Source organism: Dreissena polymorpha, chromosome 6 (assembly GCF_020536995.1).
Source record: "Dreissena polymorpha isolate Duluth1 chromosome 6, UMN_Dpol_1.0, whole genome shotgun sequence".
NCBI lineage: Eukaryota > Metazoa > Mollusca > Bivalvia > Myida > Dreissenidae > Dreissena > Dreissena polymorpha.
In genome coordinates, this window is record NC_068360.1 from 23747124 (window position 1) to 23891302 (window position 144179).

Sequence of the window (144179 nt, forward strand, 5' to 3'; positions counted from 1 at the left end):
GTAATAATTATTATATATTTGCCCCTATTTTCTTACAGCAAGAATAAAATCAGTGCGAACTGAAAGACCAATCTTGCTAGTTAATTGCAGACATTGTATAGTACATGTATATATTTTAACAAGTTTCAGGGTTTTGAGTCCTACTGCGTCTTAGACTTATGTTAGGACTAGGTAAGTTTATGTATGAAAAACAGATAGCTTGAAACAGGGACCAATAAAAACAGAGCGTTGCTTTGAACCATATAACGGTGCGTTCTGAGGGACAGGTCTGGTGTTTGTGAATTCCTCAACAGCTTCAATGTAAGAAATGTACAATACGGGAAAATGCCAGGCTGGATTCATGATATCTTATAGTTAGTGGTACTCAGGACAAGTGATGTTGTTTATTTTCTTTGATCACATATTTTTATCTAACCATAGCGTAATTTATAGCATCCAATAAATGCAATCAGTGGCACTTGAGTGGTAATCCCATTATATTAGTTCTGGTAAAACTTAGGCAAAGTGTAAGTAGGTTACCGGTAAATGACAGATTTATATGGTTTAAAGTTACTTTTGAAAATAGCAAAAAATCAAACCAAACAGTCAAGCAATAACATGTAGATCTACATATGTTTCAGATAAATCAGTCTTTCAGCTCTTATACACTTGTTATCGTTATTCATCAGGTTTTATAGTCCGTTGTACAAGCTGCATGAGCTTATGTTTGTCGTTTCATTCACTCTTGCCGACTTAAAAATAAATCATATCTTATAGATATTAATAATAAGAAGATAATATAAAATATGATGATAATAATAATAAAATAATAAATACTATTACTACCTCTACTACTTATAATACTTAAAACGGATTTCAGTCCATGTTCATTTCTCTGCAAAAGTTAATAAATTATTCGAAATTGGTAGAAAAATGATATAGAACCTATGCTCCACATATCATAATAAAAGTCACGTTTCATGGTAAGTGTTTCGCTAGATTTATTTGAGAAGTCTAACTTTCGCCGATGGGGATGAAAATGTTTTATACATGTCAGAACGATTTGCTAAAAATAGCTTTGGGATTTCCTCATTTGTAAATCCATGACGTCATGAATGAAAATTATTGGTCACGTGACAAACCGAGGCGAAATGTCAATTTTGTGTGTGCTACGCTTTAACGGTGATTTAATTGCCTTTGCGTGATAAACGTGATTGTTATCTTCTGTGTGTATTCGTGCTGAGTAAGTAACATACCCATGTGCTTAGTGGCATTGCATCTGGACGCCGTATCTTTATACAATTAACCGAAAATCCGTGCAGTGTCGACCGAATTCGCTAATCACGTTATCGTGATTTGCTTCAATTCAGTTTCACGTCGTCGTGTTAAGTACAGTGGCAATTGCTGTTAAAAACCATTAATTTGTTTGTTCCAGCCTTGGGTTTCGTGTACCACCTAGCGCTTACGGATGATACAGGATTGCGCGTGCATGCATATGGAACGCAATAGATAAAGGTTACAAAGGATTTCCTGTTTCATTTTGTGTGTACTGGATCAGTGGATGAGAAACATTGCTCTCAAGTACTGAATTAAGCGATGGCTACATCCAAGTGTTCATAAATGTGCAATTTAATAGGCTTCTCATAGTCATACTAGGCCACACCACACTCCTTCCGTCTCTGGATAATGTTTATGATTCATTGCCTATAAACAAACTGTAAACTGCACAGCTGTGGTAAATGTAGTTTCCTTCTTTGAGACCAGAGTTCAGTGTTTCAAAATTTTATATGTGACTTGCTTAACTTAAATTGCTTCAGAACTGCATTTCATGTTTTGTCATTAGACTCACATTATACTAATATAATAAAGCATTACGGAAACACAGTTGGCTGAACTAAACTTTGAGTGGTATTTTTCAAAAGTTGGAATCATACAGTAGATTACATCAGCTTGGAGTTTTCCTTGTGTTGAATATCAGAGTAAACAAATGGATGATTTAGACTCGCAACGTAAACAAGGCACAAGGTAAAGTATATATGCTACTTGCCTCAATATCAAATAAGATAAAGTGTATATCCCATGTGATATAGTATATGCATGTGAAATAGTTTGATCCCTTTTATTCACCAATATCATAATTTAAAAGTGACTAACTACATGTATATTTAAATTTGTCATGTAATTAAGTAATTTTATGACCTGAAATTCATGTATCATTTTGTTTCCAATGCCAGCTGAGCAGAAGTTCGTAAATGTATACATGTACTAGTGTACATGTCTGTCATGACTAGTTTACTTCCTCTGGGATTTTTTATATACATGCATGAACATCTGTTTCCTTGCCAACATCATAAATGAGAGGTTCAATGTATTAAAGAATGAATGAATGATATTGAGATAGGAGACTGAGATACAATTTGTTCAATACATTATTTAAACAAGGATTTACAATAATACATGTATCTTGAAGGTTGTTGACAAAAATGCTTGATGCTGTAAAACGGAAAAAAAACAACAACTTTTTATTCTCTGTGCTTAAAGAGTTACGATTTCTAAGTTTAAAGTGACTCACTTATGGATGCTTCTTTATAATGAAAAGATTAAGTAACATTATCTGTAGTGTAGATATTCAGATAATATAGGTATTATTGATTGATGTTATGAAAGAATGCTATTTGGTTTCCATAACAATGGGCAGGTTTCTTTACAATCTGATAACAATGCCATGAGTGGACAATGCATGGACATGAACTCATAGTTACTATTGGCATTTATGTTTAATGGCTGGATTTATTTCTATTGGCATTTTTTTATAATTTGAGTCTGCTTTGCATCTAATCCTTGCATTTTAGGCTCCATATTGCACAGATGTTACCCACAATTCCCTCTTGGATGTCCCCTTATTTAAAATTATCTTTCTGTCCGTTTATTTTAATGACCCTTCAGTACAAATGTATTGCTCTTTAAAAAAAGTCTTAACTGAAAACCAAAAATGTGTATAAGACAAACAACGCAAAAGACTTAAGATACAGATCTGTTTCCTGTGTTTGACAGACACTGAGATAAACATGAGAGTTGGAATAGATCAAAATCAAATTTCGTAAGCCAGGTGAAATATGTAAACCAGACAAAATATGTTGGCACAGGTGCTTTACTTCAAATGTTGAAGTTTTAAGCTGACACCATTGAATGCAGCGATTGTTTTCCTTCTTTATAAAGTACCAGAAAACCGCACTTTCCAAATAAGGAAAAACCTACAAAGTTCCCAATTGGTTTTAAAAAAAAATCTAATAAAAGGTTTCAAAAAAAAAGGAAAATAAAGGAAAAATACAACATTAAGTTAGTGTCCCTATGCAGCTCTATGGCTTGAACCTAAGTAAATATAATATTGACAATTTGACAACACTTAGTTATCAATTTAAAAGTATTGGGAGAAAAAATCAAATACACCAATTTCCCAATATGAAAACTTCATGATGCAATTTTTTCCAATTTCATGTTGTTTTACGCACATTTTTCCTAATTGGGGAAAACAAATCACTGGAATGTAGCGATATCTTGCATGCAAAGCTTTTAAGTTGACAAAACCTATGAAAAGTTATATTTAAATTTAAAACAATAAACAACTAAAACATTTGTATCCACCTGCTCCTCATACTGGTAATTGTATTTTGGTTTTGTGTTGTTGAGCAAGCAACTTAGTAGAATGTTACTTTTATTGCAATATTATTATTGTATGTTAAAATTTTAATTTTATATTAGCAGGACTGATATTATTGTCAGTATAATATAATTACATGCTTGTACATGTATCTTGTATGTTTCAAGGAGAAATAGGGTAAAACATCCTTGGTTAGCCTGAGCGTTCATTTATTACATTTACAAAATAATGTACAATCACATAGATTGTAATGGCAAGCACATGATGATGTGGGTATTCCACCACGTGTGCTTCTTAAATAGGCAAACACTGAAATGTCCTTATTTATTGTGACTCACGTGTTGATGCAACTCATGTTGAGGAAAACTGAAATGCAAAGAAACTCATATCGTGACTTGATGACACTAATACACTAACATGTGTCTTCCATCATGTTGACTCCATGCACAAGGAAGCCAATTTTCCTTAGCAACAGACACATTTAAGTTTCTATTCTTGAGAAAGAATTAAGCTAATCATGCCTCGTTATGTGCTTTAGTTTAAGAAGGAAGAGAAAATTAAGAGACACGACTTAGTAATTATTGCCTTATATTAAACAATGTATGTCTGTTGCCACGGATACTTGAGAGGCCAAAGGCTAGAGAAATAGAAAACAAAGACTTATAGATTAAAAAAAAAAGAAATGAAATTTTGTTAGAGAATACAATTTTACTCATTACAGATTTGAGAAGGACCAAGGGCCTTGGTTGGTCAGGTCAAGGTCGTAAAGTACTTTTTGCTGCCAAAGTGTTCATGTAATTGCTTCTTTAATTCTATCAGAATTATTGGTTATTTTTGCAGCATTCAAACATAAATTAATTGCTTCTTTAAATAAAAAATTATTGTATTCTTAACAATATACAGTAGAATAAATAAGAATCATCTAACACCAATTTTTTTAAATTGTTTTTCTAAGTGTATTGTCAAGGATAATTGATGCTGGTAAATATTTCTTTCCTCAAGGGATGGGATGGTATGTAACTGTATGTTACTTATAACACTTACAATTAATGATAATATGATTTGATATTCACTTCCTCAATTCTAAATTTCTTTGTAGGTAATTTTGGCTGTTTTTTTAGTTTATTTTAACTTAAGGCTCCCTGAAGAGATGGATTAAACCTTTCCCACTCAGAAGCAAAGAAAAAATGGCTATGTACAAACAGCATAAAACCAGAACAGCCTGCAAATATCTCCCAGTCTGTTCAGGTTTTATGCTGTGTGCTGCACATCAGTATCTAAGGGTTGGAAATGAAGCTTTTAAACATGAATTTAGTAAGAAAGGTATTTAATTAAATTTAACTATCTATAAGGGTTAATTGAGAAGTGACCATCACTTTTGGGCATGAAGACTTCTAGAAAAGAGCCATGTGTGCATGTTTCTGGAAAAATAAAAATTCAGTGATTCATGATGTGGATAATGAAACCATTTTATGGCCACATGAACAGTGTGTTAACATGCCAGTTATCTAAGCTATGGCCACATGAACAGTGTATTAACGTGCCAGTTATCTAAGCAATTTCTTGTTAATCTTACACCCCAAGTTGAAAGCAATGTTCTAATTTGATAATGGCACTTGTGATGTAACCTGTTGATAATTAAAAAAAAACCTGCTGATGCAGAAAATAGTTTCAGACTCCAAACTCTTATTATCATACTCTTGTCATTACGTTCAAATTCGGGGCAGGTACTTTGCCCCATTTCCAATGGAAACAAGTACATTTGTGTATATATACAAGGATTCCGGTATAGAGAGGATCCGGTTTAGAGGGTTTCCACTGTAGTTATCACAAAGGACAGGTATAGGTGTTTTGAACTATTTATCACAAAGGACAGGTATAGGTGTTTTGAACTAGTTATCACAAAGGATGATTGGTCTAGGTGTTTTGAACTATTTATCACAAAGGACAGGTATAGGTGTTTTGAACTAGTTATCACAAAAGATGATTGGTCTAGGTGTTTTGAACTATTTATCACAAAGGACAGGTATAGGTGTTTTGAACTAGTTATCACAAAGGATGATTGGTCTTAAAATCTGGCCACTCACCAGATTGAAATACTTTTACAACAATTCAACTTTGCAGAATTTGTTTCATGAAGACCAAAATACAATAACTAACAACAAGAACTATACAAATGCATTTAAATTTTTTAAGTAACAATTCATTCATTGAAAATATATACAATATATAGTTTTGGAGCTTTAATTCAAATAACCAGTTATTTTAAAAGTGTATTATGTTACAATCAGATTTTTGACATTATTAGCCATGTACATTTTAGTAGCATAACATACACATAGAATTCATATGAAATGCCATGAAATGGGTCTATAACTGTGGTATTTGTTTCTATCAGAGGCAATAGTCCCATTCTCAAGGATGAATTTTTCTTTTCTCCCTTGACTAAGAAATGTCATTAATATCACAATTTTGTTTATTTATACAGCTGGGCACATGCCTTGCTTATCAGATCATATAATCATATTACATTGGCAAGCTGTATGCTACTGATAACAGCCAATATCTGCTCTTCATCTTTTCACAAGCTTGTTTAAATGGGGAAAACTTTCCATATCATATTTCCCTGGATTTTTAACCAGGTTTTCCGAAGGAAAAAACTGGTTATTAGATTGGCGAATGCGGGCGGGCTGGCTGGCGGGCTGGCGGAATAAGCTTGTCCGGGCCATAACTATGTCGTTCATTGTCAGATTTTAAAATCATTTGGCACATTTGTTCACCATCATTGGACGGTGTGTCGCGCGAAATAATTACGTCCATATCTCCAAGGTCAAGGTCACACTTTGAGTTCAAAGGTCAAAAATGGCCATAAATGAGCTTGTCCGAGCCATAACTATGTCGTTCATCGTCAGATTTTAAAATCATTTGGCACATTTGTTCACCATCATTGGACGGTGTGTCGCGCGAAATAATTACGTCGATATCTCCAAGGTCAAGGTCACACTTTGAGTTCAAAGGTAAAAAATGGCCATAAATGAGCTTGTCCTGGCCATAACTATGTCATTCATTGTGAGATTTTAAAATCATTTGGCACATTTGTTCACCATCATAAGACGGTGTGTCCCACGAAAGAATCACGTCAATATCTCCAATGTCAAGGTCGCCACGACTAAAAATAGATTAAAAAAAAAAAAAAAAACTTACAAAGGGGGTTAATTTTTTTTGGTCATTTCAAAAGTTCAGTTTGAGTTTTCTCCCTTTATCAGATTTTTTTTTCACAATGAAAACCTGGTTTTGTGACAATTTTGTCCCTTGTCTTACAAATATTTCATAACACAAAATATATCTTTAACCCTTAAAGCGCTGGAGCTGAATTTTAAAGGCCTTTGCAAACAGTTTGGATCCAGATGAGACGCCACAGGACGCGGCGTCTCATCTGGATCCAAACTGTTTGCTATTCTGATAGTATTCTTTGAAAAAAATTCGAAGAAAATGCTAATTTTAGAAATTCAACAGACGACACTTTAGCAGACGACAAATTTCCGAGCATGCAAAGGGTTAAAAAAATATCCGAGGTATATTCCGCTTAAAAAAAGTTGAACATTTGCATTTCTATACAATTCCTTTGAAAACAAAGTTTAAAATGTTATTATTGTTTTTATGCCTCCTCTGGGAGACAACTTATTATTGGTTTTCTCAAAAGACAATGAGTAATCATCAAGTGTGACCTTTATTTATCTCTTGCTGTCTTGGTATGTGATTTGTTTCTAATGTGTGTTTGTGTGTGCTTTTTTGAATTTGGTGCTATTTTCTTAGTGCAGGAAATTGTCTTCGTAAAAGCACACATGCTTGTCTTTAAAATTTATCTCTGTCTAGAAATAATGATCATGACTTTCTGCCTGAAAATAATATTTATAAACATGATATTGTTTATAATCTGCGTGCCTGTTGCTTAGGAAAAAAATGTAACAGAAGGACTTTACAAAGTTAGGCAGCTTAAAGTCTGTCCCTGTGATACCATATAAAGGTGTTTAAAAACCTCTACCATTCCGCATATACACAATGTATAGATATTCTTCTTGCCAAGTGCTAAAAAATTTCAATAGTTGCTATAATATATTTCAATTTGCATAAAAGTGTTGAAAACACATTTTATTGCTAAACAAAATTAAAATGTGTATGCAATGAAAACTATGATTTAAGAAGGATACAACATTGCACTTATTGTTTTTAATGGCAAAAAAATAATGGTGAAAATGGTTTGCGGAAGAAAATTTTAACCAGACAAGAGTCCTGCTTCCTTTTGTAATCATAAATCAAAACAGTTTTCATTTTCCATTCAGGCTAGGCTGTCAAAAGCTGGCAGGATTATAATTCATAATAATAATTCAGGACTATAAACACTTTTTCAAGCACTTTTTAGCTCTACTGGCCGAAGGCCTGAAGAGCTTATGTCATGGCGTGGTTTCCGGTGTCCGTGCGTGCGTTATACTTTTTCTTGTTTGCGCGATAAAGTCCACAGTTTTCATCTGATTCTTTTCAAACATGTTCAGTGTCTTTTTATATTAATGAGGACTCGAACCCTATTGAAAATGGGTTACATCAGAGTAAAAAGTCCAGAGTTATCTCCACTTGAATTTTGAGAAAATTGTGAAGTTTTCATCCAATCATTTCCCAACTTGCACACTGTCTTTATCTTAATGATGAGTCAAATCCTATTGAAATTGAGCAATATCAGAGTTGTAAGTCCAGAACTATCTCCCCTTGAATTTGAGAAAAAAATGAAAATCTTTAACATTTTGCCATAACTTTTGCAATATTGAAGATAGCAACTTCATATTTGGCATGCATGTGTATCTCATGGAGCTGCACATTTTGAGTGGTGAAAGGTCAAGGTCATCCTTCAAGGTCAAAGGTAATTTTTTTAATTCAAAGCGGCGCAGAAGGGAACATAGTGTTTTCGACAAACACATTTCTTGTTTGTTTACATATAAAGTTATATCCTTTTGAAACTTCAACGGATGTTTTATATCATCAAGGGCCAGAACCCCATTGAGAGTGAAGAAGTCCAGAATTATCTCTCCTTGAATTTGAGAAATTTGTGAAATAAGGCTTGTTTACGCAATAAAGGCCACAGTTTTCATCCAATCATTTCCCAACTTGCACACTGTCTTTATCTGAATGATGAGTCAAACCCTATTGAAAATGAGCAATATCGGAGTGATAAGTTTAGAATTATCTCCCCTTGAATTTGAGAAAAAAAGAAAATCTTTAACATTTTGCCATAACTTTTGCAATATTGAAGACAGCAACTTGATATTTGGCATGCATGTGTATCTAGTGTAGCTGCATATTTTGAGTTGTGAAAGGTCAAGGTCATCCTTCAAGGTCAAAGGTAAAAAAAAAAATCAAAGCGGCGCAGAAGGGGACATAGTGTTTCCGACAAACACATTTCTTGTTTGTTTACATATAAAGTTCTATCCTTTTGAAACTTCAACGGATGTTTTATATCATCAAGAGCCAGAACCCCGTTGTGAGTGAAGAAAATTTGTCCAACTTATTGTTGAAAAGGAGCCATTTGAAGTTTAGATTTTTACGTTTCTTCTTGTTTATGCAATAAATTTCCCATATTGGGTCTGTTTATTTAAAACTTACTCAGATTGTTCATACTACTGTGAAACCATTATTAATCGTCAGGCATTAATTTTAATAAATTTCGTCAGTCGACGGATCGGCGAATTTAAGATCCTAACGAACAATCATGCTCTATGTTTGAACAAAAACAAACACTAAGTTGAACAATATTTTAAAACTTTACCGTAGACATGAGGCATTAAGTTCCAACATAATCCATGCACACATTCACTGCTGTTTTTGTAATCAAGATTAATCCGGTTTTGACACAAAGGGATGTAAATTACACAAGGTACTTAACTGACACGTTACACTTCTTTAAAACGCGTGTGCAGTACAACTGTATCGAATGCGTTGACTTCGTTTATGTAGAATGGTAATAAATTAGCGCTAATTGTTTATAACTTTATTACCCATTAGGTGCATTGTGTTTTCAGGGGTGTTGCATATTAGCCATCACACAGGGAATGCCGATGAAAGACAATAAACCAAATGAAAAGATGACGATGTGTGATCAACATGTGTATTTATAACAAATTAATAAAGAATATTTTAGTATGGCAATTAATAGAATAAGACTAATTGGCAATTGGCTTCGTTGTTACAAACACTTGTTAATGGTTATTCGATCCCACTTGTCCGTTAATCATAACAATGAATGTGTAAATGGCATACATTAAGAGGGTCCATTACTGTCCCTTAATAACAAAAGACTAGTTAATTGGCATGTGACAAACAGGCCCCACCACCTGCAGTTTCTCAAGTGTGTTCCCGCATTCGTACCACGATTTTTCGCAACTGCGATTGATCGCGAATATGTATTACACACAAATCGGATATTGACTGACGCATTTTTTTAAAATTCAAAATCAGAAATCGGCTAATTTAAGTGCTGACGAAATCGTCATTTTTATAAAAATGACGAAATTTTGTGCTGTCGAAAATAAATGGTTTCACAGTATCAAGGGCTTGAGCCCTATTGATTCCAGCCAGTAGAGCAATTCAGGCCCTCATGGGCCTCTTGTTTTAACATAACATAATGCTATTGAATATCCGCACACAAAGTGGTAAGCCAACATCCACCTTCATCGTTCTGTAATTATCAGTTCGCTTCTAATTGGTATCAAATAACTTGTGATAGGTTACCAGTGAAGGCCTACAAGGACAATAAAAGTCAATTTACACAATGGAAAAAAGCATTAATTGTCTTTTGAACAGGCAGCTGATCTTGTCAGTTTGTCATTAATTGGTATCAAATCATTAAAGTCAACATGACAATATAAGCAATGGGTACGAAGCACTAATAAGTCATGGTGTCTGACAAAAAATCGGGGCGCTGCGCTAATTAGCCCATCTGATGAAACACTTATCTCTCAGAGAACCTGAGCCTGCAGTTTGTTTAAGCCCCCACTGAAGGAGAGGCATCCTTGCACTTGTCTGTCGGCATGTCACATAATGTGTGTCACAAAGCTTGTGTTTTGAACTCTTTAAAAATTGATTGGATCCTGCTAAAACTTTCACTGTTGAATATGACCTGAATGTGTTGATGATCTTTAAAAGAAAGAAACAAAGTGTGCCCCTTTTTTTGCAGAATTATTTACCTTTGTCTTTTTTTATTCAACTGTATAATTATATGTTTCATAATTATGTCTGTCAAGAAGGGAATTTTGGCTGCGATAAATATGGGCTGAATTATGGCCCTTTGTTTTTTTTAAACTGTTGAATATATGCATTTTTTGTGTGTCCAAGCGTGTCTCATGGGAACATCAATGTCTGCAATCTTGTGCTATTCTGCTTGATCTGTCAAAGAATGGATGTAATCTTGAATATGAATATCACTGCAGGCCAGAGCTGTCACATTTAATGGAAAATCTGATTTCATTAGCTTCACAATGGCTTTGTAGTGGCCGGCCAATAGCTCCAAGTCCAAACAGTTTTCACTTCTCGGAAACTATATTGGTTTCTGCATGGCGAAATGTTGATTGCAAAACTCCTGTATCTGCCAAACATGGCTAGAAGCAGATTAAGTTCTTTTTAACCCTGAAATAGTCTTCCATTGTGCCTCAGGAAGTTGCGGTTCCTCTACATTATGTAATTAAATGGCAATTAAATTTAAATGTACATTAATGTATTCTCTTTTATTGCTATTTAATTTGAATTGTGATTCTATGAGGTTACAATACACTCAAATGTTTAATGAATATGTCTGGGCCAAATGTAATGTTTGAAGCTCCTGGTTTAAAAACCTCCAGTGCTTTTGCATGAACTGTTCCCCGACAGTACCCCAGTTTTTATTCATTTTTGTGTGTTCCTTATGTACTTGTGTGTCTTGACAAGTGCATTTGTTTTGTGACTCACTATTTGGTAATTGGTTCCTTTCCATAAATAAAGGACCTCATCGTTTGATGAGATTTTTCTTGTCCTGTCCACGTAGCTGAAGTTTCACATTATGTGTATTTATATTGATAATGCATTGGGGTGATCACAAAACAATCAATTGGCAATTGGAAATCACACCATTTTCTTTCACCCATGCTTGTAGTTCCAGCTTATTATTGTTATCTGTGCAATAATCAATTTGGTTGTCATGGCAATTTGTAAGATATTAGGCTTCCATTTCTGAACAGATGAACTGGTGTGTTTATGTTGCCAATCGCACTTAATTTACCTTGAGTGCAGCTTTTGCTTCTGTTAAAATATATCCGGAGTACATGTAGTGATAAATTTGGTGTTGGTGCTTCAAATATCTTCTATGTCCAATGTTTCTAGGTTGAAAGAGTTCTAGGCTGAATCATTTGTAATACATGTAACAGTGCTCTTGAAAACGCTTAATTCAGCGTATTTGTACCTATAGATTTGACAAAGGACGCATATCGAAAACTAATCTAGAGGCAGGAAGTGGCAGGCAGGCCAAAACAGTGCCAACAGGCCTCCACTGAACAAACTACAGTGTACATGTAGTACCCAGATGTACAGTGGCAGACAGGCCAAGGCAGTACCAACAGGCCTCCACTGAACAAACTACAGTGTACATGCAGTACCCAGATGTACAGTGGCAGGCAGACCAAGGCAGTGCCAACAGGCCTCCACTGAACAAACTACAGTGTACATGTAGTACCCAGACATACAGTAGCAGACAGGCCAAGGCAGGACCAACAGGCCTCCACTGAACAAACTACAGTGTACATGCAGTACCCAGACATACAGTAGCAGGCAGGCCAAGGCAGTACCAACAGGCCTCCACTGAACAAACTACAGTGTACATGCAGTACCCAGACATACAGTGGCAGGCAGGCCAAGGCAGTGCCAACAGGCCTCCACTGAACAAACTACAATGTACATGTAGTACCCAGACATACAGTGGCAGGCAGGCCAAGGCAGTACCAACACGCCTCCACTGAACAAACTACAGTGTACATGCAGTACCCAGACATACAGTGGCAGGCAGGCCAAGGCAGTGCCAACAGGCCTCCACTGAACAAACTACAATGTACATGTAGTACCCAGACATACAGTGGCAGGCAGGCCAAGGCAGTACCAACACGCCTCCACTGAACAAACTACAGTGTACATGCAGTACCCAGACATACAGTGGCAGGCAGGCCAAGGCAGGACCAACAGGCCTCCACTGAACAAACTACAGTGTACATGTAGTACCCAGATGTACAGTGGCAGGCAGGCCAAGGCAGTACCAACAGGCCTCCACTGAACAAACTACAGTGTACATGTAGTACCCAGATGTACAGTGGCAGGCAGGCCAAGGCAGGACCAACAAGCCTCCACTGAACAAACTACAGTGTACATGCAGTACCCAGACATACAGTGGCAGGCAGGCCAAGGCATTGCCAACAGGCCTCCACTGAACAAACTACAGTGTATATGCAGTACCCAGATATACAGTGGCAGGCAGGCCAAGGCAGTGCCAACAGGCCTCCACTGAACAAACTACAGTGTACATGCAGTACCCAGACATACAGTGACAGGCAGGCCAAGGCAGTACCAACAGGCCTCCACTGAACAAACTACAATGTACATGCAGTACCCAGACATACAGTGGCAGGCAGGCCAAGGCAGTACCAACATGCCTCCAATGAACAAACTACAGTGTACATGCATTACCCAGATGTACAGTGGCAGGCAGGCCAAAGCAGGACCAACACGCCTGCACTGAACAAACTACAAAGCTTGGTCTATGCTGCAAACATCAGCAGCAGCTGCGCAGACAAGACTCCCAGATAGTCTTCCTAGAAGAAGCTGTGTCTGTCCTGTATAGGCAACATTTTATTCACAGAGTTTTAGATGACTGGACAAAATTACATTTCCCATTATAGGTTTAGAACAAAGTGCATTTATTTTTAAGTGAGTTTGGCGACTGTGCATACATAATGATTATTCTTAATTGGAAATTAATGGAGTTGACCATCTAGGCCCAGTGTCAAATTTCTTCATTGACGTGATACTTTAATGATTTCCAGAATGGATTTTTGATGTTATGACGTACTTGTTCATTATTTATTCATTAGCCAGTTTTCATAATGGAACTGTGCAATTAGTGGATTAAAGGATGAACAATTCATTGTTCCTTTGGGAGGATTATATAACTATTTCCTTAGGCAGTTTTGGTTTAACCCTTTGCATGCTGGGTAATTTGTCGTCTGCTAAAATGTCGTCTGCTGAATTTCTACAATTAGCATTTCTTCGATTTTTTTTCAAAAATTACTATCAGAATAGCAAACAGTTTGGATCCAGATGAGACGCCACGTTCTGTGGCGTCTCATCTGGATCCAAACTGTTTGCAAAGACCTTCAAAACTCGGTTCCCGCATTGTAAGGGTTAAAAGATAAAAATTATTACTGGTATGTAAGTTATCCATTATAGGATACAATATTAACCCATTTATGCCTAGTAGCGTCTAGAAAAAAGGCCTTGGCAAACAGCGTAGACCCAGATGAGACACCGCAAGATGTGGCGTCTCATCTGGGTCTGCGCTGTTTACTTAAAGGAATTTCTGTAAGGAATATTCTAAATATAGAAATAAATATACTTGTCATCCCTCATTTTGGAAATAAATTGATCCAATTTAGAAGGATGGGACAGTCCACTAGGCATAAATGGGTTAACGTTATCTGTCTAAAGAACATTATCTTCCTCATTGAAATCAACTGATGGCCTTAAACAGTGGAGTAGGCCTGACATTACTAGTTCCATGATAGTTCATTTCATAGTAAAAAATATTGCTTATTCGGTTTAACATTAAATGTTTGAAAAATTGCGTTAGTACTGAATTAAAGAACTAAGCAAATTGGTTAGAATTGATATAAGTTTGAACTAGAAATGGCGCGGCAGAGGTCGACGCGTATCCCCACGCCGCATGTTTGACCCAAGGGCGCCCCAGGGTTGATCATGGGGCCATGCATAGTTGAGATTGACTGTATTGTCATAAGAGAAGTTCAGTATCAATTAGAAGTGAATGGGTGTAAAAATAAAGAAGTTATAGTAAAAGGCAATTTTGGGAGGGTGTGGCCTATGTGGGCGGGGTGCCCCAGGGTTGGTAATGGGGCCATGCATAGTTGAGATTGACCGTATTGTCATAAGAGAGGTTCAGTATCAATTTGAAGTGAATCAGTGTATTAATGAAGAAATTATAGTAAAAGGCAATTTTGGGCGGGTGTGATCTATGTGGGCGTGGCGCCCCAGGGTTGGCAACGGGGCCATGCATAGTTGAGTTTGACCGTTTTGTCATAAGAGAGGTTCAGTATCAATTTGAAGTGAATCAGTGTAGAAATGAAGAAGTTAATGTAAAATAACCTAAAATTTTTTTATAGTAAATGGAATTTTTTGGTGGGTGTGGCCTATGTGGGCGGGCGCCCCAGGGTTGGGATTGGGGCCATGCATAGTTGAGATTGACCCTAATGTCATAACAAAAGTTCAGTATCAATTTGAAGTGAATCAGTGTATTAATGAAGAAATTATAGTAAAAGGCAATTTTGGGCGGGTGTGGTCTATGTGGGCGTGGCGCCCCAGGGTTGGCAACGGGGCCATGCATAGTTGAGTTTGACCGTTTTGTCATAAGAGAGGTTCAGTATCAATTTGAAGTGAATCAGTGTAGAAATGAAGAAGTTAATGTAAAATAACCTAAAATTTTTTTATAGTAAATGGAATTTTTTGGTGGGTGTGGCCTATGTGGGCGGGCGCCCCAGGGTTGGGATTGGGGCCATGCATAGTTGAGATTGACCCTAATGTCATAACAAAAGTTCAGTATCAATTTGAAGTGAATCCGTGTAGAAATGAAAAAATTATAGTAAATGGAAATTTTTGGTGGGTGTGGCCTATGTGGGCGGGGCGCCCCAGGGTTGGGAATGGGGCCATGCATGGTTGAGATTGACCGTATTGTCATAAGAGAGGTCCAGTATCAATTTGAAGTAAATCGGTGTAGAAATAAATAAGTAAATGTAAAATAACCTAAAAAAATGAGTGATAATTTCTGACGCGGCCCCACCCCAACCGCTATAACTTTTGACCCAGGGGTCAGATCAAAATTCCAAATAGTGCAGGGTCGCACATATGCTCATAGCTACCATGTGTGTAAGTTTCAAGGTTCTAGTGCTTTTAGTGTAGGAGGAGATAGTGGCCAGGACGGACGGACAGACAGACGGACGGACGGACGGACGGACGGTGGAGATAACCACAATATCCCCACCTTTTTTTCAAAAAGCGTGGGGATAAAAAGACTGAAAGCCCACAATAATGCTGATTGACAATAAAACAATTGTTTTTTGTCTGCTCAGGCAAATCTGGGACTACGCTTTACTCACATGCATTTAACTCTTTGCATGCTGGGAAATTTGTCGTCTGCTAAAATGTTGTCTGCTGAATTTCTAAAATTAGCATTTTCTTCGATTTTTTTCAAAGAATACTATCAGAATAGCAAACAGTTTGGATCCTGATGAGACACCACGTTCTGTGGCGTCTCATCTGGATCCAAACTGTTTGCAAAGGCCTTTAAAATCCGGTTCCAGCGCTTAAAGGGTTAACCCCCTTTTCACAGAGCACGTCCCATTTAAATATGCACCTCTTATAATATTTGAATGTGTGACACCAAGCCGGCAAATCCCCTTCATGTGAATCATTCGTTGATGCCAATTTATTGCGACCTATGCATTAATAAACAAAACAGAAGAACATAAATTGGACTGGACCTGTGGGCTAGTGGTAACACACCTGTTCCAGAGTTCAGGGGTTGCACGTTGGATCCCTCGCTCAACCCTGACCTACTTACTCATCTTTTCCATTGGACACTGGGCACTCATATATGAAGGCTTTGGGTCATTTTTTGAAAGGGCAAAAATTGTTTCGCATATCAATTTCAAGTTCATACATTTACATTTTTGTATGTACAAAAAATCTTTTGTTTGACCAATTCTGTAAAATGTATTTAAATAAAACATATATGAGGTCTGTAGACATTGAAACATAATACTACTTCCGTCAACATCTTTGTTGTACAGAACTGGTGGTCTATGTATACAAGCACCATTCATGACAGTGACTGTTGCAAATGTTATTACTTTGAAAGAATACTATTTGAGTCGTGTTCTGAGAAAACTAGGCATAATGCATGTGCGTAAAGTGTCATCCCAGATTAGCCTGTGCAGTCCGCACAGGCTAATTAGGGACGACACTTTCCGCCTTAACTTGATTTTCGGTAAGGAGGGACTTCCTTGAAACTAAAAATACCATAAAAGCGGAAAGTGTCGTCCCTGATTAGCCTGTGCGGACTGCACAGACTAATCTGGGATGACACTTCACGCACATGCATTAAGACCAGTTTTCTCAGAACAAGACACATTTTGTTATACGGTGCTTTCTGTCGTCAGTTGTGTATTCTGAGTGGGATGATACAGGAAGCTCTCAACAGTTTGTACAGGGTCAAGTGGTGCTTAAATGAGACACTTTAATACATCAACTGATATTAATTTTGCTGTATTAAGATTATAAAAGCGTATAAAACATGTGAAAAGGAAGCACATTATTATTTATATACTAAGGCACTTGAATTACTGATGTGGCTGATTTTTATAAGCCCTGAACGTTGTTGTCATGTTAATTGTTGTAAAATCCTATGCACAAGTGTTTGATGGGAAATCTAATATATGAGCTTTCTTAGTATTCTTTAAGAAATGCATTAATGAAAGATTTGTTCAATGTATATATCTTTGTTTATAAGTGGAATCTTACAATTTACACTGACAAGTCTAATATCCATAAAGAGGATAAAAAAAAATCAAGCCAGATCTTAATTTTACTGGCCTAAATTTTGCCTGTGATAGCTCATTGTGTTTTACCCTTTCCCACTCAGAAGCAAAGTGAAAATGGCTATATGCAAACAGCATTAACCCTTACAGTGCGGGAACCGAGTTGTGAAGGCCTTTGCAAACAGTTTGGATCCAGATGAGACGCCACAGAATGTGGCGTCTCATCTGGATCCAAACTGTTTGCTATTCTGATAGTATTCTTTGAAAAAAAAAGAAGAAAATGCTAGTTTTAGAAATTCAGCAGACGACATTTTAGCAGACGACAAATTTCCCAGCATGCAAAGGGTTAAACCAGAGAATAGCCTACAGTATCTCACAGTCTGTTTAGGTTTTATGCTGTTTGCTGCTCATCAGTACCTATGGGTTGGAAATGAAGCCTTAAACACTTTAATCTAGTGATAAAGGTCTTTAATTAAATTAACTTTCTAAGGGACTTCAAATGCGTGAAAAACGTATCTAAGTGGTAAAGGGTTAAACCAAGTATAATTTACTCAGTTGTCTGAAAGAACATCAACTGTTGTATACTCTCATTCACAAGAACCTGAAAAAACAAGGCCATATTGTTGACATCTAGCTAGACTAGGTCATGCATGTATATTGTTCGTATTAAAATTAGCCACCACAATTAGAGCGTTAATTGTGTAGTGTCTGACACTAGTGAGTATTTTCATGACATGTATATAATTGAGCCATGTTCTGAGAAAACTGGGCTTAATGCATGTGCGTAAAGTGTTGTCCCAGAATAGCCTGTGCAGTCCGCACAGGCTTAACAGGGATGACACTTCCGCTTTTATGGTATTTTTAGTTTTAAGGAAGTCCCTCCTTACTGAAAATCAAGTTTAGGCGGAAAGTGTTGCCCCTGAGTTCACATATCAAAGCCCTGCTGAAAATCTTAACCCTTTGCATGCTGGGAAATTTTTCGTCTGCTAAAACGTCCTCTGCTTAATTTCTAAAATTTGCATTTTCTTCAATTTTTTTCAAAGAATACTATAAGAATAGCAAAGAGTTTGGATCCTTATAAGACGCCACATTCTGTGGCGTCTCATCTGGATCCAAACTGTTTGCAAAGGCCTTCAAAATTTGGTTCCAGCACTGAAAGAGTTAAAAATAAAAAAAGTATAATATATATTTAAACTTCAACACCAAATATCTTGCAGTAATACTATCAATATAAGGAATTTTGTGACTGAAGTAAGGAAAAAAGACACTAATATCAGCATAGGGAAAATAACCCAATTATGACAAGATGAAAATTAAACCTGTATGAAATTTCCTCATTGAATTTTCTCTGTAAGCAAACATATGAATGATGGCCCTAATGGCATATTCATAATTTCTTGCAATTGTCTGCTTGACATGGTTGGGTGTCAGACATGTCTGAGTCTAAAGATGCCATTAATATCTTTAATGCACATTTAAATTGGCCATATCCTGTGGGTCATGTCAAATGGAGGCATTTCATTGGGGAATAGGTGATATTTATTTATGCATTTGAAAAAGATAGAAATGGATGCCTTTTGTAGGTTGAGAAATTCATTCAAGTGTTTGACTGCTACAGTTAGATTGGTAGATATTTAACCCTAAATTGCATGCTGGGAAATTTGTCGTCTGCTAAAATGTTGTCTGCTTAATTTCTAAAATTAGCATTTTCTTCAATTTGTTTCAAAGAATACTATAAGAAAGGCAAACAGTTTGGATCCTGATGTGACACCACGTTCTGTTGCGTCTCATCTGGATCCAAACTGCTTGTACGGCCCCTTCATAATTCGGTTCCAGCACTGAAAGAGTTAAAAAAAATTCTGGTAACAGATTCGTGACAGCCTACAGCGTTCTTGCTAATGAACAGGATACAAATGACATTTCATGATTGATTATTGTATGTCATCACCAGCAAACATTAAAAGTATTTTGTTTTTTTTAAGGAATAATTTAGATAATAATGCACAACATTTAGTTCACATGAATTCACAATTTTTTCACATGAATAGTTCTTGAATCTAAAATGATCCATGGGCGTTTTGATCCGATTGAAGAACTTGTCATGAACTATCTGCTCATGAACACAAAGTGTAATGATTTTAGTCATGTACTACTATTTTATTCATGAACTGTTCTATAACAATTCCTGAACAAATCATGATTTTTTGCAGCGGAAAAATAAGTTGAAAAGCTGAGATTGTATGATAAATTGCATTTATTTTCTTACAAGGACCGTTGCATATTCATTTTCAATTTGCATCTTGGCAGGGGAGGTCATTCTATAATCTTCAGGCTTTTTCCGCTCCATTTTGGGAAAACGCCACACTGGAATTTTGGGAATTTCGCGTCGTGAAAACCCCCATTTTGGGAAAAAAATTAATCGCAAAATTGGCTCAATTGGGAAAAATTATCGCATGTAAATTATTTAAAACAGTGTTTCTTATATTTCAAAGAAGCTGTTAACTGGTAAATAACGACTATTTTGATAACTTATTATTAAAATTTTACAAAATATTATGAACATGTGTGATTAGTGCAGGTTTTTTAATCTGAATTTGGGGAAAAGGCTTGGCCTTTTTGAGGTGAAAAAAATCGCGGGAAGCGCCGGATTTTGAGGAAAAAAAGGAAAGTCTTAAATAATCATTAACATATTTTACAGTTCTTAAAACAAATTCAAGGCATACATGCCATAATTTTTCAGACCAATTCCGGGACATTGAGTTGAATTGTCCGGGACTTTTGCCGATTTTCCGGGACATGTATGATATGTAGCGATATTTATAGACATATGCATTTTTGGTACGTTTTTTTTTTGTTTCGCATCGTTCATTGCAAAAGTTCGAAAGTCTATCCGGAATACACTTGATCTATTAACGTCAAATTCAACATTACTACTTCCGTTACTAGATACAAGCCACGTGTTTTCAGTGTAAGCGTTCTAAACATAGATGGTGACGTCACTGCGTTATTGTTATTAAGACCGGTGTGTAACGCGTAGTTGTTGATACGCCTTTATTCATGTATAACATTTATATAATAAAAAATACAACAATACAGTACCGTTAGATCGTCAACTCAAATCAATTCACAATACATACAACCAATCACAATAACATTTTTATATGCTTACTTTTTTACTCAACTTCTTTGTCGGTTAAACGTGCGAACATAAACTGCTTTTAATTTTTTACTCTGCGATGTTGGACTTCAGATGTGTGAACAACTATCATTTGCCCTTAAGCAGTGGGAAATAATGACGTAGTAGATTAAAGTCAATTAACAATCACATTAAACAATGCCGCCTTTTCGGTTTGACCGCGAACGTGAGACAATCGATTTGATAACAGGACCCCTGTTAATTGATCGATTTTGACACGTAGCGTAGTCTGCCTATTCGGGTAGGCATTGTCATGGAGACGCTGCAGATATACACAGATTTGAGGTGCAGTTAAGCCTAAGATAAGGTACATGTATATATGTATTTTGTAAATTCCGGGACATTTGACAGATTTCCGGGACAGCGGGACAAGTTCTTCATTTCCGGGACTGTCCCGGACATTCCGGGACATATGGCATGTATGTTCAAGGCAACAGATAATTTAATTATGCAATACTTTCTATTTTCTACACCAGATCAGGTCAACTTATATATTTAAAGGGTAAAAAAAAAAAAAAAAAAATAAATAAATAATTGGGATTTTTTTTTTCAATTGGGAAAAAAACAACCAGATTTGCATTGGGAATGGGGCCGAATTTCGGACCCGTGGCATAGGGCGGAAAAAGCCTGATCTTATTCAGTGCTTGATCAAGGTCAACATAGAAAAATCAAGAAGTTACATAAAAGCTGGCTGAACATTGTGTGGGTTCAGTGTGAAACCCTTGTATTAGAGATAAGCCGTGCTGTGTGAAAAAGGGGGTTAAAAGCATGTGCGTAAAGTGTTGTCCCAGGTTAGCCTGTGCAGTGCCGCACAGGCTAATCAGGAACAATACTTTCCACTGCTATGGTATTTTTAGTTTAAAGAAAGTCTCTTCTTAGCAAAAATCCTAATAAGGCGAAAAAGGTCGTCCCTGATTTGCCTATGTGGACTGCACAGGCTAATCTGGGACTATACTTTACACACATGCAATAAATCCCCTTTTGACAGAGCACAGCTCAGATAGAAGATGTATCGAAAGTACACAATTTAACGAGAACAATAACACAATGAAATTTTTGGTTCATTGTTTATCATCTTGGAGACCATTATTATTGAATAGGCTCTCAATTTAAAATGATATTGGACTCATTAGTAGGGATGGTCTCAAATTAGCATGCAGCATTAAAAAATGTATGCAGCTGGTTCATACAAATATTATGTTCCTACCATGAAGTTACAGTATAAATATTATTAATCTGTGATATGCAGTAACAAACTGTAGAGTGCTGTCATGAGTAGCATGCTGCTGTTTCTTATGAATCGCGTTCTTAGAAAACTGGGCATGCATGTGCGTAAAGTGTCGTCCCAGATTGGCCTGTGCAGTCCGCACAGGCTAATCAGGGACGACACTTTCCGCCTAAATTGGATTTTTGCTAAGAAGAGACTTCATTTAAACGAAAAATGTCATAAAAGCGGAAAGTGTCGTCCCTGATTAGCCTGTGCAGACTGCACAGGCTAATCTGGGACGACACTTTCCGCACATGCATTATATGCCCAGTTTTCTCAGAATGCTGTATCTTAAGAAGACCTGTCATAATTCACTTTCATGTCAGTTACTACACCAAAGCGACATTTACATTTAATAATGTTCCATTAAATATAATTAACTTCAAATAAATTGATTTCTTTGTGCACAGTGTAAAGCAAAATGCCCAGAATTATGGATTGCCTAATGTGCTGTCTATCAAAATGTTTTTTTAAAAGTAAACATAATTACCAGTGTTTTTTTTCATTCAAAATCGGGTCCGGTAGACAGACCCATTACCAATGGAAAAAAGTATATATTTTTCCCAAATGGGAGCTAAAAATTCCCATTGGAAAATAATAAAAAAATATATAAAAAATTTTGATCTCAATATTTTGTTCATCTTCCATCCATATAAGATCAACCTTAGTAAATATAATACTGGGCACACTTGTATCCTCAATTTGGAGGCATTTGTTAGCAAAACAACAACAACACTAATTTCCCAATTTTAGTCAAAAGGCCGTGAATTTCCCCAATCCAAAGAGACCCGGCCCCATTCCCAAAATGGTGGGAAAAACACTGATTACATTGTGGTACATGAGAATAGATAATTTTTTAATCCCAGTTCTTATGTCACTATGTTCTAGTTAAGTTATTGATATTGCATCTATAAGAGGATTTATTGACACGGTTTTGTGGTCTGGTAAGTTTATTAATCATTCCCTGCCTGCCTATTGTTACGTGCATCACATAGATTCCAGGGCTGATTTGTTCCTTGGGATCATTGATTTCGTTCCCATACATCTTGCCTTGTTAGCTGTCACATCAATTCTATTCGGTATCCGGAGAAGCGCCCCCCGGAGAACTGCCCCCCCCCGGAGAACTGCCCCCTTATTTTAAAGGTGGCGGAGAGGTGCCCCCCATCAAATCGGTAGGGGCGGAGAACTGCCCCCCTGTCAGAATTTAGTAGGCGGATATCTGCCCCCCATCAAATCTTTAGGGGCGGAGAACTGCCCCCCGGTGTCATATTAGTTATTAGTTACGTAGTGAAAACAATACTTACGGGTAATTTTACGTTATCGCCGTACACATTTTATCCGGTAACAATTGAATTTCAGTACAAGTATATTACCATTTATCGAACTGAATAACACAAATTGTCTAGAGGCATGTGATAATACTGTTTAAGGCACTTGGTGCGCATCTGCACCACTCACTATACATGAATGCAATGTAAAAGTCGTGTTTTAATAAGAGCGCGAAACTTAGTCGAGATCCACACAGGAAACGCGTGCGTGTGAATACTGTAGTGCGTTCAGTTACAGCGAACGTTCGCCAATGATCGTTCGTTTCCGATTCGGTCTTATTGAACGATAAGTTCGGCGCGAACGTTTTAAGATGGCGGCTCCCAGAAAATTGATTGCGATTTTGATGGAGGAAATCGCGAATAACAACATTGTATCAGAGGAAAGGTCGTCGGAAGACTAAATAACTGACAATTTCATAATACAAAACTATAAATACCCGTATTCTTTTTTAGATTAAGACTTAAATAAAAGATATTTCAAAAATAATAAAACCTATAATAGTTTTATTATAAATATAAGTGGTGTGGATGCGAGTGTTATTTTTCATTAGCGATCGAAATTTAGTGTAAGAGGTGCATTGAATCAGTTATAAAATAAAGCCCTAAAATAGCGCAATACATTACAATCTTCAAATGTAGTTGTAATTTTCTTTTACATTGAATGAATTTTCGTTTCGTTTACATTTAATGAAAACATTAATAAATTTTAGCATTCAAATGGAAAAAAAACACATGCATATTTTGCGAATTGAACTGTCTTTGAATGTACATGTATATTGAAAACGTTCGCTGTAACTGAACGCACTACTGGCCAAGTGTCGCAACTAAATATAGACGTGCAACTCAGTACTTATGGAGGAAAAGTTAAATCGGAATTAATTTACATTATAAAGATAGTATTGACCGATGGAAAAAAAAAACGTAAATTTACATATAAAAAAGGAAATTATTAGGCAAAGCAAAGGCATTAATTTAGCTGACTAGAAGAAAAAAGTAGAGTGAAGTCGAATTTATAATGAATTTATTTATGTTGTTTAGTTAATTCATGTGTCATACAAAATAACATAAATTAGGGGGCACTTCTCCGGGTCATCAATTCTGACAGGGGGGCAGTTCTCCGCCCCTTATTAATCAGCAGGGGGGCAGTTCTCCGCCCTATAAAAAACCAGTGAGGGGGCAGTTCTCCGACCAGTGAAAAATCTTTGGGGGGGGGCAGTTCTCCGGGGGGGCACTTCTCCTAGAGCCATTCTATTCACCTTTCCTGGGAGAATTGTTTAACTTGACATGGAGGAGTTAAACAATGTGTTCTAACTATGAGTCTCTCTCTGGGAAAACGGGGCCTAATGTCTGGGGTTAAAGGTCAGCCTAGATTGTATTTGGGAAAACGGGGCCTAATGTCTGGGGTTAAAGGTCAGCCTAGATTGAATTTGGGAAAACGGGGCCTAATGCCTGGGGTCAAAGGTCAGCCTAGATTGTATTTGGGAAAACGGGGCCTAATGCCTGGGGTCAAAGGTCAGCCTAGATTGTATTTGGGAAAACGGGGCCTAATGCCTGGGGTTAAAGGTCAGCCTAGATTACATTTTTGAGTAGAGAAAGTCTCTTCTGTTTCAAAGTGACTCCAGGTTGTTCAGGTTTTATGTTGTTTGCTGCTCATCATTATCTTAGGATTGAAACTGAAGCCAATTTTAACTTGAATCTTGTAAGAAAGATCTTTAATTGAATTCCACTTTCTAAGAGACTACAAATGTATAAAAATACATATCTAAGTGGAAAAGGGTTAAGAGTTTTTTTTGTAATAAAAAAATTAATGATGCATAACACCTTTTGCAAAAATTGTTTATGAATTTACGAATTATTAAATTGAAAAATGTATGCAGCTGTTTCATACAAATTGTTACTACCTTATTCTAACACGGCATGCGACTTGTTTTCTATCGACAAAGAAGGAAATCAAGTGTGGGTTATTCTGCAATAACTTATGGGCGGAGCTTAATGTTTCGAAAATAGTTCCGAATAAATAAATAAAATATTGCAGTAAAATGCACGTGCTAAAACCCGCTCTAAAAGAAATGTAATAAATGTAGCATGTATATAAATGTAATGAAACAACAAATGGTATATTTGGTGATAAGTGGCATAACCACGCCTACAAAGAATGTTTATTGTTAGGAAACGTAATTCAGAAAACATTTATAGCATGTCAGCTGTTCAGTAGCATCAATAAACGTGACGTCATTAAGTTTCTACGATTCAATGAAAGTGACGTCATTTGCAAAATATTTATGAATGAAAACGACGTCATATGTTTGTACAATTCAATGATGTCACTAAATAGTGAACTTTGTACTAAGAAGGGTGGAGTATTGAAAAACATAGTTCACGTCCTAAAGCTTGAACCAAATCATTTTCAGAATCGTGTTAGAATCGAAATAATATTTTTCTATGATGGTTTGTTGTCGAATAACCCACAGTAAGTTGTATAGATGCGTGTTATCAAATCACTCGTGCTTAGCACTCGTGATTTAATTCCTACGCATCTATACTCCTTTCTGTGGGTTATTTGACAACAAACCATGATAGAAAAATATTATTTCTTAATTAAAGTTACAGTATAAAGAAAATCTATGACACGCAGTAATAAATCATACAGTGCTGTCAGAAAGAAGCATGCTTTTAATGAAAATGTGTCAAATTTCAGTTTTATATGTCTAGTAACGACAACAAAAGTACAAGGATGCAATTTACGGTCATGTAATAATACTATTTCGAATAAAATTACTACCAAGTGAATTCATTTTCTTGTAAACTTTGTATTATGCCCATAACAACAGAGGTTTCTATAAAAAAACAACTAATGTTAAATAACGGTAGGCAGAGTACATCAGAGCATTTAAATTTAAAATCTCAGTTCCTAATCTGTTTTGTCACAATGTTCGTGTTTAGTTATTGATATTGCATCTATAAAACAAGGTTTCCTGGTCTGGTCAGTTTATTAATCATTCCGTGCCTGCCTATTGTTATGTGCATCACATAGATTCCAGGGCTGATTTGTTCCTGTGGGATCATTGATTTCGTTCCCATACATCTTGCCTTGTTAGCTGTCACATCAATTCTATTCACCTTTCCTGGGAGAATTGTTTAACTTGACATGGAGGAGTTAAACAATGTGTTCTAACTATGAGTCTCTCTCTGGGAAAACGGGGCCTAATGTCTGGGGTTAAAGGTCAGCCTAGATTGTATTTGGGAAAATGGGGCCTAATGCCTGGGGTCAAAGGTCAGCCTAGATTGTATTTTTGTGTAAACAATGTCTCTGCTGAGGGAAATCCATTTTAAGTGTAATATGTTGTCCATGTTAGCCTGTGCAGACTGCAAAGGCTAATCATGAACAACATTATGCACATGCATTAAGCCCCATTATCCCAGAGCAAGGCACATATCAATGTGTCAGTGTGTTACTTTATATGTCCCCCACCACTATAGTGGGGGACATACTGTTTTTGCCCTGTCTGTTGGTTGGTTGTTGGTTGGTTGGTATGTGTGTTTGTTTGTGCAAACTTTAATATTTGCAATAACTTTTGCAATATTAAAGATAGCAACTTCTGATATTTGGCATGCATGTGTATCTCATAGAGCTGCACATTTTGAGTGGTGAAAGGTCAAGGTCATCCTTCAAGGTCAAAGGTCAAATATATGGATCAAAATAGCTAATTTAATGTACACTTTTGCAATATTAAAGAAAGCAGCTTGATATTTGGCATGCATGTGTATATCATGGAGCTGCACATTGTGAGTGGTGAAAGGTCAAGGTCAAGGTTATCATTCAAGGTCAAAGGTCAACTATATGGGGACATAGTGTTTCACAAACACATCGCTTGTTTCTTTTGAAAAAGTTAATTGAAATCTTTGTATCAGTTTCGTGTGAATGTATTGATTACTACCCCAATTCATTAAATCTTTGTATTTATGCTTAAAAAGCAGATGACAATGTCCTTTCAAATTGATTTGTCTTGTTACTTTTAGATATCAGCTAGGATTAATGGTTGGAGGCAAAATGTGCACTGTTTATCAAATATTACACTAGAAAACACATGAAAAAGTCTGTATTTAGAAAATATGGCACACTTTTTAAATTCTGATCGAGGACACAGCATTACTCACATCTAATTGAGCTGTCATTTATCTAAATTATCTGAAATTATCTGAAACCCTGTGCACTTTTTTTGTATACACTGAACATGTACCGTCTTTATCCTAATAAACGCTCCCGCCCTAATAAACGCGCCCCTATCGTAAAATAAAATGAAGGAGTGATCAAAATAATAGCGCCCCTTTTCTCGGCTGCTAAGGGGTAAAGTAATTGCATTTTATTGACAGAACATTCTTTTTTTATCAACAAGGTACAGTACAGCTCACGCAAAACCAATAAAACCAACAAATTCCGCGATTCCCAGAGTTTGACGACATCAAGTGTTCGCGGAGTTGACTTGGCATCGGCCATCTAGTTGCCGCGTCTGTTCGCCGAGACACGCAAAATTGTTGGTGATGTGACACTCCGCGAACACTCTTATTAACTATAATTTACCTAGGATATACAAGTTCCGAATAATAAAGTTTATTAAATGTAGATTAACTACGTTAGGACATAAACTATCAAAGCCAATCCCCTTCCCAAAAAATAAAATTAATTTGTCTGTAGAACAATATGGGTTTGTTGGCGTTGTTGTTTTCAAATTTCAACATGTATTTCACACCGTGACAGTTTTTTCTGTCTTTTTAAATGCCGCGTATAAAACAAAACCGTGTTCCTACCTAGCTGTAGGATACTGCACCTTGATGAGTCAGATAATTGCGTGTTTGATAAGGCAAGTAACAGTTTGAAGCCATAGAGAACTCATAACTGATTGTAATAATCGTATTTTCCCGAGTCTCTCGATTCCCCGATACATACGTTTCAGCTGTCTTAATCGCATACATGTAACTTCTCCCGTCTTATCCATTACTCAATAATCTCGCATATGCCCGATTTCCATTTTTAAAAGCAAATTCTGGTTAATATTGATGATAAAAGTGCTCAATTTCTGCATAAAATTGCTTCTATTTAAAGATTTGACGAGATAAGCGCCCAATCAGGACAGTTGTATTACAACATGCGTAAATCACCTGACATGGTTTGCACTCGTCGTGTACAGCTATTTTCGGCTTCAAATTCTAGCCACATATACATAGTGCATGTGAATTAAATGAATCTTTGTTCTGAAAAAAGCACGCGAAAATTGGCGCGGGTGTATTCATTTGTGAATAAACATTTCATAGCGGGTAAAACATTGAGATCATTAATTTTAATTTCCAATAAAAGTTTCGTTGTGAATTTCAACTTAATTACCGGGGTGTGTCGCGTCAATTACTTGGCATTGACATTTCCTCTTAATAAAATATAATTCAAACACGCTGTATCGTTACCGTTACGCTGTTTCAGTTCCTTCATTATTGAAACAATTATTTTATTGTATACTGACTGCACACAAGTGTCGTGTACAGTTCATATTCGTCTGCAAAGGCACATAAACAACTTAAATCGGGACGGCAGTATTCCCACTGAACACGCAGTTCATCACCAGAAGCAATGTGTAAATTTAAATTTAGCTGCACATGTACACAAGTCATTTTCTGAAAATCGGGAAGAAGTGAAAGTAATCATTTAAAAAATAAACCAACATTTGATTTTATTCAAATGGTCAACATTATTTAAATTTTTGTCGTCTGTGTATTTTAGCAACTCCATCTTATGCAAAAAAATATCTTTTTTTTTTCGATGTTTAAAGCAAGTCTGGTTTCCAAGAATAAACTGTGTAAATTTCTTCGATATGGTTACTGACCTACTGACATGCAGTATTCTGGTAAAATTAATTGTGATCTGTTTACAATTGCTCAATAAACTTGGAACTTTTCGCAAATACCGGAAAACATATTTTACGTGTCAGTTCATATTATAGTCCTTAAGGGGGGTGAAATAAACGCGCCCCCTTTGTGATTTGCATCACGCCCAGGCGCGTTTATTAGGATAAAGACGGTATGTTGGTTATTTTCCAGTACCAAAATGTAAGGCCCTACTTTATCTACAGTAATTTTATATGGGAGTAGTTTCAGGCTATGTCTGTAAACTAACTTTATAATTTGAAGGAAATCAATAAAGTTTAGGTATGTAATATGAGCAATATTATTAACACAAAGTAAAAATCAACCCAAATGAGATTAACCCAAAGTGGCAGATGTCCTTCCATTATTGGGAAACTGCAAATAAATATGTGGTATAGTGTCAACCCTGCAGCATGTACTTTTGCTGTAGATAATTAATGTAGGTTGATGTATAAGGACCGTGAACTGCCTTGCTATATATGAGCTATCTTTGGTAGCAACAGAGCATTTGCCTTGAAACTGGAAGGTCCACATTGAGGCTTGAGCTTTCTCTAGCTTTCTCTAGCTGGGTTATACTTGTTTAATTCATATGATGCATGAACCCATCTTATTTAACATTGTACACACATCATAATCAAAAGCATTTCTTGACTAGTAAGGTAAATACATAAATGCTAAGAAATAAATGCTTAAATCAATTAGCCTAAACAAATCGTAAATGGTTGTAGGCATACATAAAAGCGCAAATGACTTTACCAGTAAGAGATGTAGTGTGTTGGTCCAAATAAGGAGAATATTGATGTTTTCATGTCTACACAGATCAATATAAAAAGAGCCAAGTAGACTGATTTGCCTTATATTTATTACTGGCAAATCCGAGGGTGACAGTATTGTGGCTTGTCTCATCTCCTGCATAGATTGGTTTTTGAAGCCTGAATATTGACAGTAAACTAATGGGCAATGAGTCCGAATTGTTGAAGGTTGCTTTAAGGATTCTTTAGAAACAAGCCAATATTAACAGACCAGCAAGTGAGTCGGCATTGTTCACTTGCCGACAACATTCAGACTTCTTTGACCGAAGCAAATACTAACAGTCCAGAGATTGAGTCCGAATTCTTGCTGACTGCTTTTAGGTTTCTAGAAAACAAGTCAATAATATCAGTCCAGAGATTGAGTCGAGATTGTCAGGGACTGCTGTCACCTTTATAGGACACTACCCAATATTATTTACAGTCCAGTGATTGAGTCTGGATTGATGCTGACTGCCTGATGGATACTCTGGATGCAAGCCAATATTAAAAGACCATTAGTTTATGTTTTCCTTTTGTTTATAGCGAAATTTTAGTGAATCAAACGGATGATTCACTGATTTAAACAGTGAAAATTTAATGTGAAAATTACCAATAGTTCTGTGAAATGACGTTGTTTTCATTACTTTCCAACGTCATTATTTCAGCAAAAATAGAAAAATAATCATTTGAAAGCATAAAATAAAAAGAAAATTGTTTCAATTAGGTAGAATATCGATGGTAATTCATTTTTGATCATTGAAAAAATATTTACTATTATCACTTGTGAATTAAAATCGATATTCAACCGAATCCAGCAAAATTTCCTTTATGTGATTAAGTCCGAATTGTTGCAGACTCAAGAGTCTCAAGAGTATTGTACTGACTAATTTCTCACTGTAAATTGATTTACATTATTTAAAAATTTGAGCCTTTGGGCAATTTTTTTTGGGGTGGAGTGGGGGTAACAGTTTTTGCTTCCTTCTCGATCCACCTTTGAACAGTATGACATGCAAATTGGCAAGTATTTGATGACATACTCTAAAAAAAAGACACACATGATTTAGATGGTTGTCGATTTAACATCACCGGCATAAAGGTGTCCAAGTATCATCACAGATTTCAACTGATGTCTACTCTCATTTACAAGAAGCTACTGTTGGACAAACTAAGCCATATTGTTGACATCTAGCTATACTAGGACATGGTATATTGTTCATAATTAGCCATCGCAATTAGAGCGTTAATTTTTTAGTGGTATTTTCTTGACATGTAGAATATGCAAAACAGGTTTTATCCCCAGTCATTCACACATTTCTGAGTTATTTGCCTCCAGTCATTCACACATTTCTGAGTTATTTGCCCCCAGTCATTCACACATTTCTGAGTTATTTGCCCCTGAGCTAGCTCACATAACTCGACAAAGCCCTTCTGAAAGTCTTAAACATAAAAATATAAGTATAATAGATATTATAACTTCAATACTTAATTTCTACATTTTATAGCTCATTTTACAATTTATCTGAAAGTCAAACCATCAATTATGAATTGTGTGACTGAATTAACGAAAATATTGACCAAGTGAATATCACCCAATTATGACAAGTTGAAAATTATGCTGGTAAGAAATTTACTCCTGGCTTTACTTCATAAGCAGACATATGATATTCATAATTTCATGCAATTGTCTGCTTAACATGGTATGGTTTCAGAAATGTCTGGTGTCACAAGATTGCATTAATATCTTTTATGCACATTACATTTGCTATATCTACAGGGTCATGACTAATGTACGCATTTCAATGACGAAGAGATCATATTTATTTATGCCTTTTAGAGGGAGACAAATGGATGTCTTTTGCACAGGTGGTTAGCGTGTGGCTATGATATTAATTAGTGAAAACATCATTTTGAATGATAAATAATCATATTATAACGAAAAATTAACTTTTCTGAAGAAAAAAAATTTCACTATCAAATATATATATATAACAAGGTATGCAACTCAAAATCACCCCAAAACGGGGTGCATCGCTTTGAACAGCCATATCTTCATCAATTGTGCAGCGATTTTCACGATCTCGGTCTTATTCAACGCAGAAATGAATTTCCTTTCTGGAAATGTATATGTCTTGCAATATTTTTACAAATGCTGGGTCAACTTTTAAGAAATAACACGATACACAACACGCATGACCCAGTTGACAGTGAAAAATATTTCATGAATTTACAAATAGTTAGATTGAAGAAAAAAATGCAGTTGCTTCGTACAAATTGTTTTTGCCTTAATTTAGTTAGGATATAAAGAAATTCTTTGATGTGCAGTTATAAATCAGAGTGACACTGCTGTCATAAAGAAGCATGATTCTTATGACATTGTGTCGAATTTCAGTTTCATATGTCTAGTAACTACACCAAAAGTACCAGGATGCAATTTACTGTCATATAAAATTGCCATATTGAATAAGATTTAAAGTACCAAGTAAATTCATGTCCTTGTTACAAGCTGTGTAATTAAAGCACATGCCCAGAATAAGAAATGTTGGCATATGCAATCTATAAAAATGTTTTAACAAAATTTAAATACTGGTAGACACTAGTATATTAATTAAACCCTTTCCCCATCAGATACAAAGTGAAAATGGCGTTTGAAAGCAGCATAAAACCTGAACAGTCTGCTACATGTAGCTTGCTCATCAGTACCATAGGGTTGGAAATGAAGCCTTTAAAACTTGATTCAAGTTAAGAAGATTTTAAAACTTAATTTGATTTTCTAATGCACTACAAACACATCAAAATGTAAAGGGTTAAAATACCATTTCCTTTTTTTGCTTCACTATGTTCTACTTTAGTCTTTAGTTATTGATATTGCATCTATGAGAGGATGTACTGACATGGTTTCCTTGTCTGGTCAGTTTATAAATCCATCTTTATATGTCTGACTATTGTTACATGTATCACATAGATTCCTGGGTGATAATTTGCTCCTGGGGGATCAATGATTTCTTTCCCATAAATCTTGCCTTGTTAACTGTCACATCAATTCTTGTCACTTATGCTCAGAGAATTGCTAAACTTGAAGTCTAAGAGTTATACAGTATTTAACCCTTTCAGTGCTGGAACTGAATTTAAAAGGCCTTTGCAAACAGTTTGGATCCAGATGGAGACGCCACAGAACGTGGTGTCTCATCAGGATCCAAACTGTTTGCTATTTTGATAGTATTCCTTGAAAATATATCGAAGAAAATGCTAATTTTAGAAATTCAGCAGACAACATTTTAGCAGACGACAAATTTCCCAGCATGCAAAGGGTTAATAAATATCAGCCTCTCTCTGGGAAAACCGGGCCATATGCCTGCGTGTAAAGTGGCATCCCAGATTAGCCTGTGCAGGCTACACAGGCTTATCAGGGACGATACTTGCGGCTTATGTTGTATTTTAGTGTAAACAAAGTCTCTTCTTAGCGAACATTTAGTTGAGGCGGAAAGTGTCGTCCCTGACTTGCCTGCGCAGACTGAGGCTAAGTGGGGATGTCTCATGACCCATATGCATTATTTAACCCTTTGCATGCTGGGAAATTTGTCGTCTGCTAAAATGTCATCTGCTGAATTTCTAAAATTAGCATTTTCTTCGATTTTTTTCAAAGAATACTATCAGGATAGCAAACAGTTTGGATCCTGATGAGATGCCACGTTCTGTGGTATCTCATCTGGATCCAAACTGTTTGCAAAGGCCCTTTAACTTCGGTTCCAGCACTGAAAGGGTTAAGCTCCAATTTCCCAGAGCAGGGCTCATATAAATGTTTAAGAGTGAATGTATTTCTTTTGAAATCTTTCACTCAGACACCATATCAGTGTTGTGTCATTATGTTGACTGACACCATATCAGTGTTGTGTCATTATGTTGACTGACACCATATCAGTTTTGTGTCATTATGTTGACTGACACCATATCAGTGTTGTGTCATACTATTCTTACTATTATGTTGACTGACACCATATCAGTTTTGTGTCATTATGTTGACTGACACCATATCAGTGTTGTGTCATTATGTTGACTGACACCATATCAGTTTTGTGTCATTATGTTGACTGACACCATATCAGTTTTGTGTCATTATAATGTTGACTGACACCATATCAGTTTGGTGTCATTATGTTGACTGACATCATATCAGTGTTGTGTCTATAATGGCTATATTTGACCATGGAAAATGTTTAGTAATACTGTTTCTTCACAAATATCATAACTAAACCGAAAATTTGCGAATCTGAAACAACTTTTATCAATTTTGTCAATTTACCAAACCGTGAAAAGATCCCTTTAAAGAGTTGTGACCAGTCTTTTCCAAAAAATTACGGTTTGTTGAAAGATTTATAATTATTAAATAGAATTACCAAAATTTGGAATTAAAAAGTTTTGTGCTCAGCAATAACACTTCCTAAAAAACATATTGTTAGTAAAATTTGTGTATTTTATAATTTAGACTGTGTCCCGAAGTATTACCTCTTGCTTATGGTTAAATTTGGATCATGCAACCAAAAGCAAAATACTCAGGTTTGATTTCAATATTAAGTAAATATTTGTTTCAATAATTGTTTCCTGCTGTTTAGAATACACGAAAATAATTGCAGTATACATGTTGAGACTTTCTGGTTTATCATACTCAAGAGCATTCCTTGACTAGTAAGATAAAAACAAATTAAATGTGAAGAAAAACACGCCCATTCACCCAACCAAACTGTGAATAATCGTGGGCAAATGACTTCTCCAGTAGTTGATGCAGTGTGTTGGTGCAAATAAGGAGAATATTGATGTTTTGATGTAGATCAATATAAACAGAGCCAAGTAGACTCATTTGCTTACATTTGTTAGCAGCAAATCAGAGGGTGACAGAATTGCGTGCTTGTTTGACATCCCCTGCATGGATTTGTTTTTGAAGCTGATATTGATGCAATGAGTCCGAATTGTTGCGGACTGTTTTATGGATTCTTCATTAACAAGCCAATATCAACTGTCCAATGATTGAGTCTGGATTGTTGCGGACTGCCTTATGGATTCTTGAAAAACATGCCAATATTAACGGTCCAGTGATTGAGTCTGAATTGTTGTAGACTGCCTTCAGGTTTACGAAATGAAGCCAATAATAATAGTTGCCAGATTTTGTCTCATTATTGCCATGGTATTTCCTGAAACAAAGCAAATGTCAAAAGTCCAGTGATTGAGTCCCGATTGTTGCGGACTGTCCTTGTGCACCCTGGACACAAGCAAATATTTGAGCTGGTTTAGATTTGAACCGTTAGGTACCCAGGACGCAAATGTTTTAAGATGCTCATAACTTCTATGTCCCTTGAGATATAACATTCATATTTGGATTGCATGTGTATATGGACAAGGCCTTTCCATAAGTACAATTTTTTTAACCCCTGTGACCTTGATTTTGAACATAGGGTCCGCGTTTAGGTTTCGAAATCTGCGTTTAGGTTTCGAAAAATGCTCATAACTTCTATGTCCCTAATGAGATATAAACTTCATATTTGGTATGCATGTGTATATGGACAAGGCCTTTCCATATGCACACAAAATTTTACCAATTGTGACCTTGATCTTGAACTTAGGGTCCGCGTTTAGGTTTCGAAATCTGCCTTTAGGTTTCGAAAAATGCTCATAACTTTTATCAAAGCGTTTATAGGGGGCATACATGTATGTCATCCTATGGTGACAGCTCTTGTTTTTTGTCTGTTTGTTAAATAGTTGACTGTGTAACAGCAAACATTGAATGATGTCTTATTGATATAATTTACTGTTGTTATTGTAACTAAAGATATTTATTGTCCCCTACTGGTGAAACCGGAGGGGATTTATGGTTTGCACTCCATCTGTCAGTCAGTCAGTCAGTCAGTCAGTCTGTCACACTTTTCTGGATCCTGCGATAACTTTAAAAGTTCTTCATATTTTTTTCATGAAACTTGAAGCATGGATAGATGACAATATGGAGATTATGAACGTCATTTCATTTTTTTCCTATGTCAAGAATTCTGGTTGCTATGGCAACACAAAAATCTGACAATGGTGGAGTTTCACCAGTAGGGGACAATATTGCTTGGCAATCTCTTGTTTAAGACTGTCACAAATATAAAGTTTATCAAAACTTACTTCAGAATAACGATGTTTGAATGTATTTACACTCAGAATAACAGTTGAAACAATTTAATAGTCAGAGCACAAACATATGTTTAATATGGATTAATTCAATACATGTTACTAAGCACATAATGTCAGTTCATTCACAAATTAAACAATGACACTTTGTTTGCATCATGTTGCTTGCATTGGCAATCAGAATAGTCCATAGGTGGCTAAATATGCAGTAATTGAAATAATAAGTGTTGCAATTAAAACAACCAGCTAATATAATAATGATCTGTTTGGGGTTTGTGTGTAAGGTAGACAAGTATGTCATGAATATTGTAAGTCTGACAGAGTTGTTTCCCTTGGTAAAATGTGTATTGGGAAGACAAATGACTATAATTCACTTGTAAATATATGACACTATTGTTTCCCTTGCTATGCATTTTCTTATGCTGTATGTTATAATAACAATAATAATAACTTTTAGAAGTATGAATGTTTTGAAAATAATTTAGTTCTTAGAAAAGGTTAACAACAACTAACTGAAAACATACACAACATTATAGAATACCAGCAAAAAAAATTTTAAAACATTAAAAGTGTGGAAATCCTTTTTTCATTTTGTATTACAAAAATTCTTTGAAAAATAAAACACACAAACCATATCACTAACACATTCACAAAATTATATGGGAAGCACAGTGCTCTAAATGATTTTCAATTCAAAAACATTAACACAAAAAAGAACCTGCAAAATTATCAACCAAAAATTAGCCGTCATCATTCCACAAGGATCCTTTTTGCTTCCTTTTCACACATGGGCTAGACTCTTGTCATCAAACGGTGGAAGATTTTTCTGCGTGCGTGAGTCGCTGCAAGTCTTCCTGGAGAATATCAGGGTCAATCTCGGTCTCCATACCGAAGGAGATCTCCATGTCGTTCTGTTCCATCACAATCCCTCCCGCCGCCACCCCCAGACCCACACTGAGCAGGTTTCCTGTTGGCGCCGACTTTTGTTGTTCCCCGGCCTCTCTGCCAGGCTGCTGGACAGATGTGGAGCCAGAGCAGCCCATTGTTGTCCACAGTTGACTGACAAATTCCGTAGCAAAATATGATGTTTTGAATGTAGAATGGAAGCTTAATTTTGATGCTAGTTTCAGTAAGAACAAATAATTGAAGCAATTTTGTGTTTAAGACTGTAAAATGATTGTGTAGTTTTGGTGTTAGTTTTGGAGTGGACAAGCAATGCAAATGATATATGCGCACAGGTTCAGATCGTACTTAAAAGAACAGGTGCTTAGTTTTGGTGCTAGTTTTTGAGTTGACAACAATGGCAGAAATGTATATGCACAAGTTCGTAATTCACTAGAAGAGCTGCTTAGTTTTGGTGCTATTCATGAGCTGGACTCATCATGTGACAACCAGTAAGGAAAATTTAAGTTACAGTTTCAAGTGGGTTTAGAAAATATGCTTATAGCTTTGGAACCATAAATTAGATCTCATCAGATCATAGTTTAGTATCACATTCATAAAATTTCTTTATTTATTGTTGGTCCTTTGGCTGGTCCTTTGGAGCTAACGATCACAACTTGCAGAATAGCCTTATAATCTTTGAGTGTTGATCAAATATTCAATGTCCCAGATGCATACTTGTCACATGAAGTCATCATTTTATGCTGAAGTTTTCACAATATCACTTCAAGGTCAAATACCACAAATATAAAACACAGTGTAATTTCAAGGTCAAATACTACAGATGGTCATTTGAAGGTCAAATACTACAAATGGTCATTTGAAGGTCAAATACTACACACTGTATTTTCAAGGTCAAATACTATACATTGTCAATTGGTCATTTCAAGGTCAAATACTACAATTTGTCATAGTCATTTCAAGACCAAATACTACACATGGTCATTTCAAGGTCTGATATACCTCACAAAACAATTTTCAGTGCTTATAGTTTTATGGAGCAGATCTATAACATGGATAATACAAATATTCAATTTCTGAATCCAGACTCTTTAATAATTTTCCTTGGAATTCTCATGGAACAAAGTATGTGTCCTGTGTCTGGAGAAATCAATGGGACACATCCCTTCCCCTGGGTTAGTCTTGTTTAACAGCTCTTCTGGGTTTATTTGCTTCTTTATGCTCTGAAACAGAGGAAGAGACATAAAGTCACAAAACGTGTTTATTGTGTTACAGTTCAATTTTATTTGAACTGTTTCATGCAATTCTTGTTGTGAAGATTTCAACAATAACTTCATTCTTTCTTTATTTTGTATAAATGTATGGCATTGTGTAAAATGTATGATAACATGCACTCTTCAGTGATAATTTCTTAAGTAATGACCCTCTTCTGTAAACATTTGAGTTATTTTGCAACTACTTCATAAAAAGTGCACATGGAAGAAAAACTGCATAATGCACATGGCTTTAGCAGTTTTGATGTTAAATTAATCATTTATCTGTTTTCAGGGGATTTAATTTTGAAAGACATTTGTATATTGAAATAATGACTGGCTAAGTGACACAGACATTTAAAGAACTGTTGTGTCACCGCATTTAAAAGCAAAACAAAAATTAATATAAAAGGTATTGCAAACATCTCTTCATTTTAACAATGTTCCACTGTGCAAGGAAACAGAGTAAAAGCATTAGTTACTATTGACAAAACTGATTTGTTCTGTAAGCTTAATGCCCTATTAGTGCCCATAAGGTTACCATAACTCCAACACAGTACTGTAGACCCAATAACCAGGTCAGAAGGCTAGGGCTATTAACTTGTCGGAAAATGTAGCCAACAGTTGTCATTTTCTGTCAAACCAGACAGGATGGCACAAATCACGGTGTCCAGCATAATAAATTGCTTGTAACCATATGTATTCTATCAATGTACTTGTACTACTGTCTCATGTTTGAAGTTAGACGACTGGTAGATGTGTAGGTGTTGTACAGATTTACAGAGTTAGCATGTATGATTATACATAAATGTGTTATTACATTTATCAATTTCATCATCATTAAGATCATCATGATAATTATTATAATCATCATCATTATCATGGTTATCCGCATTATCATTGTCAACAACATCATTATTCATCATATCTTCAGCTGTTACCACCATCACCACAATCATCATAATTATCATCATCATCATCATCATCATCATCATAATCACAACTGTTGCCATTATCATCATCATCATCATCATCATCACAACTGCTTCCTCCATCATCATTATCATATTTGCCAATTATCTTATATTTTATTTTTGTGCTTGATAACCTCGAAATCAGTTAATTTCTTGGTGTTCACAATGTATTGAGCTTTTGTTTCAATCTCATCACCCTGATTTAACAACTTAGTTACAGGGTAGATAAGTTAAGTGCCTATGGTGGTTGAAACCCATATGAGCAAAGTATCAATGAAAACTACTCATAAAACTGTCAAAACGCAATATTTTTAGTATACATCACGTTTTCTCATGGTAATGGCAATGCCCTAGACAGGTGAACTGTCATGTGTAACACTGGACAAACACCTTGTTGTTGTTGTTGGACAATAGTGGACAATACATTGTGACAAGTAAAAGCATGAGTGTATGGGACTATCAACAGATATGTTTTCTTTAATAACACACTTATAAAAATTGGGAATTTTATTGATGTTATTCATGCTGTATTTTAGGTGTTTCACTAATACGCCTCGAAAATTTTCATTTAATATTTTATTTGTTGAAACTACGTGTCAAATATCTGCATTCTGCTATGAATGAATTTATTATAATTATTCAGCTTTCAATTAAAAGTGTGTTTATATCCTGAATGCTTGATATAGTCCAGTCACGAAATGTACATTAACATGAAACATGATAATAATCTCATGATGTGAAGTTCGATTTATTACAGTCAATTTACATTAATAGGCTTTTAAAAGAGGTTTGGGAAACAAATCGTGAACTAGATGACAATACTAAAGAAAGCAATTCTATTTATTGTTAATAATTGAAGATGAGGATGATTACCGGTTACGACGGCTTTTCTGAGATCTCATATCATGCCTGAGTTGTATACTTTCGATACATAATGCGGTAATTACATGGAAAGGTTGCCAAGAATATTAACTTCCGCGCATCTGGGAGTATTCTGTTAATACTAATTCTGGAAGTAATTGTTCTGTTTTGTAATAAATATATTGTTTTTGCTACTCTAACCTTTCCATTTTAAAATTTATGGCACAAAACTTTGTGTTCAACCGCATTTTAATCACTTTTATTATATGTCAAGGTGTTAAAATTATCGTGAAATATTAAAATTGTGACGGCTCTGAAGTCAATGAAGGTGTACATGGATTATTTGTAAGAACAGAGGATGGTTTAAAATCATCTGCTTTGAAACAAAAAATACTTGGATTTATACCCTGATATGTATAATGCTACTGCAAATGCCACAAAAATGGTCTTTAGCTCAAGGGAATCCAAATGGTACATGGATATCTATCAACACAGTCCGGTAAGTACAATGTTTGCTGCCACAGTCAAGTTTCATTAATTTACTGTATTTCAGATATTCAGATATTTTATTCTTTTTAATGTAACAAAATTAACAATATGCTTCATATTATTAAAAATGTATTAACTTGAAGTAGAGTACGCAAGTGATTGAAGCCAAAATTACACAATGTTTAACTTAAATGATTCAATTACACAAATTGTATAAATTGTAGATTAAATTTAATAGAACTGTCTGAGTTTTATTTGTTAATTATGTCACTTTACATCGATTCATATAGAGCCAATTATTTCAGAATGTTTATTTAATATAATGAAATTAATATCAAAGATTTTTTTTGTTGTTATTGTGATGTATTTATTACTACTGGGAAAATAATATGATCATCAGAGAACATTTTAAACTTGAAGACTTGTGGTTTATTTTCATAGTGTAATTCTTATGTATATGAAAATGGTAGAGAAAAACGTTAAAATTCCTTATCCGTTACAATTCCTTATCTAATTTGCTTTTTATCTTTTATCTGGTTTTTTCCCAGGTTGCTATGAAACTTTCCCAAATAGAAGAAGATATTACATTAAGAGGGCAAGCTTTCATTTGATATTCAGAATTGAGACTCAATTTCTCGTAACCTTACTGACATGATTGTGTCATGTTGAGTGTGACAAGCTATTTAAATTTGCATATCATGTTAATTGCTGTCAATAAATGTCTGTCTTCAGCTGGAGCAGACCTGTCCTGTATTTCATCCAATAGTTATTATTCAGAACTCACTAAATACGGGGTTTTCCGCTTATTTACATCAGGTTCAAATAAATTGTTCTAAATCCACAGATTTATAGGTACAGTAGATTTCCATAAATGAATAGCCCATTTGTCACGTCCAAATATTCAATTATCCGGAGTATTCAATTACACGGAATCAGTTATATTTTCAAATGTAATCACTAACCGGGTGTAATCCTCCTGGAAATTGTGCTTTTCATGAATAATCAAAACATCGTTTCGACACGTAAAGCGTTTAAAAAAAAAATATTGGAATTTAATATTGAATCCATTATAAATATAATATAAATGTTTTGTTGAATTCCCAAATGAGAATACAAATTTTGTAATCCAAAACACACGTTCTAGCTTTAAATAAAACGTCCACATGTATCTATTTGCCCCCAACAAAAAGCTAGCAAAAACTATGCAGCAATGTACAATGTCACGCCATACGGTGCGTGTAATGATTTTTCCTATTTTCATTTTATTGCTTACCCAACGCTTACGCTAGCAACCTATATTGCTCATGTATTGTCCTGGTAAAAAGCGCGCTAAAATTAGCCTGGGTGTATATACACTGTCGAAGGAAAACTTTGTAGCGAGGAGAATGCTGTATCTTTGACGTTACGCTCTTTCAGGTAGTTTAGTATTGAAACAGATAATGTACTGTGTACTGATTTACCGGAAAATCTGGTCAATACTGGATTTAATTTTGGTTATTGTGAAAACATGATAAGCAGTGTTAAGACTGCGATGTTTTGACAAATGTGTGCGTTTTCGATTGTTTGACATTATGTTTAGATATGATTTACTGTGACGCATTTGTGTAGGTTTATATACACGAACTGTGAATATAGTGTCACATTCCATCATCTTTTGCAAACTGTCGAGCAAGACACGTCAACAGTTTGTTTTCGGCAACACACTCTTTTATTGTTTCTAAGCGACAACAAACTGTTGAAATGTGTTACTCGACAGTTTGCATTCGATGTTCACGCCTGACTGCACACCGGAGACTCCAGTGTTTGCATTGTACATACTCGCATACGACACCTGTTAGTCACGTGATGCTTGACAGACGCTACATACATGCATGGTGTGAAATGAAAACAAAGGCTGTCAATTGAGCGCGTCTGTCAAAATCGTCGATACGATTCGTATCCTTGGAGATTTATGACATTCTGTGCTGGATTATAGTGTACACTAGAAAATATTTGAACACTCTAGAAGTCACATTTTTGGTCCACATCTTCATGAAATTTGGTCAGAACATTTGTTTCTTGGATACGACGGTTGAGTTTGAAAATTATTCAGATCGGTAAAAAAATCGGCTGCCAGGGCTATGCAATTAACCGAATTATGCCATATATTCTATCAGAATATGTGGAATATTTACAACGCGAAGAGATGCAAATGGTTTGGTGTTTTCAATTTCTATTCAATTAACCGAATTATTTGATTATCGGATATTCAATTAAGTGGAATCTACTGTATTGGCATTATACCCCCATTACCATTGGTAATGGGAGCTATATAGGAGTCACTTTGACGGTCGGTCTGCCCCGAAAATTTCATCCAATCTTCACCAAACTTGGTCAGAAGTTGTATCTAGATGATGTCTAGGTCAAGTTTGATTATGGGTCATGCCGGGTAAAAAACTAGGTCATGGGGTCACTTAGTGCGTTTTAAACTGAAAGTTTGTCCAGACCATAACCATGTCATTTATCGTTATATTTTTTAATGACTTGGTACATTTGTTCACCATCATGGGACAGTTTGTCATTAGAAAGAAGTGCGTCGATATCTCCAAGGTCAAGTTCACACGTGGAGTCCAAAGGTCAAAATGCCCATAAATGTCAGCTTGTCGGGGCCATAACTATGTCGTTCATTATGACATTTTTAAATCATTTGGCGCATTAATTCACCATCATCGGACAGTGTGTCATGCGAATATATTACGTAGATATCTTCAAGGTCAAGGTCACACTTTGAGTTCAAAAGTAAAAAAATTGCCATGAATTAGATTGTCAGGGCCATAACTATGTCGTTCATCGTGAGATTTTAAAATCATTTGGCACATTTGTTCACAATCATTGGATGGTGTGTCATGCGAAAGAATTACATCAATATCTCCAAGGTCAAGGTCACACTTCGAGTTCAAAGGTCAAAAATGGCCATAAATGATCTTGTCCGGGCCATAACTATGTCATTCATTGGGAGATTTAAAAGTTACTCTGTACATTTGTTCACAATCATTGGACAGTGTGTAATGCTTAAGAATTACGTCGATATCTCCAAGATCAAGGTCACACTTGGAGTTCAAAGGCCAAAAATGATCTTGGCATAAGAATTTTTTAAAATCGCCATAAATTAGCTTCTCTTGTTTTGTGAAGACAGCTGCAAAATATTCTGTGTCAATGCAGCATGTGGGTGTATACGTCTCGTCTGTGACAAAGCTCAAGTTTTAACTAATATTTTCCATGTGTCATTGATGTCATGTCTGATCTAGTATTAAAGGCGCATTGCTGCTATAAAACGAAAGTACAGCATAACAGTATCGTTCTCATTCCAAAAAATAGACACCAAAAGCTTAAAAAATTGTACTTGTGCACAAACATCACACAAACAGCATTTTCATTCAAACAACCACAAAAGTATCTTGGGGTTTCCGGACTTGCAAATAACATGTGGTGTTACCTTCCCCCCTGGGACTGGAATAGAAGTTTTACATAAAAAAATCAACTTGCATGAATGTCCAAAGATTGTTGCAAAAGTTGCAGTTGGGAGTCTGTTTTACCATAATAGAAGATCACTTATCCTTGTATTGCCTGCTAATAACAACACTGGCTCGCTAATTGGTGTTGTTGACAAATAATGAGTGATAAGATCTATTAATAACACTCGCTTGCTAATTGTTGTTGTTGACAAATAATGAGTGATAAGATCTATTGATTTTATCATGGGCACATGTTATGACTGATGACTGTGGCTGCATCCGAGATGTCAGACAGTAGGTTGATTTGAGTGTTGAATTTCCGAACTTCAAAACGACTGACTTGTGTAAAATAAAAGGATTTTTGTCAGGGGGGGGGGGGGATCCTGACTCTGGTGACCGTTGTGTGGCACTTACTTTGATTGGCTGTACTTCAATTAAAGCAATATTGAAACCTGCTTCTTTAATGCACATTGTTACACTAGTTGTGGAACTAAAATACCACATTAAAATCTATTTGAGTAAGAGAAATGGGCTTATAAAACGTAATTGTTTTCATAAATTGAAGAGTTCCTTCCCTTTTAAGATGCTTCTGAAGTTGTCTCTCTTCTGTGATATGGAGATGTTGAAGCCTTATAGTAGTGAATAATTAGTTGATCGGATTCAGAAAACTACATTCTTATGATACATGTATGAAAATTATGAACAGATTAAGAAAAAATGTCAATATAAAGACAATGGAAATTTTAAAGAAAAAAAGTGAATATGTTGTTTTTTTATTAAACTGTTTAAAATGTTGTCTTTTTCAGTGCATAGAATCAAAACATATTATACCACACCATAATAATAAGATTTCGAGAGACCAATGTGCTTACCATGTGCATGGTGATATTAATAGGCACAAACTGGTTGGAAGGGAAGGAGAATAAAAGAAACTGTGAAATAGAATCTTCAATCTGTAGAATATTGGTGATAGGAGGGTTATAAATCATAGTGGGCTACAGTGGCTGTTATGCCATTGTTTCAGCATTGTATCAGTGATTTCTTGTGCTGTAGCGATTCTATTTGCTGGAATAGTTTTCAAATATTTTTAGCTTGACTTTTTGTGTTTGTCTTATTAACATTTTATTTACAATTGTTAAATCTTTGTTGTTATTTTTGCAAACCATATGACAGTAAAATGATATAGGAATTAATTTTATATTTTTGTAAAATAATGTTATTTACAAGTAAATGAAGTGGTTAAAAAACTCCAGAAACATATAATGTCAGAAATTCTTAATAATGTTTGATAAAAAATTGTATTGTAATTCGAATATGCAATTGATTAAATGTACAGTAATTTTTTTGTCTTGCCAGCATTAAGAATGATAAGAGAAGGTATTAAGAATTATTCTTTATAAACTTACTGATTGTGAATGTACAGTTACATTAACAACATTATTAACAGTAACAGAAATACTGTAAACACTTCTCAAAGGAACTTTTATAAGCAATATAGGAAACAGGGAATATTTTATATTATAGAAGAAACAGTGTAATTATTGTTCAAACCATGGGGAAGAATAATAAAGCTGCAAAGAAGAATTTAGCACCAAATTCACCTGCAAGGGTACCAAAACAGTAGGTAGATACAATTATTACTGATTCAAATCTGGTTTTGCTTCTGTTAAAGGCCCGTAAAAGGTGACGATCCGTAATTATTACTGATTTTAAAATATTTTTTTTGCATATATTATTTATTAAGGTTATCAAAAAATAATATATAATTATATGCTATTAAACATTACCATAAAAAAATGATCAATACAGCTTGTTTTGAGCTCCAAAAAATTAATACAGTGTCCTCCAAATCAATTGTGTTTACAAACAATCAGTTTATTAACATCGCTGTTTACTCAATCATGCCAAGCAAATTTTGATTGGTCGGCACAAGACATTGTGTATCACGTGAGCAGGTCAAGGGTGAAGAGGCCAGATATTCAAAACAAAAATGGTGTAAAGTTCAAAGAGAAAATGTACACTCGCTAGAAGAAAAAACAAAATGTAGAAAGGAGGCAAACGCATCATATAATCTTGGTCGCATTACTATTGGAAATAAAGTTCTAAGGCAATTCCATGTAAAACAAAATATTGTACAACACAAAAATATCTTACCAAACTCATGTTCTCTTTCTTTGTTTATGAGGATATTGTGTTGTTTGTACTACGTCATCAATACATGCATACTTTACAAAAGAAGCCAAGGAACATCAGAGATAGCGAAAATGTACGGATATTGCACAGTTGTAAATATTTCTTCAAATTATTAAACGGGTATATCTACCATAATTCTCGACAACGTTGCACCTAAGCTGACTGTTATTATCATTTTTTATGCAAGAGTAACTGAAATCTGGTAAAAATTAGACCAGTTTATATTTGCATAATAATTGGATTTGTCACCTTTTATGAGCCGTTAAGTTTTTTAAAAACCATGGAATGCCCACAGACTGTAACACTTGAACTTTGATTTAAATAAAAAATATTTTTAAAGCAAAAATGATTTGAAAGCGGTTAAATGATAAGAATTTGCTAAAACATGTTTTATATTGTCAAATGAAGATATAATGAGAACAGTTGAGTATAGTGTTCTGAGAAAACTGGGCATACTGCATGTGCGTAAAGTGTCGTCCCAGTTTCGTTTGTGCAGTCCGCACATGCTAATCAGGGACTACACTTTCCGCTTTTATGGTATTTTTAGTTTCAAGAAAGTCCCTCCTTACCGAAAATCAAGGTAAGGCAGAAAGTGTTGTCCCTGATTAGCCTGTGCGGACTGCACAGGCTAATCTGGGATGACACTTTTCGCACATGCATTAAGCCCAGTTTTCTCAGAACACGACTCATTTTACATTTTAAACACTTATGAATCATTAGACTTGCAAGACTGGATATTTGGGAGTGACATTTACTCCCAGTTTTGGTCATAGGTCATCCCAAATTGAAGCGGTGGATGTTAACTTATACAGCAGTCATGAAAGTTCCAGGATTTCCAAATAAAGGCCATGACTTGTTTCCTGAACACTTTTTTAGAGCAAGAAATGCATTCATTAAAGTATATTTTTGAAAGCACTTTTCTTACAACCAACTGACGCCAGTTTAACAAATTAACAGAATGTTTCAGCTGTTAAATTAAATTGAGTTGCAAATTTATAGCTTCAATCAGTTCAATTATTCTTGGAACCACATGGCTTATTTTATGGCGGCCTTTTTTAAAATGCAGAATATCAGGAAAATAATCCACTTATTTGCAACATATAACAATGTAAAAAATTTAATAAATAAAAGATCAAAATGAAATTGCAATAATTTAAAGAAAAAGCAATTAATTACACATACCTGAAATTTGGTCAAAATGTATTTATTGTCCATATAGCACAGAATTTACCGTAGACACTTTCTCAACTCCTTCTCATAAACTGTCCCCTGAAAAAGTATAGTGCATTTAAGAAAAAAATAACTTACTTGATTTAAAAATATGAGCTATATGAATAACCGATGATTGTAATTGAATGAAATAGAATTGAAACAGTTCTATTCACTTTTACACATTAATTTTCAGAAAAATTGCAACCCAACTAATTCACACTACTTGAATAAACACATAATTCTGACTCCTGAACAGACCATTTCATGTTCTGGACATGAATTCAATTTATTTGATTAAGTAAATCTGGATTGACTGTGAGGTAGGGGGCGATGGGGATGTCATGTGAACACGTCCATCCTCACATCATAGCACTCACAAATCAAAGCTCTGAAGGCACTGCAGTTGTTTTCTTGTTCATAAGTTTTGACACAACTCTTTTTTTCAATCTAATTATTGCTTTTTGGTTGTCCCTGACAATAAGACTTATGTTAAAGTTGAGCCCTGAATACCAAGACCAACAATGGATGGGGATGTTTATAAAAGTAAGGTCATAAGGTGTAACCCGATGCCATACAAGATAGTTCTGTAATTGTACTTGTATAGAATGGTATTGTAGGAGAACATCTATATATATATATATTATATCATTTTCGAATATTATGGCTGAAAATATTTGTCAACTCCGCTATATTTAACGTTCCCTTCGTTATTCCTCTCCCACTCAGAAGCAAAGTGAAAATGGCTATTTGCAAATAGTATGAAACCAGAACAGCCTGCGAGTAACTCGCAGTCTGTTCAGGTTTTAAGCTGTTTCTGCTCATCAGTATCTAAGGGTTATAAATGATGCCTTTGAAACTTGAATCTAGTAAGAAAAGTCTAGAATTAAATTTAACTTTCTAAGGGACTACAAAAGCGTCAAAATATGTCTCTAAGTGGTCAAGGGTTATGTTGTGATATGACACTCAAATCTCTAAATGAAAAAAGGATTTGTCTTGGATATATTTAATGTACAATTATTTCTGGCTGTTTAATGTGTTCAAATCTTCAATGTAGAGTCTCACCATGATATTATATTCATAATTATAATGATGAAAGATAAACACCATAGGGCATAGCCATCCAAGTTTGATATTATTTGCCGCTAAGACAAACTGCAGAATTTAATTAGAAATCTATTCTTGACAATGTCCCTCATCTGATAGTGATAATTGCCATCATCTGATGAAAGCTTGCATGGGCTTTCTTTGTAATTAAATGAGCTTGCCTGCTGATTGGATCTGATCTGTCTCCACAGCAGTATTTGTTCCATATTATTGGGTATTATATTTCAAGGTATGGTTACTTGTTTAGTTTTTCAGACATTACTTTTGAGCAGTTAATTGTTCTCAATTTACAGATGAAAAAAAAACAGAGAATGCACAAATCAAACAGAACAGAAAATGACAAACAAATTCAATGTGGCTTTGAAGTGTTAGAACATTTAACAAGAATTGTGTTTAATACTGAAAATGTAATATGCCTAACGTTCTATATTTGATACATTAATTTATACATTATGACTATGGCCAGCTAGCTCATTAAGTTTGTAAGAGTGCTGGACTAAATATCTGTGGGTTTGATCCCTGCTGCCCAGCTACATAATTTGTAGCTACATAACTTGTAGCTACATTACTCTACAAAACTGTACATACATTGTAGCTACATAACAAATGTGTGATGATTGGCCATGAAATCCTTTCTTTGCCAATATATCACCTGCATAGGATTGAAGTAGGGCAAATATCAGTTACTGCTTAACCCATTTATGCCTAGCGTCTAGAAAAAAGGCCTTTGCAAACAGTGTAGCAGATGAGACCCCGCTGTTTGCTTAAAAGAATTTCTGTAAGAAATATTCTAAATGTAGAAATAAATATACTAGACATCCCTAATTTTGGAAATAAATTGATCCAATTTAGAAGGATGGGCGAGTCCACTAGGCATAAATGGGTTAATACAGCTAAAACAGCTTACCCAGGACAAGCGTGAATTGGTTCAATGAGCGCCACGATATGACTGAAATATGTTACCATGCAAAAAACACAACTTTACAAACAAAGCAAGCTACATTCTCCAAGATGCTATCTATCATTGAAAAATCAAATGTTCAGTTAACCACTTACATTAGTGCTTCCATCCATTGTAATTTATTATACCCCCATTACCATTGGTAATGGGGGCTATATAGGAGTCACTTTGTCGGTCGGTCGGTCTGTCCGTCTGTCGGTCTGTCCTGAAATTTCATCCGATCTTCACCAAACATGGTCACAAGTTGTATCTTGATGATGTATAAGTCAAGTTTGAATATGGGTCTTGCCGGGTCAAAAACTAGGTCACGGGGTCACTTAGTGTGTTTTAAACAGAAAGTTTTAAACCGAAAGTTTGTCCGGACCATAACTATGTCATTTATCATTAGATTTTTAAATAACATTTGTTCACCATCATGGGACCGTGTGGCAAGAAAAAAGTACGTCGATATCTCCAAGGTCAAGGTCACACTTGGAGTTCAAGGGTCAAATGCTTGTCCGGGCCATGACTTTATCATTTATTGTGAGATTTTAAAATCATTTGGCAAATTTGTTCACCATCATGGGACGGTGTGTCGTGCGAAAGAATTACGTCAATATCTCAAAGGTAAAGATCCAACTTTGAGTTCAAAGATTAAAAATGGCCATAAATGAGCTTGTCTGGGCAATAACTATGCCGTTCATCGTGAGATTTTAAAATCATTTTGCATATTTGTTCACCATCATTGGACAGTGTGTCGCGCGAAAGAATTACGTCGATAACGCCATGGTCAAGGTCACACGTTGAGTTCAAAGGTAAAAAATGGCCATAAATGAGCTTGTCCGGGCCATAACTATGTTGTTCATTGTGAGATTTTAAGATCATTTGGCACATTTGTTCACCATTATTGGACGGTGTGTCGCGCGAAAGAATTACGTCGATATCTGTAACGTCAAGGTCACAATGTGATTTCAAAGGTCAAAAATGGCCATAAATGATCTTGTCCGGGCCAATAACTATGTCATTTATAATGAGATTTTAAAAATACCTGGAACATTTGTTCACAATCATTGGACTATGTGTCATGCGAAAGAATTATGTCGATAACTCCAAGGTCTAGGTCACACTTGGAGTTCAAAAGTAAAAAAATGGCCATAAATTTGGACGGTATGTCATGCGAAAGAATTCAAGAGTTCAAAGGTCGAAATGGCCATAAATGATAATGGCATTATAATTCAGGTTTTTTTTGGCCCAATTTTATAGCCGAAATTGGGCTATGTTCACTATCTCAAAAAGTATACTTTTTTCCCAAAATGTGGCCAAAAATTCCCAATTTCCATTTAAAAAAAAATATTATTTTTTTTTTTTTTTTAATAAAGTATTATATGATTTTGTTCTTTTAATTTGAATAATTATAAAGAGTTATATCAAATTTGGTATTTCCCTAATCAGTGGACTTTTCGTGTGGAAAAAAAGGCTAATGAATTTATTTTCCCAATTTCATGAAAATGCCGATAAAATTCCCAATTCCAAAGCCGTGGGCTATCTTCCCAAAAAGTGGACCAAAAAACCTGTAATTCTTAAAAATCACCTTAAATTTGATTCTCTTGTTTTGTGAAGACCGCATGCAAAATAGTCTGTGTCAATGCGGCACGTGGGGGTATACGTCACGTCTGTGACAAAGCTCTAGTTTGTTCATGAAACTTTGGCCTTTGATTGGTCTGGATTTTGTTTGAATTTCCTGCTGTGTTTTTTTTAATCAACTAATTGCTACACTAATTAATGGGGTGTTGCTTAATTATCCTTTATGGTATGGTACACGGTATGGGCTAGTTGACAATGAGTATAAAAATTGTTTATCTGTGTCTTTGCCTGGTGTTTTCATCCCTTCTGTGATGAAGGCAGCTTCTACTAAGGAGTCATGTGATCTTCATGTTGCATTCAAAATTCATTTGTAGTAAACACAAATGTTTGGCTGTGTTAGTAGATGTTTGTTTCACAAAAGGATTGGTTTCATGAAACTTTCATTGGTTTGCTATCTTATATTGAATGAATTATTTGTATTTCTTTGTGTTTGACTATAAATAAGGTAAACGTACCATTCCACAATTGAATGAAAGGCAATTAAATAGCACAAGATGAATGTGAAAATATGTTTGACAGTGTACTGTTGTATTAAACAGTATCTATAGGTCTACTTGAATGTGTGAGTAAATGTTAGTCAGCAAAATGAAGTGCAACGATATTATTTACAATATTATTGGTAACATTTAACTGACCTATAGAAATAATCTCTGAGAGATTTCCACGTTTTGTTGGATATTTAAGGCAATATTAATAATGGTGACTTCAAGTAAGAAACCAGAGTAAGTAGCGTATGAATGTTGTTATTTGAGCCGTGCTCTGTGGAAAGGGGGTATAATGAATGTGCGTAAAGTGTCGTTTCATATTAGCCTGTGTGCAGTCTGGGATGACACTTTCAGCTTTTATGAAATTGTTCTTTTGAACAAAGTCTCATCTTAGCAAAAATCAAGTTTTTGTGGGAAGTGTCGTCCCTTATTAGCCTGTGCAGACTGCACAGGCTAAACTGGGACGACACTTTATGCACATGCATTAAACCCATTTTTCAAGGAGCACGGCCCATTTACATTTCATAAACTGTATGACTTCAATAATAAAAGTTCCCACCATTAGCAAATAAATCTGCAAGATACATGTACATGTAAATAAGTACGAAATGGATATCAAGTTTCTTTTAAAAAAAAACAACATTTACTTGACAAACTTAATAATATGAATAAAATGGGGGAACTGGGCATGTAGCATATTTTAAATCGCAAAAATATTATTCCCCCTTTTTTTTATGAATTTGCATTAAATTTTGAAAGGATAATTTACTCAACTTCTATAACAAGCATTTTCTTTTCACATAATTCTACCTATTTATTAACCCTTGTCAAATTGCATAAAAATATAGCAATGGCAGGCATCCATGTCTTCATGTGTCTGTCACATTCGTATAAGCGCAACTTCTACATTTTTTCTTGAAATTTAACGTTTTATTTTCTCCAAGGGCTTCAGTACATATTGTCAAGGTTTGATGAATAATTTTTTAATGAGTTATTGCCCTTTGTTTTAAAACAACATAAACAGGCATCTGTGGACAATATTTGACCTACATTTTGCAAGCTCTTTTAGTAAAAACTTTTGGAATTATCTTGAAGTGCTGCAGTGCATATTATTATACCTCATGCAACTTTCCCATGTTAAATCTCCATTTACCTTTTGCATGTAATTTTTGCAAAATGATGACATCTGCAAGTTTTTTGCGCTTATTGTGAGGATTTCATCATTGCATTATGTTGCCAATCAGGATGTTTTCATTCCAAAATAAGGCATATTAAAGCAGGAGAAGTATTTGGACATTTTTATCAATTGAGGTATAATAATGACATACATCATAATTATTTGATGGGGGTATTCTTCACTGTGGCAGGCTTTAATTAATTAAACACGTGATGAACTACCTGTGAAACTCGTGAAAAACATCGCATGGAAGACTGCTGTATAGTTTATTGAATGTCAGTCACTAAGGATTTGTTATTAATTCTTGCCTGTTTTTATGGGAAAATTAAACATATTTATGCAGTTGTTGTATGGCCAATTTTTTACTAAACAATATAAGTTATATTTATAGACAGGAAAAATATTAACATATGACCAATATTATGAAGTAAATCTGATCTGGTAAAGATAAAACTGTTTTAAAACATAATTATAATAGTTTTGTTAACAAAACGGTCAAAAGATATTCATAGCTTGTGTTATAATGTTTGTATATCATACCAACAATAAATAAATATTGATTTGATTTTATTTGATTTTGAACAAATGAGATCAGCAAACAAATACAGAGTAATAAATGGAATATATCATACTGGGTATGTTGACAAAATTAGTTATGATTGATTTTGTAAATAAACAATTTTAATACACAAGTATATCTTTTATAAGTGAAAATCCAGTAAAGAGCAAAAATTGTGGATCTATTTACTAACAAATGTTTGTTCCACTTAATATAAAAGACAATATATTTTGTGTGGGCTATTGTTCTAGATTTTGATGCTAAATTTGATATACAGTTAGTAAATGCTATATAACATGGTTAAAATGGCTTGTGCATTTCATAGTAAACTTCAACAATTTGTTCCTTATATTTGGCATTGGATACGCTTGCTGTAATGTATAATAGTCAAGGTTGTGTTAATCAATGTTCATCATATAGTTCTTATAATTTCTATAATGGTTTGATATGAAAGCTAAACTAAATCCTACAGTGTATTTTGTCTAAATCCTACAGTGTATTTTGTCTTTTCAGAGTGTTTAAGAAGAGCAGCCCCAATGGCAAAGTCACAGTCTACCTCGGAAAACGAGACTTTATTGATCATCTGACCCATATTGACCCCATAGGTAAGCTGTTTTTATGATTTCACTGATCATCTGACCCATATTGACCCTGTAGGTAAGCTGTCTTTAAGATTTCACTGATCATCTGACCCATATTGACCCCATAGGTAAGCTGTCTTTAAGATTTCACTGATCATCTGACCCATATTGACCCTGTAGGTAAGCTGTCTTTAAGATTTCACTGATCATCTGACCCATATTGACCCCATAGGTAAGCTGTCTTTAAGATTTCACTGATCATCTGACCCATATTTACTCTTTAGGTAAGCTGTCTTTAAGATTTCACTGATCATATGACCCATATTGACCCCATAGGTAAGCTGTCTTTATGATTTCACTGATCATCTGACCCATATTGACCCTGTAGGTAAGCTGTCTTTAAGATTTCACTGATCATCTGACCCATATTGACCCCATAGGTAAGCGGTCTTTAAGATTTCACTGATCATCTGACCCATATTTACTCTATAGGTAAGCTGTCTTTAAGATTTCACTGATCATCTGACCCATATTGACCCCATAGGTAAGCTGTCTTTAAGATTTCACTGATCATCTGACCCATATTTACTCTATAGGTAAGCTGTCTTTATGATTTCACTGATCATCTGACCCCTATTGACCCCATAGGTAAGCTGTCTTTAAGATTTCACTGATCATCTGACCCATATTTACTCTATTGGAAAGCTGTCTTTATGATTTCACTGATCATCTGACCCATATTGACCCCATAGGTAAGCTGTCTTTAAGATTTCACTGATCATCTGACCAATATTGACTCTATAGGTAAGCTGTTTTTATGATTTCACTGATCATCTGACCCATATTGACCCCATAGGTAAGCTGTCTTTAAGATTTCACTGATCATCTGACCCATATTTACTCTATAGGTAAGCTGTTTTTATGATTTCACTGATCATCTGACCCATATTTACTCTATAGGTAAGCTGTTTTTATGATTTCACTGATCATCTTACCCATATTTACTCTATAGATAAGCTGTTTTTATGATTTCACTGATCATCTGACCCATATTTACTCTATTGGAAAGCTGTTTTTAAGATTTCACTGATCATCTGACCCATATTGACCCCATAGGTAAGCTGTTTTTAAGATTTCACTGATCATCTGACCCATATTGACCCTGTAGGTAAGCTGTCTAAGATTTCACTGATCATCTGACCCATATTGACCCCATAGGTAAGCTGTTTTTATGATTTCACTGATCATCTGACCCATATTTACTCTATAGGTAAGCTGTTTTTATGATTTGACTGATCATCTGACCCATATTTACTCTATTGGAAAGCTGTTTTTAAGATTTCACTGATCATCTGACCCATATTGATCCTATAGGTTAGCTGTCTTTATGATTTAACTGATCATCTGACCCATATTGACCCCATAGGTAAGCTGTCTTTAAGATTTCACTGATCATCTGACCCATATTGACCCTGTAGGTAAGCTGTCTTTAAGATTTAACTGATCATCTGACCCATATTTACTCTATTGGAAAGCTGTTTTTAAGATTTCACTGATCATCAGACCCATATTGACCCTGTAGGTAAGCTGTCTTTAAGATTTCACTGATCATCTGACCCATATTGACCCCATAGGTAAGCTGTCTTTAAGATTTCATTGATCATCTGACCCATATTGACCCTGTAGGTAAGCTGTCTTTAAGATTTCACTGATCATCTGACACATATTGACCCTGTAGGTAAGCTGTCTTTAAGATTTCACTGATCATCTGACCCATATTGACCCCATAGGTAAGCTCTCTTTATGATTTCACTGATCATCTGACCCATATTGACCCTGTAGGTAAGCTCTCTTTATGATTTCACTGATCATCTGACCCATATTGACCCCATAGGTAAGCTGTTTTTATGATTTCACTGATAATCTGACCCATATTGATCCTATAGGTTAGCTGTCTATACGATTTCACTGATCATCTGACCCATATTGACCCCATAGGTAAGCTGTCTATAAGATTTCACTGATCATCTGACTCACATATACCCCATAGGTAAGCTGTCTTTAAGATTTCACTGATCATCTGACCCACATAGACCCCATAGGTAAGCTGTCTTTAAGATTTCACTGATCATCTGACCCATATTGACCCCATAGGTAAGCTCTCTTTAAGATTTCACTGATCATCTGACCCATATTGACCCCATAGGTAAGCTGTCTTTAAGATTTCACTGATAATCTGATCCACATAGACCCTATGGGTAAGTTCTCTTTATGATTTCACTGATTATCTGACCCATATTGACCCAATAGGTAAGCTGTCTTTAAGATTTCACTGATCATCTGTCCCATATTGATCCTATAGGTTAGCTGTCTTTATGATTTCACTGATCATATGACCCATATTGACCCTATAGGTAAGCTGTCTTTATGATTTCACTGATCATCCAACCCATATTGACTCTATAGGTAAGCTGTCCTTATGATTTGACTGATCATCTGATACATATTGACTCTATAGGTAAGCGGTCTTTATGATTTCACTGATCATCTGACCCACATTGACCTTACATGTAAGCTGTTTTTATGATTTCACTGAACATCTGACCAACATTGACCCTATAGGTAAGCTGTCTTTAAGATTTCACTGATCATATGACCCATATCAGTGTTTTTTTTTTGCTTTAATTTGTTACAGCCTGTGCCATTTGAATTGGGAAAATTAGCACGATAAACTGTGAAATAGGGAAAAATAGAGCGATAAACCATGAAATTGGGAAAAATTAAGCATTATAAATAGGATTATAAGTAACAGAAGTGTTATTGTTTTTAAGAGCATGTTCAGGGAGTTATCTAGAAAAAGGAGTCTGGTCAAATTGGGATTTTTTTTAATCAATAAAAGTGGCAAGTTTGGGAATGATTTATGGACAAAAATGACTAGATTCAAGTTAAATATTTTGTAAGATGTTTAAAAAATAAAGTTGAGACCTAGATTTAAGAAATCATAATTAAGTTATATGAGACTTCTTTCTAAAAAAAAAGTTGGGCTTTTTTTGGGGGAATTTTGGTCAGATTTTTGGGAAAAAACGTGTATTTTTGCGATTGGGAAGCAGCCGAAAATTGGCTGTAAATTTGAGCAAAAAAATCACTGCATATTGACCCTTTAGGTAAGCTGTCTTTAAGATTTCACTAATCATCTAATCCACATAGACCCAATAGGTAAGCTGTCTTTAAGATTTCACTGATCATCTGTCCCATATTGATCCTATAGGTTAGCTGTCTTTATGATTTCACTGATCATATGACCCATATTGACCCTTTAGGTAAGCTGTCTTTAAGATTTCACTGATCATCTGTCCCATATTGATTTTATAGGTTAGCTGTCTTTATGATTTCACTGATCATATGACCCATATTGACCCTATAGGAAAGCTTTCTTTAAGATTTCACTGATCATCTGTCCCATATTGATCCTATAGGTTAGCTGTCTTTAAGATTTCACTGATCATCTGATCCACACTGACCCTATAGGTAAGCTGTCTTTAAGATTAAACTTATCGTCTGACCAATATTGACTCTATAGGCAAGCTGTCTTTATGATTTCACTGATCATCTGATTCTTATTGGCTCTATAGGTAAGCTGTTTTTATGATTTCACTTATCATCTGTCCCACATTGACCCAATAGGTAAGCTGTTTTTATGATTTCACTGATCATCTGACTCACATAGACCCTATGGGTAAGCTCTCTTTATGATTTCACTGATCATCTGACCCACATTGACCCTATAGGTAAGCTGTCTTTATGATTTCACTGATCATCTGACCCATATTGGCCCTTTAGGTAAGCTGTATTAATGATTTCGCTTATCGTTTGACACATATTGACTCCATAGGTAAGCTGTCCTTATGATTTCACTGATCATCTGACCCATATTGACCCTATAGGTAAGCTGTATTTATGATTTCACTGATCATCTGACTCACATAGACCCTATGGGTAAGCTCTCTTTATGATTTCACTGATCATCTGACCCACATTGACCCTATAGGTAAGCTGTCTTTATGATTTCACTGATCATCTGATCCACATAGACCCTATGGGTAAGTTCTCTTTATGCTTTCACTGATTATCTGACCCATATTGACCCTATAGGTAAGCTGTCTTTATGATTTCACTGATCATCTGACCCACATTGAACTTACATGTAAGCTGTTTTTATCCCCACGCTTTTTGAAAAAAAGGTGGGGATATTGTGGTTATCTCCGCCGTCCGTCCGTCCGTCTGTCTGTCCGTCGGTCCTGGCCACTATCTCCTCCTACACTAAAAGCACTAGAACCTTGAAACTTACACACATGGTAGCTATTAGCATATGTGCGACCCTGCACTATTTGGAATTTTGATCTGACCCCTGGGTCAAAAGTTATAGCGGTTGGGGTGGGGCCGCGTCAGAAATTATCACTCATTTTTTTAGGTTATTTTACATTTACTTCTTTATTTCTACACCGATTCACTTCAAATTGATACTGGACCTCTCTTATGACAATACGGTCAATCTCAACCATGCACGGCCCCATTCCCAACCCTGGGGCGCCCCGCCCACATAGGCCACACCCACCAAAAATTTCCATTTACTATAATTTTTTCATTTCTACACGGATTCACTTCAAATTGATACTGAACTTTTGTTATGACATTAGGGTCAATCTAAACTATGCATGGCCCCAATCCCAACCCTGGGGGCGCCCGCCCACATAGGCCACACCCACCAAAAAATTCCATTTACTATAACTTTTTCATTTCTACACGGATTCACTTCAAATTGATACTGAACTTCTCTTATGACATTAGGGTCAATCTCAACTATGCATGGCCCCATAACCAACCCTGGGGCCCCGCCCACATAGACCACACCCACCCAAAATTGCCTTTACTATAATTTCTTCATTTCTACACCGATTCACTTCAAATTGATATTGAACTTCTCTTATGACAATACAGTCAATCTCAACTATGCATGGCCCCATTACCAACCCTGGGGCGCCCCGCCCACATAGACCACACCCACCCAAAATTGCCTTTTACTATAATTTCTTCATTTCTACACCGATTCACTTCAAATTGATACTGAACCTCTCTTATGACAATACGGTCAATCTCAACTATGCATGGCCCCATTACCAACCCTGGGGCCCCGCCCACATACCGTACATTCGCGGCCATAAGTCTACCTCGGCCATAAGTCGAGGGGTATTATGTGGCTAGAAAAACTTGGTTTTTTGCCTTGACTCTGCCATAAGTCGGGGGGTAAGTTTCTTCAATATCTCGGACATGTTTAAGTGACGTTTTAGTCATGGTTCTGAGGGCTTTTGTACCGGCAGTTGACATTTTTTGGGATATTAATAATAAAAATATATTTAAAATGAAACATTCAACGTTTCAATTATTTATTATCACGAAAAATATATTTTATTGTTCAAAATCATAATAACATATCATTCATTATTTCGAACTAAATATATACTTCACAAATCAAAATTATTATCCCATTTAACGTAATAACTGTCAGCGTTTATATTATGAGCATATATTTTTGTATTCAAATGTTAGTGCTATTGATGTGAAAATTCGGTAAAATCTTGAACGCAGAAATTCATTATATGGTCAAAATAATTGTAACTTGCTCACAAATAATCAACAACGCTTTCGCCATTATGCGTGAAACACGAGAATTTACCAACACTCGCATCGCTCGCTATTCGACTGTTACATATTCGTAAATCACGAGATACCCGAGGAATATTTTCTGCATACTGGAAAAACGTCTTTTCTAATAATACTTAGCAGATAATCGAAAGTAATTGTGTATTTTATATGTCCAATTACACTTTTTAATAATCCAGGGTGAGTGCGTAATATTATTATAATCAAACAATGAATGAAATCTTCACTCAGATAAGATCTATATATTTACGAAACGATTATGCATTAATTGTGGGACAGTTGTGAATAAATCAACGAAACCACACCTTCATCCAATCAAAAAATATACAATGTGAAGTTGAACAATAGCGATTGGTTAAAGGCGTATCCAACAATCGAGTAATTATTTTTGATTGGTCAGAAGTAGTGTGCAGCAGAACCGTTGTGCATATCATTAACGGATAACTATTTTAGGCGTGACGCAATTATAGACAAATGATCGAAAGGATGCCAACACTACACTTTACACTTTGATCTTAGTCAAAAGGCCGAGAAGCGATAATTGGTGGCATAAAGACATCTGCACCTGTTGACAGTTTGTATTTACACGGATTAACTTTAAATGGTTACAAGTGTCAGCAGTCGATTTTCTATTGTTCTTAGAAGACAACGGACGATGTATCGATAGACAAATTGCTATTTTTATTTTTCGCCACTTTACCGTATTTCACAAATGTTTAATATTTTCGAAGTTATTTTTACATGTTTTTATTTGGAATTATTACGAAGATTATTGCATTAAAAACCAATGTAAACATGAGTATTTTATTATCGGCGGACATTTAAGTAAAAGACGAGTCGGCCTTACCGTAAACAGTCATTATTCTTCCGCTTTGGAGATTTATTACTTTAAAAAAAAAGGCACAGAAATATGTTTATTTTTTATTTTATTTAGTACCTCATCCATAAGTCGAGTTGACTTTTAAAGTCAATTTTGGGAGCGTTTTTAGGTCGACTTATGGCCGCAAATTTACGGTAGACCACACCCGCCCAAAATTGCCCTTTACTATAATTTCTTCATTTCTACACCGATTCACTTCAAATTGATACTGAACTTCTCTTATGACAATACGGTCAATCTCAACTATGCATGGCACAATTACCAACCTTGGGGCGCCCTGCCCACATATGTCACACCCACCCAAAATTGCCTTTTACTATAACTTCTTCGTTTCTACACCAGTTCACTTCTAATTGATGATGAACTTCTCTTATGACAATATGGTCAATCTCAGCTATGCATGGCCCCATTACCAACCCTGGGGCACACCTAGGTCAAACATTCGGCGTGGGGATACGCGTCGGCCTCTGCCGCGCCATTTCTAGTTATGATTTCACTGATCATCTGTCCAACATTGACCCTATAGGTAAGCTGTCTTTAAGATTTGACTGATCATCTGACCCATATTGACCCTATTATAAGGTAAGCTGTTTATATAGGAGTCACTTTGTCTGTTGGTCAGCACCGTCTGTCCGTCGGTCAGTGTGTGTGTCCCCAAAATTTCATAAGATCTTCACAAACTTGGTCAGAAGTTGTATCTAGATGATGTATAGGTCAAGTTTGAATATGGGTGATGCCTGGTAAAAAACTAGGTCAAAGGGTCACTTAGTGCGTTTAAAACCAAAAGTTTGTCCGGACCATAACTATGTCATTTAATGTTAGATTTTAAAATGACTTGGTACATTAGTTCACCATCATGGGATGGTGTGTCATGCGAAAGAAGTACGTTGATATCTCCAAGGTCAAGGTCAAGGTCACACTTTGAGTTCAAAGTTGCCCATAAATGAGCTTGTCCGGGCCAAAAATTTGTCATTCATTGTGAGACTTTAAAATAATTTGGCACATTTGTTCACCATCATTGGGCAGTGTGTCATGTGAAAGAATTACGTCGATATCTCCAAGGTCAAGGTCACACTTTGAGTGCAAAGGTAAATAATGGTCATAAATGAGCTTGTCCTGGCCACATATATATATGTTGTTCATTGTGAGATTTTAAAATCATTTGGCACATTATCATCATCATTTGACAGTGTGTAATGCCAAAGAATTACGTCGATATCTCCAAGGTCAAGGTCACACTTTAAGTTCAAAGGTAAAAAATGGCCATAAATAAGCTTGTCCGGGCCATAACTATGTTGTTCATTGTGAGATTTTAAAATCATTGGACACATTTGTTTGCCATCATTGGACGGAATGTCATGCGAAAGAATTACGTCAATATCTGCAACGTCAAGGTTACACTTTGAGGTGAAAGGTAAAAAATTACCATAAGTGATCTTGTCCGGGCCATAACTATGTCATTTATTGTGAGATTTTAAAATTTTTGGGTACATTTGTTTACAATCATAAGATGGTGTGTCATGCGAAAGACTTACGTCAATATCTCCAAGGTCAAGGTCACATTTTTATTTCAAAAGTCAAAAATGGCCATAAATGATCTTGTCTGGGCCATTACTATGTCATTCATTGTCATATTTTAAAATTACTTGGTAGATTTGTTCACAATCATTGGACGATGTGTCATGCAAAAGAATTACGTCGATCTCCAAGGTCAGGTTCACACTCGGAGTTCAAAAGTCAAAAATGGCCATAATGACCTCATCCGGGCCATAACTATGTCATTCATTGTGAGATTTTAAAATGACTCTGTGCATTAATTTTGTTCACAGTCATTGGACAGCGTGGGATGCAAAAAAATTTAGGAGTTCAAAGGTCAAAAATTTTAATGGCATAAAAATTCTTAAAAATCGCCATAAATTAGCTTCTTTTGTTTTGTAAAAACAGCATGCAAAATATTCTGTGTCAATGCAGCATGTGGGGGTATAGTTCACATCTGTGACAAAGGTCTAGTTAAATATGAAGCCAATAGGTGTGAGTTAGATTCCCTTTTATTCGATATACTAGTTTTCAAGTGAATCATCAGTATTAATTGGATATACTAGTTTTCAAGTGAATCATCAGTATTAATTGGATAAACTAGATTTTGAGTGAATCATCAGTGTTAATTGGATATACTAGTTTTCAAGTGAATCATCAGTATTAATTGGATATACTAGTTTTTGAGTGAATCATCAGTGTTAATTGGATATACTAGTTTTCAAGTGAATCATTAGTATTAATTGGATATACTAGTTTTCAAGTGAATAATCAGTATTTATTGGATATACTAGTTTTCAAGTGAATAATCAGTATTTATTGGATATACTAGTTTTTGAGTGAATCATCAGTTTTAATTTTATATACTAGTTTATGAGTTAATCATCAGCATTAATTGGATATACTTGTTTATACATTTGGCAGTGGTCATCCATATAGGGCTCAGTAATATATTACATTTTATTTGATTTATTTATTGAATATATCGAAAACAAAAAAACACATAGTAGATTTTTCAAGTTCTGCAATAATTTTTAAAAGGCGTCTATAATCCATACAATCAACTTTACTTATGGTGTTGGATAACAGCATACACATACATTTACTTTAACATTAGTACAACATAAACAATGCATTTATGACTTTCCTGTCCAAACTATTTTTTATGGTCCCAACTTATTCAAAATAGCGTGGTTCAAGTATATATGTATTTGGTCTTTTCTGTTTTGATCGACTCGCGCTCTTAAACCTTTCTCATTTATAAAGCATGCTCTCATTTGTTTAATATTTTGTGTCATTCTCAGTACAGATTGGTGACACTTTCCCAGCCCAGACAGTCTTGGGAATGGAGAAATGTCAATCTCATCTGTAATTCTTCAACATTTGTATTACACTGTGTCAAATTATTTTTACAGGTCTGACAAAATGTATTGAACTGATGTAATTAAATTGATATTAGTTGAATTTAATGACTTACTTATTTTTCAAAAACATATTCTAAGATGAAAACAAAATCCAGTAAAATCCTGCTACTTTACTCCATTGAATATTTGTATGCTCATTTGTTTTATCCCATACTTCATGACATATTTGACGTTGATGAGGCTGCTCAAAACTGCTGCAAAAGTATACATAGTGTAACTATAGTGTTGTCTACAAAATGGGCAAGACAATACTAAAAATTATGTGCATGTTCACAGCATAAACTTAAACTGAAATATATAATTTACTTACTTACTTACTTATAATGGAGAAGTGAATTTGATATAACCAAATAAAATGATGCAAACAATTATATAAAAAAAACAGCAATGCCTTGTGGAATTCTAACTATTTAGCCAAGTTTGAATAAAAATTTTAACCACCGACAATAAAATATGTGTTTTTTGCTGTATATATTATAATTGATACATTAAAGACATCATGAGAAAATTCCACCCCACCCCCAGAAATGACACCAATAAGCATTATTATGCCCCCCTAGAGGAGGGGGTATATTGCTATGCACATGTCGGTCTGTCGGTCGGTCTGTCGGTCCGTCCACCAGGTGGTTTCCGTATGATAACTCAAGAACACTTGGGGCTAGGATCATGAAACTTCATAGATACATTGATCATGACTCGAAGATGACCCCTATTGATTTTGAGGTCACTAGGTCAAAGGTCAAGGTCACGGTGACCTGAAATAGTAAAATGGTTTCTGGATGATGACTCAAGAACGCTTATGCCTAGGATCATGAAACTTCATAGGTAGATTGATAATGACTGGCAGATGACCCCTATTGATTTTCAGGTCACTAGGTCAAAGGTCAAGGTCACGGTGACCCGAAATAGTAAAATGGTTTCCGGATGATAACTCAAGAACGCTTATGCCTAGGATCATGAAACTTCATTGGTACATTGATCATGACTCGCAGATGACCCTTATTGATTTTCAGGTCACTAGGTCAAAGGTCAAGGTCAGGATGACCCGAAATAGTAAAATGGTTTCCGGATGATAACTCAAGAACGCTTATGCCTAGGATCTAAAACTTCATAGGTACATTGATCATGACTCGCAGATGACCCCTATTGATTTTCAGGTCACTAGGTCAAAGGTCAAGGTCAGGATGACCCGAAATAGTAAAATGGTTTCCGGATGATAACTCAAGAACGCTTATGCCTAGGATCATGAAACTTCATAGGTACATTGATCATGACTCGCAGATGACCCCTATCGATTTTGAGGTCACTAGGTCAAAGGTCATGTTCACGGTGACCCGAAATAGTAAAATGGTTTCCGGATGATAACTGAAGAACGCTTATTCCAAGGATCATGAAACTTGATAGGTAGATTGATCATGACTTGCAGATGACCCCTATTGATTTTCAGGTCACTAGGTCAAAGGTCAAGGTTACGGTGACCTGAAATAGTAAAATGGTTTCCGGATGATAACTCAAGAACGCTTATTGCTAGGATCATGAAACTTCATAGGTACATTGATCATGACTGGCAGATGACCCCTATTGATTTTCAGGTCACTAGGTCAAAGGTCCTAGTTTTTCATCATAAGCGCATAAAAAAGATCAATTATGGAGTTTATTACATGGAATACCACTTTTCAAAATTGCTGAATTGAATAAACAGACTTTACACTGACCACATAAGTCTGAGTGTTATTTCTGTGATTGTTGTTTTATTACTGAATTATTCCTTATTGAGAGTTGATTGCAAATTTAGAAATCTGCTGAGCATTAGATTCAATGCAGTTTGCAAGTTTTAACTTCCGAATAGTGTAAGCACTTGTATGTGCTGTGAGGCTATGTTTCAGGTTTGATGGCATATAAAGGTGTTGATGGCATTTTGAGGTGTTGATGGCATTTTGAGGTGTTGATGGTATTTGGATGGTTGATGGCATTTTTAAGTGTTTAAGGCCTTTAGGCATAGATTAAGAATGGAACTTAGCTTTATCATCTCTCCTATTGGACTGTTTGTAGTTTTTGATATTTTCTCATTAAGTTGTACAATTTCACTTAATGAAAAAGTTAAAAAAAAACACATTGCCAGACAATTTATGTCAATGCAACAATAATTTAGTTTGAATAGTTAGACAACATTAACCTTTCTTTGTAGAACTTCATCAGCTTAAATTATGAGGTTGGATCGTTTTTCATTAATTTGGTTCATGCACATTTTGCACAAGTTTTATGAGGACATATAACAGTAAGGTACAAATTGATAGAATCTAATTGCATCAAATATGGAAAATTAAATTATTTCACCACAACAGTATTTTAAATATTCATGCATGAAGGTTGTTGCCATGTTAATATTGGTGAGCTTTACTTAAAACCAATTTATGGAATGTTGATTATGTTCAAAATGAGATTGTTGTTGAGGCACTGTACAGTCTTTAGTATTTTTTTACAAAGTTCATCATTTGAACAATCTTGTGGGGATTAACCCTTAAAGCGCTGGAGCTGAATTTTAAAGGCCTTTGCAAACAGTTTGGATCCAGATGAGACGCCACAGAACGTGGCGTCTCATCTGGATCCAAACTGTTTGCTATTCTGATAGTATTCTTTGAAAAAGATCAAAGAAAATGCTAATTTTATAAATTCAGCAGACGACATTTTAGCAGAAGACAAATTACCCAGCATGCAAAAGGTTAACTTCTCACACAGAAATAATTCTATGCAACTAGATATCCAGGCAATAGGTATAAAGCCACGTTCTGAATGAAATGGGTTTAACCCTTACAGTGCGGGAACCGAGTTGTGAAGGCCTTTGCAAACAGTTTGGATCCAGATGAGACGCCACAGAACGTGGCGTCTCATCTGGATCCAAACTGTTTGCTATTCTGATAGTATTCTTTAAAAAAAAATCGAAGAAAATGCTAATTTTAGAAATTCAGCAGACGACATTTTAGCAGACGACAAATTTCCCAGCATGCAAAGGGTTAACCCTTTCTCACTCAGAACAAAAGTGAAAATGGCTTTTGCAACCAGCACAAAACCAGGACAGCCTGGGGGTAACTCGCAGTCTGTTCAGGTTTTATACTGTTTGCTGCTCATCAGTATCTTAGGGTTGGAAATGAAGCCTTTACAATTTGAATCTAGTAAGAAAGGTCTTAAATTAAATTCAACTTTCTAATGGTCTACAAATGTGTGAAAATACGTATCTAAGTGGTAAAGGGTTAAGTGTTTCATTGACACTTATATATTTTCTGATCCCAGATGGCGTTGTGCTGGTGGACCCAGAGTACTTGAAGGAACGCAAGGTCTACGCACACGTGTTGGCAGCGTTCAGATATGGACGTGAGGATTTGGATGTCCTTGGTCTCACTTTTCGCAAAGATCTATTTCTTGCCTCGATGCAGGTACAAATCTGGATATATCAGGATTTGATTCATATTTTAATTATGGTAAATTATTCCTCGTATCAGAATACAGTGTTTATGTGAAAGTAAAAGAAGTGGTTATAATAGTGAGACTCTACCAAACCAGTACACATCTTACTGAAAAACGATCATTGGCACAGAGCACTACAGAGAACAGATCTAACTTATGGTCCTCTTTAATTTACTTTTTTTCCTCTCAATTTATCATAAACCGTTTATTTAGTTTTATGCTTTAAGCTTAAATATGAACCAGTTTTTAGGGACTTGTTCATAGATTAAATTAAGGTACTGACACAATTTTCATATTTGGACTAAAAAAAATAATATACAAAAAAATAATAACGATAAGGAAACAAAAATAAACCAAAAATCTGCCTGCCCAGGTAATCAAGATGGGTGCCTCTAGAAGCAAAAATGAACTCCCTTCCACAACACCATGTTGGCTTTTAATGTAGTAAGAACCCTCTGTCGGAAGTTCATGTTTGTTTGCTAAATTATTGATGAAAAGCCTAACCATCATTTTATAATTTGTTACAATTTTGATTGTAAGTCATGAGTCCTATGTTTGTTGCTTGAAAGTATGCATTAATTCATTTTTAAATCTATGACAAAATTTAGCAAATTGTCATTTTGCCAATTTGAAACTGAGCGAGTTTCTTTAAAATGAAAACTTAACCGCAGTATTTTGACTGAAATACTCATGAACTCGGCAAAAAACAAAAAAACAAATGAAGTTCATATACCGATAATTATTTGCTCTGACATAACTTCACATATGAAATACATGTATTTGAATTACTCCCTAACATATAACTACTGTGTCACAGGTGTACCCTGCAGTGAAAGACCAACATAAACCACTGACAAGACTACAAGAACGCCTCATCAAGAAACTTGGACCCAACGCTTACCCATTCTTCTTTGAGGTAATAGGCTGGTCCATGTAGCAGTATGTAACATAGCAATAAAACTTGGACCCAACGCTTACCCATTCTTCTTTGAAGTAATAGGTTGGAAGATGTAGCAGTATGTAACATAGCAGTAAAACTTGGACAAAATGCTTACCCCTTCTTTATGAGAGAATGGACTTATTAATGTAATTCTGTGTAGAAAAAGTAGTGAAACTTGGACCCAATGCCGACTTATTCATTAAGCAGTATGTAACATAGTAGTAAAACTTGAATCAAACTCTTAACCCTTTCTGTTTTTTTTGTTTGTCTTGTATATACACTCAAGTATCATATATATTTTCTCTGACTGCAAATACAAGTGTTTTAGGTATATACTAGGAAAACTCTAACCCTTATCTTTGGAGTAATAGACTGTATTATGAAGCAGTGTATAACATAATATTGAAACCTGGACACAATGCTGACCCATTCATCTTTGAGTTACTATATTGGTTCATGAAGCAGTAAGTTACATAGTATGCATACAATGAGTATGTGATAATTAATATGGAAATAAAGTTCATCTTGAAACAATTATGTAAACTAAATGTAAGCATAAACCCTGTGCAAGAAACAACCTCTTACCAGCCACCTTAACCTTGCCATGTTTCACAATGTCTTGAGATTAAAAAAAAAAAGAGTAAATATTATTTGATTTCTTTGTCATCGCTGTGAAACTACGTTGTTCTTGCATTTGTGTTCCAGTTACCTCCCAATGCCCCTGCATCCGTCACCCTGCAGCCTGCTCCAGGGGACACAGGAAAGGTACACATCTGGGCCAAACATTGTAGCTTCTGGGAAATCGGGGCTTAATGCATGTGCGTAATGTGTCATCAGAGATAAGCATATGCAGTCTGCACAGGCTAATCAGGGCAGACATTCTCAGCTTGTATGGTATCTTTTGTTTACAGGAAGTATTTTCCTAGCAAAAATCTAGTTTAGGAAGAAAGCGTTGTTGGTGATTAGCTAAAGGGGACTGTACAGGTCAATTGATCTAGAATGTGGTTCATATTCTTAGACCACACAGCATTGCAGAGGTGTGTAAATAAAATGCCGGTCTGAAGAAAGTGTTTTCCTAATGCACATTTTTCAGATCAATCTAGGAAAAATTCTACTGAAATGTGTGCAGTGATAATATTTTGTTACATTTGATGATAATCTGTTTTAAATATTACTGTATTACTTTTGAGGTTGTTCGCAAATGTGTTAAGAATTCTAGAAAGTAAATTAATTAATTGAAACACACATTTCCACACATTTTAGTAACTTGTGTTTTATCTTCATACATGTATGGTAGATGTCAAAATAAGGTAAATTAGGTAAGGGCTATATTTGCCCAATTACCTCCTTTAAGTGAAAAAATGGTAATGGCAGTATGTTAATGTTATATACTCATATTTTACATATGATTGATACATTGTTTTTATGCGAACATCTGTAATAAATAGTAATACATCCTGGTGTATAATTTCAATAACTAGCTTTAAGGTAGCGCACCCGTAATGGGCACCTATCCAAATATAATCCAAACTATTATTTTCTTAATCAGCATCATGTCACTGAACTACATGCAATTTTTTAGGTTGTCTTTCCATGCTTTAAAAAAAAATATACTGATTTTTTCAAAACCACCCCCACACTCGGCTTTCGTCCAGTTTATGTGCACCCCTGGGGTATATGAAAGTTCCATAATTCATCCAGATTTCCAAATATAGGCATACAGTTGGTGTGAACAGATGCAGTAAAGGTGTTTAAATTTTAAACAAGATGAAAAAAGTTTTCTTTTACAGACATTTATTTTTTATAACTTGTTATCTATGGAAGAGCGCCATAATATGTAAGTGGTTTCAGGCAAGTAGAAATTGGGTTGGTTAAAAACAAAGTGTCATAAAATTCAAACTAGTATCATTTAAGTAATATTTTGAACTTAGTTTAAATAGATACACAATATACAGCAAAAATACCAAGAAATAGACAGATTTACCGTTTACTTTTTTAAATAAAAATAAAAATGCAACATGCATGGTTCGCATTTTCAGCAGTAAATCACCCAATTTAGCCATAACGTTGTTTTAATGTTAAAAATTGAAGAATGTGCATAATAATTGCAACATATTTAACAATAAACATAGCTTATATGCCATATTAAATCAAATTACGTTAGAAAAGAAATAAAACGCGTCGCAAAAAAGTACACATCGTCGGCAGGATTCGAACCTGCGCGGGAATATCCCAAAAGATTTCAAGTCTATCGCCTTAACCACTAGGCTACGGCACCTTATATTAGGCTCTCAACCTTCGAAGAAATCGCAGGAAATCATTAGGGGTGCGCTACCTTAAAAACAGAAAACTTTGTATAGTATTTTTATGTCCCCCACCACTATAGTGGGGGACATATTGTTTTTGCCCTGTCTGTTGGTTGGTTGGTCTGTTGGTCTGTTGGTTGGTTTGCGCCAACTTTAACATTTGCAATAACTTTTGCAATATTGAAGATAGCAACTTGATATTTGGCATGCATATGTATCTCATGGAGCTGCACATTTTGAGTGGTGAAAGGTCAAGGTCAAGGTCATCCTTCAAGGTCAAAGGTCAATTATATAGCTTCAAAGCAGCGCAAAAAGGGTCATAGTGTTTCTGACAAACACATATCTTGTTTAAGATATATTTACTAATTTAAACATATAAATATTTCTGTATAGTTTAAAAACAAATAAAAGCATATACAAATATTTGGCAAAGCAGAGTTTTAAAAAGTAATTTTAAAGAGTTGAAAATTGATTTAAGCTACATGTTAGCGATGTAATAGTAGAATATTTACCATGCATTTGGCGATAAAATACTGGTATATTTACTGCACGATCTTACATTTTCAGCCGTGTGGTGTTGACTATGAACTGAAGACATATGTAGCAGAGAGTCTGGATGAGAAACCTCATAAAAGGTAAATTAAAAACCAAAAGTGCATGTGAGTTTGGTTTGTGGTAACCATTACAGTATGGGCTGGGTTTCCTTTGCTTACTCAAGAGTGTTGTTGGTCGGTGATCACCATTTCCAGTGTTTTATCTAAAAAGTCTGAGGGCCATTGGGCTCAACTTAAATGAAGGCCTAATTGCCAGGTGAGTAAAAAGGGTATATTTGATTTGATTAAAAAAAAAACAATACCTGAGTCAATAGTGCATGTCATAAGGTAAAACTGAAAGATTCATTTGTTTTGTTTCTTGAATATTTTCTAATGATTAAGATTAAACAAATGAAATGCTTTTTTTATGAAGAATTAAGTTTTGTTGATGTGTGCATTAAGGTATAATATTCACTACTTATTTTTGAGTATCGGTCAAACTGGTTTTAATTTAAATCATATTTAATACAAAATGCGCATATAATTAATGCTTTTCAAACATTTGTAACCTGTTATTGAAATAATTCTAGAAAAACAAAAAAGACGTGCATTAAATAATTACACATTACTGTATGTAATTATTATATGACGATGATGTTGATGAAGGACTACATAAGTTGTTATGTTTAAAATGATACAAGATAATTATATATATGTTTTAGATTAATATAATTCAAAATTACATTAAAAGTTTGTATCCAAAAAGTCCAAATTATCAGCTGCTTCAGCAAATCAAGTTTTCACTGATTTTTTTTTCTCAATTAAAAAAAATAGTTACAAACATTTCTCTAATGCATCGTCAGTTTTTGAAAATCAAGGATGTTATACCATGTCTTAGTCCTATATATTTTCAGCTATGTTCTATTGTGTTCTATTGGTATGGGGCCATTTTTTTAAGTTGACACATTCCAATTTAAAACCATTAAAGTAATGAAACTACAAAGTTCAATGTAAGGAACAAAACACTGATGAACAGCAAACAGCATAAAACCTTAACAGACTGCGAGTTACTCGCCGGCTGTTCTGGTTTTATGGTGTTTGCACATAGCCATTTTCACTTTGCCTCTGAGTGGGAAAGGGTTAAAGATAAATTCCGGAAGATTGTTTTCAATAAAATGTTTGTTGATTATTTCAAACTGAATCATTAAATTGGTAAAATTGAACTTAAAATAAATCTATAATATAAATCTAAATCAGGTGTTTGAAATAATTGTTTATGCTGTTATCCCTCGTGTGTCCATTCATGCTTGTGCTGCTTCATGCTTTTCAAGATCCCAATTAGTCCATGTAAATATTTTTGTTCTTGTTGACAGTTATTAGTTCTCTGAATTTTAAATCTTTTTATGCAGCAAAAAGTAATTAAAACATAAATCTTAACATGATTGTATTTTCTGAAGACAATCATAAATGAAATGCCGTTTTTTCAGGATATTGCCTGCTCTTTCATGTTTCAAGTCATGCAAACTTTAATATTTACGCTGACAGTAAGCTTCAAATCCTTCTTCACTGGTGAAAATCTGATTTCCTTGACCTATAAAAAAATACTCCTTGAAGGAAAGTTAAAGAGTTCTGCATGGTGATTATTTGATAATTGCATTGTTTAAGCACGAGTTGTGTTAAATTATCATGTATTATTTAAACTGTAAAATTAACTTGCATTATTTAAACTGTTAAATTAAGATGTATTATTTAAACTGTTAAAATAAGATGTATTATTTAAACTGTTGAATTAAGATGTATTACCAGTGTTTAAACTGATAATGCACACAAATTTGATTAAAAGTTTTAGGCAATCTAAAATAATAATGTTAGGCCCTGCAGCATCTACAGCTGCCTGGAAGATTAAAGCAATCGACCTGTCGGTTCATTTGTTAGACTCATTCAAAAAACTCAAATTCCTGATTTACCCACTTTTTAGCTCGGTTGTTTTCAAAGAAAACCCGAGGTATTGTCATAGCCAGCTTGTCCGCCGTCCGCGTCGTGCTAAAACCTTAACAATGGCTCTAAAATCAAAGTGCTTCCACCTACAACTTGTAAACTTAATATGTTGCTGCACCTTGATGAGTTCTACACGCCACACCCATTTTTGGGTCTCTAGGTCAAAGGTCAAGGTCACTGTTACCTCAAATATAAAACTTTAACCTAGGCTCTAAAATCAAAGTGCTTCCACCTACAACTTTGAAACTTAATATGTAGATTCACCTTGATAAGTTCTACATGCCACACACATTTTTAGGTCACTAGGTTAAAGGTCAAGGTCACTGTGACCTCTAATATAAAACTTTAACATGGGCTCTAAAATCAAATAGCTTCCACCTACATTTTTGAAACTTCATATGTAGATGCAACTTCATCAGTTCTACATGCCACACCCATTTTTGGGTCAATAGGTCAAAGGTTAAGGTCGATGTGACCTCTTATATAAAACTTTAACATAGGCTCTAAAATCAAAGTGCTTTTCTTCTGACAAGCTTTCATTTATTCAAAACTGCACCCACAACCCATCGTTGGCTCGTGCTATGCGGTGCTCTTGTTCTTTTGTACTTGTTACCTTTTATTCAATGCTAATGACAACCAGTACAAAGTTGTTGATAAATAGATGTGTATCAAGTGATCTAGCTTTTAAAGAAAAAAATCCACTCCTCTGCTTTTATAAGCAAACCTGACCCATTTAAAATCCTTTTAAAATCACATGCCATATTAAGCCATATTATTTCCATGAAACTACCATTGGTAGATGCACATGTAATTGTATGGAAGGTCAAGGAATATTGTGTGAACATTATTTTGTTTGTTTTCTCAAAATTGTGAAATTGTAATGTGTTTTAATAACAGATTTGTAAAATATAAACATATGCAAAACTGGGGAATATTTTGGTGAAACCATATTATACAGTCATTTATAAACAGTCAATTTAAATCATAGATAATATGAATTATTAATTCCAAAATTCTGCAGAATGTTACTTGTTTATATTGTTAGGTAGCTGAAGCTTAAAATCTGGTTTGTAAGCTGGGAGATTTGTCTTTAAAAAAATGTAATTAGTTTTTATGTCCCCCACTATAGTAGTGGGGGACATATTGTTTTTGCCCTGTCTGTTGGTTGGTCTGTTGGTCTGTTGGTTGGTTGGTTGGTTGGTTGGTTGGTTTGCGCCAACTTTAACATTTGCAATAACTTTTGCAATATTGAAGATAGCAACTTGATATTTGGCATGCATATGTATCTCATGGAGCTGCACATTTTGAGTGGTGAAAGGTCAAGGTCATCCTTCAAGGTCAAAGGTCAAATATATGGGTCAAAATCGCTCATTTAATGTACACTTTTGCAGTATTTCAATATTCAAGATAGCAACTTGATATTTGGCATGCATGTGTATCTCAAGGAGCTTCACATTTTGAGTGGTGAAAGGTCAAGGTCAAGGTCATCCTTCAAGGTCAGATGTCAAATATATGTGGCCAAAATCGCTCATTTTATGAGTACTTTTGCAATATTGAAGATAGCAACTTGATATTTGGCATGCATGTGTATCTCATGGAGCTGCACATTTAGAGTGGTGAAAGGTCAAGGTCAAGGTCATCCTTCAAGGTCAGAGGTCAAATATATGTGGCCCAAATTGCTTATTTTATGAATACTTCTGCAATATTGAAGATAGCAACTTGATATTTGACATGCATGTGTATCTTATGGAGCTGCACATTTTGAGTGGTGAAAGGTCAAGGTCAAGGTCATCCTTCAAGGTCAAATATATGGGTCCAAATTGCTCATGTAATGTCACTTCTGCAATATTGAAGCTAGCAATTTTATATTTGAAATGCATGTGTACCTCATGGAGCTACACATTTTGAGTGGTGAAGGGTCAAGGTCAAGGTCATCCTTCAAGGTCAAACATCATTTAGGGGTCAAGGTCATCCTTCAAGGTCAAACATCATATAGGGGGACATTGTGTTTCACAAACACATCTTGTTTTTAATTCAGGTAGTAAAGGACAAATGTTATCCAGATAGAAGGACCAATAGTCTTTCCATTCACTTTCTATTAATCTTTATAGGTTATATCAAAGTATTTTAAGTAAGATATTGTACAATAAGAAACACACAATGGAAATCACGTAAGATGAAGAATAATCAAGTCTCAACATAGAAAAACTTTTTTTATCAATTACAGAAGGAGGTTTCAATAAACTAACTGATAACATTCTGTGACTTTTTTGTTGCTATGGTAACTGCTTATATTTTCAGGAACTCTGTTCGCCTGGCCATCAGAAAGCTTACCTACGCACCAGAGGAGCCTGCGCCCCAGCCTAGCGCGGAGACGTCAAAAGATTTCATGATCAGCCCGGGAAATATCAAGCTGGAGGCGTCCTTGGACAAAGAGGTTACCATGGTTACACATAGTGATTGATTAGAGTTAAAAACAACTTAAAACAATTTGAGCAGCTGTTTATGACGGTCAGTTCTATGTAACACACCACTTTTACATGATTCAATTTTAGGGTAAAAATGTACATGGTCAAATACAATATTTTTGAATTATGACCATCTGTTTTATAATCTGTTTTTAAGCAATGATAAGTATCAATTAATGAATTATATTGTGTTTGTTCAATAATTGTATTTGTGGAGAACAAAAACTATGTTATGAAATTTAGACAAGAATACTGTCTTATGCGTGATATATTTTTTTATTGTACCATGGTCACCACATGTAGAAGTCTGAATACTATACACTGAGTCATGCAGAAGTCTGAACACTATACACTGAGTCATGCAGAAGTCTGAACACTATACACTGAGTCATGTAGAAGTCTGAACACTATACACTGAGTCATGTAGAAGTCTGAACACTATACACTGAGTCATGTAGAAGTCTGAACACTATACACTGAGTCATGTAGAAGTCTGAACACTATACACTGAGTCATGCAGAAGTCTGAACACTATACACTGAGTCATGTAGAAGTCTGAACACTATACACTGAGTCATGTGTAGAAGTCTGAACACTATACACTGAGTCATGTAGAAGTCTGAACACTATACACTGAGTCATGTAGAAGTCTGAACACTATACACTGAGTCATGTGTAGAAGTCTGAACACTATACACTGAGTCATGTAGAAGTCTGAACACTATACACTGAGTCATGTAATTTCAAAGACTGCCCCAGACTCATTATAATTAAAAATGTCAAAAGGTCAGATGCATCATGCAATTCCTTTCTAAGGTAATTCTCAATAGTCAAGTACAAATGTCCTACAGAGAAAGTGATTTGTCTTCGTCATGAAGCATTGCATGCCATGTCCTCATTTATCTGGAATAAATCTGGTATAAGAATTGAACGTGTCCGCACCTAATAATACTCAGAAAATTAGAACGTCTTTTCAGTTTTAAACCGTGTGACACGCAATTTGCCTTTCCTGCTAATTAATTAAGCAGTTAGCTGGCAATCAGTTTATGTAGCCAGAACACAGTCGGAAGCAAGGCTGATGGTTGACTGCTGATCAATAGGAGATTGGAAGTCATGTATAAGGAATGCAGGCCTGTTATGATGACCATGTTTGACATTGAGTGGCTGAAAGCAGTTTCCGCTGCCATAAAAATCTTAAAGATTATGTTTTAAAATATAAAATATAAATTGTTGCTTTGTACAATAAATGTATAATCACAGGGAATCTTCAGTTTCACCTGCAGGAGAGAAACCTTATTTAGTTTAACCTATTTATTTGAATTTGATTTCATGAAGACCCAAGGCTTATTGAGCCGCTCTCGAGTCCATTTCTTGGGTAGAACCAGTGCTTGGTGTCTGAGGGGGACATCAAAAGTAAGCTCCCACAAAACTATTACCTTCCGGTCCTTAAAGCCTAATCTTACTTCCCCATTGGTTTAATTTCAATGTCACATGGTACCTTTTTGCAACATGGGGGTGTTATATGGCATAACATCCTGTGTTAAAGTTACAATGTCTGACAGGCTGACTAATTACACAGCCTGAAATCAAAATTTAATGCAAAACAAACAACAAATATCTAACTGGAATCAAACCGTCATTGAAAAGACTTGTCAGCATATCAGCACATCTTCGTGTGATCTAGACATTTATCATTCATTGTCATTGATGGGCTTTCAATGACTGAATGAACACGATGTATAGATTTTTTATGTGTTCACTGATTCATTTCATAATGATAAATAATTGTGAAAAATGTTGGGGGACTTGCGTGTTTATGTTGTGTAAAACTTCAAAGGTGTGCAGTTTGTTATCCCCACAACAAGGGTGGGGGTGGTTACTGGAAAACTAGGAGGAACTGTCTGTCCTGCCTTTAGACATAAGCATTAAACTTCGCACACATGTTAATTCATTTGAAATAATGAAGTTTTTCATTTGCAGTTTGTACTATCCTACATTAAAATTTGTTAAAGTTGTGCCCTTTTTATAACTTACTGTATCACAATTGTTCCAACTTTTTACAGTTTAAATATGAGGTATCATGGGGGATATTAGTTACTTGTTATACAACAATATTGTATTAAATTTTTTCCTACAAAATGTGATAACATGTAGCTCATTAATTGACCATAAACATCACCTCTTTTAGAAGCCTTTTACATAATGAAAGTTGAAAGTGAATGTCTGCAGTTTATAAGATTTTGTGTGTTTCTTGGTTAATTGATTCTTATCAATATTTCTGACCCATTGATCAATACATTTGTACTGATTTGACTACTGCAGCATTCATGAAGAAAAAGAAAACGATATTAAAATCAAAATGTAAGGTAAACTTAATACTATTAAGGCGATGCTTCGTAAATCGATTGACATATTTCCCTTTAAGATCTTTGAGGTCTAGCATGCATAAGGCATATCATGGTATGTGACATTTCAGGGATTGTAAGTGGAACTGGATTATGGGTGTGTCCTTGATTGATGTTGATGAGAATGGTTGATAGCTGAAATCTGATTGACTCTTTACCCTTTAGGAACATACTTTGTTACAGTTGTAGTCCCTTAGAAAATCTAATTAAATTTAAGATCTTCTTTACTAGAATCAAGCTTTCATTTCTGTACTTAAAATACTGATGAGCAGCAAACAGCATAAAACCTGAACAGACTGTGAGTTGCTCGCAGGCTGTTCTGGTTTTATGCTGGTTGCATGTAGCCATTTTCTCTTGCATCTTATGGGGAAAGGCTTAACCCTTTGAGCGCTGGAACCGGATTTTGAAGGCCTTTGCAAACAGTTTGGATCCAGATGAGACGCCACAGAACGTGGCGTCTCATCAGGATCCAAACTGTTTGCTATTCTGATAGTGTTCTTTGAAAAAAAGTGAAGAAAATGATGATTTTAGAAATTCAGCAGACGACATTTTAGCAGATGACAAATTTCCCAGCATGCAAAGGCTTAACTGTGATATGCTATATTCTTGTTGTATAAGAAACACAAAGGTGGAGCTTCAGTACTCAAATTAAATTTGTGATGTTAAATATTCTAGATCTTAACTGGAATGTAAGGTATTCCCACCTAAAATCCGTAAATGATTGTTTGAGTTATAGCCCATGATTAGTATAAAATGAGTTGTTCATTTGATTCTGAATTCATCAGTCCTGTGCTTTTGCATTCAGTCTCAGCCAAACTTGATGGAGTTAGTCCAGCACAGTTCTTTCAATCTTCACCAAACTAAATATTAGCTGAGAATTTGAAAATGGGGTCTAATGAATGTGAATTAAGTGTCGTCCCATATAAGCATGTGCAGTCCCCACAGGCTAATCAGGGACGAAAATCCAGATCAGGCGGAAAGTGTCATTCCTGATTAGCCTGTATAGACTGGGATAACACTTAACCCTTTAAGCGCTGGAACCGAATTTTAAAGGCCTTTGCAAACAGTTTGGATCCAGATGAGACGCCACAGAACGTGGTGTCTCATCAGGATCCAAACTGTTTGCTATTGTGATAGTATTCTTTAAAAAAAAATCGAAGAAAATGTTAATTTTAGACATTCAGCAGACGACATTTTAGCAGAAGACAAATTTCCCAGCATGCAAAGGGTTAACGCACATATGCATTAAACCCTGTTTTTGCTAGAGAGACTCGTGTATTTATTCCAATGGTTTTCATTCAGTTGATTGGAATGTTTTCCTAGAGAGACTCGTGTATTTATTCCAATGGTTTTCATTCAGTTGATGGGAATGTTTTCCTAGAGAGACTCGTGTGTTTATTCCAATGGTTTTCATTCAGTTGATGGGAATGTTTTCCTAGAGAGACTCGTGTATTTATTCCAATGGTTTTCATTCAGTTGATGGGAATGTTTTCCTAGAGAGACTCGTGTGTTTATTCCAATGGTTTTCATTCAGTTGATGGGAATGTTTTCCTAGAGAGACTCGTGTATTTATTCCAATGGTTTTCATTCAGTTGATGGGAATGTTTTCCTAGAGAGACTCGTGTATTTATTCCAATGGTTTTCATTCAGTTGATGGGAATGTTTTCCTAGAGAGACTCGTGTATTTATTCCAATGGTTTTCATTCAGTTGATGGGAATGTTTTCCTAGAGAGACTCGTGTGTTTATTCCAATGGTTTTCATTCAGTTGATGGGAATGTTTTCCTAGAGAGACTCGTGTGTTTATTCCAATGGTTTTCATTCAGTTGATGGGAATGTTTTCCTAGAGAGACTCGTGTATTTATTCCAATGGTTTTCATTCAGTTGATGGGAATGTTTTCCTAGAGAGACTCGTGTGTTTATTCCAATGGTTTTCATTCAGTTGATGGGAATGTTTTCCTAGAGAGACTCGTGTGTTTATTCCAATGGTTTTCATTCAGTTGATGGGAATGTTTTCCTAGAGAGACTCGTGTGTTTATTCCAATGGTTTTCATTCAGTTGATGGGAATGTTTTCCTAGAGAGACTCGTGTATTTATTCCAATGGTTTTCATTCAGTTGATGGGAATGTTTTCCTAGAGAGACTCGTGTGTTTATTCCAATGGTTTTCATTCAGTTGATGGGAATGTTTACTATTTGATGTCAAAGCTGATTATGACTATCAACCAAAATGTATTGGAAATTATATTTGGAATAATTTGTTCAATCAAAGAATTACATTTTTGGTTGCTAGAACTTGAACATTGATTTTTGCATGCAATTTAAAGTTTAAAAACCACATTGGTTTAGGTTTTAGATCTGTTGAAATGCAGTGTGAATATGTTGGAAAATAGAAGATCTGCCTGCAGAGAAAATAGATATGTCACCAGGGAAATGTGCCTATTGTAAAACAGTTAAATTATTGTGATTTAATTCAAAATGCATGTTACCCTATGGATCACAAATTGTTCCATGTAAAAAGTATAACATGAAGTAAACAGGTAAATGTGGCAAATAGAGGATGTTAAAATTTGAAAAATAAAAAATGTGGATGAATGTTCTGTATCAAAACTATCAGCAGGCACATTTTATGGTCTCATTTGTATGAAAATTATCGTTGGCGTCTCATGTTTGAACATTGTCGCTGCTGCTATTGATGATGGTGATGATTTATCAAAGTGACAATAATAATGGTGCATGTTGCAAACATAACATAGATGTTTTCTTTTTTCAGAAATACTACCATGGCGAAAGTATAGCCGTGAATGTGCTAGTTGATAACAATACATCAAAGACAGTGAAGAAAGTAAAGCTATCAGGTAAATGTATGCCATAAACAGATCTGGACAATATTTGTATACATATTGATGCGAAACATTATTTGTAAACAATTCTCATATGTTTAAAAAAAAAAAAATTAATTGGAGACATCTGTGTCAGTGCCGTTTTGTAGTTGTTTATTTAAAAGAATACTTTTCACTAAATAAAAATCTGATTGTGTGACAAAAAGTCTCTGAAGAACCTTCAAACATTTTCCATTTGTTGTAACAGTGATTTAAAAGTTAGTAGAAATTATTGTGAATAAAGTATAAGTCTGAAAAAAAGACTAGTTTATAAAACACATACAGACTTGAAGCAAGAGTCCATGGATTAACTCAATTAATTGAATATTGACCCTCAGTCCATCAGGTGCAAAAGATAAATTTGCACGAGACGAATATTTCGGAGCTTGAAGTGTGCTCATTAGAGACAACGTAAGAAACAATTAATTCCTGTGCTCGTTGCCGAAGAGGAGTAGTTAGGTTTCAACAGTTCTCTATTGCTAAACAAATTAAGGGGGATTTTTCTAGCTTAAGAAGTTTACAATCAAGCCATCTACCATAGAAATTGTTTCAGTGTATGAACACTAACAAGACATTGCTGTCCAATTACTAACACTTGGACATTGTATTAATAAGCATCTTATGACAAATATATCTCATGATGCTTTTTGCGAGATGCATAACTTCTTCATTTGAGCATCTATGATTACTGTAGTTCTGTTCAATTCTTGGTATCTTTATCATCATCTTTGTTCATCATTTTAGGAACTTATTTTTCAGAAACATGAATTTTTAGGCTACACAAATTCATCCATATATTTGACTTTATGATAAGATTTTTGATAGGCGTGGGCTTTTTCTCAATCTCAATATTTTATACAAAAGGGGCCTGTAGACCAATTAGAATGCTTGTAACATCTGAACATTTGATTCCCATTGGTTTAATATTAAAAATTCATACTAAGATATAAAATTGATGAAAAAAAGGTATTCATGTGGTCATCTGCTGAATGAAACATTCTACATTATCTTATGTCCATTGGTTAAATAAAGATTCATGTGTCTGTATTTTTAGCTCGGCTGTTTTGGGAGAAAACCTGAGGTATTGTCATAGCCAGCTCGTTTGTCGTTCGCGTCGTGCTAAAACCTTAATATTGGCTCTAAAATCATATTGCTTCAACCTACAAACACTTCATATGTAGCTGCACCTTGGGAAGTTCTACACGCCACACCCATGTTTGGGTCACTAGGTCAAAGGTCAAATTGTCACTGTGACTTCTAAAAATAAAATAAAAATTAAAGCTGCACCCGCAGCCAAGCGTTGGCACCCGCTATGCGGTGCTCTTGTTTTATAGTGAATGTAAATTGGACTGTTGTATCTGTGAATGAAATGTTCTGTATATACAACAGTTTCCCTTCAATCTAAAAAAAGTGCTTCAGTGTTTTTGCTTAAAAAATATTTTTTTTCAATCAAACCTTTTTCAAAAGCTTTATAAGATCACTAAAGACCAATAGAAGCAAAATAGTTATTGCAGCATGTACTATACAAAAACCTCAAGAGACTTCAAGGATCTATAGATCCTTGAAGTCTCTTGAGGTTTTTGTATAGTGAAGGAACATGCCAGTGCAACTAATTGATAAATGACAATCCTGTTTCTATTAAAGATAAACTAAAAATTCAATAGTTCCATGCACAGCCCTCAAAATAGACTTGGTATTACTTCCTTTAGTGACACAGTAACACAAGTTTGTGTTTTGTAATGTTCATAAGCTTCTCAGGTTCAAAAGTCTGATTTGACGTCAGTGATATCGACTAATTTAGATGAAATTCTCAAATAGTTCATTTGGGACTGTATAATCTTCTCATAACTCGGCTTCAGTTCTCTAGTTTCAAAAAAAGATCTTTTTCTCTCAATATATCTCACTGATGACGTATCAATGGCAAAACATGGTTTTAATTATAGTTCAGTTTAAGGCAGATATGTGGGGTATATAATTTGGATATTAGGGGCATGGATGTTGGGCATCACATTACTGTTGAAACAATAGAAACTCCTCTTCCAAACATAGCAGTTAGTTGATATTAGACAAATGTATGGCAATCGATTGTAAAAGAATATTATGTTAACCGGTATGTTATAGTTGTATTTGCAGCACAGAAATATAGTATGACGCCTGCACATTTTGACAGCTAATATGATCCATGTTGTTTATTATATCATACATGTAAACGATATATATGATATTTGGTTAACCCTTTGCATGCTGGGAAATTTGTCGTCTGCTAAAATGTTGTCTGCTGAATTTCTAAAATTAGCATTTTCTTTGATTTTTTTTCAAAGAATATTGTCAGAATAGCAAACAGTTTGGATCCTGTGGCGTCTCGTCTGGATCCAAACTGTTTTCAAAGGCCTTCAAAATTCGGTTCCCGCACTGAAAGGGTTAAGTTGGTAGTTATTTAAGTGTGTACATATTTCCCATTTAAGCTCATTCAATACATTGTTGTAGTAATTATTGTTAGTATTATTACTACTGCTATTATTATTATTATTATATGATTATCGTTATAATTGTTTTATTTTATTATTATTTTTATCTTTTAAAAATTACATTCCAAACAGTATTCGAAAGTATCCATTACTTGAAGGTATAATTCAGAAATATTTTGCTACATTTATAACCCTAATTTATCACAAGTGCACTCAGTATTTAGGGAAAGATCTAGAGAACAGTGCTTGAACATGCTCTTTTTTTTCCCCTCCGAACTCGTCTATGCAAAACGTTAGAACATTTTATAAATGTATTATAATTTAGCAAATTTTCCATGAAAAAGGAAAAAAAAGGTTTAAAACCTGAAATGCAAGACAGGTTATTTAAAGGGAGAGCTGTCTAAGCCTTCAAATATGGGGAAAAAATAGCATTTGAAAACCAAATTTTGTGATAATATTTGCCCGAAGTAACTTATAGGGGAATGAAATTTCCATGTGTAAGTTTCATTTTCGGGGATCATTGCATGCATTTAAAGAAAATGTATTAAGGGATGTAGTATTTATTTGGTAACAGCTAAAGAATTCAAACAAATCTCTATAAGTGATTGTCTAAGAAATCATCAAATTTGTTAGGCTTTATAGTTTGCCCCATTTTAGCAGCATTCTGAACCCTTTCAGATAGTAGATCTTTCCCTACAGTACTTTGTTTGATTATTGAAACCACATGAGTGTTATATTGTTCTACTGTAACCAACCTGCAATGTATTTCTATCCCCCTCACAGTGAGACAGTTTGCCGATATTTGTTTGTTTTCGACTGCCCAGTACAAATGCACAGTAGCAGATTTAGAAAGCGAGTAAGTTTATTTTTATTTTTATGATATAAATATTACTATAGTGGACCACAGTGTTATGTGTTGTTGAAATAACATGCAAGTTATCACGTTTATGTCTTAAGTCATGTTTACAAAGCTGCCCATTTTCCTCTACTTTTTAGCTCGACTATTATATATGAAATATATATATAGTGGAGCTATCCTACTCACCCCGGCTTCGGCGTTTCCGTGCCGTTCCGTTAGCGTGCAAATGTTAAAGTTTGCGTACTACCCCAATTATTTTCATTGTCCCTTGACATATTGCTGTCATATTTTGCATACTTGTTTACCAACATGACCCCAACCTATAAACAAGAGCAGACAACTCTATCAAGCATTTTGTCATAATTATGGCCCCTTTTCCAGTTAGAATATGCAGCAAATGTTAAAGTTTTCGTACTACCCCATTTATTTTCATTGTCCCTTGACATATTGCTTTCATATTTTGCATACTTGTTTACCAACATCACCCCAACCTATAAATAAGAGCAGACAACTCTATCAAGCATTTTGTCATATTGCCATAACTTCTTTATTTATGATCACATTTTATTATTACTTTGACAAAACAACACTTACCTGAATACCACAATGGATTCCACCCAAACAATAGCCCACGCCCCTACCCAGAATCCCTCCCCCCCCCCCCAACCTCCCCCCCATTTTTTTTTAAACATCATCTAACAAATTACCACACCCCACATTATACCCCCATTTCACCCCTCCCCACCCCTACCCCCCCCCCAATTTTTTTTTTAAACATCTAATAAATTACCCCACCCCACATTATAACCCCCCACTCAGCCCCCCCCCCCCCCCCCCCCCTCAAAAAAAAAAAATTAATTTTTTCCTTTATTATTTTTGAAAGATCGTCTAATAAATGACCACACCCCACATTATACCCCCTCTCAACCCCCCCCCCCCCCCCCCCCCCCAATTTTTTTTTTTTTTTTTCCTTTTTTTATTTTTGAAAGATCGTCTAATAAATTATTGCATATGAACAATTTCCCCATGATGGCTTATGTTATACTGTCAAGCACTCGAATAGTCGAGCGCGCTGTCCTCTGACAGCTCTTGTTTCTTACCTACTTGTGTGGGTGTTTGCATCCGAGCTTGTTAAAACTATAACTGTGTCATTAATTGTGAAATTGTAAAATCAATTGCCACAAATGTTCACCATCATGAGACGACGTGTCGCGTGTAGCACCAGGGTCCCTACCTCAAAGGTCAAGGTCAATGTAAGTCAAATTTCCATCCTTTATACAATTAAGATGTTTGAAACTTATTTTGTAAACACATTTTGGAATAAATAAAAATGTTTAAACCAAAAGTCAAATTTGGCCATAAACAGCTTTTCAGTATTGTAACTTTTGCATGCTGCATGCAATTTAAAAATAAGTTAACTCAAATGTCTACTAAGAGAGGTCATGTCACGTGTTAATATGTCTCCCTACCTCAAATGTCAAGGTCAATCTTAAAGAATACAATTTTGATTTGGTCATAACACTGCTCACCACAAACTTTCACCATCATGAGTCAACATGTTGCATGGAACACTGGTCACAGTATGTCAAAGGTCAATGTTACACTCAGAGATCAAAGGTCAAATCTGGCAATAAAACAGATTTTTCTGACTGTAATTTTTTTATTCATCATGCAATTTTATAATGACTTACTACAAATGACCACCATGAAGGTGCAGCATGTCCCGTTTAACACCCTTCTCCCTGCCTCAAAATACAAGGTTTCACTTAGAGGTGACAAGTCACTTTAGGCCATAAACCAGCTTGTCTGGACCCTTTGTCACTCTTAATGCTATTTACCGTAAATCCACGAATATAATACGCCCTCGTGCATAATACATGTACGCACCCCCGAGTTTGGTCAAAATTTATTGGTAAAAATTGAAAATCCGAGTAAAATACGCACTAAAAAAATCAGTGTCCGAAATCGGCCATATCTGAAAATATGTGTCAATATATTTTTGTGTTATGAAAATAGCAAATCAATTTGGTGTTGTCAACTATCTGTTTCACAGTAATACCCCGGTATATTGATCGGGATTTGTTATAGTAATGTTGTTATGACAGTTGCATAATAAATATCTCTGTCTATTGTTTATATTACCATTGATTGTTACTGATAACACACTGGCCCTTTGCTGACATCAGGGTCAAGCAGTATCAATAACAAAAGAAAGAAGCAGAGACGCTGTTTTTTGTTTTCACATTTAATTCAATTTGACAATATTCGGGACGAAAATGATTAAAATAATAATAAAGTTATAAAAAGACAAAATGGTTACTTCCGTTTTTATAGTTGTCTAGATGAATTACTTTTCTGAAGTTTTACAAACTCGATACTTTAATATAACTTAAAATACAATTAAACCGCTCGTGTTTTTCATGATCTCTTAAATTAAAATACGCTGCCGTCATTAAGGCTAGTTTGGGAGTAAAAAACAAATTAATTTATTGTCACCTTTTAATTTAATTCGGCAATCGGCAGACAGGTGTAACACCGGTAGACTCTATTAGCATCATAAAACTAATTATTTAATTACCACTCTTTACTTCAGATATGGTAAATATGCGGTAGAAAGATAAATAGTGGTCAGCCAAGAAATATTTATTTAAGGGTATTGTCAGTTGTTGTTTTTCATTTGCTAATCTCTTTATACGACTTAGCGTCCAGTCGCTATTTTGTAGACAGACGACGATATTAACTGTGTATTCAAAGTATACAGTGTCTGCGCATGAATGACCCAATATTATCTGATAGCTCCTCCCGTTCTCATTTCATGTGTAAGCGAGCTCAATGTTGATTGGCCAGCTTCCAGGCGCACTTCAATAACAATAAGGTCAAGCGATGTCTCATAATCGGGTACAGACCGGGTTTCGTTTACCATACATGCCATAATTTTTCAGACCAATTCCGGGACATTGAGTTAAATTGTCCGGGACTTTTGCCGATTTTCCGGGACATGTATAAAATGTAGCGATATTTATAAACATATGCATTTTTGGTACGTTTTTTTTTGTTTTGCAGCGTTAATTGCAAAAGTTCGAAAGCCTATCCCAAATACACTTGATCTATTAACGTCAAATTAAACATTACTACTTCTGTTACTAGATACAAGCTACGTGTTTTCAGTGTAAACGTTCTAAACATAGTTGGTGACGTCACTGCGTTATTGTTATTAAGACCAGTGTGTAACGCGTAGTTGTTGATACGCCTTTATTCATTTATAACATTTATATAATAAAAAATACAATACAGTACCGTTAGATCGTCAACTCAAATCAATTCACAATACATACAACCAATCACAATAAAACAAATACAACAAGACATTATTATTTTTAACGTTATGTACAGGGGGTTTAGAACAAGACAATAATAAACCTATTGAGGATGACGTTTTTATATGCTTACTTTTTTACTCAACTTCTTTGTCAGTTAAACGTGCGACCATAAATTACTTTTCATTTTTTACTCAGCGATGTTGGACTTCAGATGTGTGAACAACTATCCTTTGCCCTTATGCAGCGGGAAATAATGACGTAGTAGATTAAAGTCAATTAACAACCACATTTAACAATGCCGCCTTTTCGGTTTGACCGTGAACGTGAGACAATCGATATGATAACAGGACCCCTGTTAATTGATCGATTTTGACACGTAGCGTAGTCTGCCTATTCGGGTAGGCATTGTCATGGAGACGCTGCAGATATACACAGATTCGAGGTGCAGTTAAGCCTAAGATAAGGTACATGTATGTATGGATTTTGTAAATTCCGGGACATTTGACAGATTTCCGGGACAGCGGGACACGTTCTTCATTTCCGGGACTGTCCCCGACAATCCGGGACGTATGGCATGTATGCGTTTACTGTTCGAATTGCGAAAACTTTCATTAAAACAAAGAGACAAATATAGAAAACCAGTCCGATATTAATGGCGGATGTTTTCTATGAAATTTTACTAGATTTTTCGCATTTTCACAAATAAGATTTTTATTGAGCCAAATTCTCAATATTTTCGCAAATGACGAACGACAACGCGAGCCCTGTTGCACCCCTTTGATGTAATGGTGTAGTTCAAAATGGCTGCAGCGAAGCAAATTACAGCGATTAAGTTGAAAATTTGCACAGGAAAAATTGTGTTCTGCTCTAAACTCTTATATTATATGCACCCCCTACTTGAAGAAAAAATCGGCAGGTAAAAAAGTGCGTATTATATTCGTAGATGTACGGTACCTTGATGAAACAGCATGTTGCCTTACTGGTCTCCATATCTAAAAAAATACGGTCACACTAATATGTCTGAGGTCACATATTGTGGTTAAACAGCTTGTTACTTTTTTATTTAATTTGTAATTTTAAACAAATGCTACCACTAATGTTGGCCATGATAAGACCATGTGTCATGTTTACCTACGTCTCCCTATGTCAAAGGTCAATTTCAAACTTAAGGAAAATTACTTTAAATTTGACCATAAACCAGCTAGTCTGGACTGTTACTTTGTATTCATCATGCACTTCTAAATAACTTTCCACAAATGTCAACCATGAAGACCATGTGTCATGTGTAGAATCTGTCTCCCCACCATGAAGGTCAAGGTCACATATGAAGGTCAAAGTTTAAATTTTACCATAAAATAGATGTCCATCAAAACATCATTCATCATTCAATACAGTATGTGAATCACATGGCAAAGGTCTGTCACTCATTATTCAAAGGGCAAGTTCAAAGGGCAAACATATCCATGGTTCAGCTTGTAAAATAATTAAAAGTATTATTGACAATGGGTTCATCAAGTTGCTGACAGGCGTCCAGTATAAACTATATATTTATCTAAGGCAATTGCAAGTCATAAAGTAAGTGTTTAATGTGTTGAAGATTTTGGTCTTCACTTTTAGTAAAAATTGTTATAATTGATACAATATGCAACCAAATTGCCACTATGGTGTGGGTGGCATTCCCGGTCAATATATTGAATATATTAACAACAATCAAGTATGAAACAATATCACACATAATATGTTCAATCTCTTTTTTAAATGTTTTTAACCAGGTTTTCCGAAGGAAAAAACTGGTTATTAGATTGGCGAATGCGGGCGGGCTGGCTGGCTGGCGGGCTGGCTGGTGGGCTGGCGGGCTGGCGGAACAAGCTTGTCCGGGCCATAACTATGTCGTTCATTGTCAGATTTTAAAATCATTTGGCACATTTGTTCACCATCATTGGACGGTGTGTCGCGCGAAATAATTACGTCTATATCTCCAAGGTCAAGGTCACACTTTGAGTTCAAAGGTCAAAATTGGCCATAAATGAGCTTGTCCGAGCCATAACTATGTCGTTCATTTTCAGATTTTAAAATCATTTGGCACATTTGTTCACCATCATTGGACGGTGTGTCGGGCGAAATAATTACTCGATATCTCCAAGGTCAAGGTCACACTTTGAGTTCAAAGGTAAAAAATAGCCATAAATGAGCTTGTCTGGGCTATAACTATGTCATTCATTATGATATTTTAAAATCATTTGGCACATTTGTTCACCATCATGGGACGGTGTGTTGCACAAAAGAATCACGTCAATATCTCCAATGTCAAGGTCGCCACGACTAAAAATAGATTTATTTTAAAACAAACTTACAAAGGGTGTTAATTTTGTTTGTTCATTTAAAAAGTTCAGTTTGAGTTGTCTCCCTTTATCAGATTTTTTTTCACAATGAAAAACCTGGTTTTGTGACAATTTTGTCCCTTGTTTTTAGATGTAACATAGAATTTTCCCCTAAACATTCAAGTAAATAAGAAAATACTATAATAAAATTGAAATGGGCAGCTTTCAAAATGCATTCTTTCTTTGAATTATTGTTTATATTGAATTGTTAACATCTACAACTGTCATGATTGTGAAGAAACACGAGACGTTCATATTTAATGGTTGATCAATATTATATACTTTCATAACATTAAATAATATAATTGTATTTGTACTAAGATCAGCCTAAATTATATTCAAATTTACATTAATTTAAGCCAACAGATTACAAAGTTTAAACTATTTTTCTATGTTGATTACTCTGTGTGTTTTCTTGTGTTAAATGTATCTGTAAACTAAAGGCCAGGATTCAGGTACGTAATTCCTACTGCATCAAAAAGCCAAATGTTTCCACAAATTTTAATATAAATCTTGCATCAGTTATAATTCAAAATTAACTTACACTGGAAAACACAAGTTGTTTTGGCATGCTGAAAAAAATCATTATACGATACAAATCTTTGACTGTGTCTTTAATTGTGTTGTGGAGCCTCAGCAGACACTTATTTAATTGTACTAGCTACAGAACTTCCTATTCCATTGATTTTAACATTTTAACTAGGTTTTCAGGCAAGTTTTCTCAATAATTGTTATTTAAAACAATCTGGGACATTAATTTTGTTAAGTAGCTTCATTAGACAATTCTTAACTGCCTAAAGTTTCTTCTAGATAACTCAAGGTTACCCATTATGATACAAGATTTGTCTGTTTGAATCCACATGCATGTATATAAACAAAAATAGTCAATTATTGAAAATTTCTTTCGGAATATTAGTTGATTTTGCACAAATGTTTGTATTGATATATGTATTGACTATTGAGGTATTGTAAGGAGACAATTTAGTGTAAGTTATGCTATGTAAAACTAAAGCAAATTCAAAATTAAAATACGAAATGTAAACCACACTGTTGGAAAAAAGGTTTGCTAACTCTGTGATGATATCAACTATTTTCACAAGATATAATGTCAAATGAGAGTAATTTTAATACCGTTTTCCCCTGTTATTTGTCATGGATGTTTGCTCGGGTTTTCAATTATTTCCTGTTTCTGATACAGAGAGGGTTTCCCCATTCAGCCTAGTCAGACCGGATTTTGCAAAGTATTTCACCTTACCCCGCTGTTGTCCAACAACCGGGACAAGCGGGGCCTGGCCCTTGACGGGAAACTGAAGCATGAAGATACCAACCTGGCATCTTCAACGATGTAAGTGGCCTGGGGCCTTATAAATAATTCTTCTTAGGAAAATCTTAAGTAACATGGCAAGGGCCCCCGTTTTCTTGAAGCACCTTAAGGTGGACCCTAAATATGTCCCAGGCTTTGGAAAAATGGGGCTAAATGCTCGGCTAAAAGTGTCGTCCCAAATTAGCCTGTGCAGTACACAAAGGCTAATCAGGAAGATGCTATCTGCTTAATTTGGATTTCCATGAAAGTGGAAAGTGTCCTCCCTGATTGTGGACTGCACTGGCTAATCCGGGACGGCACGTGTTGAACATGCATGAAGCCCATTTTCCCAGAGAGTGGCCCATATTTAAAGCCCAACTCTCCAAATATATGAAAAAAGAAGAAGAAATTGCATAAATTGTTTCAAATGATTGACATAAATACCCACTCATACAATTTGGGAGAAAATTAACAAATATATCATGAACTACATAAGTGGCAGGGACCTGTAGCAAAGTAGCTTATTTAGAATATCTAAACCTGATTTGTTACATATGTGAGTGGGTTCGGTCTTCATAGATAGATCTTTTAAAATTTTAAGATATAAATTTAGTTAGAATGTAATGTCAATACATGGACAACTATGAACAGGATGCTTATCAATAACGCTCATTTAGAAAAGTGAAGTTTATTGAAGTTAATGTAAGGTCAAAATATTTATTATATGCCTATATATCATCAACAACACTGTTTGGATAGAAATAATTAATAAAATGTTTTTCCACCACCATAAGTAGAATATGCTTATATGTATATAAAGTAATAGTAGATTAAAATTCCTCCAGGTAGCACATTCCAGCCTAGCAGTTTGACGATTGTGTGGTTTATTAATGAAATAATTTCTACGGCCTCTGATTCTAGTAGGGAAGTTGTCAGTTAATGGCGCAAGAGTGTGTACTCGATACTAGTTACCCAAATACCCAGAAACAGACTGAGGAGGGTAACTGCCAGCCATGATATGAGTTGTGTTCTGAGAAAACTGGACATAATGCATGTGCGTCAAGTGGCATCCCAGATTAGCCTGTGCAGTCTGCACAGGCTAATCAGAGACCACACTTTCCGCTTTTATGACATTTTTTGTTTAGATTAAGTCTCTTCTTAGCAAAAATCAAATTTAGGCGGAAAAGTGTCATCTCTGAATCTGGGACGACACTTTACGCACATGCATTATGCCCAGTTTTCTCAGAACACGACTCATATAACCTAAATACTATTGAATAAAACGAACAATCCAAATAAATAAACAAAGAACATTTTATTACACATTCATTTATCTGTATATCCACCTCATAAAAATGTTACAAATGTCTTTTAAATGATAGTTGTTTCTGGATATTTTCAGCGTACAGGACAATGTGCCCAAGGAGAACCTTGGTATTGTGGTCTCCTACAAGGTCAAGGTCAGACTGATACTTGGCTTTGGGTCAGGGTAAGTCAACCCTTCCCCCATGAGAAATAGCTAAGTGGAAATAGCTTTTGCAACCAGCATAAAACCAGAACAGCCTTCCAGTAACTGTTTGCTGTTCATCAGTAACTAAGGGTTGGAAATGAAGCCTTTAAAACTTGAATTTAGTAAGGAAGGTATTTAATTAATCTTTTCAGTGCGGGAACCGAGTGTTGAAGGCCTTTGCAAACAGTTTGGATCCAGATGAGACGCCACAGAACCTGGCGTCCCATCAGAATCCAAACTGTTTGCTATTCTGATAGTATTCTTTGAAAAAAAAATCGAAGAAAATGCTAATTTTAGCAATTCAGCAGACGACATTAAAGCAGAAGACAAATTTCCCAACATGCAAAGGGTTAAATGTAACTTTCTAAGGCACCACAAATGCATCAAACTACATATCTAAGTGGTTAAGGGTCAAAGTGATAGCATTTGAAAGTTGTTAACAATCTTTACCAATATATGCATTTCAGGAATAAGCTAGATTTTGTAGAACTCCACAAATCTGCTGGTGCAAACAAAGCTGACCTGTTTCTATTCCTTTCAAACACGCATGCCATGTCAACCCTTATTATTTAATTTTAAATGAAATTACCATTGGTGGATAACAAAGGCCAGTTTTGTTTGGGCCTATGGATATATTGTTTTTTCCAAAGTCTACTGCAATCTGGGATAAGTCAATTGTACTGTCAAACAAGCTTATTTACATTTTGTCAATAAAATGAATATGAATAGCAACTTTCTTCAAAAGCATTAAAACATTATTTTTGTATCACATTTGATTTAGATAAAGCTGAAAAGTTAAAATTTATAATTATTTCATTTACATTAATTATTGCATCGCCAAATTGTTGTTGTTGAAGTTTTAATTAACTGTATACAGGGAATGTAGTGTTTTAATGTTGATGTCCGCACAGGCTAATCAGGGACGACACTTTCCGCTTTTATGACATTTTTCTTTAAATGAAGTATCTTCTTAGCAAAAATCCAATTAAGGCGGAGAGTGTCGTCCCTGATTAGCCTGTGCGGACTGTACAGGCTAATCTGGGACAACACTTTATGCACATGCATTATGCCAAGTTTTCTCAGAACACAACTCATTTCGCTCAAGAATAATAGGAGCAAGGGGGAGGCATGGCCTTGTGAAAAAAAGAATGATCATAGAAGATCCTAATTCTTTTCATAAATGTGTTGGCCATTTTCCTACCACAGGGACCTGGCGTTAGAGCTGCCGTTCACCTTGACCCACCCCAAGCCCCCTGAGAGCCCACCCCCTTCAAGGTCACTGAGCATTAGCAAGCCATCGGCAGAGGGCAACGAACAGCCCGTGGACACAAACTTGATACAGCTTGATACAAAGTAAGTAAACTGGGTACAGCAGAATACAAAGTAAGTATACAGGGTAGAGCTTGAACATTTCAAAGTGGACTGAGTACAGTTGGGAACTAGGTTATGAAACTGATACAGCTGGATACTAGGTAAGTAATCTGATACAGGTGGATACAAAGTAAGCTTGATGCTAGGTAAGTAAACTTATACAGGGGGATACAAAGTAAGCTGGATACTAGGTTAGTTAACTGAAACAAATGGATACAAAGTAAACTGGATACTAGGTAATTAAACTTATAAAGGCGGATACAAAGTAAACTGATACAGGTGGATGCAAAGTAAGCTGGATACTAGGTTAGTAAACTTATACAGGGGGATACAAAGTAAACTTATAAAGGTGGATACAAAGCAAGCTGGATACTAGGTTAGTAAACTTATACAGGGGGATACAAAGTAAGCTTGATGCTAGGTAAGTAAACAGGTGGATACAAAGTAAGCTGGATACTAGGTTAGTACGTTTGTACTGCTTGATGCAAATGATGGCATCGTGATGCAAATGCATATTATTTAAGTTTTTCTTTGAGCCCTTTCAACATGGTTATGTTAAGTTTGTTAACAAAATGGTAACCAAGTTTATCCATTACTGCCATTGGATACAGGTTCTTTGTGTGTCTTACGAATGTCTGTAATTATGATTTTTTCTCCATATACAAACACACTGGGGAAGGTATTTTATGTCCTGTTTATAACCAAGGTAAACCATATTCAATATACAAGATGATTCATATGCAATGTATATGCTGTATATAATGCTTAGAATTATTATATGTATACATATTTTATGTTGTGGCTTATACAATAACACTGCAATTGGAGGATGCAAACAAAAATGTATGCTCCTAATTATTTGTTGGTTTTGTTGGATTTTTGCCGTTTTCAACAATATTTCAGTCATTATATTGGCGCACTTTTCCTGGGTTTACCAGTACTTATTACACATTCATATGCAAGTAATTGAATGCTGCCCTTATTTAATGACTTAAAGAGGGAGATTGACCATACAAGGGATTTAATGACCAATCATAACACAACATGTGTCACCAAGCTTGGAATCAAACTTGTGATCCTTTGTAGACTATTGCTCTACCAACTGAGCTAGTCTGCATGACTTTCCATATATATTTACCAATTATATTCCAATGTGGCCAAGCTTGGAATCAAACTTGCGATCCTCTGACTTTTAGACCATCGCTTTACCAACTGAGCTAGCCTGCACGACTTCCATATTATCTACCAATTATATACCAATGTGGCCAAGCTTGGAATCAAACTTGCGATCCTTTAATTTGTAGACCATCGCTTAACCAACTGAGCTAGACTGCAAGACTTTCCATATTATTTAACAAATATATACCAATGTTCCTCGCAAATTGTTCAATTGAAATTGAAAAACATGTTTCCTATACAATCGTCACAGTTGACTTGCAGAATAAAATTGGTTCACCTATTGTAATTGACCAGTCGCCAGCTGTCAATCAAACTCACGAAATAATCAATCAGATTTCGTTTATTGCGGCCACATGGTCCGACAAACAAAGAATGTCGGAGTAATGGATAAAGCGTTTTATGAAAACACAACTTAGTGGGCGGAGCGATCTCGTATTTGGCGACTGGTCAATTGTTAGAACCATGTTTACATTTTCCCTCATAAGAAGCAAAGTGAAAATGGCTTTTGCAACCTGCATAAAACCAGAACACACTGCGAGTAACTCGCAGTCTGTTCAAGTTTTATGCTGTTTGCTGCTCATCAGTAACTAAGAGTTGGAAATGAAGCCTTTAAAACTTAAATTTAGTAAGAAAGGTCTTTAATTAAACTTAACTTTTTATGGGACTACAAATGCTTCGAAATACATATCTAAGTGGTAAAGTGTTAAACTATAAATAAGTGTCCATAGTGTTTGTTACTCTATCTATGTAACAATATGAGTCTGTTGAATATAAATTGGTTGTTATATGTTCATCAATGAAAGTCAATATTTTAGGAGATCAACATCTTTGGTATTAAAATGCAATTACCCTTGTTCCGAGAACTATAGCCAAATATGTTGTACTATGTAATGATTCGTCCCTATGATAGACTATAGAATAGACCCTGTCCACCCTCATATAGATGTATTTTCCACACAATTTGAGAGTCACACACACACCTATTGTTCCCAAGAATATCTATAGCACAATTTTGGTCTTATACTAGTAATTCCTATTTGACAGTGGCTGTGAGTTTTAATCTGTTTTAACAACTGAAATATTTAAATTAGAAAAGTGACATTGAATATTAATATTGAATATTAAGTCGTGTGTAAATGTAATGCAAACAAATAAAGGTATTTCATTTTGCTGAATCTATATATATGAGCTGAGGTAAAAGGTTTTCAGTGTGTTAGATACACAGGATTTGGCTAGCTTTAGTATCAATTGCATTGATGCATAATTTATTGTTTATTATCTTTGAAGTGGGAAGATTATCATTTACATTAACCATGTCTGATCTTTTTTCCAGTGATGAGGGTTATGAGCATCGTGACGATGATTTCATATTCGAGGATTTTGCCCGACTCCGTCTCAAAGGTCATGATGGGGATGATACTGAGGCATAGGTCAAAAGTCACAACCCAATCATCACACCTTCATGACCTTGACCTTCATGATCGCCCCAAGGGTTACTGCAATTAAGGCCACTATGTTTGTATGGGTACTACAGAAACAACTGCCTGGGCCGGGCCCAACATGAGAGTCTGATGTTGATGTTAATCATTGAGTTTTTTATTTAACATATAGTTGTTTATTTATATATATGTACCGGTATGTACAGTATTACATGTTTATTTTCCTAGGGTCTCATGGTAAATCTAAAGGGTGTGTAGAGAACTTTGAAAATTTCATAGCATGGTTCTCATTAGTATAGTCATATGTTACAAATGATGTCACTGTTACTTCAATCTTAAATCAACTTTATGCTTTATAATATAACTTTCTAAAAGAAAAAAAGAAAGAAAAAGAAAACCAGCACATTTTGAGGTTCCCATGTCAAGATTTTCATTACTGTCCAGTAAACATTTTGTGAATCTAATTTACTGAAGTATGCAAAGATAAACACTGGGTGGACACTATTTGTGCAAATCGAGCTCAGAAGGACCTCATAAAATTTTTAATGAGTCGCGTTCTTAGAAAGCGGGGTATAATGCATGTGCGTAAAGTGTCATCCCAGATTAGCCGGTGCAGTCTGCACAGGCTAATCAGGGACTATACTTTCCGCTTATATGGTATTTTTAGTTTTAAGGAAGTCCCTCCTTACCCAAAATCAAGTTTAGGTGGAAAGTGTCGTCCCTGATTAGCTTGTGCGGACTGCACAGGCTAACCTGGGATGACACTACGCACATGCATTATGCCCAGTTTTCTCAGAACACGACTCAAATACACACCACAGTTGCTACAATATATGGTATAATGATCTAATCTGTTTTAAACTTGTATTGTTTCAAAGTTCAGAGAAACATGAAATAAAGATAAAACAGTTCAATTTTAATAATCCTCAGTGGTCTGGCAAAAAAGTAACTGATGGCACAAATTCATGGAACAGAATAAAAATGTTTGAAGTTTAATTTTTAAGTTGCAAATGCAGATTAACCTGTTGTATTCAACTTACAGATAACATGATGATTGTTTGGCATGTTACGATTGTATTAACAGTCAAAACAGCCTTACACCTTACACATGTGCTACATGTTTTAAAGTTTTCTCATTACTAATTACATTTTGTTGTGCTGTATTTAGCAAAAAGCGCAGATGGAGCACTGTCAAAGAACAGTTGGTGGTCAAAGAAAACATTGAGGCAGAAGCAGAAATTGGTGGTGTCTTTTTGGGCTAAAACTTTCACATTTTTTCATTTTTGTTGTTGTTTATGTTGTTAAAACAAAGCAGTGTTTAAAAAAGAAATATTTAAAAGATGTGTATGTGTATATTGTATAATATTTACTATGTGATTAAATGTTGAAATAATTATATTTTGAAAACAATATCTGTTAATATTTTCTTTTGTTTTGAGCATAATAATTCACGATGATCTGGCTTTAAGATAAAACTTACAAAGATTGTGCTACGTTGATCATGTACATTTTACAGATTCACATAGTTTCAAAAAACACAATGAGACTTGAAAGAAGAACTAGCACATATTAAAATGAAGGTTTTCTCTTGTGATTTTTGTATGTTTAATTTCTATATGTAAGAATATGTATACTATTGCATAACTAGATATTCAGTGCTGTATTTTTACAGTTAAATAGTTAAGCCTGTGGGTGTACATAACAGGTGTTCTCAATAAACATGTGGATATTTCATATAATGTTGTTTAATGTTGGGTGTTGTCAAACTTGTCCGATGGATGATAAAATATTGTGTCACATATTGGTCCTCATGTTAATGTTACAATCATGACTTTATTACAGCAAATATATGAGGTGATGTGGCATCGATAGAATAGATGACAATGAGTGATAACATTTCAGGAATCATATTTTTATGATATCAACTGACCATGTATTCTTTCTGTTTTCTTTTTGGAATACAAGGTAGTTAACAAAAAATGAATATGTGTCTTGAAATTGTGGCAATATTATTTTATTAAATATGAAAAATGAAATATATCCGTTATTGTTTTATTTAAGGCAATGACCCCTTTCCCACTGGACAATATAAATACAACAAAACACTACATTAAAGGGCATTGATCACAGATTCAAAATTGTTGGTCATTCATTCAAAAAGGAATGAAAACATTATGTTTAAACAAGCGTAACAACACTCCTGATTAATAAAAATGATAAAACTATTGGGTCATCAATGGTTACATTCAAAATCAGTAAAATTATGAATAATTTGAAAAAAGTAAGTGTATAACTGTGTAGCGTTTAGTCCCAAATCCAACATCTATTTGATGAGTGTTTTCAGTGTCTTTTTCATATAATTGCAGGCACTGATTTTTGGTTAGAAAAGGACTTCAATACATCAAAATAAGTTACTTGCTTTCATTTTACAGTCCAGTCCAGTTACTTTCTTCCTATTCAGATAATTGAGAATTATTTTTGCAAAGCTTGGTGCAATTCTCATAAAATTATTTTCTTCTGCGTTTTTGCCGAGTATGAAGAATTCAATTGTTCTTTGGAAGACAAATTACTTGTTGCCAATATATTGAGGCACTAAACATAAATGTAATATGCGATCTTGTTCAATATTTATTAATGTAACATGACATTATTTTACCAATCTTTTATCATACGCTGTATACCCATTGTGAATTGTGTTGTTATGCCCCACTTCGAAGAAGAGGGGGTATATTGTTTTGCACATGTCGGTCTGTCGGTCCGTCCACCAGATGGTTTCTGGATGATAACTCAAGAACGCTTAGGCCTAGGATCATGAAACTTCATAGGTACATTGATCATGACTGGCAGATGACCCCTATTTTCAGGTCACTAGGCCAAAGGTCAAGGTCACAGTGACTCGAAATAGTAAAATGGTTCCTGGATGATAACTCAAGAATGCTTACGCCTATGATCATGAAACTTCATAGGTACATTGATCATGACTGGCAGATGACCCCTATTGATTTTCAGGTCGCTAGGTCAAAGGTCAAGGTCACAGTGACTCGAAACAGTAAAATGGTTTCCGGATGATAACTCAAGAATGCTTACGCCTAGGATCATGAAACTTCATAGGTACATTGATCATGACTGGCAGATGACCCCTATTGATTTTCAGGTCACTAGGTCAAAGGTCAAGGTCACAGTGACTCGAAACAGTAAAATGGTTTCCTGATGATAACTCAAGAATAATTAGGCCTAGGATCATGAAACTTCATAGGTACATTGATCATGACTGGCAGATGACCCCTATCGATTTTCAGGTCACTAGGTCAAAGGTCGAGGTCACAGTGACAAAAAATGTATTCACACAATGGCTGCCACTACAACTGACAGCCCATATGGGGGGCATGCATGTTTTACAAACAGCCCTTGTTTCAATACATTTTCATTTGTTTATGATTCCCCCCTTAGCGTAACACTGGTGCTTTGTATATTTTTGTGACCAATATTACCTATGGTGTTGTCTTTTACTTTTCAGGTATTATTATGCTAAAAAACATCACAAGTTAAATGTAAGCACTTTGTTGTAGGCATCTTTAGTCTTGAAATTGTAGGCTTTAGTCATGAATGTCACATAAATACATGTGTCAACATGTTTTCTCAATTTAAATGTTAATTGACATAATAGTTGGGAATATACAGATTTTGTTTGACCAGTATTTGTTTCTTGTTCTCTTTCCAGTAAAAAGATGAAAATTTTCTGATTATTCAATTAATGCATACAGCTCCAGTTCACAGAAATGAACTGTATGTGTTTGTTTTTTAAAAGGTTTCAGTTCTTACACACCTAAATGATGTTCGTTGCCTGTACAGCTAATTGTTACTTACAAACTTTTTACAAGTTTATGTTAAAAAAATGTTTGATTAAAAAAAATACTTGTAAGATTCTATGTATGAACAGAGTTAAAACATATAGTTATATAACAGTTATACACAATTATGTATTTCGTGTTATATGTATTTTCATTTAAATATTTATACTGATACAATGTTCTTAATTTCTTGATATTTAAACATTGCTGTATAATAATGATGAAAGATCAACGGTCACATTAAAAGGGCATCACAGGCGTCCGAGATGGCATTTGGCAACCTTGTGTTTAGGACTAGGTTGATCACTATACTATATACTTGCCAATTTACTACTGATTAATAAAAAAATAATGTTCAGAAACCATACAGATGAAGTCCCAAAGTAATTATTATTTAATCAATTTCGAAACATGTTTTAGGGATTTTTTTATTCATAATTTAAAGACTTGGGCTTTTACGACTTAAAAAGGAAATAATCACTATAAAGTTGCAGTTCAAAGTCGAAGATTGCTTCTTGTATAAGGAGTAATCACTATAAAGTTGCAGTTCAAAATCAAAGATTTCTATTTGTGAAGGGAGTAAACATTATAAAAGTTGCAGTTCAAATTCACAGATCGCTACTTGTTTATGAGACTTAGTAAAAAAAACAAGAGGTTTCAATAACTTATGGCATATAAGCAAGCCATTTTTTCAGCTTCAATAAGCAGTTATAATAACTCTTTAGAATAACAATAAAGTGCCCTTCTACATTTAGCTTTTCACATAGCCTCTACCAATACAATGATATGTGTTTTATTTTTGTTGTGTAGATACTGTTGTTGGTTTCTTGTAGATATGTAGACCATATAGGCCATGTTTTAATTTATAACATTATATTAAGTTATATAAACATAAACTACTCAAGATAATTAACTATGCTTGTACCTTCTTATGGAGTTACGTTGTACTTGTTAATGTAAGGAAGCTTTTCTATTCATGCTGTCTTTTATCTATAGTTGTTAGATCACCTCTGTACTAATAAAATGTGCAAGAAAAAAAATTAGTTTGTTTTGAAAACCTTAGTTGCTATTAATGTTGGGACTTGTATTTATGCTGGGACTTGTATTAATGTTGCTCATGGTAAAATTGAGATAAATCATTTTTTGTTAGACATTTGAAGGATGCCAGTGTTAAAATGTGGCAAATAATTGCATTAAATAAATAAATATGCTAGCAAATAACTATAAAGCCTTAATTTTCCTTCCATTATAACTGCGTTGTCACAATCAAACAGTGGGTGGTCATCACTATTTATTATTCCGTAAAAATCATTCACAATAATAACCGGGTATTTCTTAAACTAACCAGAGTGTAATTATGGGTGGGCTTATGTAACCATATGTGAGTAAAAATTCTATTACAATTCACAGATATGATTACCCTTTAGTACAACAAAATATACTGAGTACCACATTTTGTAGTGAATTTCATAACACTCGTAGTCTATGGCATGTTTTTAATGATAACAAAAGTAGTAACTAGAACCGTCAATGTGCCTGTTATACCCTCTGCAGGCCGCTGTGTCAGAGGGCAGGCCAGTTTTAAGAAAATCGTTTCCCAAAAATGCAAGCTTTATCAAGAAATGGACAGGATTTTATCGATTAAATGTCTCCCAACTTCCAAACATTACACGAAAACAAAATATTGAGGTAAAGATAGAGCGTAGTTGTGACGTCATGATACTTATGTCATAATCCCAGCACCCATCACGATTTATTAATAATAGGGTCAATCCGGGTAAAATCGGACAGGGGTAAAAATCGGACACTTCATAATATATCTTACAATCGTGATACATCGGCTATCTCGGATTCCTCCGTAAGATAGGCCTCGTGGCTAACGGTCGCCATATTGCCTTGTATTACTACTTTACTACCCAAAAGGTTGTCAGTCTATTGTTATGAGGCTGTATACGATGCGCGTTGAACTAGCGCCAAACTTTTTACCGAAACTTTGATATTAAGAGCACTATTAACGTTCATTTGTGTTGCATTTTGACCTATTATCCAAGTGATTTACTTTTCCATTATTATTTAATCACCCTATCATCCAATTTTTAAGATGAAATTACGGTGTTTACAAAACCAACCAAACCGAAAGTGAAACTGGATGCATTACGTTTCGCGATGTAAACATTAAATATTTGTTCAGTTTGAGGAAGCGAATCGATAATAGACGTTGGAATATGTATGCAATACAGACTATATTGCCGATTGTAGTACTGGCTAAAAAATACCCTTTATGACAGGTTATGTATAGAACGTTAATCAAATAGTGACCATAAATCACTACAAATGTCTGGGTTGTTCATTAACCCATTTATGCCCAGTGGACTCTCCCATCCTTCTAAATTGGATCAATTTATTTCCAAAAGTAGGGGTGTCTGGTATATTTATTTCTATATTTCGAATATTTCTTGCAGAAATTTCTTTAAGCAAACAGCGCAGACCCAGATGAGACGCTGCATTATGCAGCGTCTCATCTGGGTCTACGCTGTTTGCAATGTCCTTTTTTCAGGACGCTAGGCATGAATGGGTTAATATAATTAATGCACGTTTCTGATCTAATTGCCTGTATCTAGTTGTAATTAACATGATATTGATAAAACTAAAACGTTTTTTCATAAATTAACATTACATTTTTTTATTTTTATCATTTAGGGAATATATAATTGTATCATTATCATCATTAAATATTCTGAAAATGATCTAAATTATCATGATTACTTTAAAGTAGAATTTTTAAATTTTACTCATTGTTTTTAATGAATTTGCACATTTGCTTGATTCAAAATAAAATGTATTTATAAGGGTTTCAGTTGTTAGTTTTAACCCATTTTTAGTTCGATTTTTAAAGTACTAACTAGGTACATGTATGTGAAATGCTCTTGAGTTCGTTTCCTGGGCCTAGAACCAGTACTTGGGTGTCTCTTGCAGATTTCTTAAGAATGCTCCCACACTGGGGATCAAACCAGTGATCTCCAGATAATTAGGTGGACACCACATCCATTACACATCAGCGACCTTTAATTAGTAAATTACTTTAGTATTGCAGCATTATATAATGTAATGTTGCTACATATTTTTGGAAAATGCTTAATGTGCAGTACTAAATAAATCTAAATGCATACAATTTTAATTGTGTATATTGTGTGATTATTAGTTACAAATTCCCTTTTTACAGGTATACTGGATTATGAAAGACTGATAAACATAAAATTGACAACTCATCTCCCCAACGATACTTTTTGTGGCTCATTCTCGGACAAACCCATAGTCAGTGAGAAAACTACAGTGTAAAAAGACCACTTGATTGTGACAGTTATGGCTGACCAAGCAAATGTTATCATTTAAAATAAAGAAAACTTCCAGTTCAATATACATTTTATACCAATTATGACATTGGCCAACACAGAAAATAATTATAAGGTTGATTTTCTCAAAATTGACTGTTACAATTGGATACTGTTTTAAGCTTCACTCTACTTTGTCTGAAAATAAAAGTCCTAAATGATGTAATAGAAACATACATATTTAATTTTTAGTTTTACAAGGATATATATATATATATATATATATATATATATATATATATATATATATATATATATATATATATATACATATATTATAATATCTTTTTATCGATGGTCAATCAATTTAAGTTTAACTAATATATACATTGTACATTTTATACATGTGTATGCTTTGATTTTTTTTCTATTGAAGCCAAATTTATATCCTATTAGATAGATAGATAATATCACAGCAGTATTCCTAGTTTGTCTGCAAGTACTGCAGAAATCATGGATTATTATTTTACTGAGTCAGCCTTAATCTTTATATTATAATTGTTAAAACAGATTAAGATGTGCATTATACAATTGAGGATGCATCAAGATTAAAAAATGGTACATGTATAAATTAATAAAGAATCAATAACAATCAGAAACTGTGCATTTTTTTCAGTATTGTGTGAAAGGATTTGAAGTAATTATGTGTTTTTGAAATATGATTGATGTGAATTTGAATAAATATATAAAATTTAGTGATTTTCTCAGACAAAACTGTTAATTACATACTCAAGTATTCAGAATGTATTATTGTAATATTCATTCGAATTTTTTAGTACAAAAAGCACTTTTCCCTGGCATTTGTATTTATAGAAATTGCATATTTTATAATTCTGACAGCATTTATAAACTGTGTTCATGCAAGCATGAAACCGGTTTAATTTTTTGAGTATTTAAACAAGAGGGCCATGATGGCCCTGTATCGCTCCACTGCTGAAAAAAGGCTGAAACAAATTTCTCTGCATGTGCAAATACTTAAATATAGGCCCTATTTATGCACATGTACACTTTTGTGACCTTCTGGGCTGGGTCAAATTTAACCCCTGGGGCATAATTTGAGCAAATTTTGTACAGGACTACTATATCTCACTACATACAAAATGTGGTAGCCCTAGGTCCTAGAGTTAAGGACAATTTTTTTTTTAAAGTTTTCACAAAATAAGCAAGATATAAGCGTATATAATGTTCAATTTTGTGACATGCGGGTCAGGATCAAATTTGACCCAAAGGGCATAATTTGAACAAACTTGGTAGAGGACTATAAGATGTTACTGCATACCAAATTTGGAAGCCATAGTCCAAATGGTTTTCGACAAGAAGATTTTTAAAGATTTCACAAAATAGGCGCTTTAAAAGCGTTTATTCAATTTTGTGACCTCCACGGGCAGGGTTAAAATTGACCCCAGAGGCATTATTTGAACAAATTTGGTAGAGGTTTATTAGATGTCACTACATACCAAATTTGGTAGCCCTAGGCCCAATGGTTATGGACAACAAGATTTTTAAAGTTTTCACAAAATAGGCCCCATATAAGTGTATGTTCAGTTTTGTGACCCTGGGCAGGGTCAAATTTGACCCAAGGGGCATAATTTGAACAAACTTGGTAGAGAACTATAACATGTCACTACATACCAAATTTGGTAGCCCTATGCCTTATGGTTAAGGACAAGAAGAGTTTTAAAATTTTCACAAAATAGGCACTATATAAGCATATAATTGATTTTGTGGCCCCCGGGGCAGGGTCAAATTTGACCCCTGGGGCATAATTTGAACAAACTAAGTAGAGGACTATACAATGTCACTACATACCAAATTGTGTAGCCCTAGGCCTAATGGTTATGGACAAGATATTTTTTAAGTTATCACAAAATAGGCATTATATAAGCATATGTTCAATTTTGTGACCCCCGGGGCAGGGTCAAATTTGACCCAAGGGATTAAATTTGAACAAATTTGGTAGAGGACTATTAGATGTCACTATATACCAAATTTGATAGCCCTAGGCCGGATTGTTATGGACAAGAATTTTTTTGAAGTTTTCACAAAATAGGCCTTATATAAGCATATGTTCAATTTTGTGACCCTCGGGGCAGGGTCAAACTTGACCCCAGGGGCATAATTTGAACAAACTTGGTAGAGGACTATAAGATGCCACTACATACCAAATTCGGTAGCCCTAGGCCCAATGGTTATGGACGAGAAGATTTGTAAAGTTTTCACAAAATATACCCTATATAAGCATATGTTCAATTTTGTGACCCCCCGGGCAGGGTCAAATTTGACCCCAGGGGTATAATTTGAACAAATTTGGTAGAGGACTATTAGATGTCTCTACATACCAAATTTGATAGCCCTAGGCCCAATGGTTATGGACGGGAGATTTTGAAAGTTTTCACAAAATAGGCCTTATTTAAGCAAATTTTCAATTTTGTGACCCCCAGGGCAGAGTCAAATTTGACCCCAGGGGCATATTTTGAACAAATTTGAAAGAGGTTCACACCAGGAACATTCCTAAGAAATTTCATCAGAATTGGACCAGTAGTTTAGGAGAAGATGTTTAAAGGAAAAGTTTATGCATGGATGCACGATGGACACAGGACCTTTGGCCAGTGGAGCTAAAAATCAAATTAAACATTTAGTTTTGATGTAAAATCAGTTTTTATATGCAAGTGTCTATTTCACTTATAAATTAAAACAGCATATTATTCATTATTGAAAATATTATTCCAAGCTTGATGTCATATTTCAACTTTGCATAGTGTAGTTAATTGAACATTGTATTGAACTGTATGGGCAGCTATATTTTTATACGCCCGTATAAAATACGGGACGTATTATGTGAAACCCCTTGGCGGGCGGGCGGGCGGCAGGCGGGCGGCGGGCGGAAGGCATCACTTTGTCCGGACTCTAATTCAAATTGTATTCATCCGATCTTCACCAAACTTGGTCAGCAGTTGCATCTAGTTGATATCTAGGCCAAGTTCGAATATGGGTCATGCCGGGTCAAAAACTAGGTCATAGGGTCAATAAGTGCATTTTCAAAGGGGCCACTTTGTCCGGACTCTATTTCAAATTGTATTCATCCGATCTTCACCAAACTTGGTCAGCAGTTGCATCTAGTTGATATATAGGCCAAGTTCGAATATGGGTCATGCCGGGTCAAAAACTAGGTCATAGGGTCAATTAGTGCATTTTCAACGGCGCCACTTTGTCCGGACTCTAATTCAAATTGTATTCATCCGATCTTCACCAAACTTGGTCAGTAGTTGCATCTAGTTGATATCTAGGTCAAGTCCGAATATGGGTCATGCTGGGTCAAAAACTAGGTCAAAGGGTCAATTAGTGCATTTTACTTTGTCCGGACTCTAATTCAAATTGTATAAATCTTATCTTCACCAAACTTGGTCAGTAGTTGCATCTAGTTGATATCTAGGCCAAGTTCGAATATGGGTCATGCCAGGTAAAAAACTAGGTCATAGGGTCAATTAGTCCATTTTCAACAGCGCCACTTTGTCCGGACTCTTATTCAAATTGTATTCATCCAATCTTTACCAAACTTGGTCAGTAGTTGCATCTAGTTGATATCTAGGTCAAGTTCGAATATGGGTCATGTCGGGTCAAGAACTAGGTCATAGGGTCAATTAGTGCATTTTCAACGGCGCCACTTTGTCCGGACTCTAATTCAAATTGTATTCATCCGAAACTTTTAAACAACTTTTTATCCTGCGTCAAAGTGGTATGGGGGTATAAGTCACATTCAGTGACAAAGCTCTAGTTCAAGTTGAATTCACCAAACTTGGTCAGAGGTAGTATATAGATTATATATCAGTCAGGTCTGATTGGAGACATGCAACCGATTAACACATGCAATATTTTTATGCAATATTTGTATCCAGTTTTATTTTGCGATATTTTCATCGGGTTTATTTTTTTCGCGATTTTTGAAATTTTTTTTTGCTTATTTCCAAAACAAATACATCAATCATCAGTGTATCATCTCCAATGGCACACGAATCGGGCGTATATTGCTCCGTCATGCGGCGCTCTTGTTTAATTTATGTATGTTGTATTATACAAAATGCATTATTTCTACCACAAGTAGACCATATAAGGCCTACTGCTACTAAATAGGCACTGGTATGAATTTGACAAGGTTTTTGATGCTCATACAAAACTTTAATTATTACTACACTTTAGTATATTAAATATTTTCAAGTTTTTGTTCAACATTTTTTGCAAAAGAAAAGAGTGTCTTAATGCATTTGAAAATATACTTAAAACAAACTAAAAATGCATTTTAACATACCTTTTTCCTGGTAAAGTGTATTTGGGATGATAAAAAATACACTTGAAGAGTATTAATGCTGGAAAAATGCAGAAAAAAATACATTTGTTTCTGTTAGAAGTGTATCTTGTCTGCATTTTTAAGTGTATTAAATGCACATCAAATGCAGATAAATACAATGCCAATACTGTTACATGTATTGTAATGGACATAAAATGCACTTGTTCTTGTAATTAAATGCTTTAGTGAATTGAAATAACCTTTTATAACGTTTTAACAATTAATAATACCTTTTTATATAAATTTTCTTTTGAAATGTGACACTTACATGATTTTTGCACCACTAGTAAGAGGTATAATTTGTGCTCATAATGCTTTATCATTACACTATATAATATCATTTGTTGTATGAAAATTGCCCGTAAAATTCATGTGAAAGCTCAAGAGATCAATAGCAGCGTGCTATACCCTGCTCCTTTTTACATGACTTGATGGTATTTAGTCCCCAATTCTACATGGCTAAGGGAAAATTAATGTGCAGATTTGACAAATAAGTCTTAACTACGATCCAATAGGCAGACTTTCATATTACTTGTATTTAATTTAAATCATGATCTGAATTGGTCTTTGGCTAATCTTTGTTGGTCACAGTATTCAAATGAATTTTGTTCACTTTGTAGTGATTATATTTTCTATATTTATCAGACAACATCTTTCTTCAAAAGTTAAACATGATTGCTTGGTTAATTTAGAAACAAGATCAATGCATCATAACATAAAATGAAAATATGTGTAATAGTAAAAATGGCAGCAAAAAAGCACTAGATTATCTGCCTTAAATCTGAGACGATATGTTGATGTATTGGAATTTCTCATAAATAATGTGTTCCATAGTTGTATAATTGTATAGTCGCATGCATGAGTGGTGTCAATGTCACAATACCAATTAAAGCCTATAATTTACTAAAACAATTTGAAGTTTGATGTGTGTTTTTTTCAAGATCTGTTATGTATAATTATATATACATGTATATATATATTGTTGAAAAGTTAACATGCAATAAGTTTACTGAAATTAAGTGACAAATAGTTTTACTGATTTGGTTGGATGCATATATTCATATATATCATGGTTTGTGCAGAGGACAGTAGCAAAAACAAGAGCTGTCTCCGTAGGATGACATATGCCCCCGATAAACGCTTTAATAGAAGTTATGAGCATTTTTCAAAACCTAAACGCCGACCCTAAGTTCAAGGTCAAAGGGGTCAAAATTTGTGTGTGTGTATGGGAAGGCCTTGTCCATATACACATGCATACCAAATATGAATGTTACATCTGAAGCGACATAGAAGTTATGAGCATTTTTTCGAATCCTAAATGCAAAGTGTGATGGATAGACAGACGGACAGTGCGATCACTATATGCCCTCCTTTGGGGGCATAAAAATGTGTTTCACATTGTTTTGGTAAATTAGTAATGTAGTTAAAAGAACAGAATCATCAATTATGAAGTTATTGATTATAAAGTGTTGCTGGCATATTTGATGCATTCATCTAGCTATAAGAAGGTCCCTGTTTTATCCCCACTGGCACCGAGTGAGGGTTCTCAAAATCTTTAAACAATATGAATAACTACATATAAGGTCAAGAGCCTTGTTGATATGGGGGCTAAACACCTGAAATCAAAGCGACCCAGGTTAAAGTCCGAGGCCAAATAAATAAACCAGAGGCCGCATGAGCCTGCTATACTCTGAACAAGTATTGTTTCTTCTCAGAAAACTGGCTTAAGTGTCTTACTAAGCTTTAGACTTTGAGTTTCAGTGCAATCAATCTAAAATAAATTGGTCAAATTAAATAATAATTTGTAAAAAATAAACATTCTGCACAAATTCAATTATTTACTTTACCTGTGTGCATGAATCATTTCAGTCTTGATGGTTAGTGAACTATGTCAAAAGCACCATATCTATGAAACACTTGTATTTTGAATAGTGCAATGTTCCACAGAAATGATGCTGATGATAATTCTACACGATGATGAATTTTTTTATATATTTCTAAATTCCATTTCCACCAACAATTCGGTTATTCCACTACCAGTTCACATGCTTCATACACAGTTGAAAATAACACTATTTCACTCAACAACCGTGACACATGTACTCAATTTTTCAACTTTTCGCAATTAAACTTGTCTTCTACTGTTATTGTTGTTGTTGTCCTTTTGAAAGTAGTTCGAAAGATGGCGACCATTAACCCAGAGATTGATTTATGAAATAAATCGTCTGCTGATCCAGAGTGTATATCTTATTCTGGGACATAAAGTTCATCAACAACAGTTATTTTTGGATCTTATGAAGAAGAAAGTTATTCTTAGAACTGATATTAAAAAAGAATACTACGTCATCGGGAATTCCTCTTCTGGGATATTCTGCGAACTTCCTTTCAAAACCAAAACAACGCCATCCAAACCTTCAAAATCCGTTCAAGGAAAAACTTTACTTCCTAAAGGTAAATTAACACTTTAATACCAAATTTTGTATTAAAAGTGATCCTTATTCAATAGAGAGCATTTATGTTATAAATATCCATGGATAACTGAATGTTATTAACATTAAATAAGAAAAAAATGCACTGTCCGAGTTTTCCCTGTTGAAAAATCGCTCAGGAAAATGTCGGACAGTCAATTTTTCCCGATTAATAAAGTTTGTTGCCTCGCACAATCTCTTTTCTAGAAGAGTCTTAAGGCTGCAGACAACTATACTTGGTGTTTTCATTCATATGCGAGTTGTTTCCCTTTTCCTATCTCTACTTTGCCATTATACCTTTAGCTACAATAAGTTAATTTTAATCGATATTTTTCATCGCAAATAAGTGTGCATATGTTTTAGCCAATATTTTTTATGATAGGATTATTACTTTTCATAGAACGAAGAACGTAATCGTGTGTGGGGTATACGTTTTCTGTATTAGTGGTATTCCACTACGACCCGATTCCCCAAGATTTGTCCCGATTTCCAATATTTTGCGATCGGGCACAATCGTAGCTCTATCGGCGAAGGTCCTTACAAACTTGTAGCTAGTCGTGGGCCGGTCGTAAGTGATTCCTGTAACTCGTGCTCTCCCGAAAAATCGTGGCCAGACCTGTTTAAAATTCGGCCAGGACCTGCAAGACTAAATTTAATCGCAGTTTAATCGTAACAGCGTCGTAGTGCATTCTTGGGTGTTGTAATGATATCGTTACTCAATCGGGACATCGGTGATCACATGATATGTCTACGAATCAGCTACTACTTTTTCAAGACTCTCACCGACACGAGTTCACCCCGAGTGAGCCCGCTATGATTCTCGCGATTTAGATCAATATCAATAGATATTGGCGCCTAATTCATGGCTGCGTTCGTTGAAGTCCTTGCTTAGTTGTGACCGATCTGCATCGTTCGTAGTACAATCGCAGTAGATTCTTTCACATTGTAGTGAAGTCGCGACTCTATTCGATTGACTTCAACCGAACCCCACGAATCGTCGTAACTCAATCGTTTCAATGTCGTAACTGAATCGTAGACCGTCACGAGTATTCCCGATTCAATAAATGTGATAAATCGTAGCGAATCGTGGGCTTGTTTTCGTAGTGGAATAGGGCCATATGCACCGCTGGGCTTCTAGCGAGTTGGAAATCGGAACACCGTTCTTTTGTTGCCGGTAGCTTCAAAACCCCGTTTACAAAAATGTAATAAGTCTACAGCGATGCAGCATTACCCAGGCAACTGTGCTATGTCAGAAAAGAAGATGCAATTAAGCTTGGGAATGTCTTCAGGTTCGTAGACGGCGCCTTTTATTTTAAGGCGAAAGACCGCCCGTCAAAGTTTGGTCGTAAGGGTCCGATGCAACGATGCAGTGTGGGTTTTAATGTGAAAGACTGTTACAAGATCAATTTTCTAGAGAAAGCAAATCATGTGAAAAGCAATCCTTGTTTAGTTATCTTTCCGTTGAATGCGATTGTTGTGTGATTAGAATTTTTGGTATAACACTATTTCGATTCCTGTCTTAAATCTGAGTCTATATTTTAGACTTAAAACGTTGATGAATACGGGCCCATTGGTCTAATATAATTATCTAAATCAGTCCCGTGGCCGACAAGAAATAACGCAGGACAACACCGATAACAGTTTTCAAAGTTAAATAGAAAAAAAGTTGTACGTTTGTTTTTGTCGGATTCTAAAGTTAACAACAACCTGGAAATGTTGTGTACAAATCAACTAAAATAAAGATTTCAAAACAGTAAACTGTTGTTAATTTTTATCCCGTAAATATTTTTGTTGGGCTAGTAAGATGTTAGATCTAGTAAAACTTACCACCACCAAGAATGTTTTGTTGGATTATCATTTCGAGTATAGATCTGCTAGAGACATTAACTTCAGTATATGTATCCATTAGCTTCCTGTATACCACCTTATACAATAAGTGATTACTAGAGATAGCCTATACATTTGTATTATTATTTTTGTAATCATACATGTGTCCGATTTTTCCCGTGTCCGAAATTTTCCACGTCGTGTCCGAGTTTTACCTTCCTCGTCCGAGATTACCCGGTTCCGCGGTTACGACAGTTGCTTAAAATGTACAATAAATCCGCATATGATACGTCTGCACATAACTATAAAATCCGAAGAGTACCGTTTGATGCTTTCGGTAGCCTTTAATAGTCCGAAATATACAGTTGTTTTGGTCATTTGAAAACATGGCTATTGATGACAGCTGAAAAGTTTCCGAGTTTACCCGGATTGACCCTACGGATAAATAAATTGTTTTCGGAATACGGAGCTGTTCGGATTTAGGCTCATCCTCTCTATGAGCTTTTTGTAAGTAAGAGTTCAAGTTTATGTGTCCATTTTCATTGACCTTTATTATTGACCATGACAAAAATAAGGAATATTTTGCTAGTTGTAATCGAGTATATATGTGTCGTGTTCTGAGAAAACTGGGCAAAATGCATGTGCGTAAAGTGTCGTCCCAGATTAGCCTGTGCAATCTGCTCAGGCTAATCAGGGACGACTCTTTCCGCCTAAACTGGATTTTCGCTAAGAAGTGACATCATTTAAACTAAAAATTCCAAAAAAGCGGAAATTGTCGTCCCTGATTAGCATGTGCGGACTGTACAGGCTAATCTGGGATGACAACTTACGCACAAGCATTATGCCCAGTTTTCTCAGAACACAACACATATTTTTATTGTATTTAGATCTACTAAAATTGTTGATCCTGATCAGAACCCTATGATCATGAGTCCACTTTTTGCAGTAAAAAGAGAAGACCCTAGTCAGACTGCTCTGAAACAGTCAGCTCCTTAACCCTTATAGCTGGAACCGAATTTTCAAAGACCTTTGCAAACAGTGGCGTCTCATCAGGATCCAAACTGTTTGCTATTCTGAAAATATTCGTTGAAAACAAAATCGAAGAACATGCTAATTTTAGAAATTCAGCAGACAACATTTAAGCAGACGAAAAATATCCCAGCATGCAAAGGGTTAAAGATCTTTCTGATAAGGATCTACTCTAGCTAGCTGTTTTCAATTGTTCAAAAAGTGTTTCCATTAAAAAAATAATAGGAATAATGCAATTATAGCCATTGAAAACCTAGTGAATAAAGGCTAAATTGCTCATCTTGAGCAATTTTCCACATCAGTGCAATGCTATGGTAAATTTAACTCTTTTAGCGCTAGAACCAAATTTTGAAGGCCTTTGCCAACAGTTTGGATCCAGATGAGACGCCACAGAACGTGGCGTCTCATCAGGATCCAAACTATTTGCTATTCTGATTGTATTTTTTGAAAAACAAAATCAAAGAAAATGCTGATTTTAGAAATTCAGCAGGCAACATTTTAGCAGACGACAAATTTCCCAGCATGCAAAGGGTTAACAGCACTTCTGCGTAGTATTGCACTGACCTGGCAAATTTCTCCTTTGGGCACAAGGTTTTCAAATGTCAGCTGCTGCAAAAGGCTAATTTATGCGTCTGCAGGTAACACAGAGTTTAAAGAAAAATCACAGGTGTTTTATTATAATTCAACATCAATTAGATCTTTTGTATAGCATTTTGTGCCATTTGATACTTAGATGTGTCTTTTACCATTTTTTCCTTAACATATATGTATTTCTAGCTGTTCAATTTGTTAGAATAATGTGTATATTTATTTTATAGAGCAATCATTTGATAGTTCTTTTAGTGGGACTAGTTTCTTATTGTTGTCTGCTAACATGTCGTCTGCTGAATTTCTAAAATTGTTCTGTGGCGTCTCATCTGGATCAAAACTGTTTGCAAAGGCCTTAAAAATTCGGTACCAGCACTGAAAGAGTTAAACCATTCCACTTCTCCCGATTTAGAGACTGTCTCTGTTTAGAGGAAATTGTCCTAGCTGTCTATCTCCAACTTCAAAGTCACATGTGAGGGCACTGAAGTCTGAAACAAATACAGTAATAAGTGAACTATGAAATGAAATCTTTTGTATGTTGAACATACATAGTGTACAAACAAAAGAGATAATAGCTCTAAGTGTTGATCAGGGCTGTACGCAGAATTTTTGACTACTGGGGAGGGGGAGGGGGGGGGGGGGGGCAAACCGGGGACAGTGTAGGTGTGGGGGTTTTCCCTCCCATTTTTTTTTAATTTGGCACTTTGCGAGGTGAATTTTAAGGCTAATAAAAACCTTATTTTGTGATATAAATTTTTGTAATATAACAAGTAAATCAGCACCTTTCGGAAGTCTTAAGCTTTAAACAGTGGTTTGAATTAAAGGCTTTATATTTCAGAAACTTACAGATTCTGTAAGTTAATGACGATTACACATATTGCTTCCAACATTATTTGTTGTTCTTAAATTATCAACATCAGCAGGTTTTTTATCTGATTTTGGGGAAATGGCTTGGCCTTTTTTGAGGGGGGAAAAATCGGTCAAAACGCCTCATTTTGGGGAAAATATGGAATGTCTTAAGATCACAATAAACTCAAAGATTTCCTACACAAATTCAATGTAAAAGCAATGACTTTAACACAAAATTAAGTCAAACTTTTGCAAATTGAGACCCCCATAACCATACCTTTTCTTATAGAGCATTCAAAGCCGCAATGATTTAAACAATAAAAATATATGTCATGCGCTATGCAAGAAAGAACTCGACGTGAATCAATGGTCACTGTTGTATTGCCATCTATTTACCGGCTTCGTTCCAGTGGATGAGGGTTTCCCGCCATATGTCAAAGTCTCATGTAGTCTCCAACCTTCAAGCAAAAGAGTGTATATCTGTTTTCTCTACCACATGCAGAAAGAAAGAGTATAGCATTACACTCCATAATTATTTAGTATATTGTACCCTAACGGAGAAATTTATTCTGTTTAAAATGTGTTTTTCTTGCATATTACTATCTTCCTATGCATATTTCACCAATATATTAAGTTTTTTTGGATTATTTGTCCATTATCTGGCAATTTTATATCATATTTTCACATGCGGGTGTTTTCGGTTCGAAGAAGGCAATTTCAGGCCTGTTAAAGCTTAAATGCCCCTTAAAGATTTAAAGCTGTTGTGTTCAATATTTGCAACAAAATACCAAAACAAACCAAATAGACATGCACGTGGGGCTTATGCGGGTGGGGAAAGAATGAATTTGTTAGATATATTTACTCTAAGCGATTTTGATAATGTCTTTTGTGTGTGTGTGTTTTTTTTAAATCACCCCAAAAATGTCAATTTCGAAGCAAAAAAATTCCAATTTCATCAAAGACAATAAACAAATTTGTTAAAATGAGAGATCAAAGATACTTGGAAGTGTAGAAATAAATAAGTTTCCAATATCTAGTTATTTCACACCAATAAAAGTGTGAACTCTTGAAAGCGCCTTGTAAGTCGGAGCCCATTTATTTACCAGCGTCCAATGATATATTCTAGCATATAAAGTCATGGGTGCCTTTAAACTGAAGCAGAAGGTCAATATACATTGGCAGCTCTCATTAAGAGGTTCAAGAGAATACAACATTTCATATTTTGGGCACAAAATAAGTACTTTGACTATTTTTATGGTGGCAATCTGGTCAAACCAAGCAAAGGAAAAAATGCTCATTTTGGGGGTATAGGCTAGAAGGAAAGGTTAAAATGAACAATATATATATATTTGATAACAAAGAAATTAAATCATATCCGGCTTGTATGTGTCTGGCAGAATAAGGGGATGTACATCTACAAGTCTCACTCTTTGCAGCTTGGGTGGTACAACGTGTCATTAAAAAGATAATATTTGTTGAAGGGTATTTGTTCCGAAATGTATACAGTAAAATGTATAAAACAATTCATATTCGCTCTTTTCAAACAGTTAGGTATATATTAACAATTTTATATTCGTGAAATCGTCAAACATTGCTAACATCTTGTTACATGATTCCAGGGGAATAACTCAGACCTTCTTGAATTGCATACTTAAATGAACAGTGTATTACACCTGCATCATGCTATCGATAGTTCGCATAATTATAATGTATATTGATATTCATAACGATTTCATAATGCTATTAATTTTTCCGTGCCCGCTATAAACGGGCGTTTAATTTTTTTGATGTGCGTTTATAAAAAAACAAGACAATTCAAGACATATCTGTCAAACAACTATAAACTACGTACGTACTTTTTCAAAGATTATATTATCCCCCTTAGAGAGTATCAAAAGAAAGAACTGGTTGTTTGTGAAATTATGGAGTTTGAATATGGATACATATTGCCGTACGGCTATGTCATGTATATAGGTTCGTATTGATTTCAGTAATGTTACAACGACGTTGTATGAAAAATATATTTCTAAATTAAACATGAAGTTTTATGTTACTAAATATACAAAAAGGTCTATAAATGATTGAACGGAACCATGTGTTTCATACACGGTCTATAAATGACATACACGCCCCCCCCCCCCCCGACATACCTTTTTTAAGGTAATGTATTTACTCATAATCTTGTTTAGTACTCTCCGTTTAGTTTATTGTCTAAAATGGTTATGCATTAGGTCGTTAAATTTATTATTTTATAGAGTTTAATTATCTGTGATTTCACAAGGGAGATAATATGAGTAACTATATATATTCGCTCTCGATATGGTGATAAAGAGCGATTACGTTTACTTTCGTTTTTGAACGTCCGCGTACATCAGCGATATCGTTAAGGCCTCGGTCACACTGTCACGAATCAGAGCTACGAACGAGCTACGAATACGTTTCGGCACAGTTCGTAGCTATCCTTACTGGACCGTGGCTCTCCGTACTTGATCCGTGATCAGTCGTAGTAGTTTTTGGATGTCCGTAGCGACTCTTGACAAATTTTAAACATTTTCAAAAAATTGCTACGAATTTATCGACCGTAGCGTATCCGTAGCAGTCCGTACTAAACCGTACTGATCCGTACTAGTTCGTAACGTCGTCCGTACCTTTTCGTAGGCCCAAAGATTTTCAAGGACTTCTACGGATTGATACGAAGAACTACGGAGCGGTACGATTAGGCTACGTATTAGCTACGATTATTCCACGGATATACTACTGAAAGCCACGGTTCTAGTACGTTGTACTACGGATATACAGGAATTTGCAAGTTCTTGTACGATGTACTTCATTTCAGCACTAAACAGTTCGGACATGTACGGTCCACTACAATAAATTGCTTCTGAAATACATCATTGAAATTATGAAATACATCATTGAAATTAAAACAACCGTACTTGCATTTGTTGAGTTAACAATCATGAACCGCCAGTAAATTGCGTTTGCGATAAATTTGTTACACTTGGATATTGATATGGCACAAAATGCAAAGGCCGTAGTCGAGCTGCTTGACGATATGCGCAGAGGTAATAATGATTCAATATCGTATAACTAGTATAGCTTTGTGCTAAAGTTACGTATTTAGAAAATATTAGAATTTGAACTTACAAGTAATACATTTTTTTAATTTGCCGGTAAGTGTCTGCCTCATATCCCTTTTGAATCTTGCTCTAATTTTTACGTGATGTAATACTTATAAAATTAATAGCCGACATAATAAAATACAAAATTAATCATACTTTCCTAAGCATTATCTATATTTCTACATCAATAATTACATACTTTATCAGATTAGAGAAGAAAAAGGAGGTGGTGGATAAGAGACTGGCTTTTAAGACGACCCGCTCTCGTCCAACACGATACTTTGATGGCCTTACTGATGGCTGAAGATCCGGCGGCATTTAGAAACTTCACCAGAATCGGGCCTGATATGTTCCATGAGCTATTACAGGTCGTTGGTCCCAGGATCACGAAGAACCACACCTGGTTCAGACAGTCCATCAATCCAGATTTGAAGTTGGCAATTCAATCGTAGCTCTTTCGTAGCTCTGATTCGTGACAGTGTGACCGAGGCATAAAATGGTCTTCTGCATTAGTTGTCCGCATAGGACTTAAAGGGATCTTTTCACGCTTTGGTAAATTGACAAAATTGAAAAAAGTTGTTTCAGATTCGTAAGTTTTCGTTTTAGTTATGATATTTGTGAGGAAACAGTAATACTGAACATTAACCATGCTCTAATATAGCCATTATATGCATCTTTTGACGATTTTAAAACCTAAAAATTATAAAGCGTTGCAACGCGAAACGATTGAATAATTTGGAGAGTTTTGTTTTTGTCGTTAAATTTTGTGAAACTACGAAGATTGCTAATATAAGGTATAAAATACGTCAAGAATGTGTACACGGCGGAATAGCTCAGTAGGTTAAAGCGTTTTTACTTCAGGACTCTGGCAGGACTCCAGGGGTCACTGGTTCGAAACCAGCTCCGGGCAATGTTCTTTTCCTTTTTTTAATTTTTTTCTTGATTTTTTACTGGAGCTTTTATGATCCAATGTTTACATTTATCAATATAAAGCATTTAATGAATAAGTTAAAAAAATGCCAAAATCTGTGAAAAGGCCCCTTTAAGTAAACGGAATCTGCATGCTGTCTGTTCACGTTCCTCATAAGGAAAAGTATGTAGAAGAAAAACAGGTAGTTATTTAGATGCAGATGTATTGCTTTTACTTGCACAATAAAACATTAGTTGACTTACGGTTGATGAGCTCTATGATGTGATAGTTTGCGGATTATAAAACACCGTTGTTTTTGCCTACACAATTGTTACATTGATATTTGTATAGTTAGGATTAAGCTCAGATAAGTGTTTAGTGCAAAGAAATTTAAATTATATAGTTCAATCTTTGTTAAAAATTTATTTTAATTTACAAGAGAGCGTATATTGTCGTACAAATATAATATTTAACTATAATAAAGAAGTAAGTTTTCCATACATTATTTTTTATAAATATGAAATAAGAACGAATCTCAGATGACCACACACTGTTATTGACCGGAATGAACGAATTTATGTTTGTATGTGGGAAGAAAGAAAATCGTCCAACTATGTTTTTGAAGATCTATATTTTCCAAAGTGTACACTCCACAATAGTGCATTATCTATAATGCAAAAGATGCGGAATTTCGTTTATTTTGTACAGTGACTACCTCACACACATGAATCGGACATCATCATCGCAATTACATAAAGTTAACAACATGTTCTACCTTTCACCGCAGTGGAAATAATTATGATAAATGAATATTAAATAATTTGTGTAAGGTCTGACATGAGCGCGTTTGTGTATGATATAACAAAGCTACATGTAGTTATGAGCTAGCTGTTACTGATGGGTAAAGCGTTTACTCAAAATGCCTGCATTTGTTAAAAAAATCAGGACTTCGTTGTGTGTAGCTTTAGGTGTACACATCTCACTGGAATAATGACCGTAAATCGCACACAATCTTTTAGAATTTTATATATTTTTATTCAATGTTTTATCGCTTCAAGATTAACATGTATGCGAAAATATTGAATATGTATCCCTTTGTATACTACCGGGATATGAACTTTAAATAATAGGCCAAACGTGTGGCGCTCGCTATGACATGCTATTTTGTGCTTTGGAATTACTTTACGAACAAGTGACTATCGTTTTTTCCGTAATAAGAACTTGTAAATCAATAGTGGGTTGTATCTGTGTTTTTTTAATAAACTAACAATATTTGGTGTGGGGGAATATGAACGGTATTTCGCCCAAAATCTATGCAGTAAACTTGAAACTTGTTTATTTGCTTAAACGCCAATTACTATGAAAATACATATTCAATGGCGTTTTACAATAAGCTGAAAATAAAATAAGTTAAACAATATATAAATAATAGATCAATTATAAACCTGGTAAAAGAGATGCAATCGGGGTTATATAAAACATTGAACCATAGTTTTACAATAAGCTGAAAATAAAACACGTTAAGCAATATATAAATAATAAACCAAGTATAAACCTGGTAAAAGAGATACAATCGGGGTTATATAAAACATTGAACCATAGTTTTACAATAAGCTGAAAATAAAACAAAAAAACAGTAACATGTATACAAATGCATATTTCCTCTTATCAAGCAGTTATATATCTTGTCATAATATTAAATTGATAAAATCATCAAGAAAAAAATAAAGAAATAATATACAATTCATATATTTTTTTGTTACGCGTCTCCAGTTGGACTCGAACGCACGCCTCCTTACATGTACATAGCATACTTTAATAAACACATTAAATACTCCTTCGTCCCGCTATTGATAATACGCACACGTATAGCGGTACTTCAAGCAAATCACAGTCATAACAATTTACACCAGTACTCCATTTCCCCGTGCTCGCTATAAGTGGAAATGTTTACTTGGTATCAAAATAAGTATTATTTTGCCGTTAGCATAAAAGACATACGTGCCAAGTAAAAATGTGGAATACGTACTTTATAAAATATAATACTTTTTTTTTCAATTTGTTATTCTGTATTAACCGCCGATATTCCTCTTAAATAGTAAATAAAAGTCCACCATGAACATTTAGCAAACAATACTGGTGTTTGAGCAACAATACATATTGCTGTTCATATCCTTTAAAGTTGTTCGTATTTGATTTCAGTTATTGCTTCGTTATATGATTATGTTACTTAAATTAAACAAACTGGGAAAGGTAACTTAAGTATTCAAAAGGCCTGCACATGGTTGAACGTAACAATGTGATTTTGACACAGCGCCCAAGGTTGCGGTACCGCGAATCTGTTACTTCACACGCACGTGTACGTATGTACGAGTAACAGCGATACCAATCTTTCACTAACACTAGTACTACATGAGCCTTTAGACAAGCACGCCTAAATCAGCATTGAAAGAAAGTCAGTGTCGTGCAAGCTATATGTCGATCGTAATGAGTATCCACATTACGTTTTGGTTTGTTTGTTACGCTATATACATTTGACCTCGATATTGCTGATTCACCCATCCCGTTTTATAAGACTACTAGTAGAAACTTATTAGACTTTTTAGCCTACTACTACTAATAATAAAAGATGCCTTTCCTACCGCGGTAAACTTTTATTAGTACTGCCAACACTAATAAAAGATGCTGTCGCTAAACAGTGCTTGTTCATTTGGCGGACAATGGTGTGCCACTTGTAGGGAATTATGCCGTTATTGCATAGCTGATTGTATTTTCTGCCTTTAAAATGCACTAGCGAATATGAACTCTGGATGTTGGGTTTCAATAAATTTTAACAGATCACACGATTAAAGCACTTTTACTAGTGACGAGAATTCTGTTTAGTGCTACTTTTAAAATAACTATATGCATTGTATATTAAATATACAGTATAGTTTCCTGGTATGTAGTATTATGAATAATCTTTTTCGAGATATCGCTGTTTTTTTTTTATTAATGATATTGTTTTTTATTACATTTGTCTGCGCAGTGATAAGCGTTTAAAAGCTATTCGTGTGTTTCGATTGCGCATCAGCTTTACTTCAAGTCTTATCTAGCCGCAAATTGAACCTTTTTGAAAGGCGCTTATAGAGTCAATCGTCTGATAATCAACATCAACCCGGATAAATCAGAAATACTTACTGTCAAATATAAAGATACTGTAAAAGCAACTATGAATGGCCAGTAAATACCCAATGTGTCAACCGTGAAACATCTTGGTATTGATAGAAATGGAAAAAAATTCAATCAACATAGAAGAAAGGTTAGGAACTGCACAGAGGACTGTTTATTCCCTATTAGGTCCGGGTTTGCATGCAAGACGTGGGTTCTCACCTATTGTTGCGCACAAGATTTGGAATACTTATGTAACTCCAAGATTTCTATATGAGATTGAAGTCCAAAACCTTACACACTCAAACCTCCTTAAGTTAAAGCGTTATCAGAGGAAAGTATTAAAACAGGTACAAGGCCTACCAGAACGAACATCAACATCAGCCTTATACACACTCATCGGTGGAAAACCAATCTAACTTCTATTAGACAGGAATTATTTAGCACTGTTCATGAATATTGCACGTCTACCAGAATCTGTTGAATATAAAATCCTCACACGTCAGCTATTCATGGCAGATCCAGATAGTAAGACGTTCACATCAAAAGTCAGGAAAATACTGGAAAAATATAATTTACCAACTCCCGAAGAACTTTTAGAGGAGGTACCAACAAAAGTTATATTGAATAAAATGTTCAAAAATGCTTCGAATGATTACTGGGAAAACATTTGGAGACAAGAATTGGCCACTCAATCCACTTTGAAGTACCTACAGGTTCAACACCCAGTGGTTGACAACCCACACAACTTATGGAAATCAATTCGCCCAAGGCAACATGAAGTGCAACGTGCTGAAATTAAAGCTAGGCTAATCACGGATACCTTCATCCTTCAAAGTAATGCTATGAAGTACAACAAGAGTGAAGTGTCTGCAAGTTGCAAATTATGTGGCGTAGATTACGAAACAAGGAAACACCTACTGGGGAGATGTTCGGCACTTAGCCAACTCAGAGAAGAAAACTTCACACGACTGAGAGCAATTCTATCCGATGACAACACATTTACAACCATCACACAAGACTTTGATATGCTGATTCAGATGATTCTTGACTGTACCCATTCATCACTAAAGGACATCATTGTACTGTCACCAGCACAAGAGACAAACATAGAAAGATGGTCCTGCGAAAGACTCGTCACGCATAGAGCTAAAATAATAAGTAGCAATTAATGGGTATCCAAATTGTACATTTTATCCCTCAAAATATATCAAATAAACTAAATAAACTAAAATGGTCCTCTCGCGTTCGTGTTTGATACTATGTACTAGACCTAGTTAACTAAATTGATGGCTGACCGCGTATCGAAGTATTCGTAAATACTAGTCTGTATATAAAAGTTAAGTGGTTAAAACAGTTGAACATTGCGTGTGAACTGAAAAATTGGAAAATTCATCCTCTACAGGGGAGTGCTCCTATGCAAAAGGGAGGAAAATCCACGACAAGACAAGACGTACCGGCGTTCGCGGGAGAAACGATTGCTTTAGAATAACATAGTTATGGATATTAAAGTGATCAGTCTTAATTAACATAATGCCAATGATCCGGAAACGAAAGCTTTATTCTATCCAAACTGTGTATACGGGGAAAAGCCGGCGAACAGTACGGGTAGCAGTTCAGTATCAAACGTGGATACTTTGGCAACATTTGCCTTGGTAAGTAAACATGGTAAACAACAACCTAAATGGTGCATTGATATTTATTCCAGCCTGCCCTCCGGTCTGTTGTGTGCTGCTGAGCGTAATTCACCCATGGGAAGGAATGCCCACTATTTCGAATAGTACATTCAGCAATTCTTCTGACGGTCTAACTTACCGGCATGTTTGTGAAAAAGTACATTTTGTATAATGCTGTGTAAAGTAGTATATACGAACGGTTGTTGTACGTTGTGTTTTAAACGAACTGGAGTGGATTAAATACATTTTCTTCCTCACACAAGCTGTTAACTCTGTTTCGCAAACGAAAATCTGTCTGAAATAGTATTAACACATTTGTGCCTAGCGTCTTGAAAAAAGGCCTTGGCAAACAGCGTAGACCCAGATGAGACGCCGCATGATGCGGCGTCTCATCAGGGTCTGCGCTGTTTGCTAAAAGGAATCTCTGGAAGAAATATTCTAAATATAGAAATAAAAATACTAGACATCCCCAATTTTGGATATGAATTGATCCAATTTAGAAGGATGGGAGAGTCCACTAGGCATAAATGGGTTAACAATGGCGATTCTTTATAATTGGAAGGATCCTTCTTGTCATCTTCTTTTACATATTGGTTTAATTGCTTTTTTACACCAAGATTCTGGATGATTTAAACAATCAAACATGAAATAAAAAAATCTTAGTATGATATGGTGACATAAAATCGTTTGAAATAAAAAATAACTTGATACGTGGTGGAACATGTCAAAGCCTTTTAAAACGCTTCAAGCCTATGATCTTTTTCTGACTGCAGTATAAGCACAACCATGCGTTTAAACGGAATCGGCGAATTAAAATCACAAGTGCCATACGCATTAAATATTCTGCTATATAATATGCAGTATTGGATAAATGCTTAAAATGGTTAAAAATGGATCCGTGTTGAAGTAGTTATTGTTTGACACATTGCTTTTGACGTACATTTGTTTGTATTCCACCAATTTATTTATTTACACAAATGCAATAATGTATTATTATTTATTTATTTATGGGGGGGGGGGGGGGTGGATGGGGGATGTTGTGCTTACTTTACTTTACAAATGGATCCTTGTTTTATTGTAATTCTATTTTTTTGCCTCCTTTTAAACGCAGCAATGTTTATTTCTGGCAAATGAATATCTGATCTCGTTGGTGCTAACATACATCAGAGTGTAGGTTAAGTTTGCTTAGAGTCAAATATATCGGTAAGACATAACACACTTATATTATTGGGGCCAAATCCAATAATAAATCAAAATTGTCCATCTGTTCAATAATGTTGGCTGACCCTGTTGGAAATACATGTATGTGAATCTGTTGAATAATACTCATATCTATTGATAAATACTCACACTATAGTGTAAATATGCACGGTTAATTGACATTATGATCAGTGATAACATCTGATTATCATGGAACAGTGAGATTTTAAATAGAAATAAGAGTTTTATAGTTCAAAAGTGAAATCTGATTTTGAAGGTTATTGTTACATTTTATCCAAGATCACCATTATCCAGTTCACTCATGGTCTGAATGACCATGGCTGATAAAGGCTCTTTTAGACATTTATTATCTTACGCGCTAGTGCCAATATATACAAATTTCAGTTTGTTTTTTGTTTGTTTTGTTTGTTTTTTAATTGAAAAACTAATGGTATTTTTTAGATAAGGTTAAGGGTGGTAATCTAACTTTAATAACTTTTTTAATGTAAAAATGATAGTTTTGTAAAGTAAAATGTCTCTTATAATTCATAAATTGAATGACCAATATTTTGATTATGCTTTTAATTTGCATTGAACATTATGAATATTGTATTATATAGGAAGAGACTTTTATAAAAAATAAATATATATACATCGATGACGGATAAATATTCTGTTACATTCTACAAAAATATGAAGGTTTCATAACAATGAAACTGTTATGGATATATGTTCAAAAACTGTTAAAAACGTAAATTGTTTATGCAATTAACGCATTGATCTTTAATTACAAATGAAGGTTCTGATGTTTGACGCCCATTGGCAATTTAAGGGACATTTTCATGTTTAAAAGTAGTTGAAAACCAACTTGTAGTTACTAAAATTTTGATTCAACCTATTGAAACATTAGACTTTGAATAATGAAAAATCGGATATGGGTATTTTGTGTGTGATATCAATAAAACATGACAGTCACTACAGGATCGTATATAATATACGCTTTAAGATACGTTATATATTATATCATTTGAAATGAAAACTATAAAATTGACAACTATCCAAAGAAATATTACTTGGAGTGAAGGAATGATATATTATAATAATTATAAAAAGTTTTTCAATATGACTTTCAAGGAATAATTTATCATCAAAGTTAAAATAAATATAAATAAAGCAAACGAGCTCAAGGAAGGAATGCTGTCATGTATGGTGTGCTTGTATGATAAACATATTCTTCCAAATCATCGCTGTCATAACACAAGTCTATTTGTATCTCATTTACAGTGAAATAATTTGCAGTTCATGTGTGCATAGAATGGTTAATATTTTGATAATAGGAATTGTACTGCTTTTTAACGTATCTTACATAGGTATATCATGCATTGAAAAAAGCGATTTATAGAACAAAAACCTATCAAAAAATGACTGACTTGCCTTTCTTCAGTAGAAAAAACGTTTTAAAAGTCTAAACAAGACCACTTGCTGGAATAAATGCAAAAAACATGAAATTGTTAACGTATCTTACATTTAAGCTAAGTGGCAACTAAACTCTTTTTCAAATCATCCCACGTAAATCATACTGGAACGATATTTTGAAATTGTATGCCACTACATATGTTAACGTATCTTACAGTGTGAATCTTTCTTAGAGCACAACTTCGTGCCTAGTCTGTTGCTCAATATATGTTTAAACGTTAAATTAGTCGATGCTTTATTATTGCAGTGGCTTTATCTATAAGATTCCATTAATAAAAATACACAGTCTACATTCTGAACAAAAAAGAGGTTTTGCAAATTGCTGCACTTCTAAACAAATCACTTTAGTTCATTGTTTATTCTGTTAAAGAATCCAGCTAGATCATGATCAATCTTTGTGTGCCAAAAGTCTAACATTATAAGTAACGCATTTGTTGCCATATATAAATCAAGTAAGATCACACTGCGTTTTAGATAAATGTGATATTTATAAAAATCGTATGAAATCTAACATAAGGAGCATTATAATTTGTGTGATTATTTTTATCATCTAAACTGTATGCAGTGTCAAGAAAAAATCATTTACTAACAAAGTGACAGCTAGTAGATATGGTAAATTTTTTTAATTAAAAAAGACAGCGATCTTCATTAACAGGATTATATATCTTTGTTAAAGTCTACATTCTCCATGAAACACTGACTGTGCAGATTATTGTAAACAAACTGCTTAAGGTCATCGTGCATTTCATGAAGGTATATACACAATGAAGCTCATCTACTACTGTAACATGTTCATTTACCAACAGTAAAATGTTCCTGCAGGTAATTCACATTCAAATTATTTCCCTTTCACTGTATTCTTTCTTATAAACCATGGTGAAGTTCGGTTAGAAATGTAAAATACGTTAGCAAAATTGTAAGATACGTTAAATACAATATCAAAAACACAAGGCCTAATACTCCTTCTAACTATACACATAACTACATTGTAATGTAATTTTGACCTTTGCAATATCAACCAAGCACACATTTACTGACAGAATAAAATCCATCTTTTAAAAGTTGTGCCCTAAACATAACATAGAGCGTGTAATATACATTAACTTTATGTATACGTTAAGCTTGTTTGTTAGGTTTTATGCCCTAAAAAGCACACCTATTCATTAACAATACCTTTGAAAATTAAGTTTAAAGTATAAAATTTGTAAAACACAAAAATAATGATTCGAAAACGGTAACTTATCCCAGTTATAACACATTAAATTAACCACTGGTCCAGTATCAAACTTTATATCAAGTTAAAATCAACCTGCCTGCAAAACTATGGTAATTACCCAAGAACATGGTTCTGTCGAGTCTATCTAATGTTAGTTATAAACATGTTTGGTTTAAAGAATCTTAATATAGGATTTTGACAAATAGGAAACTGATTACATGAAAGCACATTAACGTATCTTACCATAACGTATGTTACCAACATTTTTAGTTTTTATTACCATCATAAGGTTTGTGGTTATAATTACAACACTCGTGCTATATCTTGTCATTATAGAGTAGGCGATTAAGGAATCATAGCCTGGAATATGAAAGTTGTGTTCATTTAGATTATTTAGTCGATAGAGTGTTAACGTATCTTACACAAAATGTACGCAACAATTAAAAATGCGAATTTCGTCAATATATGCTGTTTTAATTCTCAAATAATACGTCTTATCACTATTATAAACATATTATGTGATCACTTCCAATGTCATATGCATATAATTCACACTATATTTACATTATTTCATACCAAAATTTGTAAACGTATCTTACCGCAGTTTACGGACACTCATTAAATACGTTATGTGAACATTATGAGTATGATTTCAGTGCTCAAGTGCATATTTTTATGTTTTCCAGTTATGTTTCCTCCGTTTCACAAATAAAAACCCTCTCTAAATCACCAGTTAAGTATATTGTATGCCCCTTACACTTAATCACTTATGCCTGGGACATTAGAAGTATTTCATTCTAGATGTAGATGTCGTCAAATATCAACTTAGTTTTTAATTCAGTAAAAAGTGCTTTGTTCAGGTACCAACCATCTTTGTCTGTCCAAAACAGCTTCAAAACTTAGCACATTTAGTATCAATTAAAATATATAGGCATATATATGTGCCTTAAATTGACAATCGGCGTTCAGCCATTTAACGATATCTGACAAATTTTTGTGTTTTTAAATACATCAAAATATCTTACTTTCAGGTGGATTAATACCAGGCATTTTATCTAAAGATACGTGAATACACGCCAATTTATTTAAAGGGAGGTTATACGATTTTGTCAAATAGTTATGAATTTATATAACATGTGTAATATGTTGAATATTCATCATTGTACAGGTGGTTAGCGTGTGGCTATGCTATTAATTAGTAAAAACATCATTTCATTTTGAATTATAAATAAACAATAATATTATAACGAAACTTTTCTGAAAAAAATCACTATCAAATATATATATATATATATATATATATATATATATATATATATATATATATATATATATATATATATATATATATATTTATATATTTACTTATTGATGTATTTATATATGATATATATATATTTAACATCATTGAATAGTCTGCTCACAGGCTTCATGAAACTGGGCAGGGATCGACTCAATGTCATCCTGACAGTAACAAATGCAAGAAGTTTGTTCAGGAATTAAACTTGTTAATTTGGAACAACCCCGAGCATTGCAATTTCTGATCTTGTGTGCATAATGTGTAAAAAAACACTTATTATACACATATTTCAATATAAATTCAAATAAAAGTTAAAAAGAAAATGTGTCAAAAAATACGAAATAAGCCAGATATTTAATTCTGAAAGCGAACATGTCTGTACAGTCGAATTCGCCAGCATGCATATCATGCATGTACGATGTGAATCTAAATTTAGTTTTACGGATCAGTTTAATTTCCTGCAACGATATCTATTCATACGACACACAAACACTAACTCCGAGCCTTAAAAAAAGACGAATGCTTCGGTTATTGCAGGAAAATGTGTACGAAATATTTTCGTCACAATCGGCTCGGTGCGCTAATTTGTCTTCGCCTATTTTGTGTTATTGTAACATATTTTAATCAATATATTACACTTAAACACATATACAAATCTTATAATCTCCATTTAAACGTTTATTATAAATGCTGTTTGTTTACATTTTGCTAAAGATTTGAACATCGTTAAACAGGATACCTCCCTCAAGAATTGTGGACCAATTGCACGAAATCATGCAAAGTAACCTTTTTAATATGATAAATACATAAAGTCATTGCCATTATAACGTGTTATTAACACTCCAGAAAAATCAACAGGAGGGAAATTCTGAATAAAACACGCAGTTCTTTTATTAATGGCGAATTTCACGACGCAAAACATTAAAATGTTTAAAGCTGGGGTCGTCGTCTTAGAACTGTCATTGCAACACATTGAGTTGTAAACCAATTGAATGACGAGTCAAATATCACTAAGTAACGTCATTGCAAAACATTGTGTTGTAAACCACTGCTATTGCAAAATATGAGTTGTAAACCACTGTCATTGCAAAACATTGGGTTGCAAACCACTGTCATTACAAAATATTGTGTTGTAAGCCATTGTCATTGCAAAGCATAAAGTTGTAAACCACTGTCTTTGCAAAACATTTTTGTTGAAAACAATAAGAATGACGATTCAAACATCACTAAGTACTTCCATTGCAAAACATTTAGTTGTAAATCATTTGAATGACGAGTCAAACATCACCAAGTACTATCATTGCAAAACATTGAGCTGTAAACCATTTGAATGACGAGTCAAACATCACACATAGCCAAGAAATTAATCAATTACATACAGGTGTTAATAAAAATTAATCTCATACAAGTTCTATTCTAAAGAATTTAAATTCGAGATTATTAAATAAATTAATGACTCAAGTTTTAATATGCACAAGAGCAACAGGAAAACACCATTATGAGGCATGATGGAATGAAATAAATACAAATTGCAAGTAAATTCCTTTTATTGAAAGATTTGAAAAAGGAAGCACCATAAAGAACAGCAACAAAACGACAATCCAGGGTGTAAACAGTCCAGATTACGCAGTGTTAAATGTATATAAACTAGCACAGCAGGTTATGATGTAATTTATAATGATTTTTTTAACATTAAATCTTGCTCGAAAACGTTAGTTTATGATATTAGATTTTAAAATATTGTGTTATATTAACAGTGACAACCATTATGACACACAATGGGACGTTTATAATAACATTATATATGTTGGCATTTTATCGTTTAGGCGGATAAATTTGTCTCGTTATTTTGTGTTGGCGCGTTGGCAGCGTAGATGGTCGCCAATTACCCAATACGAAAGAACGAAAAACGGCACATTGGAACATTTGTCGCCATTGTTGTCTTTCTGGCGCATTCTCGTGTAAGCCTTTTCACACGTCGGCATATAAAACATTGATTTCGTAAGATGGATGCGCATTTTTTCGTTTTGCATGTCTAAATAATACTTTTTGATTCTAAGAAGAATATACCGATTATAGTAAAAATGATCTCGAGAATGAGAAAGACATCTATTATGCGCAATGCGAAAACACTAAGAAAACAGAAGGACCCTATTTACGTTAACGACCACCTCACAAAGTTGAATGCGCAAGGATTTGCATGTGTAAGAAAAAAGCAGAAAGAAATTGTAACGTCGACATGGACACGTAATGGAAACATCTTCTACCGTGACGTGAACGAAATGGTCCACAAAGTTTAACAGGACAAATTCCAGTACTGGTTAGAACTTCCCTTGCCAAGCACCTAACTCGGACATAAATCGCGCGACAGTGCCTATTCAGCGCTCTTACTTTTTCATACAGTATAGATTGACACCGTCCATGAAAATTCACGAAATCCACGACCATAAAGAAAAGATCGAGAACATAGGAATGTCAACACTGTTTTTGATGTAAACGGATTAAGATGACCCAACAAGTAATACTATCCCCGATCGATAAACCTCAAACCCATAAAACTATAAGCATACTAATAGTATATTGCAATAACATTATTTACAGTGTATTGTGTGCATTTTTATAAAAACGTAAAATATTGGTATATTGGTAAACATTAATTTGTTGAACTAAAACTATATGCACACTACTGGTATATTGCAATAACAATGTGTACAGTTAGAAGAAACTACCTAAAGAAATGTTATTATGTTAGGCCTTCTGTTTATAAATTCCACCAATTGCTGAAAGAACGAATAAATTTGAACTAATTAAATTAGCAAAATTTGTAAAAGATGCTCTGAATGTAAGACATAATATTTCTAATGTTGTTACTTAACTTCAAAAAGTTATCCTCCATATTAAAAAAAGTATTTTACCTTGTATTTTCATAACCGTATACGATGCTGCTTATGTTTATATTATAACTATGTTTATCTCTGTAACATATTTGATTGAATAATATCTAGTGTTTAGACGATGTACACTGTGCAAGTCTGAATAAATATGTCTTGTCTTGTCTTGTATTGTTTTACTATAAAAACCTAAAATATTGGTATACATTAATTTGTAGAACTAATGGATCAAAGTAAAGTTTAGTGAAATACATAGATTTTATTCTATTGTTACATAGTTTAACTTCAAAGGTCGGCAACAATACATTAAACTCTAAGAAAATGAATGAAACTCAATTAATATTGTTACCAATGAACTATGCAGCATACAAAATACACGTTCACTTTTTTTTAAAATTGTTTGTGTCGTACAAACATGGTTATGCGGGGCGGTTCTATATCAACTAATTCTTAATATTAATTCCGGAACAAAATATCTAGATAGGTCTTTTCGTTTTTCGACCCTAGATTGATTGGAAATGATATACCTCTAACGTGCAACCCCTTAAATAAACAAAGCTTGGAGTTAGGTCATTCGATATAGGGGAATGCTTTGAAAAAGACAACACCTAAAACATTGAGGTACATTATATATATGAGGTTCAGTAAAGTTAGAACGCGTAAATATAACTGTAACATACATGAATCTTACAAATTGCCCTTTTCACTGTTTAGTTCTCGAAGATCTGCTACTTTAACAATAGTCTGATGTAACGATTTCGTTAAAGAAATATTGACTTAGCCTTATAATACCTTTCAACACATATCTAATTTTAAATTAAATTGTACAAACCACTAAAACGTGCATGAACATATTGTTGTTGCTTTCTTAACACACATGATTAAATAGTATTACAAATTCGTATTTTCATTATGTAGACTTACATGAGCATGCTGTTGTTTCCTTTAATGTACGTTATTTTATGCGTATTTTCATTATGTCGAGTTAAAAATGTGTTGTACATTCTAGATACAAACATAAAACATGTATTCAGGTTTTTCTCACCGTGTGTGTATATATATGTGTATACATGCATATGTGTGTGTATGTATGTGTGTGTTTATGTATGTATATATACATATATATGTATAATGGTAAACATAAAGCTATCATATTACTAAGTTGTTTTTTTAAATTAATACATCACTGCTGTAAATCCTACTATTATTCTTGATTACAATATGTGAGCAAAAATAAAAAAAAACGTGCTAAAGAAATGATACAGTATATATGCATTTTTGAAATCTAATGGAATACTGTACATATATTGTTCGTTTAGTTGTTTTTCTACTATATTTATTAGCATTTGCTTACTTGACTAGTTTTTTTTTTAAACTAGCGCAAATAAACAAGTTGTTTTTTTACTAATATAACACTGAATATTTATAATTAAAATGATAAACGCTTACCTTGTCTTCTATTCTGCTCTTTGAAATGTAGTTTTATGTTTAAACTCTCTTCAAAGACTACCTAAAGATACATTTGTTGGTATTAACGTTGTTTCTTTTTTTTCGCTGCTTGTTTGTGTACGTGAGCTTGCCAAAAACAAATATGCGCCCTTATTGGGTATTGACGTTGTTTTCTTTGCGGTCTTTTTTTCCTTGAGCCAGCCAAAAAAATAAATATTCGCTCTTGACTGTTCTGTAAACATCTAAATTGCTATTGCTTTAGAGGCTTTGTTAGTTGAATGCGTTTACTTGTAAATAGCAAGGAATTTCGCAAATGCAGTTACATTAGGTATATAGACCTATTTTTGTGTAAACGCCTTAAACTAAAAAATACTTGTAAACAACAAGAAATTGTTTTTTGCAAATGCAGCTACAATAGGCTGTGTTGGCCTATTTTTGTAAAAATGCAACAAACAATTAAATACGACCTATAATTATGTTTTTTGTATACTTGAAAATAGTACATACACGGATTTTTACTGAATAATGATAATAAGATTTTTTTTTTACCTGTGTAAGACTGTTTTGTGAAGAAGATATAGACTTATCTCTAATCTAGGGTATTAATGTATTAGATAACGTTGTATTTTTATAAGACAATCAATGCATATACCAAGAATGCACATTTCATTTCTTTTTCCTTAGAAGATTATGTTGAAGTTTTTTTTCCTGCAGATGAAATTAGGTAACTTTATTGCTACTCTGTTTTAGTTATATAAATATATAGCATTGTTCTCTTATGATACGTGCTTAAATTGCGAAATAAGTAAAGTTACCTAACCTGTAAACAACCCTCATACTAAATGGATTACTAATAGCAATGGATACATTAATCTTTGATGTTAATATCCTGTCAACATTATTGTCTTTTATTTGATTGTATTACACTGTAAACGACTTGTTAGCCACACGTTTTAAGTTTTTTGTTTATTGTTGTCGTTTTTCTATAATATGTCATGTACAGTATAGAATACTTGTATATATAGTATGGGTCAAGTATTTTTTTTCATAAGATCGCTTTAACAAGCGTTGTGCAAACATGTAAAAGAAAATATTTTTACTTCAAATAGTTTCACAAACACACATGCATACTTCACTAACCTTCAAACATCGACTCATTCCCTGTTTTCTTTACTCTTTTTTTTACATTACATGTACACAACGCACGCAACAACACACGTACAAACACATTAGTACACACAGATATCCAGTCTTGATAACTTACATAAATCAATTCTTTATTCTTGCCCATACCTCCCTCTGGTTCTTAATATAACATGAAAACCTATTATCTATGTCTTGTGATAGAAAGCAACTGGACAGGCAAACAAAGAATTATCATGTACTCCACCTTCCTTTTATATGAGTATTGATATTTGTACTTTAAATGTAAAAGGGCTAATCAATAAAGAAAAACGAATAAAAATCTTCAAATGGTTAGACGAAAAAAAAAGTATATGCCTATTACAAGAAAGTCACTTAACACACACTTTAGCACAAACCTTAAAAGATGAATGGGACGGAGATATATATCTCAGTGGACAACATACTAATAAACAAGGCATTGCCTTTATGATAAAAAAATATGAAAGGGATCACAGTCGATAACTTTAACGAAATAATAATTTGCAGACAAGCAAGTATAGATATCAAAATACACGATACTCAATTAACATTATTCAACAATTTACGGCCCTAACATAGATGACTCCACACTCTACGAAACATAACAATCCTTTATAATTAATAACCAAGATAAAAAACATTATAGTCGGTGGTGATTTCAATACTGTTTTCAACCCATTATTAGATAAAAACAAGGGAAACCTTTATACTCATCCTAAAAATAGAAACATTTTAAATAACATAAATAAAACTATAATATGATAGACATCTGGCGTACAGTAAATCCAAACGAAAGCAAATTAACCTGGCACTCAAACACAAAACCAATAATATTTTGTAGATTATACTATTTTTTTAATATCTGAGTCACTTTGCAACATAATTGAAATATGTAGCATAAAACCAGGATTTATGACTGATCACTCTCTAGTTGAACTTAAACTGCACAAAATACAACCTGAAAGAGGCCCAGGATACTTTAAAATTAACAACAGCGTCTTATTAGATACACAATATCAAACGCAAATAAAACAAGAAATATTCAATACAGTTCAAAATAATAAAGATGCGAACCCAAACACCTTATGGGAGGTAATTAAAGGAAATATACGTAACACAACAATTAGATACACATCATTTAAACAAAAAGAAACACACAAACTGGAAACTGAAACCATTAACATCATTGAAACACTTGAACAACAATTACATGAAACAAACACAAACGACACTAAAGCCATTGAAAATGAAATAATAATAAAAAACAAGTTTTAGAAGGAATTTATCATTCACATCTTAATGGAATAATACTACGAGCACGTGCACAGAATGTTGAACAGAATGAAAAAAAATACAAAATACTTCGCAAACATCGAAAAACGTAGAAGTGAAAAAAAACTGTACACAAATTAGTAGTCAATGGCGAAGAAATAACAAACAGAACTCAAATACTAGAAGAACAACGTATATTTTTCGAAACCCTCTATAAACGAAAACATGTTGAACATAACACCCTTTTTAACTATACGCATCATGCTTTAAATCAAGAGGTAAAACTACTGTGCGATGGATTACTTAATGAATATGAATGTCGATAAGCACTAAAAGAAATGCAAAATAACAAAAGTCCAGGATCTGATGGCATCACAATCGAATTCTATAATATATTCTGGAATGATATAAAACACAGCTAATTAATTCACTTAATTATTAATTTAACAACGAAAACTTAACTACGCTACACAAACAAGGTATAATATCACTCATTCCAAAACCTGGAAAAAACTTAGAATTCTTATCACACTGGCGCCCTATTAGTTTACTGAACACTGATTATAAAATTGCAACTAAAAGTATATCAAACAGAATAAAAAAAATATTACCATCAATCATTTTAAGATCACAATCTGGTTTCATTAAAGAACGTTACATTGGTGAAAACGTACGTCTTAACAAGAATGCATAAATTATTTTAACCAACCAAACAATTCTGGCCTCATTTTCTTTGCAGACTTCAAAAAGGCTTTTGATTCACTAGACCATGTTCTCTTGCTTAGAAAATATGAATTTCGGTGAAAGTCTAATTAAATTGGTAAAACTATTTTACACCGATATGAACAAACAGTATAATTATTAACAATGGCCATTTTCAAACAGTTTTAACATCGAACGAGGGATAAGACAAGGATGTTCACTTTTATCCTCGATATTTATTATATGCATCGAGTATCTATCACACTATATCCAATCAAATAACCATATAAAGGTAATATCGCTAGGACCCGACGAAGAATTTAAACAGTCCATATTTGCTGACGATGCAACTTATTTTGTAAATGACAGTAACGACTCATTCGATAATCTTATAGAATCGCTAACCCTTTTTGGAATAACATCTGGCCTTAAACTAAACAAAAGTAAATGCACTGTGCTACGAGTAGGTAAATCTAAACAAAGTAATATTCATTTGAAAAAAAGAAATGAAATTTAACTGGACATCAGATGAAGCAAAAACGTTAGGAATAACCTTTACAAACAATGAAAATGAAACAAAAAAAACCAAAAAACATATTGCCTAAATTACAAAAATTTAAAAATTGTTTAAAATCATGGCAGCATCGTAAACTTACACTTATCGGAGAAAAAACACCGTGTTGAAAAAGTTTGCACTCCCTAAATTAATTTATACACTAACAGTTCTCCCAAACCTTTCAAATGATATTATTGAATATATAAAATCAGAAATATTTAATTTCATATGGGACGGTTAACCTGATAAAATTAAGCGAACTCAATTAATTCAATCAGTAGAATATGGTGGTTTCAGACTAACGGATATAGATTCATTCCTGAATGCAATCAAATGCAGTTGGGTCAAAAGATATTTAGATAACACCAATACGAGTAAATGGAAATTATTATACCAGAAAATTCTTAAAACATATGGTGGTGCCTTACTTTTTGAATGTAATATCGAAAGCAATATCTTAAACGAAATTTCAACCAAAAACAAATTTCTATCGAATGTTCTATCAGCATGGTGTAAAGTTACTCATAATTTAGAAACCAAAATAAACAGTAAAATCATTCTATGGAACAATTAAGACATAACTACTAATAATAAAACGTTTTTCTACAAAAATTGGTTCGAACGAAACATTAAATATGTAGATCAATTATACGACTGCAGAATAAACGACATCTATTCTTTTGATAACTTATGCTACATATGCGGAATACCTACAAGTAATGTCCTGATGTACTACACATTGATCAAAATATACCCATACATATTAAAACTGTTATCAAAACAAATAACACACCATTTACTTAAAAAACTTTCGTAGAAAATATAATTACAAAACAAAATAAAACACACAAAATATTTTATACACTTCAAAGTAAACACCCTGCCGAAATATCTAAAGCTCAAACTAAATGGCAAAACCTTATTGGGGAAAAAGAATTTAATTGGAAACAACTATTTGTCATGCCATATAAATCAACTACTGATAGCATACTGAGAAATTTTCAATATAAATACATCCAGAGAATTATAGCTACAAATAAATATATTTTTAAGTGCAACCTATCCAACACAAATCTGTGTGATATGTGTAGTGAACATATCGAAACAATAGAACACCTTTTCTGGGAGTGTAAACATATTCAACCTCTATGGAATCATTTGAGAACCTTTCTAGAGAAACAACAATTAAATGTCAAACAATCTCTCTTAGGCATCAGTTTGGGGGTAAATATCTTCAAAATACAAGAGGTTAACAACGCTGTGAATTACATAATTATGTTAATGAAATATTTTATATTCAGCATGAAATTCAGAAAACAAGTACCTACAATGAACTGTTTTATCAATTATTTAAAACTGAAGATTCAAATTGAAAAGGAAATTGCAATAAACAATGATTCACTTCATATTTTTGAACAAAAATGAAAAAACATTAAACTCCATAAACAAGTCCAGAATCCTTTCTACCTACTTTATGTAACTCATCATTATTCATAACTATTCTGTTGTTTTCCTTTTTTTTAAACACCAATCACAAACAACAACAAAAAGTTAATATAATTATATTTATATTTATTTTTTTTTTAATCAAAAGGAAACCACAAGGTCAAAAAAGTATATATTAGCATTTCATAGTAGCTACATAGTATCACTTTGTTTTATGATCATACACATGTATACATAAAATGTCTTATATTGAATAAAAAAAATGTCTAAATAATAACTTCACTTCACAAAAATCTTGATGGACGTATGTTTCACGTACGTCTAAAACACCATCGGGTGCCTTATGGTGATTGTTTTTACTAGTGAGAAAAACGCAGGTTAATCGTGCAGTGAATGAAGTCGTACGTCGTTCCCAATGAAACTTGGCGGATTTGATCGTCTTTCAACGGGAACATTCCAAGTAAAACGATGTGCGTCGGATGCAGATATACTGTACACTGTGCGGACGTCGCCCTTGCAACGGGTATTTGACGCATAGTCGACGCAACAACTTAGGCGCTTGTCAGCTTAAGTGGTTGCGACGACCTTGCATTTTAAGAAAAGACGCAACCTTTCTCAGCATCCGACGAACGTTTTTTTTTACATAAAACAACAAGGAACTCGACGCATATTGACGCCTTCCTTGCTGTTACCTGGAAGAAAAAATGCACTTGACATTTGTAAAAGTTCGAAAACGATTTTTTTCTATGAAGAGGGATGATATTGTGCCTCTATCTTAATAACAAACACGTGTACACATTATTTTGATAATTTTAATTTCATAAAGTTTACTATATATTGTATTGTTGCGTCATGTCTGATGGGTTTTTGCATATATTTTGAAATAATACTACATTGTAGTAGGATACACTTATAAATTGCGCGCATGTTCGAAGACTAATATAATTATAAATCGTAATAAAATGCGATATATTGTTTGAAGTATGGTCGCTTTCAGATTAACTATTCACTACATTTAGGATGTTTTCATCTTGAGAATCAAGAGTTTCACAACATTTATACTGTAATCAGTCTTTTAATTTCGTATATATTTTCGTTTCATTTTGGTTGATAGTGAAAATCTATTGATTGAAAATCGTTATAATATTAACAACGAATATTTGCAACTACGCTGTATGAACTTGTTACCCACAGCAGTTGCCCACATGATGCAGCCATTGTAACAAATTGTTTTCAGAGATTTTTTTCTAAGCATTTAGTACAACATCAGGTGAGGAGATGCTTTATTATAGCAATATGTATATTTTCAGAAGATAATACAATAACAAGCAAATTATTGAATAGTTATTTATTTTATTTTATATAATTTTCCAATGTTATATATACTTCAAAAATGCTGCCGCTGGTGATCCATTGAACGTACACTTTTATTTAAAGCAAAATAATTTACAAAAAAAATATTGCAACAAAAAGCAGTGACAAAACTGAAAAACAATCTACAACAACAGCTTTTACTTAACTTTTAATAAAATGATTCATTGTGTATTCTTTTTGTATATATGCATAGTACAAATTAAAAACAACGCAAATAGAAATAAAATGCGCTGGTGTTTTTCTGACAATGATAAAAATGAATAATATTCACAAAAAACTAATGAAACAATTAAATATGTGTATATCTTAACATTTAAAACGCAGATTTATTGGTTCCGTCAATAACTATGGTTTATTTTTTTCTAAATATTTATTAGAATAAAGGTCAACAAAGTAGGCAGCGATTCACACTACTAGCGCACATCTTTAGAGGCGAAATGCACATGTTGATTATTAAATTAAGTACATTTATGCAAAAACACGCGTTTAAATGCAAATTAGAATTAACATTAATAATTTACAATTAAATTAATGAGCATTTGAATATGTTTACATTTGCATTTGTTTGCAGCTTTTTCCCAAAGAAACTACAAAATGTTGAGATAAATCATGTACGTTTCAACAATTCAACACTGCTTTAACTAGGTAAAACATAGATGTTTATTCATTTATTGGTGAATTGATTTTAATGCCTCGGCGTTTACGTGCAAAGGTTAATACAAATGCTTTACTTTTCTTACATAAGTAGGTAATGAACAAATTGTATCTTACTTGCACACCGTAATTGCTGTTAAAGTAAGAAACATTATTCAAATCAGTCAATTATTAATCAAAGATAAAATCCAGATGAATAGTAGTAAACTTAATATGCATTTAATTGCGGTCTATATGTCTGTGGTAATAGCTATTTGTTTTTATATCAACTTTTAATCCAAAAGAGCATTACCTGCCATCATAGATGAGTCGATCTCTAGGTTGTCTGAAGACGGACAAGATGGGGTTCCAACATCTTCGTAAATAATAATGTTGTCGTCTGTGTTGATATTTGACATGGCAAAGCTCTTTGATATTTTGTCATACGACAGAAAGAAGACTGTAAAATAAAATGAAATGTATATTAAAATTCATCAATAGTGTAATTCATCCAATTTAAAAGAAAATGATCATAACATTTAAATACTGTCATGCACTTCGCTCTTTATAGTTCTTTGTTGTATTTGAATGCACTCCTTACATTTTCAAACAACTAATAACGCTTGTTTTGAATAATAAAACATGAAATTACAATGAAAAGTTAGTATCACGATACACATTTTACTCACATTCATTGATGCAAAATTTACACAAGATTTATTGATGCTTTGGAAACAATTGCAATCAAATAAATGCCATTAACCAAATGAAACGAACATATTTCGCTGCGTTAGCAGTTATCTTCAAAAGTTAACGTTAGAAGATATAATTTAATTTTTCGAAAATTTGCTTAAAGGACATTCGGAATCTATGATGAATGCATTAACCTGAAACTTATATTTTGTCTGGCCACTTGATCAAATATTTGTTTATTTGTGGCTCGAGCTAACACACATGGGTTTAAAATATCTCGTAAAAATTCTATTTAATTGGGATTCAAGACACCAACTTCGATACATGTTAATGTGTAAATCTATACCCGTGCATATCTCCTTCTTTTGAATATTTTGACATTGAGGCAGATATGTTTAATAGTGTGTGACTAGTAAAGAATGCTAGACTTGCCGTCGACATAGAATCTGTAGTCGTCTCCAATCTTTGTATACCCGAAAAACGTGCGGTTGGATTTATCCTAAAATATAACATTTAAATTATTGGTTTATCTCATCATCATAGCAGTTTTAACGGACATAATTCAATTTGGTCTTTCTCGGAACATAATGCAAACATTCAGAGAAACACCACTGAGTATAGCAATACCTTTATATGTATAAAACTCTGTTTTAGACTCGTGTTAATAGCTCTATAAGCATGTGTATTCTGTTCGAGACAGAACAGCATATAATATATTGTTCATTTCAGCACAAACATATAATTTATGTTGCAATATCTTTAGATTGTAAGATAACATATTCTGTTGTACTGCTTATGCTTCATCTTGTAAATACCTTTTGTTATGTTGTATTGGATTATAAATAACCATAGAAAAAACACCTTTTCGACCACGATTATCTCAACATTGTGTTATATGTTACATTAGTATATATTTTATATTTATCTATTACCATGTCTTTTAACATTTTTTAAAAATAAAATAATAACAAAATTTGCATTTACATGTGCCCCTAACGCTATAACGAAACCTTTTATGACCTACCGATATGACTATATTTCTTTGACCATCTATGTGCACGTACGATTGCCCATCCATTCCAGACAAGGCTGCTGTGAATTTCCATGGATTAAACGATAATTTGCGTGTCATATTGACATAAACTGCAATAAAATCAATGAACGGCAGTGAACTTTAACGTTAAGGTTAATTAAGGTTAACCTGGGACCGTGGTCTAGTGTTAGGATGCTGGTCGGAAGGTCCTTGGTTTGAGTCCCGCTCAGACAACGGAATGTTCATGAGCAAAAAAAATCCGCGCTTGCTCCTCCTCTCCATCCAGAAGTATAAATGGGTACCTGCCTGTGAGCGAAATAAGCCATTATGCCATGGCTGCATGGCTGCATACTGCGCAGATTTTTAACGGGCGAGTTATATCTGGGTGATCGGGGGGGGGGGGGGGTTAGTATAAAAGTCGGTTGAAGATTAGTCGAGTATCATAGTCGCACTATAAACCCATGCCTTTACTTTTTTCTATGTTATAATTTTTCTTTGTGATTTGAACTTGAAACATGTTTTATTTAATTTACATTTTCTTTAAAAGACCCTATATCTGTATAATACATATAAAAAAATCATGTCTGCCTATACAATACATATTGATACAAAATGTAAAAGTTTCTTACGACGAGGTTGAGTCATAGGTACTCCTTGAATTCCGGTTTTGTCAATGAACATGTATTCCATAGATCCTTGTATGGAAAATATGATTTTTTTTGGCAATAAAATAATGGACTTGGCGGGACCAAATTTCGGATTAGTCACTTTCGGGGGCAAATCGTGATCTGAAAAATAAAAGAAAAGAGACACATTTTAATGTAATATTTAAACACAAAAAAGTTAGTGCTAAAGCTCTGTACATTGTGTTTTCTGACTGGAACGTTTGCGATATCAACTAAATTGATTGTTATGGCGTAAACCATTTATTATTATTATTATTATTATTAAAATTATTATGCTAATTAATATATTAAAATTGAAACGTACTTTTAATTTAAATTACAGTAAACATCTGTAGCCAATTGTATAAATCTGGATAACTTTTAACCAGCGAATAACTTGTGGTTATCTTATCATAAAATTGAAGATAACCAAAAGTTATCCGCTGGATAAGAGTTATCCAGATTTATACAATTGGCCGCTGAACATGTTCTTTTAAGCAGACGCTGATTCGTTGAGTTCAGATCATTTATTACTTGTACTTTTCTATGTTTATGTTTATCTTTGTACTATCGGTTTTGTTATTTATTGTCTTCAATTTGTGAATATAATTAAATCATTCACTTGTATTTCATTGAAATATTATAAAAAAGATATCAATAAAAAATCTCTAAGGAGCAGGTTCATAATAAATCTTTATAAATGTACATATCTTGTGTCAGTCCTAATTCCTCGATTGGTAACCATATTGACACGATAAAGTAAAACTGGACTGAGTTTTGGTGTTGCGTAAATACCTTAAGTACCTTAATGACACACTTGCGTTTTGTGTTTGTTCAACAGAATGAGTATTATATTGGAGTCACAAGGTTTAGCAACAAACAATATAATGACGGTTTTAGTAAGTTTATGAATGCTTTGAATTAACGTTGTAAGGATTTGATTTTAGAGTGTTTTCACATTAAAATACTGTAAACATATCCTTCACAATAAACAAAACACATAAATGCAGTATAACGGTTTATAACTTACCAGGGACATCATGATTAGGAGTCAGGATTGCACAGGTTTCATACCAGAACTCATGTCCACTACTTTTTAAAACCTGCCATAATACACATGTAGAATTTTTGAATTTACGAACATATTTATACAAGACATAGTTTTTACTCAAAGTTCTGGTCAGTTCGTGTCTACTGCACACGTTGAAGATAAACATGGACGAAACGCATAAATATTAAGTTTCGTTAGTTATTTTTATAATAGAAAAAACTGGAACTCAAGAGACATTATCGGGAGAGAAATTCTCCTTATCCTTCAGCAGTACTTATTTCAAAGACAGTGATATTTTCCTACATAATACAGAACAATACATAAAACGCAACATTTAATAATCAAAATATGAAGCTGGGACTGCACATATTACATGAATTCATTACTCTGAGCAACACTAATTAGAAACACT

General features: G+C 34.4%; 2 protein-coding genes and 2 long non-coding RNA genes across 9 annotated transcripts in view; 3 read left to right on the forward strand and 1 right to left on the reverse strand.

Moving 5' to 3' along the window:
- The first annotated feature begins 1088 nt into the window (after positions 1-1088).
- On the forward strand, positions 1089-100134 carry LOC127833531 (beta-arrestin-1-like). 4 transcript variants are annotated; one of them, XM_052358832.1, is made up of 14 exons: positions 1089-1222; positions 1415-2004; positions 53988-54079; positions 66908-67050; positions 67899-67997; positions 68727-68786; positions 70895-70962; positions 75160-75295; positions 80501-80585; positions 83861-83933; positions 90836-90982; positions 92343-92429; positions 93657-93803; positions 96334-100134. In XM_052358832.1, exons 2-14 carry the CDS (start codon positions 1967-1969, stop codon positions 96428-96430), a joined length of 1272 nt encoding a protein of 423 aa, XP_052214792.1. In that variant the 5' UTR covers positions 1089-1222; positions 1415-1966; the 3' UTR covers positions 96431-100134. The 4 variants fall into 4 exon arrangements, with proteins under 4 accessions (XP_052214792.1, XP_052214791.1, XP_052214790.1 ...); XM_052358831.1 differs by having other exon boundaries at positions 1099-2004; XM_052358830.1 differs by lacking the exons at positions 1089-1222; positions 1415-2004 and adding an exon at positions 40501-40676.
- Positions 6273-6886, forward strand: LOC127833533 (uncharacterized). Its single transcript, XR_008027460.1, has 2 exons — positions 6273-6469; positions 6632-6886. It is a non-coding gene; the product is annotated as an uncharacterized LOC127833533 (long non-coding RNA).
- LOC127833532 (uncharacterized) lies at positions 54185-58249 on the forward strand. The gene is made up of 4 exons (XR_008027459.1): positions 54185-54235; positions 54704-54807; positions 57948-57999; positions 58208-58249. It is a non-coding gene; the product is annotated as an uncharacterized LOC127833532 (long non-coding RNA).
- A 38210-nt stretch (positions 100135-138344) lies between the features above and the next one.
- The window catches only part of LOC127833875 (uncharacterized), a 13863-nt gene continuing 8028 nt past the window's right edge, over positions 138345-144179 (reverse strand). For all 3 annotated transcript variants that reach the window (XM_052359366.1, XM_052359367.1, XM_052359364.1), the window contains 6 exons: positions 143747-143819; positions 142681-142839; positions 142043-142161; positions 141451-141517; positions 140639-140785; positions 138345-139010 (listed from right to left, as the gene is read on the reverse strand). In XM_052359366.1, the coding sequence (XP_052215326.1) occupies positions 138958-139010; positions 140639-140785; positions 141451-141517; positions 142043-142161; positions 142681-142839; positions 143747-143819 (618 nt within the window). In that variant the 3' untranslated portion in view covers positions 138345-138957. The remainder of the gene's footprint in view (positions 139011-140638; positions 140786-141450; positions 141518-142042; positions 142162-142680; positions 142840-143746; positions 143820-144179) is intronic.

Excerpts from the sequence above, each read along its gene's own strand:
- LOC127833531 (XM_052358830.1), top strand. The coding sequence starts at position 40,597 with ATGCTACTGCAAATGCCACAAAAATGGTCTTTAGCTCAAGGGAATCCA. Across the intron at positions 67,051-67,898 it reads TATTTCTTGCCTCGATGCAG|GTGTACCCTGCAGTGAAAGA; the intron begins GTACAAATCTGG and ends ACTGTGTCACAG. Across the intron at positions 75,296-80,500 it reads AGGCGTCCTTGGACAAAGAG|AAATACTACCATGGCGAAAG; the intron begins GTTACCATGGTT and ends TTCTTTTTTCAG.